The sequence below is a fragment of the Netta rufina genome (genome assembly GCF_964035555.1).
Source record: "Netta rufina genome assembly, chromosome: 21".
Classification (NCBI taxonomy): domain Eukaryota; kingdom Metazoa; phylum Chordata; class Aves; order Anseriformes; family Anatidae; genus Netta; species Netta rufina.
The window spans coordinates 12,183,816-12,327,994 of NC_140145.1; the positions used below are offsets into that span (position 1 = coordinate 12,183,816).

The following is a 144,179-nucleotide window of genomic DNA, read 5'->3' on the forward strand; positions in this document are numbered from 1 at the left end:
TACCAGTACCGTTGGAGATTGGAAAGTGGGTTATTCTTTAAGAGTAGATTAGATAGGGAAGGCACAAGAGGATGAAATCTGAGCTATTCTATATTGGAAGACTGAGATATCTAACCAGCAAGATTATAGTAAGAGAGAGACATTATACAGCCATGGCAAATCTTGTATGTTATGTGGTAGATGTTGATTAAGTTTGCCTTCTCTGTGTGGCTGCAGCAGTCTAGAGGAAACTTGTACCCTTAGGTTCACTTGCTTCTGCTCCCTCTCAGTTTGGTATTTGGAATGGACAGGAAAGGCTGTTGCTTCTAAAGAACTATTTCTGCAGCACTACCAGGTATGAAAAACTCAAGATTATGTGGGACCTTTTCTGTAGGGTCTGGAGCATATCTACGTGATCTCATCTGTGCCTGAGGAGTCATTGTGAGCTGTATTTCTGTCTCATCTGGAACTGGAAGCTGATTGCTTTGTTGTCAGCAAGTCTCTCCCTTGTGTTAAGGAATTGTAAACAGTGCAGAGAAAACAATCTAGATTAAAGTACTGAGTCTACAGTGTGATAACAAGGAAATATAGGATATAAACTATTTAGTTATGAAGTCCTGCTTAAATCTTGTGGTTTTAACTCTTATCAATTTTCTTTACCCCTGCTTTTTATGCCTTCTGTGTTCTTCCTCATGTAGCTACCAATACTGGAGTGCACTGGAGCTAAAAGAGCAACTACCATTTTTCCTTGCCTACATCTTACGAATGCCTCAGCCCTGATATTGCTGATCACTCCAAGTCTGCTCCTACTCTGATGGACCTTTAATTGGACAGGCTCTGGATGTTGAGAATACCTGAGGCAGGAGGAAAGAGCATCTTTCAGGTCAGAGCTTACGAAGAGGGTAACAGATGGGGGACTAACTATTTCAGGACTGAGCCACCCTCAGCTCTTGTTTCTTCATCTGTTGACAGCTGTCTTGGCCATTAGTTGGACCCTGCTACCCTGCAGAGCAAGAACTGTGGTAGTGTTAGCAGAGCTCTCATTACCAGGCCCAGGCATTTGTCTGGCTGTCTTATGCCTGATATGGACATTTCACAGGCACGCATTCAGCTCCAGCTGAGCAATTCTGGTATCGATCAGTGCAACCTTAGTAATAAGGGCTGTATGAGGCAGGACTTGTGGTATCTGGGATTATCTTGAGCTAGCAGCAACCAGGCAACACCAACCCATGTACTTCCCTGATAGTGAATTTCCTGTACCTTGGATAAAATCTTTGCTGGGACAAGTTGCACATCCATTGCTGTCTTCTACTGTGCCTCTGTAGGTTATGATTTTGTCCCTTTGTTTTTTGGCAGAATGCTGCTCTCTTCTAGTATGCTGGGCTTTGACATATCTTGTCCTTTTTTATTTTTCATTTATTTATTTATTTATTTATTTATTTAAATTTTGCCTGTATGTGACATATAAACAGTGCAGAGAGGCCTCTCAAATGATTTAAAATTATGTTGCCAAGATTCACCATCCCAAGACTTGTTCTTGGATCTTGGACAGCTTCTCTGGCTGTTTCACTGGTATGAGCAGCCACAGAGCAGGTGTATCTGCTGCCAGAGAATTTCTCAGTCATTCCAAGTAAAACAGCATAGTACAACCCATCTCTAGTGGGTGGCTAACATAAAACACTTGGCTGTAAGCTGTTCTACCATCCGCTGTTTTCTCTGATTCAATGTGGTGTCTGCTCCTAAGGGCTGCCTCTCAATTGCTGTGGTGACTGCAAGGATATAGGAACTGAGCTTAAAGTATTCTCCTGACCTTTGTTGCACCCTTCTCATCAGCTGCTTTGTTAGAGTCCACACATTGCTGTATACTGCTGATGGAACTGCACTCAGCATCACCACTTCTTGAAATAAGTAAAGACTATCTTCTGACTTTGGACAGACTATGTGGTGCATAGTGCACAGATCTCCTATTTCCCTTACTTCCTCAATATTTTCCTTGTTTGGCTCCAAAGGCTGCTTAAAACAGAATGATCCTAGTGTCTCTGGGCATAACCGTATAGAAGCCAGGCTTGAATTCAGTCAAAAAGACCAACCAAATGACCTTCAGCTTTGCTGCCTAGGCCATTAAGTGTATATCTAGAACCACCTTCCCTGCCCAATTTGAGACAGTTTGCCTCATTATGTGGAGAGCTGTTTCTCAAGGGGTCAATGATGTCAGTAGTTAGCATTCTTGTCTGAGCTCCCATCATCAGGTGGCTTTGTCAGAGGACACCTCTGTCTGACACATGGCACTGCCATGGCTCCAACACATGGCACTGCCTATTTTGCCAGTCTATAGGAGATAGTATGCAAACCATGTTTTATACAAGGTTTGATTTCTATAGACATCTTGCAAGACTAGAAAACTTAATGATAGGGAGCACCCCTTGATATAGGCTGTGTCTTGAGAGAAGGCTCTCTGCTATATTGCAAGGAAAAGCACTTGATTTGCCATTAAATCTGAATGTGTTCAGAATTAAGAGAGCATGTATTCATAATTAGATTATTTTCTTAACAAGTACTTGGATATAGAAATATATTTGAAATATTCCAGTTTAGGTCACTGGCTGGTTTATATTTTTTACACTATTGTTTGGCTATGACTCTTGTAAAGGTTCAGCAGGTCTCAGTAATACATGAAAAAAGCTGTGTGTCATCATGTACTGAAAGGATTTAGTTGCAATGCCTGGAGCTTTTTCAAGCCTTTAGAAGAAAGAAAAGTTCTGGAGGTTTATGTTTTCACGGGCTGGCAGTTGTCTGCTTTCAGTATTCAGAACAATATGAATTAATCTTTTCCCCTCAAGGGAGGCATTGTGGTTCTTATTGCCTTCAAAGGCTGCAGTTAACTGCCTGCTCTGGCAGCCATGCCAATGGAAAGCCTTTTATTTTTCCAGACTGCATCTAGCACAGTGCAAATAGCTGTTAAGGGTGAGTGTGTGTTAGAACTGTGGTGTTGCTTATGAACAACAACAAAGTGTATGCTTTCTTACATCCAGAGCTACTGTGCAAAGGTCTAATTTCTTCCTGTCTTTTGGGAGAAGGATAGTGGGTAGGGGAGCAGCACATCTGCAATGATTCCAAGATGATAGGGTCTTGTGCGGGGGAAAATGGAAAACATGTTCTGTAAAAGTACATTCTTTTAAGCATAGTGCACTTTTATGATTGCCATAAAAGAAACTGTTGAACAATGACATCAGATGTTTATCCAATCTTCTTTCAATGGCTGGGTCAGATTCTGATTTTAAAATGTATTTTCACTACTTTGATTAAAGGTAAAGATTGCTCTTTCATGTTATTAAGAGTCTACTTTATCTGAGCAAAGGAGAACAGTAAACAGATAGCTACGCTGACAGGGAAAAGCAGTTTATCAAGCTGATACAGCAGTAGCATCTCCCTGATCCAAATTCCAGCCCTTGCCTACTACCATATTACACAAATATAGCAGCTTGGATGTATCTTGTTGTAGTGGGTTTACGCCATCATTGCAAGGTGTAAATTTGCTCTTTGTGGTGTAAGTTGAAAGGAGTTAGTTTTTTAATGAAGAACCTCTGAGCATGGCGGGCAGAGCTCTGGGAATGCACACTTAGATTTCAGTGTTGCCTTCAGTCTTTTTACTTTGCTTTCCCCATCTGCAAAAAGTAGAGTAGAGGACAAAGAGGGAGAGGGAAATTTAACATTTATCTGATCTGATTACAGTATTCTTTGAGTTCTCCATAGAGTTCAAATGCTCAAAGGCATTTTAGATGAAAAGTTTTTCTTCCTGTAATATTAGCCAAATATTTCTGGAGCAGATATGATTTATTTATTTTTAAATAGTTTGCAAAGCTTGAATCTGATATAGATATTAATGCATAAATTGTTGCATCTTGTGTTTTCTGCTTAAGAAAGAGACTGCTTTGACTTAGTTCAATACGTGCACTTACCCAGTAGATAGATAATACTATCCAAAAAGTCTTAATGAAAAAAAACAATGTCTCTACAATACGTTGTAGAGACAATCTATGTTAAATGGCTGCATTGTTTTGTGTCTGCATAAACTGCGTCACATCTCTAAATAGAAGAGCTATTCCAGGCAGGTTTTGTCCCTCTCTCTCCCAGTGAAGATTTGGGGAGCATGAAAAAGGAATCACCTTCACTTTAATCTTGGTCTGGTTATTAAATTGAGCGCAGTTAATGAAGGACAGAGCTATTAAGATATTATGAGGTAACCATCTCATGGGAATCTCCCTGGTTGTTTCCTATCTGCAGACTAAGTTCTTCCAAGCCCTAGAAAAACTTCTCATTAAAAATTCTGCTCAGGTGATTATGAGAATCTGTTTTGGTGTGGCTTCCACATGGTGGCTGACGTGGGGACTATTAGCCTGATATATCTGGAAAGTTACTGTGGTTCACTTCAGTCACCATTATGAAACTGCTTAATGGCAGTTAGGATTGGGTGAATTCAGCTTCTCTTTGCTTATACTTTTGTACATCCATGTCCAGACTGAATGCAAATATGGAAAGGACAAAGACTTTTCAAAAGGCTACAGTGCAAGTGGATCAGTGTGTGGTCTGTAATGAATATATCCCTGGGCATGCATCACTGATAGACTGTTGCTAGCGTGCACCTCCAGTATGGGTAGATTTCTTGAAATAATGCTTAAGTCATGCATAAATCTTATGTTGGCCTTCTACACAGGTGACCGCATCACCTCTGGAAATAGGAGATGAAGTTCTGCCCTTGTATACTCACTGTTGATTTCAGAGAAGTTGTGGAGGCATAACAGAAAGCAGAGCTTTGTGCATGTTTGCCCTCAATGTATAGCAGAGAGAAGACAATTGCTGCTGTTTATTCCTTTTATGCTGTTGTCATGATAGCTTTTATGATAAACTGCAAATGGATTTGTCATACATTTGATAGCTGTGGATAATCATGCATTTTCAAATACTTGTTAAAACTCAGTCTGTCTTTTGTTCTGTTTCCTACTCCAACTGGTACTGAGTTAACATACAATTGAAACAGACGCTTTTATCCCATTACTGGCCTGCTGCTTCCCAGATGTGAGGGTGGCAAGTCACATCTGTATAGGACAGAAACTGTTTGGAAAGTGGTGCGACTGTTACAGTAGGAAGCAACACTGAGTAGGGAGCTCCAAATATATCCTTGCCTTTCAGACATTCTCCCCTGAGCCAGCACTGATACTAGCCCCATGAATACATTCACAGCTCTTCTCTAGGATTGCTTTATTTGGCAGCTTATTGACACTACAGCTTCTTTGAGAAAGCAATTGTGTGGTCAAATCTTTTAAACATGACTTCATCTGAAACAGCAATGTGGCTCAAGGCCAAACTTTTCCACCATGGAGCATGGTCACCCATAGATGGGAGAACACAAATTATAATTAGCATACTTGCACTTGGCTTTGGAGGGTGAAAACTATGGGGAGTTGTGGCTATTCCACTTAAGCATCAAACAAAGCCACTTAACTGTCTCTGGGGTTTAAAACACTATTCTCAGTGGTACTTGCTCTGACTGCTTGAATGAACTGTTTAGCAAGATCCAAAGCAAACTATTTTTTTTACCTACCAAGTTGGTATTGGCACAAAGGCTGCAAGTTACTTTAGGTCTCAGTTGCATTGTTTTCCTGGTTCTTCCTTTTTCTGCATGCTTCCTCGGGCAAACTTTTGTTTACCATGCTTTATTTTTTGGTGTTCTGACACACTGTAAATAAAACATAGCCCATCACAGGCTTTCTCCCTGCCTCCTCCCATTATTCCTCCAAGCTAGGCAGCCACTTCAGTCATTTCTGAAGGTGAGTTTCCCCCAGTTCTTGGGAGATCTGGAGAAGCAGACTTCTCTCTATTTTGTCCTTAATGTGCCTCAAGTGAGGGTCTTGAAGAGGGAGAAAAATAGTCCCGCCCCGGACATGCCCTAGCTCAACTCGCTCGGCAGCGTGCAAGCAGCTCTCCAACCGTGGACTTGAAAGGCCTTGCGGCAGTTTGGCCACTGCACTGACACGGCCTGGCAGTCCCCAAGGGCTTTTTGCCGTTAAATCCGGACCAGTCTCCTGCAGGAGCTGTTTGTGCGGCCGGTGCTGCCGCAGCGACCGAGGCCCGTGCCGCCGGCCAGCCCCCGGGCGCTCCGCAGCGGGCAGCAGACCGGAGGTAACTCCGGGCGGCCGGGGACAGGGCGGCAAGGAAAGGCGGCGAAGGAGAGCCGCAGGACGGGCCGGCCGCGGGCACTGAGGACTTCAGCTCCGAGCGGCAGCCGCTCTGGGCTGCGGCTGGGCGGGCCCTGTGGGCGGGCGGGCTTGGGGAGTCCCGCGGCCGCGCCTCTGCTCGGGCCTCGCCCATCGCCCTCCCGGCCGCCGACGAGCAGCCGCATCAGCGGGGCTGCCGGCCCGGCTCGGCGCCCGGTCACGCCCGAGCCGCTCGCTGCGCCTTTAACGGCGGCGGCTGCGCCGCGGCGGGTGGGCTGCGCGGGGGGGACGGGGCGGCACGGCACGGCACGGCGGCGCCTCCCGGTCGCGTCTCTCGGCGCCGCAGGCGGGTGGGCGGTGCGGGACCTCCGCCGGGAGCAGATGGAGCGGCGGGGCGCGGGGTGCCGGCGCGCCGGGAGGGCCCCGCGGGCGAGCAGCTGACGCGGCCGGCGACGGCTTGGCCGGGAGCGGGGAGCCCCGAGATGGCGAAAGCTCCGCGCCCAGGTGAGCGGGGAGCCCGCGCGGCGGGAGGGGCCGGCCCGAGGGGAGGGGAAAGGTGGGGGGGGGACGCTCCCCGCGCAGCGGCCGGCCTCGGGGGCAGACCACGCTCTGTGCCCGCCGCAGGCCGAGCCGCTCCGAGCCGGCCGCCCCGTCGTGGCCCTGTGCAGGGTGCCGCGGCCTGCCCAGCCCCGTGCCGACCCACGGGACCGGTAGGCGCAGGCTCCCGTAAACGAGACCCGGGCGCGTTCGCCCGAGCAGGGTCCGCTCTGCCTTCGGCGCTCCTGTAGGCCCTGTGCCCGCGATAGCGGGAGTCCCGCGTGGGGCGTCTGCCCAGGCCGCTGGTGTCCTGCTGCCTGCCGGCTCTCCTCCTCGGCGCTGGGCTGGGGCTGTGGAGGGTCTCCCGGTTCCGGAGGCTGCACCGTGGCTGCAGCCTGCTTGAAGCGATGCTCGCTGCTGCCTGACGTGGGAGAAGCAGAAAGGGACGTGGCAGCCGCGGGCTCCTCTGAAGACAATAAAGACGTGCTTGTTTGGGTAGTACCCCTTCAAAGGAAAATGCAGATCCAGACTCACTTGTGCTTACTGGCTCACATGTTTTTGCTTTTGCTTCCCTTGGAGTCTGAGCAATTTGGAGATCAGTTTGCTGGACTTTGGGCTGGAGAGATTGAGAGTACTGTGCGGCAAAGCCATGTAAGAATCATAGAACCACTAAGATTGGAAAAGACTTCCAAGATCATCTGGTCCAAACATCACCGCACTACCAATGTCACCCATTAAACTGTGTCCCTAAGCACTACATCCAACCTTTCCTTGAATACCCTCAGGGACGGTGAATTCACCACCTCCCTGGGTGACCTGTTCCAGTGCCTAATCGCTCTTTCTGAGAAGAAATGCCTCCTAGTTTCGAACCTGAACCTCCTCTGGCACAACTTGAGGCCATTCTCTCTTTTCCTGTCACTAGTTATTTGTGAGGACAACCCCCAGCTCCTCACACCTTCCTTTCAGGTAGTTATAGAGTAATGAAGTCTGTCTCCCCTGAGCCTCCGCTCCACCAGACTAAACAACCCGAGGGCGCTCAGTTTCTCCTTATAGGACTTGTGATCCAAACCCTTCACCAGCTTCATAGCCCTTCTCTGGACATGCTCCAGGGCTTCAGTGTCTTTCCTTTGGTGAGAGGCCCAAAATTGGACACAGTACTCAAGGTGCGGCCTTGCTAGAGCAGAGTACAGGGGAACGATCACCTCCCTGGTCCCTCTGGCTACACTTCTTGATACAAGCCAGGAAGCCGTTGGCCTTCTTGGCCACCTGGGCACACTGCTGGCTCATGTTCAGGTGAGTGTCGACCAACACCCCCAGATTCTTTTCTTCTGCACAGCTTCCAGCCACTCTGCCCTAAGCCTGATGCCCCATGCTTGCTGGCAGCCACATCCCATGTAACACATGTTCGGTGCACGTGAGTGACCTTTGTCAGCTGGCAGAGCCCATGAGAAACCTCTTGCTGTTGCAGAAGTGTTTTTCTTCTTGGTTGAATTCTGAACCCATTACTTTTGGAGGTGACGGCCTAACTGTGCAATGACTAAATGCCTGTTGGTCTGTGTGTGAAACTTGCCTAGTGTTTGGTGCCAGTCCGTTTATCTGTCAGTGTAGCTTTACAGTTGCATGGTAGCATGACATCTAAAACCAAGTTATTTTTCCCAACAGGATTATTTGATTTTATTTTTTAATATTTCCCCAAGATAGGCATGGATTGCAGGCAGCCCTGAGAAAAACAGCATTCAGGAATGTGAGAACATCAATCACTTTAGAAAATGGAAGTAGAGTATAGAACTAAATGATTGGTTTTAGTCTTTGATAGACAAAGTATTAATCAAAAGTGTAAAAAGTCACGTTGTTTTTTTGGGGCATTGGTTTGCTGTCCTTTTAACTTTGATAGGAAGAAGGATGTGGTGTTTTCACTTTGTGGTAGTTTGGTAGCTTTATGTTGTCACTGCTTTTTGACTTAAGGAAATGCAAGAACCATCCATTCACAAAAGCGCTCTTTCAAAACGTATCTGACGTAGGAGCAGAGCAAATGTGCAGCTTGTAGAAATGGAGCCTACGGAGTTACCTACATGAGCAAGAATATGCACAAATAAGCAAATGTTGTGGCTGTTTTGCCTTGCAGCCATGAGCATTTCTGTGGCCTTGTCGTAAATGCAAAGACCGTAATTCTATGAACCACAAAATCTGGTTGATCACTTTTGAATGGCACATGTGCTTATGATGGGCTTTTAGAGGCAGTAATCTTGACTTGTTTGAGTAGCCAGATCTCACCTATTGGACGTAAGGTCTTAAGCAAAATCCCTGCAAAGAACTTGCTAGGGCACTTGCAGAACTGTAGGTTGCCGACCACATTGGGACAACTGCAGCTCGCTACCTGGCATGTCCCTGTGGGTGGTGTGATATCTGTTCTTAATCTTTATTTCCTTGTGTAACAGACAGCAGTGACTCAAAAATGCCAGATCCTTCACAGAAAGCAAAAATGTCTGCACTAGGAAAGTACTTTCAGATGTGATGCAGGCAGTCCACCTACAGTCATTTCAGGGAAAGGTTAGAGAATATTCATATGTTCCCTGGTTTTGAGGAGTGAGTTTGGAGGAGGTGGTGAAGCTGCTAAGAAAAAGGGTAAAGTTAATTTCTGCTGTGGGAGATCTGGCATCTGAAGCATCAAGAAACAGCTCTAAAAGATGTACCGTATTTGTAGGAAAGCTTGATCTAGGATTTGGAGCGTGAACCACCATGTTCAACCTCCTCTCTGTTCTTTCATCTCATCAGTAATGCCATAAGGTGCAAGACAGAAAATGCCACTGGTACCTTAAAATAGGGGATGAAAGGCCTGCATGGCTTAGCTTCTTTTTTTTTTGTGGTTGTTGTTGTTTTGTTTCCTGTGCTGGGTGAACAAATATATGCCTGTCCATACCATCTGTTGCAGAACTGTCAGTTGAAGGATGTACAGAGTAGGTAGCCAGGGACTCGTCATTGCTAAAGTGCTATTAGTAGAAAGGCACTGAGTGAGGAAATAGGAGAGAGAAGTTGGTTATATTGGGTACTTAGCCCACAGTGGTGTCTGGACTGTTTCTCCAATTAGCCCTTTCATTTCTTAACATGGGAACTTGCATTTCACACGGACTTTTTCTGCCTTCTATCTGTGTATTTGTAGTGTATCTGTGGCTGAGTCAACTAGGCTCTTCGCTCTCCTTTTTATTTTTTATGTAGGGACAGGTGCAGCCACTATGAGAATAAATGGGTGCCCAGGCCCTTTGCTGTTTTTAGCTTTTCTGTTGTCCATCCAACACTATCTTCAAGCTGCTTCTCTTCTCCACTTCTTGTCCCAAGCTGCTTACTTTCTGATGATTTCATTCTGCTGTTAATGCTTCCCTTCAGCCCTCAATTCTTGCCTGTTTGTATCTGTCAGCCCTTTCCGTGCCTGTTAGAAACCCAGTCTTAGTACCCTGCCTCTGTCAGCCTAGGTCTGCTCTCAGAGAAATTATGTTAACATCTCTTCTCTGGGCTTCAGTTTCTCTGATAAACATAATGACTTTGCTTACTCTAGACCCCTGCTTACTTGATTCCTCTTTCCAGATGACCATTTTTTTAAATTCTTCTTTTTCCCCACCTACATATTCCTGCCCCCTTGCCTTTCATGTTCTTGCCTGTTAAACCAGGATCTTGCTCCTAATTCTTGTTGTTGAAGTTCCCACTCCTGTCCACTGTTTAATTCTTCCTGATTAACCCCCCTTCTGTCCTCTTTCCAAAGTGCCAGCAATACTTCCACATCTGCAATTCATAGGACTGTAAGCATATGCAGATTACAGAAGTGCCTGTACTTGGCGTGCTGCAAGTTCCTGAATGCAAAATGTAGTTTGATCTGGTGCCTTGCTGACAACAGGGGGAATCTTGTGTATCTCCACCTCTTTTCTAGGCCAGCTCACAAGCTTCAACAGCTCTTCTGCAGTCTTGTTCTGGGAACAAAAGAGGTGGAAAACTTCATTATTTTAAAATTTTGGAACATTTCTGCTAGATTTCCAGGCTCAACCACAGGGGCATGTGAGTGCTCTCCCTCGTGGGAGGAAGGCAATAAGATCATATCCCTTGTAAGCAGCTACCATTTAGACTGGTTGGAGCCCCACTGCCCACTCCCTTATTGGCCTTCCTTTCCACTTTGGCCTCCCACTCCTTTGTTTGCCCCTCCAGCCCAGCTCTTTATTTTCCTCACCAGCTTGACCTGCCAGTCTGATTTTCCTCTCCCATTCTCCCATGACACTCCACCTCTGGACTCCTGATATTTCCTTGGCATTGTGCACTCTCCCCCTTGGCCTCCTGCACCACTTCAGCCTCCTCATCTGACCAACCACCTGCTCCATCCTGGACTCCTGCTCTGGCCACCTTCCATCGTGTGTGAGGGCTTTCTTTGAACATCAGTTTTTACCCTGGAATAATTGGAGGGAGTATCCATATCTCCCTCTTTCTTGCCTGAGCTCTTGAGTCCAAGGAGGGCCTCCAGTAGTTAACATTCACATATTTTAAAGTACATCTTCAATTTCATGTTTGCTAAAGAAGAAAGAAAACATAACTAGAAAATAACAGTGGGTAATTTTAACCTCCAGTAAGACTTAACTATGTAGTCACTAGGTAACACTGTGTGGGTAGTTCAGTTAAATCACTTTTTGGGTAGGCAGGATGCATCTGAAACCAGCAGAACAGAAAGAAGTATTATGCAACAGCAGTCAATGTCAACAGCAACGGTCATTCCATCTACCCAGCATCTCTTTGCAAATGGAAAAAACAACTTGTGCTTTTTAATTTTAAATTTCCAGCCAGATCCAGAAGCCAGGCAACATATTTACTGTGTTAAATAATACCTCCAATGTAAATCAAGCAGAGCAACACTTTCACAAGACAAAGGGATCTGAGTTTAAGTGTATGTTTGAGTTTTGCTCTGATGAATTAACTACCTTTAATGTAAAACAGTGGTCAATTAATTACTGAAATATTAAAGCAGTGGTCACTTTAATATTCTCCGTTTCAAGGTTGTTGTGAACATTCTGCATTGCTGCTAAGGTGTGAATTGGGCAGTTCTGCAGAGTTCTGAATGAGCTGCCATATGTTTTAGGTGTTACATATTCACTAGGGTTCAAACCCCTTGCCTTCTTTTTCCCCCGTGTACTACAGCCTAACAAAAAAATTCTGTCAACTGTATCCTCACACAAATCAGTTGTTTGATGTGATAATGGAAATCAAACACTATGAAATTAGAATGGATGTTGGCAATAAACTACCAAGAATCTGTAAAGTACTTGTCATTGCTTTTCTGAATCACAGTGTATAATGCAAAAATGAAATTGAATTTCAGTAATGTAGAGACAACTATGAGTACCATTTGATCTGTAGTAGTGCATAGTCATATCTATTCATTGGGAGGAAGATGGGAAGGAGTCCCAATAAAAAGCATTTTCACCTAAGATGCAGTAAAAGAGGTCTCAGGTTGTGGCCTTTCAGTGAAGTTATTACTAAACTAAGAAGCATGAGAAGAAAATATTAAACATCTTTAGCCAAAAGAATGGAGGTACCTTACTAACAATGGGAAGGTCAGAAAGTTTATTGCTATTTGTTTCTTCCTCTGATCTCCACACCTTTCCCTGTAACAGTCAGGCTAATATCTGCAAGTCCAAGTTCACATAAAGAAGGGCCTTTTCTGTGCTCATTTCTTCAAATGTGACCTTCATCAAAACTTCTGTACTGACTTAACTATTTCAGAGGAAATGTGTATCAACATGAAACCCAATGAATTAAAAATAATCAACAAAAAAAAAAAACACACAACCAAAGCAACAACAACAACAAAAAAAATCAGAATGGAAACTGAAATAGAAACCAGAAAAATCAGGTATAGGATGGGGAAAGTACTATGAATTCCTGCAACGTTAATGGTTCTACTGATTTCAGTTGGATTAAATATGTGCATAAAATTAAGTATTCAGATGACATCTGGCAGGATTATAGTCTGTATTGGCACATATACCTGGCCTAGAGTCACAAGTCTGTTAAAACTGTAATTTAACCACGCAGTTTTATAATGAGGTGGTTGCAGCTGTGAGAGTAGCTAGAGATGAGAAGCTTCCAATTTGTTAGTGTCGTAGTTGGCTCAAACACAAGTGTTCTCTTTAGGATGCAAGGAAATGGCCTCAAGTTGTGCAAGAAGAGGTTTAAGTTAGATAGTTGTAGGTATTAGATATTTCAGACATTGTGCTTAGGGATGTGGTTTAGTGGTGGACATAGTAGTGTTAGGCAATGATTAGACTTGATGGTGGTTTTTTTGTTGTTGTTGTGTTTGTTTTTTTTTCTTGCTGGCATTTCTATTCCTTGTACCTTCTCCCATCAATGCCAGTCCAGTCTGTAAACTGATCAGTGGTTGGTGCAATCTTAAGAGTGGTGCATTAGTTTACAATTAAAGTGTATTAGCCTGTCTGTATTCATGCACATGTCCTGCTCTGCAACAGAAAAAGTAAAAGTTGAATTCGCTTTCCACCAAGTTAGAACCATACAGGAGTGTAAACAGAGAATTCAGCTTCTCTGCACACTACTGCCAGATCTGCTTTGGTCTTCTTACTAGCTGTTACTGTGCCTATGTGCTCAGGGCAAACACAGTCAGCTGCCTGTGTAACAGGTGAGTGTAGCAACCTGCGGTACTGTGCAAAAGAAGGCAATTTAGATAGGAAGCTTTGCTTCTGCTTCTTCTAGAGGAAAAGACACAATGCATTTCTGTGGACTGTCTGCTGTGTGAAAATATTCCCCTTGTCTCCTACTGTCAGTCTGGTGTGTTGCCTGAACAGCCTCTGGAAACTAGTACATGTGCCTCTAGTTCAGCTACTGTGAATGAATTGCAAATTACTGATGTAGTGGGTTTCTGTTAAACTCATTGCATTTATAGATAGCTTCCCCATCCTCGGAAACTCTGGTACTGAACAGCTAAAATGAAATGTTAGCTGCTGCCCTGCTTGTAAAAATTGCTGAAGTCTGGCTGCTAAGAACCAGTCAGCAAATCTGGTATTTGAAGAGAAAGTTAATTGACTTAGAAGGAACAAATGTCATCACCAAGGAGGTAGTCTGTATTTTGAAGTAGGTCTGCTCTTTTCCTTCTCCGAAATGAAATAATAGAATATGCAGCGGTTGACACTGTAAATGAAATCAATGAGTCCAGGCAATGCCAGTGTTTAATGCAATCAGGGGATGTTAATAGAGTCCTATGAGGATGGCTAATGCTAAGCTGTTGGCACAGAATGAAGCAGACTGAGTAAGACTAATGCACTAGGGCAATGCAATTGCAGTCCAGCCAGCAAATAAATACGGGTGTGAAGAACTGCAGCTAGCTTGCACAGATTTCTGCTGTTGACTGTGGCTGTGTTTAAGTTGCTTCTAAATCTAGAAGCATTCCTAGTGCAGTATTATAAAACTGGTGCTGCCAAGGGCTTTTTTGGTGGCCAGAATTTTCCCCTGTGGATTTGTGATATTTTTCCCTGCCTTCCATTCACATTCTGTGTCAAAACTCCAAGGTTGCTGGAGGCACAAGCTTTCTTTGTGGGGCCAGCACTGTTATTGATTATGAGTCAGGCTAGTTGTAGTTCTTCTCCAGGAAGCTGCTGTTTAATTGGATTTTTTTATTATTATTATTTTTTATTTTTTTTTTAATATTGCTACTACAAAGAGTAAGAAAATAGCATTCAGAGTGTTCTGTTTTCCTGTGTCAAGCATATGGTGCAACCTGAAGCAACCTGGTCTAGTGGAAGATGACCCTGCCCATGACAGGCGGGTTAGAATTAGATGATCTTTAAGGTCCCTTCCAACTCAAACCATTCTATGATTGTATGTTTTTAGAAATTTCTCTGAGGATGGCTCATTAAAAGGAAGGCTTTTTTTTTTTGCCTCTTCTGGCATGTGCATAATACTTGACATTCTGTGACATTAGAAGGTGAGGATTGTCTACTGGGACCAACTTGTTCTTTTGTCTCTTCCAAGGAGGTTATGAGGTTTTTAACTTGTGTGTTGGCTTTCTTGACTTGCACGACAGAGACTGTCCATCAGTGGGGCTTTGCTAGTGGGGCTTTGCTGTGTTTTCTGTCTTGTGTATCATTAAGACAAAGGCCAGTTTGACTCAAGTCAGTTTTAGGAATGGCACATCTAAGGAGCTAACCTTGTCCAAGTGTGTTTCTGCCATACTTTTCTGTGCTTGCTGCCAGGGTACAGAAGGTTTTTCAGCCCAGTAGGTCTGCTTCAAGGATTGCAGGCTTGTTTTCTGATAATGGATGGCAAGCTCGCTATTACTCAACTGCCTGTAGTCTGCTCCTCCAGCTCCTACTGCCTGTTGCTTCTTCTGCTCATAGTAACTGGGCTTCCTCAGCTCTTTCCTTTCTTTTGCTGGGGTTGTGGAATCACAGCTGCTGAGACAGGGAATTCCATGATGGTGAACAGCCTGCAGGTGACACAGTGTCTTCATGAACGTAAAGAAAACTGCTTTGTTATCTCTAGCTCAAATGTGTGACCTTGATGACAGGTGGGGTCATCAGGGCTTCTTATTCCTCTGGTCTCAGATGATTATGAGGTGGAGCAGGGTGCTGCAGAGCTGCCCATAAATGAGTTATTGACAACATGAAGAAACTTGGCCTGCTCAGAAATGCCATCTGTGCATCTGCATCAGTTGGATTCATTGGCATTCTCCTCTATGCGTTTCCTCTTATCAGAATGTGCTATGTGTCACCATAAGGAGCATTTTTATCGTTTAATTTTGAGGGTCTACACCACAATTTCATTTACGTACACGCACATATACAGAAAAAAACAATGTCATGTTAATAAAATAGAAGTGCCTGTGTCGTTAGTAGCACTATATTGTTACAGAGCTTTGAGGTAAACATTCATGAGACTATTCAGTCAAGATCCAGCTGTTAGTCTTTGTAGAGAGTCAAATAGAAAAATTCCCAAATGTTTTGGATGAGAGGAGACAGAATAAGAACATTGTTTTAGATAAATATATAAGTAAAACCAGCTTGTTTGCATATATCAGATCTAACAAAATTTTCCTAGTAAACTTTTCATCAGTAATTGAATCTTTGGCAATACCTTTTTGAACCCTGGTTCGCCACTGGTTTGGGAAGCCTTTATTGTTAATATAAGGCAATAAACTCTATTTTTCTAGTTATAAATTAGTTTGAGTTACGTGTAACCCACTGGAAACAACATGAGTATATCTGTTATTGTACCTGTTCCGATGTCGTTTTGCCTTCCTTCTTTCTAATAGCAAGCTTTGAATGAAAACAGTAGTCTCTAGCAAAACAAAGCTGCCTGATGTAAAAAGCTCTGAGTAAGAATTCAGTACTTTGTAAATCTGTGAACCAAATAGGATGGCACTTCCTTCAGAAGTAAAGTAGAATTGAAATAGGAACTGCTGCCATGCCCTAGAGAAATGCTACTTCATATCTCAGAAATAATGTATAGTTTAAGTGTTGGAATTGAGCAGCTTGGTGAATTCAACAGTGTAGAATTCAGCTTTTCAACTCATTCCATTAGCTGAAAGTGATGCAGGCTCATCTTTATGCAAGACATTGTTTTAACCATTTTTAGAAGCAAGTATAATTTTCATGCTATCTGGAAAATTCTGGCTGTCTTTTTGAGATTAAAGTATGTGTCCTGACCAAGTGGATCCTCTTGAGCCATCTACACAAGCTGTTAGTTAATGTATTTTTTTTTCTTTGAAGCCTGGAGCTCAGGTGAGCATTCCCTTTGGTTAATGTGAGTCTCTTTGTATTTCCAGCTGGTCTGCGCCGATTCAGTGGTGCTCAGTGGCACATGCAGAATGTCCTCAAAGACTCTGTGGAGAGCTCCGATGATGAATTCTTTGATGCGCGAGGTCAGTGCACGCTTTTGTCCTCCTCTCCTCATTCTTTCCAGTTTTGCAGCAAGTAGTTGAGCTTCTTTAGGAATGGACTGACAACGTTGTCCTCAACTGACTGAGATATAGAAGAAAAAAATAATAATAGAATAAGATCTTGTTACAAGGATTTATGAGTGGGCCTAAATTTATGGGAGATTGGTGAAGTACTGGTGTGGATGAATGAGCTGCATCTGGTGTCAGAAGAAGCATGTCTGCAGAAGTCCATAGCTTTGTGGGGTCTCTTGGGCCCAGCTTGTTTACAGGTCAGGTAATATATGATGTTAGAGTTAAGTGCTCTGTTTTATAGCTCTGATGATGGCCATGAGTGTCTGTGTTACTGATGGCCAGCCTTTAAAATTCATGGCCTAGATTTTCTACTGGCAAAATGTTGACTGATGTGCCTGGAAGTTCTGCTTGTTCAAGAAGCAGCAATATTTTAATGTTTGTGGTTTTAATCAGGAGAATCCAAAATACAACACTCCCTGTGTATCTAATGAGACCCTGAACTTTGGCATCTTTTTTTAAGGTGCCAAGTTTCATTCTGAAGTGAGAGTAGAGGTTGTAGTTTGTGTGCATGCACAGTGCAAGATGGAGAGTCTAGTTTTGCTTTTGTTTGTGTGACCCAAACCTAGTGCTTTTCTGATCTATTTCATTTGCTTTTCTGAAGAGAATAACCCATAGGAGAGAAATTATTTTGCTACTACTTTGAAATACAGCTATAGGATCTTTCATAATGTGAGCTATTGTGGTCGTAGTTACATCCTCATGTTACCTGGAAGTCAGGGGTAAAGGGTAATGGAATAAACTTGTAGAATGTCATTTATCTTTTGTGGAAAGTTGGATTCATTAAGTACTTAATACCAATATTAAGTATTTGGTCAAAGGGAGAGGGAATATCATATCCCTCCCCTTCCATATTTGTTGAGATTTCTCTTCTAGTTTAAAGTTAACCTAATCCAAACTGGAAAACTCAACTGTCCCATGGGGAATTTGGTTTCGGTTTGGGTATGCTTTTTATTTTTAGTTTGGTTGTTTCAGATAACAGCATGCTTAGCAGATGTTCTGCTGATTTCTGAGTGCAATAAAATTTGATGCTTTGCAAAGGAAATGGATATATTACTTCTAATAGCTAAGATTGTCATTGAGTTTCTCCATCTGCTGGATTTTCTCTCTATAATAAATATCATTTCCCAGCATTCTGTTTTTCTTGAATGAGACCTTGTTCTGAGGAAATACATTTTCTTTTATGGGACTGCTTTGGCTTCAGTGTCATTGCTGTTTGGGTGTCTGGAGATGCATGGTGGTACTGAAAATGGTAGTAAGTGCTTGTAAGGCAGTATTTGGCATTAAATGTCTGCTGTGATGCAGTGTATTCTGTATTTCAGTATGTTTTTTGTTTCCTTTGTGGGTGGGATTGTTGCAGGAATGGTTGGCAACCAAACATGGCCACATCTTGTGTTTTCATGTTGGCATAAGCCTGAGTTGAAATTCAGCATAGAGGAGCTGTTTTGTCAGGGTTTATTAGTTGCTTTAAAAATGCATGGGTAAGAGGAGAACAGTGAAAACTAAACAGCTTTTTCTGGGGAGATCAGCTCTGTGCTCTTGACTGGTTTGTAAGATAGCTTTGAAGAAGATGCATCTTGCTGCATTATACTGATCTCACTCCACCAGGGGAAAACCCCAAAACTCTGAACCAACTGATAAATCTCTGACTTATTTCTGTGAGACTAAAATTGCAATATTATTTTCCAAAACAAACTGTTTCTACACAGATATAATTAGTATTAGCCTTATTATAGAATCATAGAATCACAGAATGGCTTGGGTTGGAACGGATCGTAAATATCATCTAACTCCAACCCTCCTGCCATAGGCAGGGATGGATCCCACTAGATCATGCTGGCCATGGCCCCATCCAGCCTGGCCTTGAACACTTCCAGGGTTGGGGCATCCACAACTTCTCTGGACACGCTGTTCCAGTGCCTCATACAGTGAAGAATTTCCTCCTAATGTTTATGATAGTTATTAGTAAAGTACCTGCAGGGTGTTTTGTGTTTTTGTTTTGTTTTGTTTTGTTTTTGTGTGGATTCTCTTGGAAACAAAGTTAACGGTTAATAAATACCACATTTGTGATACGATGTGAATGGTAGTATTGCTGTTCACAGGAGATCTTGTAACTACTGTCTAACCTAGTTCAAGTTCAGTTGAACTCAACTTCCAGTTATTTTTGATCTAAAGTTGTCGACCAGATGAGAACTGACCAACCATTAAAATATCTTCTTCATCATTCCTTCACTGAGTGCAATAAGTTTCTAAATCAGACTGTGGGGGCACTTTTAACAGGGATACAAAACCCTTTCTTCCCTCCTAAGCATGTAACTGTAACAGATGTTACAATCCAAAATCTGCTTACAGCTCTACTAAAGATCAAAGAGGTGGCATGTAATACAGCAGCATCATTTTTTCCAGATGAATTTATTTAGTCTGTTTAAAAACTTTGGTTGTTATTTCTGTTTTCTTAAATTGATCTTTAGAGAACTGGCATCTGTATTGCTGTGTTCATAAAAAGAGGAAGCCGATAGCTATGTGCTGTGTATTTCAAGCCAGGCTTTGCCTGTGCTTTGTCAAGGCTCTTAATCATGAAAGAGGCTATGGTAGCTTTCTGCTATTTAAGTGTTGCTTTTAATTTGCTGCATCATGCTCTCCTGAAAATAGACCCACTGGTCTAATTTATTTAATTTTAAACTGCTCTGCTGAGAAACTTGCATATTATTTGACAGTGCTGCCTTGAACTAAAGTGGAAGTTTGGAGGATCTAAATGTTTCTCAGCATGAGTGTGTTCAATGGCAACAGTGGGATGTAAAGTTCTGTTGTGCTTAGAAAAAAACTCTTAATGTATGATGATGCTGTCCCTCATTCACTAAAGTACCAACATCTTAAGAAAAGACTGTGTTGCAAAAATGTGTACTGAATGTCTTAATGTTAAGAAATTAATCTTTGCCTGCCTCGGTGTTTGTTTCCCCCTGCTTAGTGAGTTTAAATATTAGTGGCAGACACTTCTGTAAGCAGGTCGTTTTCCATGTGATACATTCATTTTTGATGATGTATGAATAAATTTCTAGAGTTACCAATAATAAATGTGTGATTTACCATCTGTTTGAAAGAGACCAAGTGATTGCTTCTAGTACTACACCCACGTCTGTGGTATTAGAGCAGTTCTTAGTCTTCTGGTGTTTGCAATCTATGGACACCATGTGCAGCCTTGCATCACCTTCACTGCTCACAGGACTTTCCAAGGCACAAAGATAGGTATTAAAGTTTCCAGATATTTCGGTGCAAACTGTGTGCAACAGTCTTCTCAACATCCCTGTTCACAAATCTTTTTTAGCTGTTGCTTAAAACCAGATAGTTCTATTCGTGGTTACGGTGAATTAGCTGTGTAATTTAAAGCCAATAAAGCCTCTTTTATAAATGGCAAATTTGATGCTGGAATTGAGTTGTTCCATAGCAGATAAAATACAATCATGACAACACCAGTTTAAGTATTTTAAAATACATTTTTGAAACATCATATACTTTTATTATTGATGACTGTGATGTGCTGTGAATTTACCCAAAGAGTGATAAAATGTGATATGTTTCCCATTTTGTTCAGTGCAGATGATGACATTTTTGTATGAGCAATAATTTAGTAGCATATCAGATTGACACAATGAATGTGAGAAGAGATATCCTCTTCCCAGGGTTCATGGGTGTTAAAGGAACCTTGTAGTTCACTGAACTTAGTCTAGATTCTTTTTGGAGAAAAATGGCCTGTCACACTAAAAAAAAAAATAAATAAATAAGTAAATAAATAAATCTGGCTGTGTAAATGCCATAAATTTGGGAATTTGGGGTGGCTGTCTTGAAGGTGTTTTTTTCTTTTTTTTTCTTCCAGAGTAACTTAGCTCTGAAAATCAAGAATACTGAAAGTTACATAAATTAACAACCACCCAAACTAGAAAGATGGGAAAGAGGGGAGGGATGAGGTCTTATCCCTAATTTTTGAAAAGCATCCCATGCTCCTAGCAAAATTAATGCTTAAGAACAATCTCCACATTTCTGTTAAACTCCAATGATTCAAAAGCTTATGGAACCTTCCCTCCCAAAACCTCACTCACTCTGAAATTCTTAGAACAGGATATAGCAGGAGTTGCTCAGGCCCAACTGAAATAGGTCCTGTTTTATGTCAACAACAGTTGTGGGCCTGGCATGCTGTATTCCATGTGCTAGCACGTTTGGTATGCAATTGATGGAATTTTGGAATGGAGAAGACAATCCCAAAACTTCCCTTTTCCACTCTACTGCCTCCATTTTCTCAGATCATCTTTTTTTGAGATAAACTGCTTTTGAATCAGAATGTCTGTTCAGTATTTTTTTAGATTTCTAATGCTGTCTACTGAATCAGCCGTTCTATAGCAGGATGATTTCCAAGGTTTGGAAGGAAGAGGATAAGTGTGTTTATACAGTACTCCGCATACTATGTTTTAAATGCATTTGGGAGAAATGTCACAATATTCTTAGTTCTTGAGCATAGGGAACTATTGATTTTAGTGTATAATACAGCTTTCATTAAATACTTTTTAATTGTTTAATGTCAGGGTAGTTTATGTAGTCTGAAATGCTCCTGATAACAATAGCTGTCCTTTTTATAACCATTACTTGAAATAAAATGTGACTGCTATGTATAGATAATGAACAACATCTGCTAGCCAGTTGTTAATGCTCTAGTAACAGACTTCTAGTGAGAGATGAGAACTTAATATGAGAGAAACTTCTTACGTGGGTCAAAATTAAGTGTGTCTGTGGAAGACGTGGAAGATGAAGAGTGAGATATGGTGCTCTGTTTCTGTTCTATGTTCAGTGAGAACAGGATGGCTAAATTGTTCAGGCTGTATTGAAATCCTAAGCTTTAGTGAGTGGAAGAGATGGAAGTAGAAATGAAAAACAGCCTCTGTTGATTTTTCTCCAAGTTGCCTTTGTGCATTTCAGTAGTGACTTGCCATGTAGTTTAAACCAGCTGTCTTACAGATTTCAGCAGTTTCTATGTTCCCTGTGAAGCGGGTATTGTAACTTTAAGCACTAACTCATACTTAAAATTTTGTTTAGAGAGAACTAAAATGGCGATGATTCATACAAGTTAGATGAGGTAGTTTATTTGTTTGCAAAATATTTCATTGGGCTCTCTTTTGGGAGTATGATCATTCGCTGTGCCTGATGGGATATTCTTTTGAATTGTCAACATCCATTGTTCAAGAATGCTTTGAAGGTCAGTATGATGATTGCCATTTTTGGAGTTGCTGAGGCATGGATCGTAGACTAATGATAAAAGAAATGTACTTGAAATTTACTGAATGTGGTCTGAATTCAAGTGAGGATAGTCATAGGATGGACTTTAAAGACATTTTGCAAGAGACTGAAATGTTGATAAACAGTGATTACCCACTGTACCAGGAGTTTGACCCAAGTATTTCCAACTTTTGATCACTTTGCAGTTAGCTTGCAAAATGTTTTTCAAATTAAGTTCAGGCAGATTTTCAGAAGAAAAGTAATGAGGAAATGGTCTCCTTTATTTCTACAGTGTGTGCCACTGATCTGTTAAACGGTGGGTAACAATATGATAAACAGCTGGGGTCAAACCCCATTTACTCAAATAAAGTTCTATCTGACTACCTTGTAAACACAGAATTAAACACCTGTGTTTATGATCTGAACAGCTGTATATGTGTTGACAGTCGATTCATCTGCCCTGGCTAGCTGCTTACTTTAGTGAAATCCATAGAGAAAGGGAGAAGTAATATCTTACTGTTTTCTTCTGCGCACCTCTCCCTTGTTGCCTGCTTTCCATGTGGCATGGAATATGTCAGTCACAAAGCTCTCAGTTCATGGCAGGACTGAGTTATGCTACCATGTTGGATTTTCTTATTATTACTTTATTGCATGGGAACCAGCAGATTTTCCTCAGTTAAATAATGATCACTAAAGGTATTTTCTCTGTATACTGAATGTCCTACCAGGGTGAAGTTTGAGCTGTGTGTGAACAAGGTGTGATGCATTAGAAATAGTGTCACTAGAAGGACTGGGGAAGTGATTGTCCCCTTGTATGCAGCATGGTGAGACTGCACCTCAAATATCGTGTTCAGTTTCGGGCCTCTCAGTAAAAAAGGTATATGAAGTTGCTTGAGCATGTGCAGAGAAGAGCAACAAAATTGGTATATGGACTATGTAAAGCAAGACTGATGAGGAGTGGCTGAGGGAACTAAGGTGGTTTAGTATGGAGAAAAGGAGTCTGAGGGGAGACCTCATCACTCGCTACAACCACCTTGAAAGGAAGTTGCAGCAAGGAGGGAGGAGGGTGTTGGTCTGTTTTCTCAGGTGCTCCTAGATGTCTCTGTGCACCTAGATGAAACTTTAAAGCTTTGTATAGCACAGGTGGCTTCTGAGAAAAGGAAAAAAACATGCTTGTAAAGAGGTCTCTGAGTCCTTTCTTCCCTCTGCCATGCCTTTTAAATGTTGTAAAGTCAGAATTTTAGTATATTGAAATCTACAAGCTAGTATTGATGGTTTAACATTGACTTTTAGAGATATACTTTCACTTCAGGCCTGTCTAGTGTAGGAAGATACTTCTTTTGATTACATGTTAAAATTTGATACATAATAAACTTAGAAATGTTTATAGTAATTGGCCACATTTAGAGCTCTATTTTCAGGCTGAGGTGAATGTTGAACTACAATTATATGGCTGATAAAAGTCCCAGGATGTTGACTGAGGTTTTCCTTGCATCTTGGAAAATGTTCATGTTCAAATTCTGAGAAGTTCATATAGTTTGACTGTTATAGAATACTTTAACTACCCTATAGTATAGCACATTTCGTTTCCTGAATAAGTATAAGGATATAATCCATTTGTATTATATTAATATAATTACGTCAGTACTAGATAGTTACTACTTGAATAGTTTAATTGCAGCGTTTTTACCTGCATGACCCACAGAAAATCTTTTTTTTTTCTTTTGTGTGCGAGTGTGTGTGTGTGTGTATGTGTGTGTGTGCACATTGCTATTGGATCACAAGCTTGTTACTGAATTATACACATGAAAGTGCAGCATTTGTATTCCCGTGTCAGGTGAGAGGCTTTTAGAACAAAAAGGTTATTAATTTTTCAAGAAGTTCACAGTGATACTGACACTAGCAAGCTTTGTTTTTTTCAGTGCATGTCCCCTGAAGCATTTCTGCTCCACCCAGTCATATAAGAGAATATCCTTAGGCTTCCAGCCTACTACATTGCTTCAGAGCACTATTGTAAAGACTGAATAAACAATACTTACCTGATTTCTGGTTAGAAAATAGCTTCAGTCTTTTAGGTAAAATGTGTTTCATGGAAGAAAAAAGGCATGTTGATACTTCAGTACTGTAAGTATCCTCAGTTTGTAGAGACTAAAGGAGGAGAACTGTGGTTTGGGCAAAACTGGAAGTTTATGTGAAATTTCTTTCAGCTGTTAGGTAAAAAAAAAAAAAGTCATGTTTTAGGGCTGTTTTAATCTTCATTCTTCATTGCTTGCCTGGGTTGGGAAGAGGGAGGAATTTTGACTAATTATTGATATTAAACACTTGAGTGATTTATTCACAACTTTGTTTTTAAAAGACTTGCTCAAGGTAAGAGCAAAAATGCAAGCAGTTCTCTCTTTTCTCTGTTTTTCCTACAAAAAAAATTATGTAGCACATAGGTACATTTCAGGGTATATCACTAAGCAGGAAGCTTTCCTGGAGAATCTTGCATATGCTAACCTGTTATGTATTCTCATTTGGAAACACGATGATCTGTTTATTTCTCTGACAGTTACTAGTTTTAACCTTATATATTTCTCTAACAGTTAGTAGTTTTAACCTTATATTTGTTCTTTTGTTCATCACTGCAATTTATTCTTTCTCCTTTTTCTTCCTACAGAAGAGGTGGTGGAAGGAAAAAGTGCCATTCTTATAGGCATGAGCCAATGGAACTCAAATGACCTTGTTGAACAGATAGAAACAATTGAGAAGATGGAAGAAAATCAAGGTAATGTTTACCTTGTTATGTTGCCTTACATGTTAATTTAACATTAATAAGAAAATCTGACTATTGAAGCAATTATGTGTCAGACATTATGTAAATGCTAAAAAGAAGTATAATTTACAATACCCGATAGTTAAAGGTTTTATGTAGACATGTAAGTAATATTTTAGTGCTTGGAAATCACAGAATTGTTGAAGTTGGAAGGAACTTCTTGATATCATCTAGTCCAACTTCCCTGCTCAGGCAGGATCATGTAAAGCACATTACCCAGGATTGTGTCCGGACAGCTTTTGAATATCTTCAGGGAAGGAAACTCCACAATCTTTCTGGGCAACTTGTTCAGCACTCTGTCACCATCACAGTAAAGAAGTCTTACCCATGTTCCAGTTTGGACCTGTTGCCTCTTGTCCTGTTGCTGGGCACCACTGAGAAGAGTCTGGCCCTGTTCTCTTGACACCCTCCCATTTTTTGTATTTGTATACATTGATCAGATCCCCTGAGCCTTCCCTTCTCCAGGCTGAACAGGCCTAGTTCCCTCAGCCTTTCCTCACATGGGAGATGCTCCAGTCTCTTAATCATTTTAGCAGCCCTCTGCTGGACTCTCTCCACGAGCTCCATGTTTCTCTTGTACTGGGGAACCCAGAACTGGACACAGTACTCCAGGTGAGGCCTCAGCAGGGCTGAGTAGAGGGGGATTAACTCTCTTGACCTGCTGGCAACACTCTTGCCTGATGTACCCCACGATACCATTGGCCTTCTTAGCCGCAAGGGCACACTGCTGGCTCATGGCCAGCTTGCTGTCCACCAGGACCCCCAGGTTCTTCTCCACAGAGCTGCTTTCCAGCAGGTCAGCCCCCAACCTGTACTGGGGCATAGGGTTATTCCTCCCCAAGTGCAGTGCCCTGCACTTGCTTTTGTTGCACATCATGGGGTTCCTCTCCACCCACTTCTCCAGCCTGCCTCAGTCTCTCTGAATGGCAGTGCAGCCCTCTGGGGTATCAGCCAGCCACTCTTCCCAGTTTTGTGTTAACAGCAAACTTGCTGAGAAGGCATTCCATCCCTTCATCTAGGTCATCGTTGGGTAAGTTAAACAATACTGGAGCCAGAACTGACTGCTGAGTGACGCTACGAGCTGCAGATCTCCAGCTAGACTGCCACTGATCACAACCCTGTGAGCTCTGCCATTCAGCCAGTTCTCAATCAATCTCACTGTCCACTCATCTAATCCACATTTCCTGATCTTATGTACGAGGATGTTGTAGGAAACAGCGTCAAAAGCCTTGCTGAAGTCCAGGCAGACAAAATCCAATGTTTTCCCTCATCTCTCCAGCCAGTTACAGAATAACAAAATCACAGAATGGCCAAGGTTGGAAGGGACCTCTCAAGATCATCTAGTCCAACCCCCCTGCTCAGTAGGATCACCTACACCACATTGCGCAGGGTGTCATCCAGACGGGTTTTGAATATCTCCAGAGAAAGAGACTCCACAATCTCTCTGGGCAAGCTGTTCCAGTGAGTGCTGTCACTCTCACAGTAAAGAAGTGTTCTCATATTCAGCTGGAACTTCCTGTGCTTCAGTTTGTGCCCGTTGCCTCTTATCCTCTTGCTGGGCACAACTGAAAAGACTGGCTCCATCCTTGGTTGTCCCATCATAGAAGGCAGTCAGGTTGATTAAGCGTGATTTCTCTTTGGTGAATCCATGCTGACTGCTCCTGATTACCTTCTTGTTTTCCATATACTTAGAGGTGGCCTTCATGATTAGCTGTCCCATCACCTTTCCAGGGATAGAGGTCAGACTGACTGTCTTCTTCCATGACTACTTCTTTCCCTTTCAGAAGACTGGAGTGACAATGGCTTTCTTTCAGTCCTCAGGCACCTCCCCTCTTCTCCACAGCCTTTCAAAGATGATGGAGGGTGACTTAACAATAACATCCTCCAGCTCCCTCAGGATGTGTGGGTGCCTCCGATCCAAGTCCATGGATTTGTGGTATCAAGTTTGCGTAAATGATCTCTAAACTGATACTCCTCAACCAAGGGAAAATTTTCCTTTCTCCATACTTTATCCCTGGTATCATAAATGAAAGATTCTTGAGGGCACGCATTAACAGTAATGACTGAAGCAAAGACGGCATACAGTAACTCTACTTTCTCTGTATCCTTCATCACAAGCAACAATTTCTTGCAATGTTTTGTAAAAGAAAGAATTCTCATCTGTTTTCTTCTTTTACTTCACTTCTATTCACACATAACTGCTCAAAAGGGCTTTACAGGCAGTGTACCCAACTCAACAGCATTTGATGAGTTGGTTTATGTGTAAGATGCATCTACATTCTGATACTGCTCATCATGGAATGGCTTGGGTTGGAAGGGACCTTAAAGATCACCTAGTTTCAACTCCCTGCCATAGGAGGGATGCCACTCACTATATCAGGTTGGACATGGCCCCATCCAGCTTGGCCTTGAATGCCTCCAGGGACTGGGGAATCCACAACTTCTCTGGGTGACCTGTTCCAGTGCCTCACTACCCTTACAGTGAAGAATTTCCTCCTAATGTCTAAAGTAAATCTATCCTCTTTTAGTTTAAGACTAATCCCATTTGCCCTATCCTTATCTACCTAAGTAAAGAGTACCTCTCCATCTTTTTTATAAGGCCTCTTTAAGTATTGAAAGGTTGCAATGAGGTCTTTCCAGGAGACATTACAATGTGTGTGTGTGTGTCTATATATATCCTGGGGAGACGTTATATGTATGTATATATATATATATATATGCACATTGCTTAATGTATACTGTAAGCGTACTGTAGCTTTTCGTTCATTGTGCTGGTTTTTACCATTATTGAACAAGGCTGTCAGTCAAGAGTTGAAGTTGGTAAGGAGTGGGGCAGAAGAAGACTGAGCCAGTATTTCATATACCATGTTTTGTTATGTCAGCATGTAATTTCATTGCTTCAGTAGTGCAAAAGAAAGAAGAACACTGGCTGTAATGCACGCTGCTGGTTAGGAACTTTCCTTGATGCACCCCTGCTAAATACATCAGATTTCTTAACAGGTGAGGCAGTTAAAGGCATTTCCTTCTTTTCTCTGCCACTCTCAAATTCAGTCCTACTGATTTGCTACCTGTTGATTTTTCCTTGCATGTGCTCCTCTGTGTTTGTCTTCATAGTTATCTGCCAAATGCTGATAGATCTTATTGCAGTGTTTTTAGTACAGATATTAAGTGCTTTTGCTACAGCTTAATAAAACCGAATAGCAATTAGTGATTTAGCAGTCTTAGAAATGTTTCTGACTAGCAACCATCAGATACAAATGAGGAAGGCAAAGAGAGAATGAGGAGGATGCTTGACTGTATTGTCTCCTGTGCCGCAGTAAAAAGCTATTTCAGTCTTAGCCCAAGTGTTTATAGCCAAAAATTGTAAGCCTAGGTAAATCTGGATTCTCTCATTAAAAACATTATGTAGAAAAGAGAAAGATGTCCTCTATGACGTTCCTGTGAGGAATTTAACTGTCTCAGTGGAAAGATGTGAGGAGTATGGTCTGTTTTTCCAGTTAATATGTGTTTTTTTGCTGAAGCTGGATTTACTTGTGGTTCCCAGAAAATGATGAGTTCATTGACTCTGGTTGCAGAAAGCTTTGTTGCAATTTAATCAGTCTCTAGGACAAATGGTTTTGCTCAGTGGCTATGCAGGGAGTAGAGCACTGACTACTTTTCATGATTTAACAAATCAATTAATAAAGCATATCATTTATGGGATCTTTCAATGAATTAAGATGTATGAGAAGATGCAGCATGCTCTGAGCAGAGCTGAAGACCCACTGGACACTACTTAAGTAATGCTACAGATCCAATGTAAGACATGCAAAGGTTATTGGGAACTTTATAAATGGCAAGTGTGTAATTTAATTCAGTCACTGATTTTCAGTAAGTACAACTGAGAGCACTTGACCATCACAGCCTTTCTCATCAGTAATAGAAATACATCTTCAGGGGAAAACTGGGAGCAGCATTTAAATTGATTAAGTTTTCATTATGGATATTTCCGTTGATGTGAATTTGTGTAGTTACAGGATTGTAGGTAATTGGCATGTTCTTGTTTGATCGTTATTTCTTTTGAGGAAAACAAGTGTGTCTTTGTAAGACATGCTAGAGTTAGATGACATCTGGAAATTATGTGCAATCTCTGCTTCTTTTGATTGTCTCCTCTTGCAGTATTCATGCTTTTCAGGAGCATGCAATTACTGGCTTTTGCCAGAAGGAGTACTTAATGTATGAGCATAAATGTGCTTGGGGATTAAGTTTGTATGCTCATTAAAATGGCAATAGGTGACCTTTTTTGTTCTGAGCCTTCTCAAAATTATAGTGCATTAAAGCTATGAAATTACTTATTTCAAAGCTGGTATGAAAAGGAAAAATAAAGCTATCTGTTTTTATCTCTCAAAGGTCCATGTTGTATGACAAGAGATATGTTGACCTTCAATGTTTCAAATAACAGATAATAAAGAGCTCATCTAGAAAGCAGTCAAGTTTCATTGCTGTTCTGGTTCATAAATAATTTACTGGAGATATGTGAAAGTGCCTGCTTGCACATGCACATTTGCTGCAGGTTCCAATAAGAATTACTTTATTTCTTAGTTATTTCTTAAGGGGTTTAGCCACGTCTGGGGCCTGACCAAGTAATGCATCTAGGCCAACAGTTATATCCATCCAAAGTAATTTTGAGACATCCAAGAAACAAGTGGAAAAGTGTTTTCATTGCCACCTTTTACACTTCCCCTGCAGTCCATTTGCTCCCCATCCAGACCCAAATATTTAATGCTCTTTGACATCGACTAGCTTTTAGCTGGGTGTTCCAGCAAGGAGCTGATTGATGCAATAGAGCCTGAAGTCCAAACTATCATTTTGTTTACGGAAGTGAGAAGAATTCATTGATGTCGTCATGCTGGCTGACTACTGTATTAGACTCCCACAACATCTACTTTATGTGTTTGCCCCTTAATCCTTTCCAAGAAGCTCTCAACTGTGCCATCACCAACTGCAAGCTCCATACAGTCCAGCCCATCCCTTATATACACCAACAACCCCCAGCCTTGCCTGCCCTGCCTGTCCCTCCTGAAGAGCCTATAACCATCCATCACAGCACTCCAGCCACCTGTTGCTTCCCCCCAAATCTTGCTTGTATCAATGATGTCATAGCTCTGGAACCAACCTAAAGGTTCTAACTTCTCTTGCTTGTTCCTCATGCTGCATGCATTGAAGTAGAAACATTTCAGTGTGCTCCAATGTAGCCTGCATGTATAGCCTCATGGAACAGATTGAAGGATCTCACTAACACAGAGTGCCTCAAACTTTGGCATGCTGTCCCGTATCCCATTCCCCTCTTCGAACCTAGTTTAAAGCTCTTTCAATCAGCTCTGCTAACTTAGGCACAAAAATTCATTTCCCCCTCTGAGAAAGGTGCATCCCATCAGGCAACAGCAGGCCTGATGTCATGTAGACCATCCTGTAGTCAAAAAACTGTCAGAGTTACATGTTGATCAGCTGGATCTGCCTATTTCTCTCACTGATACTGGAAGGATAGAGGAAAACAATTGCTGTGCCTCCTGATCCTTTAACTAATTGTCAAGACCCTGAGGTCTCTTTGATCACCTTCGATGACCAACTTTATTGCTACATACATGAAAAAGCAGTAATGGATAAATAATCAGAGAGCCATACCAGCCTAGGAGGTTTTCTAGTAATGTTTCTTACCTGGGCCCCCGGGAGGCAGCAGACTTCCCAATGAATGGGATCTTGGCATATCAGGCCCTCTGTTCCCCTCAGAAGGGAGTCACTGATCTGCATTTTGTTTTCATAATGTAAGTTATCTTGTTACTGGGGGTGGGCTGACTTGCCTTAGACAACCTCTTCAACCTAGATGGATCTTCATCCATACTGTCCTGTCCGTCAAGTTCCCAAGCCTCATACCTGTTGTCTTAAGGGCACCTGGGAAGGCAAGGTAGGCAGGGAGGGGATTCACATGCTGCACTGAGCAGAAACCTGCTTCCATCCCCCCTTAGCTCTTCAGTCGCACCACCTTCTGCCTGGTGGAGAGAGGATAGGGAATTCTTCATGTCATATGTTATGACTGGCTGACACGTCTGTCCCAGGGATGGTAGGGTATGATTCCACCAGTCCATCTGTTTTTCCATCTCCCTGATGCTCCCCAGCCTACCCACCTCCTCCCAAAACTCTGTCACCAGGCTGAGCAGTTCTTCAGCCTGGGTGCACCTCCCACAGTATTAAACTGATGCTGTCAGACACTGACAGAAACCCCAAGCACACCCTGCAGCCTAAGACCTCTTTTTTCAGTCTAATTATGTGTGGGTCTTAGCTGCTTTGTTGAATTTTGCATTTCAAACGTTAGTTTAAAAATAAATTAATGATTGGGTCAAGAGATTCACAAGCAAATATTGCAGATATGCCAACTTGGCTCTGAGTTAGCATTTTCCACTTACTTAACAGAAAGGTTCATTTCTTTGCATTAAATGGGTTAGATTATTATTATTATTTTTTTTTTAAGATGCTAGTCAGTTGTGGTATGAATACTAACCCATAAAATCTGAAATTATGAGCTATGTTGAGTTGGAGCCATTAAATTCCTACAGGAAATTAATGTTGCTGTGCAAGACAAGGTGCACACTAATATGTTTCATCAAGCTCTGCATCTGGTCTCATCTTTCACTGGATCACTGCTTCAGTCTCCTTTGCCACATCCTCCATATATCTCATCTCCAAGGTTCTCCAACATTTATGCAGTAGTCAAAATACTCAGTATAATGGAAAAATCTGTACGCACCCTCATGGTTCTTTGCTTTCAGTTATGGTGATTTTCACTTTGTCCTGGTGTTCTCTGCCCCATCCTCAGGCACTTTGGCTGCATTGACTAATTTTTTCCACAGTGAATGTTCTGTGTAAACAAACTACTCTCCTTCTCCCCAGTAGCATGTGATCTCTCCTTCCTTGACTCTTTCTGAAGTGTCATGTAATTAATTAAAGGGTGTTTGGACATAACTAAATGTAGTGTTTATGCTGCTATTAAATTTATTGCAATAGCATCTGCCACTGCCTGATAATGTGAAGAATGGAAAACAAAATTTGGCTTAATGGAATGAACAGTGGAAGGAAAGGATGGAAATTAGAATAGCAATACCATTCCAAAACACATCAGATGGCTCATATGAAAACAGATTTACTTCTAGCAGCAGATTTTAAAGATAAACAGTGAATTGGACTTCTGCTGTCCTTGACATGCAAATCATCCATGATAGCAGTTTATACTAGAGTAGGTTATCCATGTTCAACAACTGCTGTCATTTTATTTTTGTGATGCTGTGCATTCTAAAATACAGCTCAGCAAATGTTTGCAAAATGGAGAAAACTTAAGGTAACTTCTAAGATATTTTTAGCTGAGTGTGAGCTCCTGCTGCAAAGAAACTCTGATATCCTTGCTGTCCTTCCGCAGATTCCCTTTTTGGTTTTGGACCTGTATTAAGATTTGGTCCGTATGCTAAAATCAGCAGGTGGTCTTACATCATTTTCATTGGGCCTAAAGGTTCCCTGGCTGTCAGTCCCATTCAGAGGGTCATCTCATCTGCAGGTGTAGTATCTCCTTTCCTTTGTACTCCCATGGTTGTTATATTTGACACATATATATATTTTTTTTCTATTTGAAGATAAATTTATATATTTTTTTTTCTATTTGAAGATAAATTTCACTATATTCTTGCAGGGGTAAAGTCACGTTCTAAAGTGGAACATGAATGTTGTTTGTTCCCGTGATAACTTGTTAAGTTGTTAAATAAATTCAGGTGATTAGAACATGCATACCGTAAAGCCTGCTAAAGGTACGGCAGCTAATGTTGCAAGACTGGATATGTGGTGAAGAAGATGAAGAAAGATCCCCTTAATACCTTGCTGGTGCTTAGGCACACAACTCTGTTCAGCTGTGCTATACTCTGATGCTGACCATATTAGCAACGTAATCAAAAGGGAGAACAAAATGAGTTATACAAAATATGGCATGGGGGGTGCAAAGAAGATGAAGCCAGGCTCTTTCCAGTGACACCGGGGCTAGATGTAGCATACACAAACTGGAACACAGGAGATTCCATGTAAATATCAGGAAGCACTTCCTTACTATGCAGGTGATGGGAGCCCTAGCACAGGTAGCCTGGAGTCTCCCTCCTTGGAGAACTCAAAAGCCACTTGGACACTGTCCTGGGCACCCTGCTCTGGTTGGCCTACTGAAGCAGGGTAGGGGCCAGATGGACCCAGAGGTCCCTGCCAGCCTCAGCCATTCAGCGTGATTCTGTGGCATCTCAGGAGCATGGATTTGCAAAGATACATGTATGTGTAATGACTGTGTAGCACAGCTGTGTAGTGAAGGTAGTTTTGTAGAGCTTCATTTTACCTGCAGCAAATTTCTATGGTGAATAGATATGTTTATTTCTACTGGTGTTACCAATCCTTTGTGGGAAAGTAAGTTGGATTCTGTGATTCTATTCTGGTTTCAACACGGCCCCCCATATTTATTTATTTTTTAATTTTTGTTTTTGGTAGCTTTGCAACAGGTGGTAGCAAGCAACTGGAGGAATTGCAGGTGGTCTTCTAATTCCTGGCCAGAGAGATGGCAATTTGTAGCAGATTTTGTGAAAATCACTGTGTGGTGAAAACGTTTGTACTCCTCTGTAAAGCATAGTTAATTGCTAGGGCATAGAGTTCATACTACCTTTATTTCACTAGCATGCTTTCTTTTGACAAAGTGAATAGTTCTTTGAATTTGATGAGTCTCCTCATAAACTAAACTCCTGCTGATACTGTCTCTTTAAGTGTAGCGTTAATTTCAAAGCCCTTTAGTAGTATAGATTTAAAGGGTTGTAGTTACACAGATGAAGTAGAATGCCCTCAAGTGGTTAATCAGGGATGACACTTAAGTTTTCGCCATCATATCACAGTAAATGTCTTCAAAAGGGTATTTTAAAATACAGGAGGTCTGCATTTCAGTCTAGATTCATATTTCTTAAACCTCTTGAGGGACGACTATATGAAGAGAAGTGTAATGTGATTTATCAGAACCCATTTGATGCTGTTATTTTGGCAATTTAAGAGCTGTTGTGGGATTTGTATGTAGAGGCTGGGAAAGAGGGTTGGAGCAAGTAAAAGATGACCTTGCTTGAAGCAATTCTTAATAGTTGAAAGCAGCCCAAGTGACCTCTGGCATAACCCCAGTTTGTGGTAGCAGCTTACAACTAGTGGATTCTCTTTATTTTTTTATTTTAAGGAATTTAAATGGGGGCACTAAAGGCTATTGCAAGCTAGCAGGTGCTGTGGGAGATATTTCCGTACCATTGTGGAAGGCAGTTAAACCTCATTTCAATGCCCATTTTTATTACAGTCCCATTTTGTGTACTATTTTGTATTTCGTCTGGACAGGGAGGCATGAAATGAATGTGACTACACTGAGATCACAAGACCTGTTGTAAGCTGTTGTCATACAGTTTCATTATAGAAGACCTGTGCATCTGAACTGAGGACAGTTCTACTGGAGAATTCACATGCATGCAAGACTCTGGTTTGATAAGTGTGCACGGATGTGTTGGTTCCTGTTTCTGTATAGATGTTCCTGCCATGTAGAGTTAGAATTTCCTGGCAAAATAAGTGTGTCTATGTTACTTGAACCAAGCGTCTTTCTGGGTGACTGTGTTCTGATGAATTGTTCTGATGAATAAAGCCTTCACCTTTTTTTTGTTTGTGTCAGGCTTTACAGCCATGCTATGTTTGCACAGCCTGTACCAGCAGATCTAGTAGAAGAGGAGAAGAATCACATGAAGTAAAGATTTCAAACTATCACTCGGTTGTGCACATTGCTGTCACCTCAGTAGCTCTGACTACTCCAAACTGAGTGACAGAAAAGAATGCAATCATTTATGTTCCAATATAAAACATGCCACCCTTCATTTCATTTTCTTAGGCTTGCGATCAGGATCAGTACCACTCTATGTAATTTGTTCGTTACAGCCACCAGCATCTTTTTATGTTCTGCCTTGCAGCACTGCATCCAAACACTGTGCTGTTTGCAAAGGTGAGAGACCTGCTTTAGCTCGAAAACTGTGAAGCACAGAAATAAAGTCTGATAGGCCTTTTCATATCACAGAAAGATTGTCAACAATCTCTGCCTTGTCAACAGTGTTTCCTTACATTTTCATGGATAATTTCATTGTGGTCGTTTTCTGAGAGGTAGGTAAGTCTGATGATGTTTATAGTATGTGAATGGCTTCCTGTGTTGTTGAACTGAGAATTTTATTCTAAGGTTGATGTTTAGTAACCCAAATCTGAGAATGAGTGGGTACACGTGAAAGAGAAATCCTTGCATGTCTGATAGACACCTTATCGTCATCACATAAGTGGTAGGGTCACAGGATAAGCAGTAGCTCTGTGTGATAAATAGCCAAACCATATGGTAGTTGCTGACTTACCTTTGTCTCTGCAGTCTTCTGCTTTATAATCTCTCCTGGCATTTATTCTGACCTTTGAAACTCATAATCAGCTTCAAGCAAAATAGCATCATTAAAAGCACTTTTGTGTCTCCTAAACATCAATTAAGTCTCCTTAGCAAAGTATCAACCTCATGTCTAGTACAAAATGGGGTTTCTCTGAGTGTAGATGAATTGATCAGGGTTAGTGGCAATCCTGATTCCTGTGGCTTGAGTTCTTTTGCTCTGAGGAGGAGCAAATGTTGCTTTGTGTCACTAAACCTTTGTGAGTGTATTGAAATGCCTTTAAGATTCTGCTTGGTTTCCCAAGGTACAAAAGCTACTGGAATGTAATGTTTCTTGCTCCCCTCAGTTTAGACATACTTATTCTTGCCTCATATCACATAGGCAATTAGTCTGTCCTAAAGCAGTTTATGTATTTGACTACCTTTAGGAGTATGGTAAATTGTTGTAGCTTAAATTCATCATATGCAGTGCATTCTTTTTCTTCTGTCATCTGTGGAGTTCTACATGCAAGGTAATTTTTGTGGTTTTGGAGATTTTTATTTCTCTCTATTTTTTTAATTGCCTTTGCTGCTATACCTTCAACTCTGTTCTCTGACAGACAGAATGTTTTGCAGTGGGAGTGGGAGGTGTTAAGTTCTGTGATAGGTGAGTTAATTCCACAATTTCAGACTCCCAGGCTCCCAAAAAGATGCTCTCATCTGCACAGGCAAGATATATGACCTTTAAGAGGGAGGTCATTACATCTTAGCAGAATGGAAAGACTAAGAGTTTCATTCTTTCCTGAAGCCTGCAGGAAGCCAATGCAGTGATATTAGATCAAGTTCACTCAGTGGCATGAAGAATTTATTCTGCTCAGTAATATGAACCAGAGCTATGTAGGATGGCTCTGCATCTGTTTATAGATTTGGGTTTTCAAATGTTTTGCTCCCAGGAAGTCATCAAAACAAAGGGTGGGTTTTTGAAAGCTCTCAGTGTGTTTGAGGACCTGGTTACTGTAGAAAACTCAGACATAAGGACATCAGTGGGAATTAGCCACTGCTATCACCTGCCTACTGTTGATCAGTTACTTTGGGTGCCTACAGGAGAGGTGCCTGTTCCTGTGTCTTCTCATGCCAGATTTGAGAAGCCTAGGGTTCTGTCTAGCTGACGTGTTTGAAAGTTAAATTAAAAAAAAAAAAGGAAAAAGAAAGGTTTCTAATCTGATCTCATCCTGAGCTTTCCTGACTCCATCACTAGCTATTGCAATGTAATCTGTTACAACTCACTGGTTTTTGACTCTGTGTGGGATTTGACTGCCTTTTTCTTTCCCACTGTTGTTTACATAATGTTACAATTAGTATAAATTGGTATAACGACAGTATGAATCAAGACAACTGGAAAAATCTATAAAATGTTAGTAATGTCATCAGAGAGGTTCCATCCAGCCAGGCCTCATTATTTTACTTCATTAAAGCCCTTCCAGTAAATAATAAAACATAAATCTACATGTATTTCTAATCAGTTTCATTTTTGTGACACATGAAATTTCTGTCTTTTTCTGTTGTAGGTCATGATGTATGTTTCTGTCTTGCACAGATCTGTTCAGTAGTCTTATTCATTACATGTTCATCATTATGGAGAAGGACCCCAATTACTTCAGTGTCTGGTGTTTAACCTCAACAATATAGCTGAACCTATGCAGGCCCCAATTGTGGTTATCTTCCAAAGTGTATGATCAGCAAAACTGAAATTTGAAATAAAGGCATCTGTTGATCCCTTTACATGACACACACACATGCACATAGACACACAGCCCCCATCTATTATGCCATGGGACTACTTTGAATTCAGACAAGTTTGTTCTTTTGGGCAACACAATGCCAAAGTTCTAGCCATTGAAATTCCTGACTTGTACTGCAAATCAACTAGAAAACAAACAAAACAAAACACAACAAGCCCTTTTCCCTTCCCTTCCCTTCCCTTCCCTTCCCTTCCCTTCCCTTCCCTTCCCTTCCCTTCCCTTCCCTTCCCTTCCCTTCCCTTCCCTTCCCTTCCCTTCCCTTCCCTTCCCTTCCCTTCCCTTCCCTTCCCTTCCCTTCCCTTCCCTTCCCTTCCCGTCCCGTCCCTTCCCTTCCCGTCCCGTCCCGTCCCGTCCCGTCCCGTCCCTATTATATACAGCAGTATTTCAGACTGCTGTGTCTGAAATAAAAATCTTTTATGCTTCCATAGACTGATCTGTGCGTCGTAGTTTTTGCAATCTCTTAATACTGCAAGTTGATATCATGCTTATCATGCTTCTTTTTTTAAAAATCCCCAATCAAAGTGAGAAAACAGTTTGTAAAGAAGGCCAATATTCTGATAGCAGTCTACTTTACCTAGAGAATAGGAACTGCGATTAAAACAGTGCCTGGAATCTATTTTCCAGTTATTTGTAAGATTTTTATGAGTGTGGAGCAAGGAATTATCCTTCGGTCTGGCATTTGATGCATAAAGGAAAAAGCAACCCACCCTCTCTGCTTCCTAAAGACCTATTATTAGAACACAATTTTCAAAGGAACAGGGCACAAGTAATCCCAGGAAATATCTTGTCTAATGTGTTGCACTGTAAAGATAACAGAAAGTGTTTGTGAGCACATGATGAATCATGGGTTTCCTTTTTCAGTACTCTGTTGAAGATAAATATTATGGCTCCCTATAAGGTGGTGCCTCATGGCCCCGAACAACTATTTTTCATGCCTGATGTCATTTTAAAACTAATGTTTGTGTGATACTGGTTCTGCTTTGAGCTTAGGTGCTAGAAAACTGTCATATTTTTCCAATGAAGAACCTCAGAGTAAAATGGGTCTTCTGGACAGGCTTTTGGAAACACCACTTTTAAATTGAAGCAGATTTAAAGTGTAGAGACTTCCAGAAAGCAATTATGTTTGCTTGGAATTTCCAGGTTTGTGGGTTTATGTCGTTGCTGTTTGTTAGTGGTGTTGTGTGTGTGTATGCGCTATTTATTTTTGTTTGTTTCACACAAATACTAAATGACAAATCCTTTAAATCCTTGCCTGCCAAAGAGGCCAGAATAATCACTTTACTTTTAAATATAGAGAAACTTAGTCACTGTTCGAATGATTTTCTCATGGCTACAAGGAATGATAATGGCAAAATCTGTTACAGAATTAGTTCTTAATTGTAATGCCAAAGTCTGTGTAAATTTACTTCGTAAATTCCACTGAGGTATAGGAATGAAGGCTATTACGTAAAGACAACCTGGCACTTCTAGTTCATAATTGTTTTCTTTTAAACAAAAGATTACTGTAGATTTAATGTGCCATAGTTCTCATAAAGAACTTTATGGCAGTTTCTCTTGTTTCATTACGTGACAGTGGTTATGTTGAGGCAGATGCTGAGATGCTGGACTCAGCAGTAAATCATCACAAATTTGCCATTTGGGCACATTGCAATAAACATTGTTATTTGTAGCTTTTGATATTCTGTATCTTATACATGAATATTTTGGAGAACAATGGCCCATAAGGTAAAAAAACAAGCATCATGCAATGAGTAGGAAAACTAATGAGTGGAAGCACATTTAACAGATATATTCTGTATTTCGAAACAAACTAGTTTGTTGTTCTTGAGCCAATATTGGATGGTTAATAGTTTGACAGTAGAATAAACAATAAACTCAATTAGATTGGGTGTTAGAAGCCTATCAGTTTTATTTGTATAGGTTATCAGTTTCTTGTCTTACATAAAAAGTCACTGCTAGGCACTGGTACACTGTGAGCGTCACATTGCTGGGTCCCAGTCAACTTGTTGTCCACCAGGATCCTCAGGTCCTTTTCTGCAAAGGTGTTGTCCACACTGTCAGTCTGGGTTATTGTTCCCCAAGTGCAGGACTTTGCATTTCATTTGGTTACGCTTCATCATATTCCTGTTGACTGTTTCTTCAGCCTGGTGAGATCCCTCTGAATGGCAGCACAACCATGTAATGTCTTAGCTACTCTGCCTACTTTTGTGTTGTCTGCAGGCTTGTTGAGTGTGTAATCTGTCCATTGTCTAGGAAATTAATAAATATGCTACACAGGAGTGGATCTAGTAGCAACCCCCAGGATGCACCAATGGACACTGGCCTTCAGCTGGACTTACGCTGCTGATCACAATGCCTTAAGCCTGGCAGTCCAGCCAGCTATCAGTTCATCTCACTGTCCACTTATCTGGCCTGTATTTCCTCACTTTGTTTGCAAGGATGTTATGAGAGACAATGTTGAAAGCCCTGATAAAGTTGAGGTAAACAATATCCACTGCTCTCCCTTCATCCACCAAGCCAATAGTCTCATCAGAGAAGGCTATCAGGTTGGTTGGGCTTGATTTCCCCTTTGTAAATCCATGCCGACTACTGCTGTTCACTTTCTTGTTTTCATGTTTGGACATGAGAATAGCCAGTGGAGTAGCCTATCCAGCTGGTCTGCCTGTTTATTCAGATTTATTTATCTATTATTTATTCTGAATTCTTATAATATACTTATTCACAACTGTATCTTTGGGTCTGTTTAGTTAAACGTGTTGAGGTTTTTTAATCACATTTGTTAATGTTAATACCGTAATTAACAGTATATAGTAATTTATTAGTAATTAATATTAGTATATAGTAGTTTGTTAAGTATGTTAATACAGTTGAGCTAACAGATATTGCAGACCTGCTGTTTGAGGACCAAGAGTGTGCACCTAGTGCCTCTGATGAGGTATTGTAAAACATACGGTGTTTGTCTAGAGTGGTCTGAGTATATAATTGACTGTATTGAAGGTACTGAATCTGCTCTCATTGAAGCCAAAAACACTCTAAATTCTTCTCCAAAGTCAAAGTGGACTTTCCTTGTCTTTATAACAGATGATGAACATATGATCCTGTTGTGATAAAAGGTATTAGGAAAGCACTGTGTTTATCTGTGGTATTTCTTCCTGTTTGTTCAGGTTACAAGGTTTTTTGTTTTATTTTTCTGTGAAAATCTCTTGCTCTAAATTTCTGTTACTTCTGTTGTGCATCTTGGTAATGTAGCACTGCAGTTACTGTAGAACTGCAGTTACTAAAGGAACAGATGACGAACAACATCTGTGCTGGTACTGTACATCTCTGCATAGGGACCCGAGTCTTGTTATAAATGTTGCTGTAAGAATGGAGGACTATTTTATATGTAGGACTGCAAAAAACCCTGTTTATTGTTCAGTTTATCCATGGGATTTCCTGTGAACAGATCTTTCTGTTTTGAAACTATATAACTCTATATACCCTTGTCTACCCCGAGGGTGCTGAGGGAGCTGGCAGATGTGATTGCCGAGCTGCTTTCCATCATCTGTCAGCTGTCATGGTCAACCAGAGAGGTCCCAGATGACTGGAGACTTGATAATGTGACATCCATCTATAAGAAAGGTCGTAAGGAAGATAAAGGGAACTGCAGGCCTGTCAGTCTGACCTCAGTGCCACGGAAGGTTATGGAACAAATAATCTTGAGGGCAGTCATACAGCATGTGCAAGACAACCTGGGGATCAGGCCCAGCCAGCATAGGTTCATGAAAGGCAAGTCTTGCCTGACCAGCATCATCTCCTTTTATGACCAGGTAACCCACCTGGTGGATGAGGGTGTAGTGTACCTAGACTTCAGCAAAGCCTTGGACGTGGTCTCCCACAGTATTCTCCTGGAGAAACTGGCAGCCCATGGCTTAGACAGGTACGCCCTTTGCTGGGTTAAAAACTGACTGGAAGACCAGGCCAAGAGAGGGGTGGTGAATAGAATGAAATCCAGCTGGCGACCAGTCTCAAGTGGTGTTCTCCATGTGTTGGTATTGGGGCACACCCTTTTCAATATCTTTACTGATGATTTAGATGAGGGAATTGAGTGCACCCTCAGTAAGGTTGCAGGTGACAACAAGTTGGGGGGAAAGTGTCAGTCTGCTTGAGGGTAGGAAGGCTCTGCGGACTGGGCAGGTTGGATCGATGAGCAGAGGCCGATGGAATGAGGTTCAACATGTCTAAGTGCCAGGTCCTGCAATGTGGTCACAACAACCCCGGGCAATGCTACAGGCTTGGGGCAGAGTGGCTGGAAGCTGTGCAGAGGAAAAGGATCTGGGGGTGTTGCTCGACACTCACCTGAACATGAGCCAGCAGTGTGCCCAGGTGGCCAAGAAGGCCAATGGCTTCCTGGCTTGTATCAGGAATAGTGTAGCTAGCTGGACCAGGGTGGCAATTGTCCACTTGTATTCTTTACTCTGCTCTGGTGAGGTCGCACCTTGAGTACTGTATCCAGTTTTGGGCCCCTCGCTACAGGAAAGAAATTGAAGCCCTGGAGCATGTCCAGAGAAGGGCTATGAAGCTGGTGAAGGTTCTGGAACACAAGTCTTTTGAGGGGTGGCTGAGGGCACTGGGGTTGTTTAGTCTGGAGAAGCGAAGGCTCAGAGGAGACCTCATTGCTCTCTACAACTACCTGAAAAGAAGGTGTGGGGAGATGGGGGTCAGCCTCTTCTCACAGGTAGCTACAGATAAGACTAGAGGGAATGGCCTCAAGTTGTGCCAGGGGAGGTTCAGGTTGGAAATGAGGAGACATTTCTGCTCAGAAAGAGTGATGAGGCATTAGAACGGGTCACCCAGGGAGGTGGTGGAGTCACTGTCTGTGAAGGAGTTTAAGGAAGGGTTGGATGTGGTGTTTAGGGACATGGTTTAGTGAGTAATACTGGTGGAAGGGGGATGGCTGGACTAAATGATCTTGGAGGTCTTTTCCAATCTTAATGTTTCTATGATTCTATGTCTGAAAAAGGTGAGGAATCCAAGTATTTATGCTATCAATTGTCTTTTTTCTTTTCAGGTGAATTATATAGAGCCTCTTTAAGAAAACAAAGGTTACCTGCACAAGGCAGTATTGAAATACATGAGGACAATGAGGTGAGATTGTTCCCCAAAACCGATTGTGCTGATTTTCAAGGACCAGATATGTGGAAATACTCTCTTATTGTATTATGGAATTGTAAGCCTCTTTGATGGCTTAGTCTTTCTTTTTTATTTTTCAGTAAGTGCGCATGCAATAACTGAAAATCAAAATGAGATTTTTACATACTACATAATTTCACTTAGGTGGAAATATGACCCATTTCTCTCAAAAGATGTCTACGTAGTGCTTCAGGTCAAATACAGGCTTTGAGAAGCAGATTTGGTAGCAGTCAGAAAATTGACAGTAACAAAATTACTTTAGAAGAAGCAAAGAATCTAAACAAGTTATGCTCCTTCCAGTTGACTGATTAAGGTCCTCTGTCCCAACACAGGACAAGAAACAGAAATGTCTACATTTCCGTATTTCAAGAATCCGAGGCCAAATGTCCCCAGAAAATGCTGACAGTCTTTGACATCAGATGTTCTTTCAGTTCAGCCCTTTAGCTCCTTGTCTTAGTCATGACTGAACTGCTGATTACAGGCAATTTTTTTTTGTTCCTTTTGACTCCTTCTGTGAAAGCTACCTGTTAAATACAACTGTGCTGATAGACGTTTTTAACAGTTACTTGAGCAATATTGACTTGCTTGAATTTTTACCTCTGTTTTGAAGCCTTCAGTTACACCAACCTGTCAACAGTGCTACTTGTTTACAAGCTGGCATTGGCTGTGGAAAGAGCTACTTTGAGCTTTTAAAGGGAATTAGACTCCTCTTCTGAATAAATGGATGGGGAACATATGGAGAGGGCAATTGTAAATTAGAGCAAGAAAAAGTGGAACCTCAAAAACTCTCTTTTTACTTACCAGCATATCCAATACTGAAAGATACATGCAGATCAGCAAAATGCCTTCAGAGGATGAACATGGGACTTAGAATGAGTAATTCTACTGGAGACTAAAAATCATGGGCTAAACAGATATAATGGCTTTGTGGAACAATTTAGAATTCTCTCGTTTTCAACCATTTGTCTGTCACCATTCTACAGGTGCTGAATTATGTATTTTTTACTCATTCATGCCAACATCTTTTCCACCCCTGCACTTCTACTGCTAAACTGCAGGCTGAAATGTATCTGTGTGCATTTATTTACTTGTCAGTTTTTCTGGTTAATGCTTTGTTTGTTTGATTAATTTTGTGTGTGGTTTTTGTTAAACTCTGAGCAGTTCTTCTCATTTTATATTTACTATTCAAGATTGTGGTTTTGGTAGCAGAGCTGAAGAAGGAGATGCCTAGAACATTGCCTGTTTGCAAGTTGCCATAGTTAATTTAATAAAAGATATGACCTCATCCTGCAAAGTTTTTCCTCTCTTGCACGAGGTATGCTAATATTGGCCAGTTTCTTCGCAAAAACAAAATACTGTGATGGGAAATGCAGTCCTGAGACCTGAGAGTATAACTATCTGAGCTGGTCTATGTTCAAAAGCCCATTTTTAAAAGGTGCTATGTAAGCACATAACTCAAGCCAGTCTTTCCTTAAACAGCTTGCAGTTTAGATAGACTGATAAAGAAAAAGAAAAAGAGAAGAGACATCATCAGAATATAGCACATGAGGGTACAAACCTACCTAATAGATCATGATCACTTCGTAAGACTGGGGTCATAGTAGAAACTAAACTTACATAAATTAATTAAAAAGATGTTACTGAAAATAAATGGAGCTTATTTCACAATATAATATTTGATTATTTTATTTGAACTTCTTTCTCGGTAGATCACCCAAGGTAGCAGTTAACAATCCTCAAGCAAGTACAAGAAGGAAAATAGTTGTCAAGACTTAAAAACAGAGAATTTCCTAATCTTTTCATGTATTAGTAGGTCTTTCTTTGAATGAATACGACTGTCAAAGTTTAAAGAAGAAAAAAATGTGTAACTCTGAAACATGCAAAATGCTTTTCCAGTTTCAAGTAGATAGATAACATATTTTTCTACGTAGCACATGACCTCACCTTCCATGGTAGATTATTGTCTGTGTATTGCATGACAATTCACATACTCACCATTAGCAACAGTTCATTTTTTACTCTCTCAGTAAATGTCTTGTACGTTAACCTCCCCACCCCCTTTTTTTTTTCTTCATTTTAATAAGTTGCCATTCTCAGAAGGCTTCCAGTTTCAAAACTCTTACCAGTTGCTTCTGCTAGATGCTTTCATGGGCATAAATGAAAACATTGGCAAATGTGTTCATTTGTTTTCCTTTAAAGAACCTGTGATGATTAGAGTTAAAATGTTTCCAGTAAATGCAGCAGCCCATTTCACAATATCAAGACATTTTCTTAGGCTGCCTGTGAATGTTGGACATCTCCAGTCTGGACATATTTCCAATAGCTTTTGATGTGCACAAAGCTATAGTCTTTGTTGGTCTACACCTGACCTGTAAGGGTTTTCTGGCAGAGCATAGTGTGCTCTACCTGGTTCAGACATACTTAAATGTGTTGTGTCCCATCCCATCCTCCCTACCCAGCAGATAACACAAAGGTCACAGTGGGGTGGGAAAAGGAATCAATTCTAATTGCTTGTGAACATTAACATTTAGACATAAGGAAGAAGTTTGTTACTCAGAGGGTGGTGAGGCACTGGAACAGGCTGTCCAGGGAAGCTGTGGATGCCCCATCCCTGGAGGTGTTCAGTGCCAGGTTGGATGGGTCTTTGAGCATCCTGGGCTAGTGGAAGGTGTTCCCGCCCATGGCAGGGGGCTTGGAATTAGATGATCTTTAAAGTCCTTTCCAAGCCAAACTATTCTGTGATTATGTGATTAACACCAAATATACCAACACTGTCCCTAAAAAGGCTTCCTCCTTTCTTATTTCCTTTTTTCTCACAGGAAGGAGTTAAACACCAGAAATGCAAAACTCATGTGCTAATTCTGATCCTACATGGTGGAAACATCTTAGACACTGGAGGAGAGGACCAAAGCAGCAAGCTGGCAGACATCAACACCTTCAGTTCTGTGTTTGAAAAAGTCACCCAAGCCCATTTCCCTTCTGCTTTGGGACACATCTTAATCAGACTTGTTCCCTGCCCTGCAATCTGTTCAGCAGCCTTCTCTCTTGTTTCCAAGTAAGCTTATTTCATTTTCAAATGTTTGGCTTTGCAGTTTGGTTTTGAAAGGTTTTCTATGACCTGTGCTTTTCATATGAAATGCCATGAATCCTTTTTAAACTTTTGCTCACTGAATGACTTAGTATGATCTTTCATACTCTGCTACATGGATGTGTTAGTTTAAAAACAAACAAACAAAAAAGCAAACAACAACAACAACAAAAAATTCATGGTGGACTACAGACTATCATCCACATGCATCCAGAAGAAAAATAAAATTCAGAACAACTGGGCAGAAGAAGAAAACTATGATTATTGTTAACTTTTCCTTCATCCATCCTTTAAAACCTGATTAAAAAATGAGTAGTCAGCATTTATCTTCTTCTAAAATGTGAAGCATAGCTAGAACTGCCAACAAATATACCAGCTGACACTTCTGTATCTGATTTGTCTGTTCAATATTTGAGCATTGCAGAGACAGGATGTTATAGAAGACCCTTCTGATAGTTTTAATGTTTTTAGATTTATAAACAAAAATGGCATATTGGTAACATTGGTTTAGGAGTTAAGTGGAGATTGGGAAGCCTTGCTGAGAAACTTAGACTAATTTAACAAAATTATGCTTTGCACTGGAGACTGAGAATAGAAAGAACTACCTAGAATGTTAGTGATTTAACACATTGTCTTGGTGAGAGAATTTACATATGAATATGATTTTTACCCTTTAACAAGAGAAAAAAAAAAGTAATATCTGTTTATTCCCAATAGCAGCTACTACTCTTTGAAACCCTGTAGTGTTTTGCAGTGGGGTATTAATTTATTGCCATTAACCTATAAGAATGCAGTATAAAGCAGTCTTGAATGAGCTACAGAGGATGCATCTCTAAGAAACAGTGCCTTTGGCTAATGAAGGCTTCAGTTCAAAATGCAACTAGGATTTGGTTGCATGCATAGTAAGGGGGATCTGTCCTGTTTTTGGCTGGGGTAGAGTATATTTTCTTCATACTTGCTGATATGGTGCTGTGCTTTGGATTTAGGATGAGAACAATGCTAATAACACACTGACGTTTCAGTTGTTGCTGCACAGTGCTCGCACAGCCAAGGACTTCTCAGCTTCTCTTGTTGCCCTGCCAGCAAAGAGGCTGTGGGTACACAAGGAGTGGTGAGGGGACACAGTCAGGACAGCTGACTCCAGCTGGCCAAAGGGATGTCCCACACCATGTGGCCTCATGCTGAACAGGAAAACTGGGGGGGTTGGCTGGGGTGGTGGCCATTTCTTGGAAATGGGAATTGGTTGGTGGGTGGTAAACAGTTGCATTGTGCATCACCTGTTTTGTGTATTCTTTATCATCATCATCATCATTTTTTGGGGGCGGGAGGGGGGGTGTTGTTTTTTTGTTTGTTCATTTTGTTTTGGTTTTCCTTCATTTTCTGTCCTATTAAACTGTCCTCTCAACCCATGAGTTTTACCTTTTTTCTGATTCTCTCCACCATCCCACCTGGGGGGAGTGTGAGGGAACAGCTTTGTGGTACTTAGCTGTCTGACAGGTTAAACCACAGCACTTCCTAAAAAATAAATCAGTTTTAAGACACTGTGATCTTTTCTGGGCTATCCTGTAGGTTTTGAGCAAATCACTTACCTCTACTCTGAGTGTGCTTTTTCAAGTAGGCCAGCTGGGGATGCTTATAACATACATTAATAATTATATGTTTTGAAATTCCTGTGTGCATGCTTGTGCAAAAGATACTGGTGTGGTGAAAAACTATTATTACTATTAATTTTAACAATTGTTATATGTATGGCAGTAACAATTTCAGATATGCACTCTTTTTGACAATGCTGTGAGACTTCAAAAATGACATGTAGCAGCTCCTTTTCTCTATTGTTATTTATCCCTGTGGTCCAAGTGAAGTGAACTTCAAATAACAAACAGATTTTTTCACTGCATACATCCACTTCAGTGCCTGTTCTTCCTCAGTTACTTTTTCAGTCCTAGAATTCAATCAATAGATGACAGGACCTTTTCAGGTAACACTTTTTGCCTTAGTTGTATTTTCCCTGAGATAAGTATTTTAGACAGAAGTGTGCTAATCTTGTCAGCACGACAGAGAAAGGAGGAAAAAACATGCTCTTAGGCCTGATTCAACTCTTCTACAAGTGTAAATCAACAGTAACTACTGAACTCTATACTGATGGCAGAGGAGACTCAGACTTGGCTGATTTCTTCTTTTCTAAACAGAGGGAAACTTCTGTTGGTTTTGTCCAGGGTTTCCCCTAAGTGACAGTCACTTTTATAGCCTTTCTTGCAGTATAGCACCTAAAGTTACATTTGAACTTGTAGAGCAGATAATGCTGCAGAAGAGGAGAGGATGTGAGTTTTCTACAAACGCGTTTTGGGCCTTAAGAAATGGGAACAGTGATGATTACTGCCCAGATGACAGGGTTGGAAAGGAGGGGTTAGAGTAGAGGTTAAAGTTCTGAAATACCAGCTGGACTCAAAGCTAAGACAGCATGCAGGAAGAAAAGGGGGCAATGTGTAGACCAGACTGCTAGAAGGTATGTCTGATTGTTCACATCAAGGGGGAATACACCAAAACAACTGGGAAAGCAGTATGTGTGTCCCAGTTGCTGCCCTGCAAGGAAAGAAAACTAATAGTGGAAGAGGAGTTGCAACATCAAGAGGTGTTTGAAGGATCCCTCTGCAAATGAGCCATTTATTAACACGGGGATCAGAAGTGTCTCTTAGATATCCACATAAGGCAGTGCTTGCAGGGCTCAACTAACTGGAAGAAGAGCTGGTAGAGTGGAAGGGCTGGTGACAACCCAAATGAAGAGAGCTCCTCCCTTCTTTTGCTTTGTTTTTTTTTGATTCCTTCTTGTTGCAGCCATCAATGCTCAGCCAAACTGAAAATAGCCAAGGTAGATTTTTGAGTGTTCAGTTGAATCATTCCCAGAACTGAAATACAATTAGTACTGCCAAGGTATGTTCTTGCCTTCAACCACTTGTAATGCATCCATTTGGTGCTGACAGAAGGAGAGATGATTATCGGCTCTCGCAATTTTGCATCATGCCAGCAGCTTTCACAGTCAGAACTGAAGGAAGCAGTTGTGGAACATAAATTTGTGGTAAACATCCCACTTAGCAAACTGTGGGTGAGGAGGTGTGTTTTCAATTACTGAAATATTCATCGGGTGTGAGCCAGATTAAGCAGCAGCACAAGATTTCATGTTTGGTTTGAATGTATCCTGAATTCTGTGAATGTGCAAGCATAGTGCATGCCAAGGTAGAGCAACCCCTCTGTTTGCCTTGGCACAGGTTTTGAATTACAATGTGTCTATGTGCTGAGTATCTGGGTTCAGACTAATCCCACTGGGACCTTTCATCTGAACACGCACAGGCAGTTCTCCTCCCTGTCTTGCAAAGAGGGGGGTTAAAGAAAAGGGATCTTTCAGGGAAAATTCACTCCAACCAGTAAATGTTTTAGATTGTTTAATCTGGTCTGCTTCCATCTGCTCCCATCACTTTCAGTTTCCTGTATCTATTGTAAATCAGAAAGACACTGCTTATGCAGCCTGTGTGAATCTATAACGTATGAGTGATGTCCTGTGACACCTTTGCTGCTAAGGACAGGTAAGGTTTAAAACTAAGTTCCATTGTAGTTCCAACTAGATGGCTTGTGAGCCATCTCTTCCCTTTTCAGGGAAACATGTCACTGAGTAGATCAAAAGTTAGGCTTTTTAATAGATTGATTTGATGAGCATACATTGATTCACATCTCAGACTGAACCTTCTAAATTACAGAGTTAGCCAAACTGGGTAACAATTGCAATTTATTTATTTATTTATTTTAAGAAAAAAGCTTACATTGTAGCAGGCGAAGGGGCAAAAGTCAATCTTAACAGGCATGGGTCACTGTAAGTTGTTTGTCTAGTTGTTGACTACAATGGCTTCTGTTTACTTCTTGGTTTGAATAAAACCTTATGTACCTGACTAAGCATGACTGACTATGTACATCCTTAATAGTTTTGAGTAGGCATTTTAGGTCTCATAGACATTTAAATGGATGTACAGAGTTAAGCACATGCTTGAGCATTTTTGTGGACTGTCTCATTCTTCTGTTATTAGTCTTCTATGATTAGAGTTGAGGCATAAACTGGAAAGCCCATCTATTTCTTTGCACAGCAAAGCATAAAGAAAGAGCATTGTTAGAATCTGATTACACAATAAAATAATTTAAAAGACAGGGAAAGTCTTTTAGCGAAAGAGACATTGCCTCTGAACTGTGTACACTCTTTGGTCCAACATACCTTAAACCTAGTGAGGGTCTTGAAAACTGGCAAAATCTATTTCCAGAGCAGTACCAGGTTTTTGCTATAGGGCATTATGTAAAACAGGGATGGTCTTAAGAGGAATTAATGCAAATGCTCAGCCTGGAAAAATCCAAACGTAAATAAGTGACTTCACTGTACAGCAACAAGTGTGTACAAGACAAGGTAATTTTCTAGGTGTTAAAATTTCATCTCTTTTAATAAACTATTAAATTGCACAAGATGCATTTTTCAGTTAAGAATTAATACTGCCTAATTCTGGAGTTGGTATCAACTCCCTGACTGAAATTCCATTTTTAATGCTTGTGGATGACATTGCTACTGTATTTAAGAGTTTAGCTAGTTTTAACCCTGTGAGCTAAGGCAGTGAGATGTCTGTGAAATGTAGGCACAGAGGAGCTAGACACTTGCTGAAGGTAAGAAATCTGTGGCAGAATTAGGTCTTGAAATACGTTTGTTGTTACTACACCAAAGAATCACTTTCCTTTACCTCCTTGCAGACCAAACCTCGTGTTTAAACAAGAACCAGACAGGAAAGTTAATGACCGCAGTGGAGCACTACGTTGTTTTTGTCTCATATATATAGAGGTAGTATTTTCTTGAGATTTTCTTCCATTTCTTGAATTCTTAAAGAACTGTGCCAAGAAATATGGTTATCCAACTAAATTACTGACAGTACTTTGCTCACAACTGCAAAATGTTATCTTGTTCCCACTGTTTGTTTGCCTTTAGCAGTACTGCAAGAAGTGGGAGAGAAAAGCCTTACCTGATTGAGGTGAAACATACTTTGCCCCTTGGTTGTCTGTGTAGTGTTTTATCCTTTCATTATTCACCAGTGGGCAAGGTCAAGGTTTGATAGTTATCCAAACAAGTGTTCCCCCATAGGTGATTTTCCCCTCTGCTGTCCCCTTTCACCTCTGCTGTGGCCAGAGACTGACCTAAGGAAATTATGAGGGACCTGTGTTTCATCTTCACCTGTATTTAGCCACATGCTTTCTACATTCAGAAAAAGTTTCTTCCTTTTTCCTCCTTTCTGTTGCTCCTGCTCTGCTTGAAAATTACCAAATCACTGGAGTGTGTCAGCAATAGTCAAGTATGGAAACGTTCTGTGAAGCTGAGGATATGAATACAGACTGACCTTCATACTTGAGCATTGCAAGTCATCTTTTCTTCTTCTGTTACCCTGGTGATAGCCCTGAGGATGCAGATTTTAGCAGAGACACAGACTTTAACTCCAGTTCAGGGAGCTCACTTTTCAATATTGTGATAGCCTACAAAGTTCCTAAAAATAGTGACTGCAAAATAATGTTGAAGTATATTCAATTTGCTTGCCTATGGCTTTGGATGAACTTTGGATGAGCTGAATTGTTGAAAACACTTCTTACTGGACAGTCAGCTTACTGGAAGAGAATCTGGCACACAGTAATGTGACTTTCACCTTTGACTCCACTCATCAATAAAAATCAGTTGAGACATGACTGACAGATTTTCTGAAAAAGTTGCAGGGTACACATCCAAACTAAAACAAAACTGGCATTCTGACAAATTTAAGCTTGCATTTTCTATCAAGTTTCCACCTTTTTGCAAAATGTTACTCTGCAAACAATTACATGTAATTTCAGAACCCAGGCAATTCTGTTCCAGCTGTTTGAATGGGCGGAACATTGGAAAAAATGTTTTTATACACTTTTGAACAATGTGCCTGTCACATGTTCTGTGAAACAATACTTCATTGTAATTATTTGATCCCATTTTTTAATGTAGTGAATTAGTATATGGGGGGGAAGCTAAAAGGGAATAATAATCTCTTCATTCATCTAAATTATGTCTACTTTTACGTGTAAAAATAAGGTTGAAAAATTGCACCATGTGTGCTTAATTACAGGAATGCCTTCTAGCATTGTCTCAGTTTTGTGAAGCAGTAACTCCATGATTGTTAAGCTGTTGAGTGTTGTGAGAAAATGATCCTTCCTGTACTTTCATTGTCAACTGCAATAGCCAAGCCCATTTCTGTTAATAAGTAACTGTTCATTAACTAATGCTGTATGATGCCTTTTGCATTTTTCCTGATGATAGCATGTTCTTCTTTAGTCTAAATCCCTACAGCTATGATGAAAGCTGTCTCAGCAGCAGTGAAGACCACATCCCACTGGCTGCCTTGCCCTTGCTGGCTGTTTCATCCCCTCAGTACCAGGATGCAGTTGCCATGGTGATTACTAGAGCAAACCAAGTTTACAATGAATTTCTCAAATCTGCAGATGGGGTTGGTTTTAATGGACAGGTAGGACTATTCTTCTCCTACATCAAAGTAAAATTCCTTTAAAGTAAGACTGTTTATTGTTAAACCACTTCTGATCTGTGTTGATGGTTTTGAGTTATGAGTGTGGGAACAATACTGTAAATGTGATGTATATGAACATTAGCTTGGAATTGTGCCCAGCATGAGAAAGACCCTTCTGGAATCCTATGCAGTATTTTACCTGGACTTACTCAGTTGGTAGAAGATATTATACCTTCTCCCATGACCATTTTGAGTCCTAATCTCTTGTTAATTATTGCTGTGAGCTCTGGTAATGTTTAGGAGCCTTAGTTGTGCAATAAGAGTGTATTATGCTAAGCAGTGAGCAAGCCTGCCAACTCAAGACAAGTGCTAATCTATGTTACCAAGTTCATCATCACACACCTGCTATGGATGTTGGAAGAATTGGGACATTAGCACATCTCTAAGAGCAAAAGGAAATTTAACAGTTATTATTTATTTTTTGCCTCCATCACAGTAGTAGTAAAGCAGTTGACAGTAAAGAAACCCAGAAAATAAATATTCAGTTGCTGACAGTGTTGCAGGTTTCTTATGCAACTCAGGGATGGTCATTTATTTTTTTCAGTCTGATCCACTCCCCAGTGAAGTCACCTGCAGATTTCTTCCAGCTGACATATGTCGCAGTTATTGTTCCTACTTCTCCATCTCTAGACTAGAAAAAGTAGTACTTTCCTGCTTCACATACAATAAATATGGTACTGCTACCCTCTATAAATTACTGATTTTTTTTTTTTGTGATGGGGCCCTATACATAGCTGCAAACATTCACTTCCTTAAAGTACAATGACGTCCAGACTGCAGAACAAAAGAAAAAAACAATTCAGAATATAGTATAATCTTTGAAGGAAAGCATGTGTCTTATAACACAGATTATTTTCTGTAGCAATAATAAGATTATGCTGTGGCATTTTTAGACTACAATTTGGTCTGAAGCCAGTTTTACTGTTCACATCAAGCTATTCTTGCTTGAAACATGGAAACAGTCTATCTTCAGTGATAGAGCATTATAAAATGTGAGATTATGAAAAGAGGAATTATACAAGTTACAGAAATGATTGTAAAAATAATTATCAGTAGAATTTTTTTATTTGACAAAGAGACAAAGAAATCTCCCTGTTTTTTGCTGCAGACTCAGAATTAGTATTATACGTGCAGAAGTCATGACCCCTGTACACTCCACAGAGTTCTTACCATCAACAAATACCAGTATTATTAGAATGGAAAAGTGACTTCTCTGTGCTGTCTGCAGTTCTTTGCTGTGTTCCTTAGATAGAAATCTCAGTTCAACCTCTGAATAAATCATGCATTTCTAAAATAGATGCCATATAACCCGACTTCACCCTGTGTGTCTCTTTTCTCTCATATTTTGGTCTCTTTTGTCCATTTATATTGAAAGTTCATCAGATCAAAGGCTGCCCATTAGATTTTATGCAGCATCTGGAACAAATTATCTCCATTACCTTAGTGCCAATAGTAGTGAGGATTAGAAATGGAATGTAAATTCATGGAGATATCATTAATCTCCAACAAAATATGTTGTTGGTTTTAATAAGGCTACTGGTCTCCATGTGATTTTCAGTTCTTTGTTGACTTCATTGAATGTTAATAAGAATCTGAACATCAGAGATTAAATCAGTATTTCGGTTAATTATATATTACTTTAGAATTAGAGTTATCTTAGGATAGATGTTACCTTCATGTATTTTGATATATATTTTTTTTTAATCCTGAGAAATGTGTTTTTAACTGTTAACTCTCAGTTAAGAGAGCCTGGTATATGGAGATACACTGAGAGGGGCTTGAGGTTATTTTCCTACCTGCATCTCAAAGTGCTCTCTTTTCCTAACACAGTTCACTTTGAAGGTATCATGCACAACATTCTGGTATTCCAATTGTGTAGTTTGGTGTTGTAGCCAAGATGATTTAAGGCTACAAGCAAGTTAAGGTCTGTAAGGAGAAGTAATTTCTTCTGTTAAACTGATTGGAGTTGGGAACAACAGACTGGGTGTTTTCTTCAGTTTGAGAAACATACAGAATAGGTTGCTGAAACTGGTGGAAGAGAGCAATTTGTTAACAAGGAGAGAGGTATTAGAGCAGTTATACCTCACAAGAAAGAGGCAGGGGGACAGGGTGAAAGAATTGTCTCCTTGTGGGGCTGTTAAGCACAATCAGCTTGTGAGGTAGATTCTAATGTTCCTTAAAATTACTTCAACTACCGAATTGCCAATTTTAATATCTCATTTATTTTAATTCCCAGGCCCGTATTTTGAAGGTAGCTTGTATGTTGATATTAAATGTGAAGCAAGAGTGAGTCTCATTTTAATACCTCATTTAAAAGTTCTGTTCCCTTGTCCTGACAGGGACAATACCAATTTGTTTTTAATTAGTTGAAATCTTCTACCCTATCTGACTGCAGGAAATGTTAGGTAGCTTAAAATCTGTAAGATGGTTCTCTAGTGATCTGGACTTTTTAAGCTGGAAGCAGGCTTTAAGTAGGTGAAAGAATTCTGGCCCATTTGGAAGAGCTCCTTGCTGGTCAGAACAGCCTCTGGGACAGATATTCTTGGCATAGGGCATATGTCTGTAGATCAGTTCCTCAGATGAGAGGAGACAAAAGAAAGTGACTACACGTTTTCAGCTGCAATAGGAACTACACTCTAAAAAAAACAGGAACAAGGGTGTAAATTAAGACAGGAGCTCCTATGCAGTGCAGTGATGGTTTTTGTTTCTTGTAAAACACTTGCTACATCCCACGAAGTATATTTTTATTTCCTCAGGTGTGTCTTGTTGGTGACTGCATTGGAGGAATTTTGGGTTTTGATGCCATCTGCTATAATGCTAATAGAGCTGATGAGAGTCGGAACAGTAGCAGGAGAGGAAGCATCAGCAGCATCCAGGTGAAGAGAATAAAATCTACTAAGCTGAAATCCTATAGATTCATTCCCTGGGGGGACAATTGGAAATTCAGGTCTATATAAACCAGAAAAAAATCAATGATTTGGTAAATTGCAATGATAGCACAGGATTTTTCTCACATATCAAAAAATTGCCATCTGAAAATAAAGTCTGCATATTCAATTTTATGATGCATAAAAATCACTAGTGAAGGCTTTATTGGTAGATCTGTAACGTTGGGCTACAGAGTGTCTTTTATTGCATACCTAATCCCTCACTGTAGATGTAAATGTGTCATCTCAGTAATCACAGGCTGCTGTTTTTCCAAAATATTCTTTTAAAAAAAAAAAAAATTGAATTCCAGACGCTATGGAATCAATTATGCTAGTGCCTAGGGGTAGTCTAACATTATAATATGCTCATGAATAAGTTCTACTGACTGGTGAAAGACTGCCTCCTTTTTGATGAGGAATTAAGTCACCTGAGGATGTGTGAATGGACCACTGAGCATAACTGAGTCTCTAGATGAGTGCTGTATTTGGGGTGAAGGGATGATTAATTCTGTGGTCCAGGAAAGATTTTATTGTAGGAGAAGAGCATTTTTTTTAAATTCTACTTGCATATAGGAAGTATGACTGTGTTCTCCACTTAAGAAAGAAAACTGGAGTTTAACTAATCTTACGTACTTCAGACTCAAGTGGATATGCAGAGTGTTGGAGTTGACACTGGATGAGATGCCTGCACTCCATTCTTTGATGGTTTTGTGACACTGGCTAAATTGTTTCCTCTTATGACTCTTCAGTTACCTCTCTCCTCAAAAATGGGATCAATTATACCAGCCTTCTCAGTTCATTCAGAGTGTGTTACAGAGTAGCATGTGAATATGGTAGCACTCTCCAGCGAAGACACATCCTCTAAACATTTCCAGGAGGCAAGTTTTTCTCTGACATGACTGTGGAGTCTCAGCAGGAAACCTTTGACAGTGCCAGCACTGAGGATAGTGTGTTGCAAGCAACATAAACGGAGAAATCGACCTGCTGGAACCCAGTCCTGCAGTGAGACTGATTATAGAAAAGTTGCTAATCAGTCTGAGAGCAGGGATCAGACTTTAGGAAGACAAGTTCTTTTGACTTCACTGCTCTTGCTTATAGTTTCAATTTTCCTTCTTCCTTCTTTTCCATGATATCACAGAGCTTCACTTCCCAAGTCTCTCCCCAGCTTTTCCTTCTTCTCCTCCCATTTTCATCTCTAATAGTCTGTAAATTCAGAAGAACTAATAATTCCTTTCATTCCTTATCTTGTCTTCCTGCCCATTGTTCCCAGCTTGCTCCTGTGAAACACAATCAGGATGCCCCTTTTACTTTTTTTTTTTCCTTCCTTGGTATCGCCTGTAGAAATGGATCTCATTGGAAGGCTTTGAAGCACAGAAATATGAGGGAAATATTTTACAAATGTCAGAGGCGTTTGTGAAATAAAACTAACTGGAAATAAGGATGAGACTGGGGTACTCTAAACCAGTTAATTGTATGCTCTGGTTATGAACCCTGAAAATAGAGTAAATAAGGTACCTTCAAACTCTGGTTATTTCAAAGTGGTTTATAACAATAACTATGATTGGTGATGCAGTGACCATTACATTCTCTGAATAATTCACAGTTTCAGGCTCTATAATAAACTATTTTTGGGGAGAGAAAGAGGGACTGATAATTTGTCACAGCAGTGTAAATAAGGAATTAGAGTGGTACATTCAGTACTATCACAGGTGAATATTTATTGTTTTGTGTTGCGGTCTTTTCTGTTTTTTTAGTTTTCAATATACACTACATATCAAGTGAGGCTTATGTGTAATTAGTAGTGATTTCCACAGTATAGGCAGAAATGTAAGTGATTACTGAGATCATGATTGTTACCTGTACATGTCTTTCAGGGGCAGTATTTAAAAATGTGTCTTCATGTTCAATAAAAGAACCAGCAGTAGAGCAAATGTCACTCTGCTCAGACCAGACTAGTAACTCTTGCCCTATAAAAATCAATTACATTTTTAAAAGTTAAAATGCTTAGCAAATAAAGCCAGTGTTATCATCATCGTCACCATCATCATACCACTCCGAGAGATTTTTAGGTATAGCAGGATGAAATGACCTTCATCAGTCATTGGAGGTGGAAACCCAAAGTCTTACAATAGCAAACTCTGCACTGGGTTGGGAGTACTGTATCTGTTGCTGTCTTGCTGCAACAGCTAAAATACTCACCATCTTGAAGCAGACAACCCTTCATTAGGACAAATAGAGAAAGGTGATGATTTGAACCACATGGATAAATAATACATAAAAACCAACTGTGGATGACTGATTCAGATCCTAATTATTGATTGCATTTTACTGCAGATAGGATTTTAATTGTGGCATTTGGGGGCATTGAGAGAGCTCGTGTCAAAGGAATAACAGGCTTTTAATTGTTTGTAATGTAGCATATGGTCTTTACACTGATCATATCAAACTTCTACTGTATTACCTGCTGTATTTTTAAGTGGTTTAATATATTTTCCAGAAATGTTTGACACACTTTGATCTGGCTGATACAAATGCTGAGTTGGCAAAATTTCTTTCATGGTATGCAAGAAAGACCATCATGAAGGTGAACCTAAATGCTCCAACCCATGACATCGAAATTTAGCCCCTTGCAAAATATGACCTGAGGTTATCTTGTGATGCAAGAGAAGAACACACTCTCTGCAAAGAGAATCTGTTAGTGAAGCTTAGTGGACAAAAGTGAATTGTTGCTGCCTTTCAGAGATGAAGACATTAGCTTCCATTAGTAAGCAGTCTTACCAGCTAGTTCTGTGGTGTCACAAGCTAGTTTTTGAATACTGTGAAGAAATAAGAGTGACTAAAACAAGTGTTTGGTTTTACATTACTATCATCTCTATGCCTTTTCAACAACTAGCCCTCTTCCTAAGGCCACCAGTAAATCAACAGTCCTACACCAAAATGTTTCATGATCTTGAGATTTTTTCATCTGCTTTTTTTCTCTGGCAACATCAAGGATTCCTATTTTTTTAGTCTATTGACAGCAGTGACTTTTTAAAAAGTAATGGGAGCTGAGATGCTGATGTATCTGCCACATGGTTTTAACAAACAGAGCATTAAAATGTCACCAGGGTTTTCATGAGGCTCTGAAACTTGGCAGTACTTACGTGGTTTTCAGAAGTCACTAATGGTATGATATTTAAGTGCTTTGCCCATTAAAAACAGTGGATTTATCAGAGGACTTCATGGGCTTTTTGTTCAATCTCTAAAAATTCCCTTTCAGCTCTGTGTGTGGGTTCACCTCCATGTAGTGTATTTGAATATTCTTAGCATTTTAATAAATTAGTTAATAGTAAAAACATCTGCCAAATTGGTATTTTGGTCAAAGGTTGCATGCAGAATATTTGTAACATGCAAGTTTTAAAATTAAAACCATAAAAATACATATATTTTCATGACATTTTTGGTTAGGAACAAGCTAGAGATCAGAACTCATCATGGAGGCTATGAGGTAAATAAAAACCTTTTGACTACTGAATCAGTTGGAAGTAGTCATGACACATGAACAGATTAAGACATGGCATTCACAAATGTTCCTCAGAATTCTATAAAAACAGTCCTGAGAATCTATAAAATAAAGTTCCTGTGTAAACTTTATCAGGAAAGTTTGGACATAGAAATTCTGGCTTTAGAAGAACCCTGGTGTTCTGCAGAATAGATAGAGATGGTAAAAAAAGCATTGATGTTGTAACAGAGCTTCAATGTAGGATTGTATACTGCAGGACATGTTAAGCTATGTAGAGTCAGTTTCAGAGTTTTAAAACAAACAAGCACCAACAAAACAGAAATGAAACCAAAAACAAGGAGGACCTGTAGTTGGTTCTGGGTTGAACTCAAAGGAAGCACGTTTTATTTACATGGGCTGCTGCTTTTGGTTTTCTGTCACTTTAGTGTACAAAGCAGCAGGGGCAGTTATCTCCCAACACACTGCAGGAGCTCTCCCCTCCTACACGGCCCTGTGGAACAGTTCTCTGCCTTTTAATAATAGTAGCAACTAAAAAGCCAGAAGTGAAGCTTAGTTTTAACAACATAGATGCAGTTATTATTGCGCAAAGCAAGGTCATAAATCTTACACAGCTTATATAGCTTATACAGCTTATATAGCTTATACAGCTACAGAAAGTTGGCGTGGTATGAATTTTGCTACATGTTACCATGAAATGCAGATAAAAATCCTACATGTATATATATATGTATGCATGTAATATATGTAATATGTAATATAATCCTACATGCATGAAATATATAGACAGGAATATGTGCATATGTAGGATATGTAGACAGGAATAATTGTCTATGAACATGCTGGTCCTAAATTTATCTTATCCAAGTTATTAGGATGCTAATGTTAGTTGCATGGTATTACTCATGCAAGTTGGAAATTAGGTTGGAAACTGGGAAAAATTATGGTAGGAAATTAGGAGAAATTTCTTCCCAAAAAGAGTGGTTAGACATTGGAACAGGTTGCCCAGGGAAGTGGAGTCACTGTCCCTGGGGGTGTTTAAGGCAAGGTTGGATGTGTTGGTAGGGGGGACGGTTGGACTTGATAACCTTGGAGATCTTTTCCAACCTTAATGATTCTTTGATTCTACAATTCTATACTGTGAATTCTAATACTGCATTATAGAGTTAGTAGGATATGGACAAAAACTGTTAATCACACAATTAGAAGAGATAACTCTTCGCCTAATGTGTCTTGCTGATGTTCTTGTGATTGAAATATTTTTTAATTTAAAAAAAAATCAGAGAGGATGTTGATGTAAGCTGCAGAAGTGCTGGAGGAAATGAACAATAAATACATCTATTTCCTATTTAAAGGGGTACCTTAAAGATCTGGTACCACCGGTCTCCTCTTGCATCCCACAGAAGTTCACATTCTTTAAAAATCAGGTCCTGCATCCATGGAACATAATAAGCAAGACTGTTAATGTTCTAATGGCATTTTGTGCACTCAGGTAAGACCCCTTCTGATTACTTTATAATATTTATAGTTTTTTAAGAAAAAAACTATAAATAGTTTTTAAGAATGATGAAGTCAACAAGGGATGAAGCCTTTGTGTTACTCTTCCCACCACCGTCCCTATGCCTCCCTCCCCTCCCTTTCCCCCCCCCCCCCCCAAAAAAAAAATCCTGATTCTCCTTCTAGCTTTTAGGCTGTACATCTTACAGGGTAATTTAGTCTTCATCTCTTTCCATATCCTCTCCAGCAACAGGAAAGTCTAACCCCTTACACCCTTCCTTGGATAAAATGAGGTCAAATGTATAAATGCAGCTCTGTTGTATTTTGGTCCCTTCCTAAATCTTCTTTTTGCTGTGTTCATTCTCTGTAGGACAATCCCCTTTTAACAGATGATTCCAGTCTGGGTGGCAGCAAACGCCTGAGCAAAAGCAATATTGACATCTCGGAAATCATGGAGGATGAGGACCCAAGGCAGCCGTTGCCTAGGAAACGGAGTGACTCATCCACCTATGGCTGTGATACTATAACCCAACATCATGCTTTCCTGTCTAGGTAACTAGTGTGTGATGACTGAGTAAAAAAAAAATAGGCTTGCCACTAAATGCAGCCTGTCACTGCCAGTGGAACAGGGTCATTTTTATTGGTTATGGTGTATTTCTGGAGGTTTGCTTCAAGTCCCTGCAAATACTTTTCAAACAAAACCATGGATATAGTGTGTCTAGCATTAATTTACTCACATGTGGAGAGTTTTTTAACTTTTATTCATCTGTGAAAGATTTGAATATGCAAAACTAAATGTAGGTAGATTCATCTCTTCAGTGGGGCCCACACACATCAAGATGGATGAATGCTTTATAATTCTGAATTACTGTTACATTTTTCTTGGACTTCACTTACAGACTTTCCATTATTCTCTAAAGAGTGAGATAATTGCTTTTGGTGTTCTAATTGGTCTACAGGCTATACAGAGCATATTTAAAACAGAACAATAGCTAAAACTGTGTAAATGTCAGGCCTAAATGGGGAGGAGGCTGGAGGCAAGATTTAATCTCATTAGCTTTCTTGGGTCCTAAGAAACCTTTTAAATACAAATATGATGGGAAAATCAGCATTCCTTTTGTTTTCCTTGTTGTTTCTGTCTGTTCTGAGCTTTTGCTTGCTTTTTACTTCTGAATTATTTGTGCTTTTTATTCCTCTATCCATCTCATTTCCTTTATTTCATCAGGAGTGATGCAAATGGAGAAGTCGTAATGTGTATTCAAGTGCTGCTACAGTTTAAGTACAGTGCAGACTTACTACTGTGTTGTACTTCAGTCTGGCAGTTTTTTTAGTAGCAGCTTACGGTAATTTTATTGCCTCAAACTTTTTTTTTTTTTTTTTTAATATCAGCATGTTGCATCTTCCCTCTGAGGCAAAATGGTTGGTTTTACTTTTCCATAACTGAAAACTTTTTGTCAGTTATTTTAGATTCCTCTATAGGAGTACTGTGCTATGTATAAAGTACAGTGCTGGATTGTATAAACTACTTTATACTTGGGGGATAATAGCATAATTAGATAACCGTCTTTTTACAGGTCTTCTCTTTTAGTTTTCTGCATGTCTGTGTTTTAAACTAAAACCTTTCCACAGAGCTGTACTTAAGCAAGAAGTTGGATATCTTCCATTCACAGTTTGGACACCTCAAACTTCAGGCTGTTGCGGTTATTTGAGAAGAGTTGCGTATACCTATATAAAGGAGGCAGAAAATATTCCTTGAGAGGGTGGGGGAGGAAAGTGTCAAACCAAACCATATCATCCTTTGCCCCACCCTGTCCAGCCTGTGAGACTTGCATAAGATCACTAGACCTTTTTTATTGTGCTTATATACTGCTATTTGGAAGTAGTGTGTCAGTGTGAGTAATGAGATTCCCTCAAAGATAACAAAGATCCCTCTTTCACAGAGAAACTGATTTTTGAGCTACTTTTTTAATTACTTTTTGGGAGTTTTGATTAATAACATCAGGTTATAATTTGAGAATGTCAGGTTCTCAGATTGAAAGAATTGTCTTGTTATGGTCTGATTCAGGACAAGTCTTCAGGATTTCTGGATTCTGAGCCATGATTGACCATTGATGTAAAGTGTAGTGTGCAGGTAACTCATGAGGGCTTTGGTTACAGCTCTGGTGATAGCATGGTCAGCATCTCTCAGTCAGGTTTTGCATGCTATGGCGACATGTTCTGTTCTGTCTCATGATGCTTCATGAGCAAGCGGGGTGTATATGTATATGTGCTAATGTTCTGCATCTGAATGTAGTAATTTCATCTTTCACAAAGCTAAATGAGGGATGAGTATTTTCTTTGTCCATGAAAGATAGGTGATCTGTATTTACCATATGCATATATGGCACAGAAAATAAATGAAAATGTTCAAATCGCTTAAAAGATTAAAATATATCTATAAGCATCACTAATTTTAACCTGTAATAACTAGTTAATAACTAGTTGAAAAGTTGTAAACTTCTGTTTCATAGCTCACAGAACACGTAAAAGCAATGCTTTTTTATGTACTTGTACAACTGTAACTTTTTAATACCGTTGTCCTTACACAAGTTGAGTAGGTTCAAATTTGTAGCAAAAGTTGCAGAATAAGCTTACATACATCTGTACAGCTAAAAGGGAAGGGAGGTAGACTTCAATTTTAAGAGTCCTTGCATAACTTACTGATAAGTATTTTAACTGTAGAAAACTTGTATGTTGAAGGTAGTAAACTTAATTAATGGCCACACTGGAAATCATAAATGGCTGCTATGCTGTAATTAATCTTTTTACAGTTTAAGACATATTGCTTGGATCTTGATGCAGGTGTTAGAGCTTTCTAAGCAGCCTGTTTTTGGAATGTATTTCTTCTCTGGATTGATTATTGTTGAATCAGTGCGTTTTCTTTGCTCAGCATCCACTCAAGTGTGCTGAAAGATGATGCAGACTTTCTTCCTGTGAATTCCAGTCTCTCAGAAGTAAACCTGGGCCGATTTGAATTTGAGGTGTCTGATTTCTTCATCTTTGGATCGCCACTTGGTTTGGTGCTGGCCATGAGGAGTACTGTTCTGCCAGGCCTGGATGGTAAGCTCTTTCTGGGGTTAGAATACAGGATGTTTAATGACCTCTGTAAACAAAGAGACACATTTAAAAGGAGGTAAATAAAAGAGTCTAATTAAAGACTGAGGAGTGAAGTAAGTTTCTTCTAGAAGATGTGAATGTTAGTGTAGGTTGGTACTGAGGCATGAGGTGGTGAGGTCTGTTCCGGCAATGTCACTGCTCACCCATTTACAGCAGTGTGTCTTTTGCTCTGCTGTTGATTGTAAATTCCATACAACATGAAGCTTATACCTCACCAAGGAGCAGTCCTTGAAAATTACACCAAAAATAGCATCTGTGCTTAGTACAGCATTTCATCTTGTTCGCTTCTGGCTTCATGTGTAAATTTCAACCCCATTAGTGCTGGTTGTGAGCCATTTTAAACTCTGGTAAGAACACAGTGATCAGAGATATACAGGATTTTCTTTTTTTTATTTTTTTATTTTTGAATATATCTGGATTTTTTTCACTTATTTTAAAGGGATTTACTTTTCAAATTTCAGTGTGTCTTTTGCTTCTGTGCATCATATGAAGTTTGGATAGCAAGGCATCTTCATGGGAAATGATATGTTCTGTTATTAGATGAGGGAGAAAAATCCATTGCAGTAATATAAAGAGACAACAATTCAGAACTCCCAGTTTTTTTTTCTTTGTAAGAGTTCAATTTATACACTTCTGAGTAATGTCATTTGGATATCTTTCAATGTTGCATTTAATTGCTGAAATAAATTGGAAAGGAATATGAAATGAACTTTATTTTACTTGCCATAAGTAAAACAAAAAAAGTGTATAGGAGGCTTCAGACATCTCACAGGAATTTTTTATCAGGTTCTGTGGCTTCAGAGGAGAATATTATTAAACTCTCATTTTGCATTTCTTCTGATTGATGTACAGATCATCCTTTCTAGAAAAATCAGCATACAACAGATAGTCTGAGCAGGTTTTGGTTATCCTGCAGCTGGAAACTTGGTAGTTGCCAGTGATAACAATCTAAAATGTTTTACAAAGAGTACTTTGGTGAAATGTTGTTCATGGGCATGCATCACTCCATCTGCTTTAGGCAGTTAACTCAGATACCATGTGAGGAGCAGTCTAGTCTTCATCTATCATCAGTGGATTGCATTTAGATACTCTCTGAATAGCTGTGCCATTTTTCCTTCATAATAGGTTTAGCAAGACTTGAAAAAGTTCCTGCCTGTGCAAATGTGGGCTGAGTATGCATTTGGTTGCTGGGGTTTAATGTATTTTGCATATCTGACAATAACATATTTCAACAGCTTGCATGGGCTGAGTATTATTTGACACTACCAGCAGGATAATTTGGAGAAGCAGGTAGAAGTTTCCTCTTAAATATTAATTGAAAAGGAATGTCTTCCTTTCTTTCCTCTCCCATGTCACAAATTCCTCGTGGTCTCACATTGTGTCCTAGCTGTTTATGAGGTATGACAGGTATGACACCCCATTCTAGTTCTGTTCTGAGCAACTGGAATTTTCTCTTTTTCCAATAGTCCTGTGTCTGTCCCTGTTTGAAATAGATATATGAACATGTGCCTCATCTTTAGAATTAATGTTTTTCTGAACTTGAACCTCAGTGCTGAAGTATCATAGTATCATAAAATGTCTTGGGTTGGATGGGACTTTAAAATAATCTACTTCCAACCACCCACTAGATCTGGTTGGACAAGGCCCCGTTCAGTCTGGCCTTGAACACCTCCAGGGACGGGGCATCCAAAGCTTCTCTGGGCAATCTGTTCCAGTGCCTCACTACCCTTACAGTGAAGAACTTCCTCCTAATGTCTAAACTAAATCTATCCCCTTTTAATTTAAGACCATTCCCCCTTGTCTTATCCTTATCTACCTGAGTAAAGAGTCCCTCTCCATCCTTTTAAGTATCTTTGAAAGGTTTTTGCTATGAACAATAAAAGGGTAATTTTCTTACCAATTTAAATAAAAACTTGCTGACACTCTGCTATAGCTTTTACAGAACAGAGATTGCTGCAAAGTACTGCTATGACCTGCATATGGCAACACTGCTTTGACAACTCAGAAGTAGTCTTAGAAGTTCAGAACTCGGTAACATCGATATAGTCTACATCAAGATTTTTCCGTGTATGCAATTAATAACAGCAAGCAACGGAATAAATATTCTTAGAGTCCTTCCAGCAACATGGGAAGGACTTGAGAAAATCTGTAAGAATGTAGTGTTCTCTGATATAGGTAGTTCATTGTGACTGACTGCAGCAGAGAAAGTTGAACAGTGTCAAGTTTTCTCAGTGTGATTTTGCTGATGTACAAATACCTTTACTGCTGCTCTTGAAAATTAGAAAGAACCTAAGTAGTGTGCTTTGATTTTAATTTTTTTTATATCTATGATGGGTACTCTGATAAGAGATGTCATTTAAAATAGATTCCATTATATCTAATATTCAGTAACACTCTCCATAATGAATTCATCTACCCAGGCTGGCAAGATTCAGAGTGATTAAAGTGTGGTATAGCTCAATGAGAAGGGACTACACTGTCGTACAGATTTTATCCATCTTGTGTGATCACCCTTCTAAGTTATGCTGCAGTGCCCTGTAATCAATCAAAAGAATGCCCTGCTATCTGATTAAGTAGATGGTTAACAAATACCCATTTCCAGTTGCAGCCCCCAAAACTCTGAGAATTTTCATATCTTCAGCAAGAATGTTAAACATTGCTTTGAGTATGACCAGCTTCATTTCTAAGCGTTAGCTTTCATAAGGTGACTTCAGAAACTGCAATAATGTCACCTTTCTTCTCTGGATCTCATTTAGATTTCAGTCCTCTATGTGTAACAGGCCTGTTAAACCATTTTGCTGGTAAATATTTGAAGTGCTGAGAGCATCATAGTTGTAATGCTCAGTAACAAATTTACAAGACTTTTGAACTTCTTTTTACTTCGTTGCTTCTGTCTTGTTTCTCTGGCTCATCTTCGTGTCTGCTGCATGCCTACATCTGAGATTGTGATGTCTCTGTAAAATTCCTTTGCAACAAAATGCTCATTACAGAGGAAATTGTAACTGATTTACATAAATTTCTCATGGCCAGATATGTGCTAGTCTGGAGTTGCAGAAGACCATATTAATCATTTATATATGTATATACTCCTTGAAAATTGTGAAGGTGCAATACTGAACTCTCTCTGTTTGATTCTCATCCAAGTATGCCAGGTCCGCCCAGCCTGCAGCCAAGTTTACAGTTTCTTTCACTCTGCTGATCCGTCTGCCTGCAGACTTGAACCACTGTTGGAGAAAAGATTTCATCTCCTGCCTCCATTCAGTGTCCCACGGTACCAGAGATACCCACTGGGGGATGGAAGATCTCACCAGTTAGGTACAGTACTTATTTTCCATAGCTCTCTGTATCTATTCTTCTCTTAAGCTTTCTTTCCTTACACAGCTCAAGAGGATTTGAAATACAAATGTGCTTCCATGCTAAAAATTAGTGATCTGGGGCAGAAGGGTACAGATATATTTAGCAAATATCAAACCAAAGATCATTGAGAAAAACTGATTCTTGCATGTGAGCTTTTGGGATACTAGCTCTGTTAAATAGTGTTTGGAAAGTGAACCATTGCTTTAGTTGAAGAGTCACTTGCATGCTTCCATGTCTTTGACTGAGTTGATTGATACCATCATTTTGGACTATTTATTTTTACAGTTAGTTGAACTTTGCCTACATATACCAGTTGTTTTAGATGTTGTTTCTCTTGGTTACTTGTAGTAGTTTTATTGCAGATATCTATTAAGACAAATTATAGCACTAGGAAAATTGTCTTTTGATCTGCTCTTTTGTTGTTAGACTATTAAATAGTAATGATATTCAGCAACTGATGTTTGAATCCAGGAAAAAAATAAACAGATTGATTGGGGAGGAAATAGAAAGACATGGATTTAAATTAAAAAAAAAAAAAAAAGGAATTGTGCTGTTGTGTTGTAACAATTATGTTTTGACTTTGCATATAAAAAAATGAGATAGTTGTACGAATGTGCAGTATCCTGACATGCCATATTATGCAAATAAGGAATTAATCAGTGTATGTGTATATGCATACACATTAGATTTATTCTTCTTGCTACACATTCAGACATGAATTGAGGCCTCAGCAGAATATTTCAAAAGGCTTTTCAGGATTTGGAGTCTCATGTTAAAGGCTAATACAGTAAAATGGCAGTGTTTTCTTTTTGTTAGAACTGGGTGAATATAGATCATTGTGAGCCTCTTCTGTGCAGTGTGATACACACACATCCCTTCCTTTTCTCTGCCAAAAGTAGTGTGTATATTGGATGCCAATCAGTCTAAATCTGATTAAACCAATTTTTGAAAAACTACAGCAGATCTTTAATTGTATCATTTCACATCCATAACAACGTCCTATCTAGGAAAAGCTCAGCAGTACTAAGTTCTCAGATAAAAATTTGAAATAGGGCACTTCTATGCAATAGTTGTTCTTTATCATAGCATATAGTTCTTTCTGTTGTAGATGTGTTTAAGGAATAACAATAATTAGTATTCAGATTTAGTATTAGTCTGTAGTTTCAATAATAGTTAAAATGTAACTGGTGACATTAAAAAACATAACAGACTGCATTAGAACAACACAAATAATTTTATGAAAAAACATGATATTAAAGTACTTGGATTTTTTTTTAATTAGGAAATGAGATGGAATAGTCTTCTTAAATTCATTCAAAGACCAGTGTTCATATGAGTAGGTAAGCATTAAAAAGCATGAGAAGAGCAAGACTCATGGTTACACATGAGCTGCTGAGTTGTGTACATCTGTTGTGGGAATCCTACAAATGTTGATGACAAGGACAATATAAAATAGCGGTACTGACATTTGGTTTGGAAAACAAACATTCTGGTTCTACAAATGGGATTTATTTTCATTTTTACAACATGAGAGTCTATATTCTCAGTGTTTACTAGAAATCAAGGTTTCATTGGATGGTAGAGAGTCTAGGAGTGGCAGGTTTTTGACAGGATGAACTATCAGATTGTCACCTACTTTCAGCATGAAATGTAACAGCACAGGTTCAATAAAGGATTTGGAACAAATTCTAATGTCCAGAAGAGAGATTAAGACTTTATCCTGAGAGGGTAAATGACTGTTCAAGTATGAATTTACCTGTAGCTGCTTCCTTACTGTCAGCAGTTTTGTTTTGCTGTCTAGTACAGAATTGTTCAACATCTTTATAGTTTCTGCCCTCAGCAAGTACGCTGATGACACAAAGCTGGGTGGAGTGAGTGGCACACCAGAAGACTGTGCTGCCATTCAGTGAGACCTGGACAGGCTAGAGAGATGGAAGAAACCAAATGAGGTTTAACAAGAGCAAGTGTAGAGTCCTGCATCTGGGAAGGAACAACCACGTGTATCAGTACAGGCTGGGGGATGACCTGCTGGAGAGGAGCTCTGAGGAGAAGGACCTGAGGGTCCTGATGGACGACAGGTTGACCATGAGCCAGCACTGTGCACTTGTGGCCAAGAGGGCTAATGGGATCCTGGTGTGCATTAAAAGGAGCGTGGCCAGCAGGTCAAGGGAGGTGATCCTCCCTCTCTACTCTGCCCTGGTCAAGCCTCACCTGGAGTACTGTGTCCATTTCTGGACTCTCTGGTACAAGAAAGACAGGGATCTCCTGGAAGGAGTCCAGCAGAGGGCCACAAAGATGATACGGGGCCTGGAGCATCTTCCCTATGAAGAAAGGCTGGGAGACCTGTGTCTGTTCAGCCTGGAGAAAAGAAGACTGAGAGGGGATCTCATCGATGTGTGTAAATACCTGACGTGTGGGAGACAGAGGGATTTGGCCAACCTTTTTTCAGTGGTTTGCGGGGACAGGACAAGAAGTAACAGTCACAAGGTAGAGCACAGGAAGTTCCGCACCAACATGCGAAAGAATTTCTTCATGGTGAGGGTGATGGAGCACTGGAATAGGCTGCCCAGGGAGGTTGTGGAGTCTCCTTTTCTGGAGATATTCAAGGCCCGTCTGGATGCCTGCATGGGCAGCCTGCTCTAAGGAACCTGCTTTGGCAGGGGGGTTGGACCCGATGATCTTTCGAGGTCCCTTCCAACCCCTTCAATTATGTGATTCTGTGAATACTAAGGAATACCATGAGAAAAGTCTTAATATAGTCTCACCCACACCAATTTTCTTAACACTGTTAGCTAACTTTTAACACTGTTAGCTAACTTAACACTATTGCCAAGCCACTGAAAATCCTGCAGATCTGTCTTTTCCTCAGGAATTGACTAAGGAATAGCCAAGCTGTTGGACAGTCCAATCTATGGAATGTGTTCTCTCATCACCCAAGTGTCTGAATTTTCCTACTGCTTAGTTAGGCACAAAATTCTGTCTCTGAAACATATCTCAGGCTATCTGAATACTTCCCTTAGACTGCTTTTCGTGTTGAAAATGTTGTGTTGCTTTATTTTACCAGCTTTGTTGTATTGAAATAAACTCTTCAGATACTATGATTCTTGAAGCGAGACTTTATAAGTGATTCGAGAACAAAGGGTTTATAAGTGATTTGAGAACAAAGGAACTTTTTTGGTTCCTCTAAGGCAGTGTGTCAGAAGATTCTCCTACAAAGCACATAAATCTGGAAACACTGTCTGTTGGACATATTATAGGTTGAGATATTCAGGTTCAAGGTCTAATGATCAGCAGGTGTTCCATGGTATGGTTTTGTATTAACTCTGCATATTTAACTATTGCTGTGCTTTACATCTAAGCTATGTTATTTCAATGAATATGAAATCCTCCCATTTAAATGCACAACCTTAGAGATCCTCTTGGAATTAAAGATTCTTAATTCACAAAGGATTAATCCCTGTGACTGCACAGATTTTTTTTTTTTTTTTTTCCTTTTCTCTGATACCTGGGCTTGTGAAAGCATTTCTCCAAATGGGAGCTTTCATGGTATTAACTTGGAATGGTAGTTTCCTAGTGAAATACAATGAAACCTAATTACACCAAACTGTATTATTGTTATGCACTGCCCAAAACAGCCTTTCCTGGTAACATTTCATGTCATTGCAGGATCTCATTCCCTATTACTTTTCTTATAAGAACAAATGGTTAATGTTTGTTTTTTTTGATTGGTTAGTATTTTTTTTGTTTTAAGTGTGAGGGCAAGGTACAAAGTTCAGATTGTGTTACAACACAGAGAAAGACACGTTGTCTTGACTTTTGTTGGACAGCACCTTTCTCAATTTTTGCCTATTCAACATTTAGAATGCTTTTGTGATCCTTTACTTTGTGACAGATCCCTGATTTGCCACCACTCGTGTTTTTGACACCACTAGCATGTAGGATGTAATTTCTTTTTGCTTTGCTGCTTGTGGCATGGGGAGGGTTAAAAATATGGTCACTGTGTGTTTACTGAAAACACCTGGATTCAACTTACCCTACTTTTTAGACATTTGACATAGCAGAATGTAGATAATTTTCTTTCCTATTTACACTTAATAAAGAGTCTTTGAGCTTCTGTCACATTTCATTTTGCAGCACAATTGAAATAAATGCAAATTTCTTCTCTTGCAAAGTTTTATTTATAAGGAGTATGTAGGATTGCCAAATGGTGTGCTTCATTATGGGTAGATAGAAGTCAAGGTCTAAAAGCACTGTATTTCTCTGATTGTATATAGAGAAATTAATGAATTGTTAATTTTGTCTGAATTGCCTGGCCGTGAGGAAGTTGCTTTGCCTCTTTGTCTGTGATGCAACTATCATAATTACCCGAGCTGGGACTTTGTGAAATGATCTGCCTTTGTTATCAAGCTTGATAAGTAAAAATAGTTAGACTAGTAATAAGAACCTATAATGATAAGTGATAATAGCCTCTAAAGGCTCTTAGAGAGCCTTTAGATCAGATCCTTGGAGCCTTTAACCTCAAATCCTGAGTCATGTGATACTCAGATTCATGAAAAAGATTATTTTTGGAGGGAAGTGTCTTTTTCAGTTACTGTATTGGAAGAATAATGAAAATTCTCCTCCTTCACCATTCAACAAAAACCCGTCTTCCAGAGATGAAAGCAGACTGCCCTACCTGCTTTACATAAAGCTGATTGAGGAAATATGAGAGAAAGGCATTTTTGGCAGTTTTCTTCCATTTTATTGATTTGGTCTCTTCAAAAGAAGAATGGTTACTCAAAATAAAAGTATTAGGAAATAAACAAAATACAAAGCTCCAGATTCTTACCGAGTGGTTGGTAAGCCAGCTAATAATTTGGAAAAGTCAAACAGTGTGTTGGCTGACATGTTTTCTATTTTGTGCAAAGTTATTATTTTTAATTCTTTCTCCATCTGCATTTTTGTGGGAATGAAGAACTGAATCTCAAACTTTTGAAAACTTCTATTGAATTATAATCAATTTACATTAGTTTCAGTAGAGCAACAACAATTTGGAGGTAGAGAATTTTAAAAGGCACAACAACCCTTTTTATTGAAGTTAATTTTTACCACCAGAGAGGGGAAGCAGAACGTATGTGTCAGAAAACTGCCAACCACAAGCACTTTCTGGAGGCATCATTTTTTTTTTAGCTCTCATTTACAGAATTTATTGCACTTTCTGTGGAATTTCCTGCTGATTGCAGTTTGATTCAGGTTACTGGTTCAGATAGACCCCTAACAGAGTTGCATCTTCCTTGTTCCTTACTCCATATGTCTGTGGATTCTACTGCTCTGTCATCTCTTCAGTGAGCTGATTTGCTGTGATACTTCAGGGCAATGTGGTTTGGAGTTTGTTGTCAGAAAGACTAAGTGCATACTGGTTCAGTGTTTAGAATGACTTAGAATAGAACTTTTACTTCCTTGTACCTCTTGTTTTGCTACAAAGAGCATATAATATCTCCCCATCTTAAGAGGTAGGTTATAAGAAAGCAGCACTGTTTTTAATTTTCAGTTGTCTGTGTTAGAGGTTATGGTTTGCCTGAGACAAGGGAAATAGTAAGATTGTACTTCTATCTTTTTCACCTTCATTAATCTTTCCTACAGCCACACATAACTTTCCTTGTGTGGCATCAGAAAGATTCCTTTGAAAGAACGGTTCATTTTTTTAATGAAACTCAAAATACAGATTCCCATGGAAAAAATGATTGAATATATTCTTTTGAAACTTTATACCAATCATGAAGTGTAAGAATTCAGTTGCTTCTCTGGTTCAATCTGGTCTATCTCCTTGTGTTGTCTCATGCAGTTGAGATATTCAGGCTTATGTCAAAACAAGACAACCTTTCCAGCCATGCCTGCTTTTTGGAAGGGATGAATTTGTAGGGAGCTATGAAGCTATTCCTTTTCATTCAATGCTGACAAGTTTTAACAGTTCTGATATCTATAGACATTTATACTCCCGGTGTATTTTTGCAAGCAATGATGTTACTGTAAACAACTTTTATGTTTAAGTTCTTAAAAAATCCTGTTGTGTTCTCCTCTGTGTACCATTGAGGTGTCCTTTGCACTAAGAGTTGGTAACACTTGAAAAGTTGGAAAAGAAACTTACCCTAGGCCTCCACTATGTAAAGAAATGTATGACGTAGTCCCTAACCCATGGCCACCTGAAAGATGAGCACAGTGTGATCAGTTGTCTGAATGGGACTGAAAAATGCTCAGGAATAGAGCAATATGTCGTCAAGGTCCCTCTGCTTTCTTTTTTATCATGTGCATTGAACTGCTTCCCCTTTTCCCTTTGTTGACTACATTTTAATCTCTCCAAGAGGTTTGTTCTCTGAAAAAACTATAGAGGAGTCAGCTGCTTTTGATGTGCACTTTGCTGTACATCCTGTCTCAAAGGTACCTTGTGGAGCTTCTGCCTTTGCTGGGTGCAGCAGGGATGTGCAGGCTACATCGGTAATACTTTTATTTAAATGCACATCTGTTCTTTGAACACCTCAGGAGTGTTGCAGAACACCTCAGGATGAAAGCTTTCTTTTGTTTCACTAAGTAGAGGTGTTAAGCATGGCCCATAGCTCATCTGTCAGAGTGGCATGAATAAATGAGAATTCTGTTCCATTTGTGAAGATGTAATGGTCTCTTTCTCTAGTCCTTTCGCTCACCTCAGGAAAATGAGGAGTGTCACAGACTCCAAGGGTTGCATAGCTCTTCTTAGAGAGTGACTTTAAAATAGGCAACGTTGAGTGAGAGGCAGCCTCCCAACAGAACTACGCATTTTGGAAGATCTTAGATGCCATTGCATTTTTATGGCAGTAGGGTATGCTTTCTCCATTTAGTTGTGTTGTCTTGTGCTGCCCTTCTCACTCTGAAGGAGTTTCATCTGTGGTCATTAAATCTGATGTTGTTAAGGAAAATGATCGTTGGCTTTATATTTTAAAAATATATATTTCAAAAATAATTTCAAAGCCATGTTGTTCATCCCATTGTTTTTTTGTTGGTGGTGGTGGCTGTTTTTTGTTTTGTTTTGTTTTTCATTTCTATGACCTGCAGGTGATGCCATCCAAAACCACAGTGCTCTGTTCCTTGAGAACAGCTCTTTGAATATAACTCTTGCTCAGGAGAGTCCTGAATCTCCAAACACATCTAATCAACCACAAGGAAAAGAGAGAAAGTTGAGCTTGGCCAGCACAAACAGCGAAAACTCAGGGTCAACAGAGAGCTTGCCATCAGCATACTTCACCAACAGTGAGTGAAGCCTGGTGACGTGCGCTGTTTGATATAGCAAATGCCCTTTCCCTATATCCTTTCTGTGGAAAACTTTATTATGAAAAGGAAAATAACTTACTTGAAAATCTGGGGAGAATGAGAACAGCCTAAGTTGCTGTGGTTTTAAGTAACACAATTTAACTTCCTTTTTCTGTTTGTAATAATTTAGATAAAATAATGGAAGTGAAGTCACAATTCTATATTAAAATGGCACTTGGAAATAGTTATTAAGGGTTTCATACTAACTTGGGTTTAGAAGCATGGTCCAGGCATGAAGAAATATAGATAGATAAGAATTGTTACTCATAACTATAAGTGCTATAGATCATTATATTCTCCTGTTACAGACTGTAGACACGTATCAATAGCGTATTCATTGTTTGCGAAGCATTTGCAACTCTTACTCTGTAACACGATCAGAAACTTAACTGGTCTTTCACTGTACATTTCCTATGGACCAGGAAGCAAAGGGAATCATGGTAAGATAACCTGCTTCCCAAAACTTGGAGGGCTGTTTTGACTGCAGACATTTAAGGGATTATGCAGTCAGTGAAAACAGTACATTTGTGTTTGTTTGATGCCTTTAACAGACTCTATATGTCAGGATTAAAAAAGCAGAAGATTTTATTTTGTTATCTAGCTTAAACATAAAAACAGCAAGAGATTTGCTAAGATATCTTTTAGAAATGTGATACTTTTTTTCCTTTTGTTTTATTTTGTAGTTACTGCAAAGTGGTGGGGAACAAAACGAATTGATTATGCCTTGTATTGTCCAGATGTACTGACAGCATTTCCAACTGTGGCCCTGCCACATCTCTTCCATGCCAGCTACTGGGAATCAACAGACGTTGTGGCATTCATTTTGAGACAGGTCATTGATCTCTTTCTTTCTCTCTCTACAGCAAATATCCCTCTCAAAATTAGAGGGAATAAGGAAAAATTAGGAGACTGAAACTGAAGCGTGTAAGAAAAAACAGTTGCTTAGCAGTCTCTCCTATAACTGTACTAGTGTATTTACAGGCATTGTGTGCACTGTCTCAGAAATGATTTCTGAGGCATATGATGAGTCTCTTGTTCCTACTGTTCCAGTATTTAGACAGCAGCTGTGAGTGACCTAGAGTTAACCATGTTCTGATCTCTAGAGAAAATCATGAAGCTGAGAAATCTCACCTGGGTTGAAAAAAATTTAGTGGATTTGAATGTGACCTGCAGGATAAGTGGCCAAGAAACCAAGGTCCCTCCCATAGAAGCTAGGTACAAGCACTTTAATTTGTATTAACTCAGGAATCAGTGTATTTTTTACATCCAGTGAATGATGAAATTATGTTTTTAATTGATGAAATTCTAAGGCTTCTTCAGCCGCTCACTGTCCTTTCAAAGCATCCTTTGGTATATCTAATTCCATTCAAAATGTAATAAACTTTGTTTATAACTAGTGTCACCAAAATCAATGCAAAGTAAAAGCTGTTTATGGGTTTTTCATGAAACAGAACAGCCTCCAGAACAGGAATCTTATTTGTTGTTCATCCCAAAGTAGAGAAGTGTCTTCTGGAAGTGTCAGGATGCAGATACCTGTTTTATTCTCCTGAAAAGTCTTAGATATTTGCATGTGGATGTTTCTGCTCTTCTTTGCAGCTTTCTTAAAGCTCTTGTCATCTCTTTCTCTCGGGATTTTTTTTAACCTTGAGTCCATCAGAACATTCTTGCATATCACCTTTCAAATGCCTCCCTAAGCGTATTGCTGATACTTTTCTGTCAGCAATCATTCCTGCTTTATTCTTGCTTTCTGTTCATCCTTATTAAGTTGCAGTGTTTTGTCTTATCTAGCCTTATATGTGCATTCACACATTTGGAATGTTCCTCTAAAGCAATATGTGAGTTTGTAACACTACATAAAGGACTGGTTAATTTCAGCAAATGATGGACATTCTGTCTTGCTACCTGTTAAGGTTAAGGCTAGTGACTCATAAATGCCCTATAGGAATATATTTCCTATATATGCCCCCTGGTGAATGGAATTTATGACAATTTTTTTAAAAAACACACTGGCCTCACAGCCTTACTCTGATCTGTTGCAAGCCAATTGCTTTTCTGTGGCTGAATGCAACATAATTTTACTTGATGGACACATCAGACAGCTTTCAAAGGGATTTCAGGCCACCATTCCAGATGGCACCAGGGTTGGAAAACTTCAGCATAGAAAGCTAACTGTCCAACTTGATTCATTTTCGGCTAGCATGTGAAAAATACAGACAAGCGATTTCTCATTCAAACTGAACTAGCCTCAAGCTGTCCCTGGTCCCGTTATGGAAGCTGCAAGCCATGTCTTGCTGAAATTTGTGGGTTGGCTCTAATATGAGTTGAACACGCAAATTTGTTGGTTAAGTGTGTGATATTTAGGTCATAAGGAAATGTAGCTTGCATGATGTGACAGGCTTTTGCATGTTCACAAACTATAGTCCTTTTACCTTCAGATTAAACCATGTCACCAGCCACAAGCCAAATCTCGTTCCTGTTCCCTACTGCAGTGGTGAGTAATAGCCAGAAGGCAATAGGAAACATTGTCTGGGCCTATGAATAGAAAATCGTTACAGATAGAGTCAGGAATCTGACCTCTGCTCAATAAAGGGCATTAACAAGTCTTAAGGAGCCACGGTCTTAAGGAGCCTTACTGACTTTGCAGACAATGAGGAGTGTCTCTTGTATCATCCTAATGTTTGTGTGGTTCAGGGAAGGATTTGAATGTAAAAAAATGTGCATGCTGTGGTGTGAATGGAAAAGCTGTTTATTAAGGACCTGAGCTTAACCATATAGACAAATAAAATGCTTTCACTCTTTTGGCCAGTGCTTAACGTGAACATATGGTCTGTGCATCTTTCTGCTCTGCTTGTGCTATCCGCTCTGCAGTGTCATTCAGCAGGGGCAGCAGTGTACTCCTTTCCTTGCCAATTAAAGGACTCTCCAAGCAACACATGGCTTATAAAAACATTAATATCATTTCAGGTGATGAGGTATGAAAATGTAAATTTCAAGGAGAACAACAGCCTGGATCCAGCAACACTAAGCCCATCTAATCCACGAGAAAAATGGCTCCGTAAAAGGACACATGTCAAATTGAGAGTAAGTATAAATCTGAATATCCATGGTAGCTATAGAAATTGGGTTTGGCAGCAATTTAAATGGAGTCTAATCTCCTAAATTGTGAATTTTACATAACTTAAAGCTGTTAACATAATCCAGAGACAAATAAATTAACAGTTAGGAAATAGGAACAATTTATTCTTGGTTTATCATTACACATTGGGAGAAAGTGTATTTCTTTCTTTAAATAACTGAAGGGCCTTACATTTCAGTTAAGCAAAGAGGTTGTTCTTCTATTTTCTTGTATGATAAATGAATCTATGACCCAAGAAAACATATTTTCTTTTTTTAGATGCCACTTCAATTATAAGTATCAAATAAAGGCTTAAATAACAAATAAATAAAATTCATGACTTGAGAAATTTCTTTCGGATATCACTGAAATCCTGACCTTTTTGCCTTAGCAAAATTACACTGTTAATTTTTAGACAGTTTTTTAACAAGTTTTGAATGCTGCTATAAGTGCTGATAAGGATTCGTTGTGCTCCAGAGCAGAAGTGCATACCAGGTTAAATATGACATTCAATCAGTAAAAGCTTGTGTCCAATCTATGCTAAAAATGTATTCTCAGTTTGAAAGATGTGCCAAGTTGCAGATACTCTTCCCATTCATCAGTTAAAAGTTTCTTGGGGGAGGATTGTTTGTTTTTTAGTGTGAAAAATTTGAGCTACTGAAAATAAGTGAAAGTGCCTCATAAAAGGAATGTTCTGCATGTAATTATGTGGATCTATGGCACCACTTGTTCTGAAAGGTAATTGGCATTTCCTTTAAAAGTACTCTCTTCTTTGGTCATTTTGGGTGTCCTCAACAGAATCTCTATTCAGGAATGCACCATTAATGGAATCTTGGCCATTCCTGAAAGCCCAGTTTTGACAGGTACTCTAAGGTGCACTGGGATGTACCTCAAACACACTGTCTTGGACTGTGTTTCTGTCTTACTGTTCGTAACAGCATAATAGAGACAATAGCCTTACTATAAAAGCAAACTGTACCCTTCCCACCTTTTGCTCTCATTTCAGAATGTGACTGCTAATCATCGAGCTAATGACATCATTGCAGTAGAAGATGGTCCTCAGGTACTAGTTGGGCGCTTTATGTATGGGCCTCTGGACATGGTAGCTTTAACAGGTGAAAAGGTAAAATCTGTTTCCTGTTTCCTTATTTTTCTAAAATAAGTGTTTACTAGAAATAGTTGTTGAATGTAATGCACATGTAGTTCATAGTACCAAAGAAAGTCTTACAGTGAGGGATTACGTCACTAGTCTGCCATCACTTCAGCAAAAATATGCTGTAAGCACACTCTCTGGATAGCTGACATTTTTCCCAGCTATCATCATTTTTACGTGATGCTGGCCATCTCCTCTTGTTACTGAAAAGCATGCTGGGTAGCCATCGCTGAACCCGTCCTGTGTTTACACTACCTACTGCAGAAAATTAGCTTGTTGAGGAAGGACAAAAAAAGTATTTATTAACAGTTGGCAAATCACTAGAAGAAAAATGTACATCTTCCTTTCAAGGTAATACAAGTAGATAAAGGAATAGTGATACTGTAGGTTAGGTTGCTATTGTTTCTCATACATGGAAGAGTAAAGATCAGTTGTAGAATTGAAGAAGTAATGTGCCATGGTTGGAACCATCTGTGCTCCTAGCGCTGTCTGCAGCAGCCAGGCTTAAAACTAGCAAAGCCAAACATTAAGTGAACTCTTTGTTCATATTCAATAGACTGTAAGAGCTTTTATGGAAATTAGCAGAGCGTTGTTGCTGAACTTAGGGTAAAAATGAAGCTTGGAGACTTCGCTTTGCTTGTTTTGTGCCCATGCTGCTAAGGTGATGCATTAACCTCATGCTGGGTTGAGCATTCAGCTTCCTGCTTTTCAACATTGGGCAGTCTACTTTTAGTAGACTGCACTTAAATAATGACTCTGATAACAGCTTTATTTATGGTAAATCTCCTTTGTTCTCCATCTTCTTTTGCACTGTTTAGGAAACTGGCTATGGAAAGACTTCTGCCTACCTTTTTTCATGTTGCTAAGCAGGAAGTGGTATTTCAGGTAGAAAAACCTAAGGATTGTGTTGCCATGCATTAGAGATGATCCTCTCACTGTTGCAAATGTACTCAGGCTCCTGGCTTCAAAATATTGGAGTTAAGATGTTGGCTGAGTTACATATAAGCTAGATATATTGCACTCAGCCAGAGTAAAGCTCTTGCTTTTGAGATCAGCATTTACATTCTCACTCTCTGCCTACATCACAATGAAATTATTGCACTCTTCTTATGTTAAATTTTGTATGTTAAATTTTCAGAGGTAACTGGAAAAAAAAAAAACAAACTTTAGTGAAAGACAGGAATCTTTCGAAATTGTGTTATAGAATGCATTTGGAAGCCTTGACCAGTGTCTTTGAGTTGATAGTCTAGATTGCATCATTCAACTGAATTGCTTCCATCCCTAGCAGAGACCTCACTGTAAAATGTTTTCCATTCAGCCTCAACTATAGAGATCTTGAGTGATGCCTGTCTGAAAGATGGTTCATGTGACAAAGAACTCTTCTACAGTCACAAAAAGCTATGTCAGCTGCTGCTGTGTGTTGGCTTGAAATACAGTATACAATATCCCGTACCTCTGTCACTGCTGGGCTTCATCAGTTAACTCCACACGACTTAAGTGATGTGCTGCTTCTAAGATTCTATTGCAATATTCAGCATGCCTTGTACTGGTACAAATTGAACTATCATCATGGGTAATGGTTATATTTCTAAGACAATCACTGCTTCAATCTTATCCTGTTGTTTTGTTGTGTTGTTGTTTGGCTGTTCTGTTTTAAAAAACACCTTAAAGCATCCCCATCACTTGAGTGACTTAAGTTGAAGAAAAGCACTGATGAAACCTCTTCAGGGAAAAAAAAAAATCTTGATACTTTGAGATGTGTAGGCTTTTTGTTTGACAGCAATGTTATGATTTGAGAAAGATTTCATCTTTTAATAACCAGCTGATTTTTTTCCCTTTTGTAGGTTTAGTATGCAAAAACTTAATACACACACGCAAGCTGAAATGATCTTTTTTCCAGTTTGATGTTCCTCCTGAAGTCCTGAGCTCTATATGCTCTTGACATTGGCAATGCTAAGATGGGTGCTTTAAATGGTCAAAGCAACAGTAAACTCTTGTACTGTGTGTTAGGAAACATTTCTAATTGAGAGGATCCTCTATGAAGTTTTTATTGAGTTTTAAGGTTCCTTGAAACTTTGTTAGCTTTTGGTACAAGACACAATTGGAGATACTAATGGGATGTAGGCTTGGCAGGTCTTGTGTGATAGTAGGCACCCTCTGTGTACCTGTTGTATTGTTTTTGCAGGTTGATATCTTCATAATGACTGAGCCATCTTCGGGTAGATGGGTGTACTTTGACACAGAGATATCCAACAGCAGTGGCCGGATATCTTACAGCATACCCAAACAAAAGAGATTGAGAGTTGGTGTGTATCCCATCAAAATGGTGGTCAGGTAATAACTCTAAGCTGGAACTACAGGTGTGATGGGCTCTTGTGATCAGGAAGACATCGACATGTACAAGATTGAAGTGTGTATGGAGGGGAAATTTGGTCAGTTCTATATTAAACAACAGATTTCTGTGTGGCTTTAGGTAGATAATTTAATTTCTTTGTGCTTCAGCTGTCCAGTGACAAATTTAATTATTTTTCTTGGTTTTCTTGCTGTGTTATCAGTTTAGATTTGAAACAGTGGTCATCTGTTTACTGGCCAGCTTACAGGTGTCCTGCCCAATGGGTCTTAACTATCCTTCCTGCAACACAAAACTTCAACATAATTCAATTTAGTGCAAAATAAGATGACTGGATGACTATTCAGTTTTCTTATGGCAAGAGTGTATGATTTGGTTTATTTCAGAGCTTCTTCATTGGAGAAAAGATTGCTGAAGGGTATGGCTTCATGTTCTTCAAGCCAATAAGAAGCTTTTATTGTTGAAATTAACAGTAGAGGATATACTGTCTTATTCTCAGCCAGCAATGTGTGTGTTGATAGCAGGCTAATTGAAAGAGTCGCTTTAATTCTGTACATAAGAATGTTTATTCTAAACTGGGGGGAAAAAAGTATCTCAGAGTAACGTTTTATTGAAGTCAGCTCCCCTGGTTTTCCTGTATTTGAAAAAAATACCGTGTTGTCATGTATAAAAAGTGAAAATGTATGAAGTAAGATTTGTTGGCATAGGTGCAAGACTAGGGTAGCTGTGCTTTTAAAAATTTTGATGTTTAATTCCTGTGCTGAATTAAAATAAATAAATAACATTAATTTAGCGTTGCACTTAGAATTAAATCACATACCCAAATAGAAAATAGTTTTACAGTTTTCTTTGAGTCTCTACTTTGGAGGCACAATCAGAGTGATGAATTCAGTTGAAATTGAACGTGACATTATCCACCCATTAATCAAGTCCAAAGTCAATTTTCAGTCTTGTGTAGTGCTAATGGAGGAAGAAATATTTTATTTCAGTGTTGTATAACAAACCATCAATTTATGAAAAGACAGTTACATGAACATAAATTAAGGTGTACAGGGAAGCTAAGTACCCATGGGCATTTAGACTGCAGGAATGAGTTTCAAACAGGAATCAGAGTTGTCCTGTCTTTGCCTGTTAAGCTGTAATGTAATTTGCACATATTTTAAGAATCTTCATCATCATATATAAATTTCTATATCATACGGTGATCATCTTTTTAAAGGAAGGACAATGTGGTCTTCAGATCACATTTTTTTAAGGACCATGATATCGTGGAATAATAAGACTTCGGATCACTTTGTGCTTTATTAGAGTCCAGACCTCTTGGGGAGGTCGTCATGAACAGAAGGTGGCATGGCATCTCACATATCTTTCTATATGAAAAGCCATCTGCAATTGCATTTTTCTGTTGGCTTGGTTCTGTTTAGGGGTAGGTTATTTTGGTTTGTTTTACTTTTCTGGATTGGCATTTCCATTGTAATTTGAAATGATAGAGAGATGGCTAATGCTAATATTATTCTATTGGTTATTTAGTGGAGAAAAGCTGATAGTCATAAGCAGAAAGATGCCAATAAAAGGTACATATCAGTTCTTCCCTTGTAATTTCTGAGAATTTGCCAGTAATTGTAGACTGTTGGAAAAAAAAAAGAAAAAAAAAAAGAAAAAAAAAAAAAAGCTAATTTCTGCCAGAGGAGGTTTAGGTTGAATATTAGGAAGAACTTTACCAAAAGGGTTGTTAGGCATTGGAATGAGCTGCCCAGGGAAGTGGTTGAGTCACCATCCCTGGAGGTCTTTAAAAGACATTTAGATGTAGAGCTCAGTGATCTGATTTAGTGGATGACTTGTTAGTATTAGGTCAGAGGTTGGAGTAGGTGATCTTGGAGGTCTTTTTCAACCTAGATGATAATGTGATTCTGTGTGCTATGTAGATCCACAGAGAATTCACATATTATCTATGTGTATATGTAGACAGATAGCATCCAAAGTTTGAGTTCTTAAGTTTTTTGGTGTTTGTTGTTTTTTTTTTTATGAATTGTTATATGTATTTGTACAAATGCAATTTCTTATTAACATCAGCTTCCAAATTTCATATTGGAAAGCAATTTCCTAAAAGTTTAGGTTTTAATTGCCCCACATAGGACTGAAATCAGAATACCTACTTGATAGAGATATTTGAAACTGCAGATCTAGACAGTCCTTAACTAGAATGTGCAGAAAATATTCTCACACTATGCTTGTAAAAAGTGTTTATTCCTTTGGCTCTCCAGAGGGGACCAGAGCAGTGCCACAAGCTATCTGACTGTGCTTCCCCGAGGAATGGAATGTGTTGTGTTCAGCATTGATGGTTCATTTGCAGCAAGTGTTTCAATTATGGGAAGTGATCCCAAAGTCCGAGCTGGGGCTGTTGATGTTGTCAGGTAAGTGAAGTTTTCATGCTTCGCTTTCTCAATCTCTAACTTTTCTGTTTGAACACAATAGGGGGGAATGGAACAGAATATATAATTTTTTAAACTAAGGATGCAAAAATTCTTTAAAGGCTAGAATGCTTTGCAGGTATGTTTCTGCATTTGCTTGGACAACAGGCCTGCCTGATTTTCAGAGGAATCTTAGAATGCTATGGTTTACTTGGAAATTTGTAGTTTAAGTTGGATAAAGATTGAAAATTGCGTATTCAAATGAACATGGTGTTAAAGTGCGAGTGATTAATTGATAATGATTCCAATTGTTACTGTGGTTAGCAAAGAGTGTATTTTGTGTTTCACTAACTTCAAGTAAGGACATACTTCTGCTCCAGAAATACCAAGCGCCATGAGCATAGGAGAGTTTTATGGATGAAAAGTCAGAATGCTTTTAATTCATTCTTGCAAGTCTGTTAACACTGCACTGGGTGAGGAAGTACAACTCACATTTTGGAATGCAGAGATGCCAGTTGTCAAGAATTTTCCATTTCCTTCATTAAAATGACAGAATCTCGCAATACATTTCAAAGGTAGGAGGACTTGAGGTACAGCAAAGGGACTATTCTAAATCCATTTTTAAATAGCTATTATGTTTTACATAACTTATTGTATGAGACTATCACTTGCTTTATTCTATCTCCCTCAAGATGTAGATATAATTGCATAATTTCTCACTAGGAGCAGACAGGGTGCTTTCTACCTGTTGAAGGGTCATGTCTGATTTCTAACTGGGTCCATGCTGAGCAAAGAAATACTAACCTGTCTTTTGGGCATTATTTCTTTTTCTGCATCTATGTAATTTATCTGTTGTTTCTGACAGACATTGGCAGGACCTGGGGTATCTGATTATCTATATTACTGGCCGTCCAGATATGCAAAAGCAGCGTGTGGTTTCATGGTTGTCTCAACACAATTTCCCACAAGGAATGATCTTCTTCTCTGATGGACTCGTTCATGACCCACTGCGACAAAAGACTATTTTTCTACGGAATCTCATGCAAGAGGTACTAGAAAGAAGTTTATATCCTTGAAACCTTTTTCTAGAGGATATCATTGACTGAACAGTAAATCCTATTGGCCATTATAAAGTATTTTTGCCATTCCTCCTTTCTTTTCTTACTTTTCAAAGAATAGGGAATGCTAAATAAAATATCCAAAAGTACCTCCTGGCATATGGTATTACAAATAAATCGATGAACTACTTATTCTTTTCTCTCTGCATATTTGTAATTCTGCTGGCATGCAGGCAAACAGCTTTAGCTGTGTGTGGTTTACAGCATTTGTTAACAGTGAGTTTGCCTGTTGCTTCGATGCTAAACAAGTGCCATCCTTGTAGTGAATGCTGTTCAATAGTCAGAGCATTAACTTTGGAAGTAATATTATTTTTTTCAGTGCCACATCAAAATCTGTGCTGCATATGGTTCCATGAAAGATATTTCTGTTTACAATGTCTTGGCTCTGTCACCATCCCAGATCTACATAGTTGGACGTTCAACAAAGAAATACCAGGCACAGTGTCAAGTAAGTAATTGTTGCTGCTCAACCAGGAAGTCCTTGGGAGGAGTAAGGAAATGCATGTGCGTGAATGTATGCACGCACACACGTGCACACACACGCAAGATAAAGAGCAGGGACAGTCTTTCAGAGAAAGAAGGGCAGTTTTGGTCTCAGATGAGGCATTTTCTGGCTGAGTGAATCATAAAGAGAATTGAATGGTCACAGGTTGTACCTGCAAGTACATGTGTTGCATATTGCTGAACAACAAAATGGAACAATTCACTGAAATTAAAAAGGAGAGGAGACATATTAAGTCTTTTATATATATATAACTAAATTGCCAAAGATAGGAACTGAACTCCTCATAGAGCTCATAGGTTGAGGCAGCAGTAATTTGTCACTCTCTTTCCTTCCTGTTTCAGTTCCTCAGTGAGGGTTATGCAGCCCACTTGGCCTCACTGGAGTTCAGTCTTCATTCACGACCCAAAAAGAACAACTCTCGGATGATCTTGAGAAAAGGCAGCTTTGGCCTTCACTCCCAACCTGAGTTTTTGCGCAAGAGAAACCATCTCCGCAGGACTATGTCTGTGCAGCAGCCTGACCCACCTTCTTCAAACCCCAAACCAGAGCGTGCCCAGAGCCAGCCCGAATCAGACAAAGATCATGACAGACATTTGCCCTCCATTGCTTGGGTTAGAGGTGGAGTTCACAAGTTTGAATCTGTCCCCTAGGAAGCCGGGGGATGTTGATCTTGGATGCCACCCCCTTAAACTTGTAATCATGCCTCAAAGATAATATTTAGGCAGCTTCCAACTAGAAAATGTAGAGAGGAACCTGTACCTCGGAGTTGTTCCTGCTCTAGAAAATGCCTTCTTATACCAACCAGGGAACTTGCAGTTCGTTCCTCTTGACATGTTTATTGGGAAATTTTAAAACAATCTAAAACTATCGCAAGTGCTTAAAACATCAAAGCAACAGGAAAAAAAATTATCTTTGGTTATTTTGTACAATAGATACAATAAAATGTGCAATAAGAGAAAAAGCTGCAACAAGCTGTTTTTTATTCAAAAGAAGGATTGTGGTAGCAGCTGACTAGCTGCACCCAAAGCAGTATAAACATTAGGTCCCATAGGTTACAGGGAAAGTTTGCACTTTAAACATTAGTTTTATCTGCTGCCACTTCACTTTCGATAAAGAGATACATTTGCAAGGAAAGAGGAAGAGGGAATACAATAATGGGTAATCAGAATTTGTACAGCAAGATGCTTGTTGGGTGCCTTTAACCCAAGATATCCTTTCAGCTTACATTGTTGGTCAACAGACTCAGATATAGGCACTCATGTTGTCTGAAGTGCTGTACATCAAGTAATTTGGAGAACTCCACCTATGAACCAAATCATAAATGCTTCGTGTTAGAAATAAATGTCTCTGCCACGGTTTGAAGTAGTTAGTGTTGCTGTGTACAAAGTGCTGTGCAAGTGTACAAAAATCACATTGTTTTGTTGAACTTGGTGACTGTGCAAAATGTATTAACTACTGTGAGCAAGGAGATGTCTCTGACCATCTAAGTCTGAAACAGATCCTAAGATGGTAACCTAAAGGGAACTTTTTTACTAAGGGATCTGCAAACTTCAGAGCAATCAATTTTTCCATTATTTTAACTAGAAACTTTAAGCTGGAGGAGGAAAAAGTGATAAATGCTAATGGAATTCCTGGGAGTAAATTATTTACCTTCTCATGCTTTACAGCAACTACTGTGCTAAGACAATCTGTAGCAGTCAGAATTACAGCCTATGAGCTTCAAAGAATGGAGACGACAAATTACAGGTGCCAAGTAGACATTTTCCTACTGATTTAAATTTATCTCGGATCTCTCAATTAACGTATTAAAAGTAAAAATGTGTGAAGTTTTCTCTAGGTGATAATATTTCTAAACTAAACATTTTAATTAGTTTAACGTAGCTGCAGTTTGCAGCTTCTTTATGCAAATATTTCCACCAAACTATAAATTCACCAAGCGAACTTCCATGATAGAACTGATGCATGTTTCAAAACCTGCAACGAAGTTGCTAGTGCACAATTATTTTTTTTTCTTCAAAAATTAAAACTCCAGACTGTTGACCCTGAGAAAACTGGAAGTCAGTAGGGGGATTTGGTTTCTCCCCAGCACATGCACTTTTGTGGAGTTGCAGGTTGTCATCCCCACCCTTTTACTTTCAGGTTTTCCTAATCTATAGCTGGAACAGAAAGAAGTCTGTTGATTAATGATTTCAAAGTCACTGTGTAAAACAATAAAGGAATGCAATAGAAAAGTATTCTGATGGTGCAGAAGGAAACCCAGTAACTTCCTGTTAACATAAAAGTTTCAGTGTGTTTTTTGAAGGGCCTAGTAATGTGGCTTTTGTCCTAAAAGGCAGCAAAATAGCTTATAAATGAAAGTTGGGGGTTTTGTTTGTGTCTGTCTTTCCTGGTTTTAAGCTTATCACATACCAAGAATGTCAGTTACCTATTTCAAACTTCCTGAAAGATTTCTGGCACATCAGAAAGTTGTTCTTTTATAATGCTTCATTTAAGGGAAGGAGTAATCTTTGCTGAAGATTTAGGAAACCTATGAGAAGTTTGGTAGCTCACATTCATTAGGTAACTGCAATACAAGGGCTGGGGTTGTTTTGCTCTGTTGGCAAGTCAGCCAGCTACAAAAGCTAAATGAAAGATCTCCAGAAACTACACTGAAGCAGTCTAGGTTTACAAATGCTTTCCCAGTAGTGTCACACCTAGCTCTTTAACCCAAATTTAGAGTAGTTTTCAGTGTTCTTTCTTTACCCAATGTGTCTTTTATTTACTGATCGTTGTCCATTTCGTTTCCTGTCCTATGCAGCTAGGAGGAGATTGCACAAGTTAACACCAAACAGCAGGCTCCATGTCCCTCCAGTCAGTTCAGTGCTATCATAGGTACCAGAGCTGACAAGATGTTAGAGCAGTGAAGGCTACTTATCATAATGATGATAAGTACTCAATACTCCTTCCTGCTGCTGGTCTAGGAAACAAAAAAAATCACGTAGTAAAGAAAGATGCGTGTCTCTTTATATCTGTGCTCCCTTCCTATGAAACGTATCTTGCTCTAACAGGGACCAACAAAAGAGATTTCCTGAGTACATCCTCTGAAAAGACCAGCCACAGTAGCTAAGTCTCTGAACAGTAAATAATTGATACTGCAGAGCAGTCTTTGTTTATTAGTCCCACGGGACTGCCTTCTTTTTTCATATTGCACAATGACTGACAGAAAGTTTTGGCTCTTGCCAGGGCAAGACAATAGAATATAGTTATTGCACACATGCTCCTGGTTGTTGTTTTTATTTTAAATAGGTGAGGGAGGGAATCCAAAGATGGTGGCAATCACAAGACAAATTTGAAACTTACATAAGGGACCTAGAGGCAACATTGACTGCAAAATTTGAAGTTATTGTTTAAAAGAACTGGGTGTTGGGTAGCATGTCTTCTCAGAGGAAGAACTGTGCCCGTTCTAGAGTTCAAAGCTAATGTTGCTTTAGTTGTCTACCTCTACCAGCCGGAGACTCCAATACCTATTTTTTGATTTAAGTTGCTAAGACCCACTTCCTTTCAAAAAGGAGATCTGTGTGTAATTCTGTGATTGTCTTTAAGGGACTTAGGATTCTGAGCACAAGGTTAGGGAAATCTCCTAGGTTACTGAAGTTTGTTTTACTATTGCTAACACAATGGCGTGTTGCAGGGAACCATGTCCTGAAAGCTCTCTCTCACTTTGTGTATTTCTGTTAATTTCTGGGTCACATTTACAGTAGTCATTATGTTGGCTTCTCATAAGAATATTATGAACTAAAAGTAGTAAAACAAATGCTATTGTGTGCTTGATTTAGTGGTAACAATTTCATAGTCTGTACACATCATACTGAAATTAAGCTGAAAATATTTTCCCTAACTTCATTTCCTACAAGGGTTTATGTTGCCCTTGCATAATACCAACTCTACTTATTGCTCAGGGAGAGAGTGGTTTATCTCCTGAACACATGCCTCCAACTGAGCACTTTGGTGAACAATGATACAGGCATCAGTTTGAAAGTTAAGACTTCATGCTAATTAGTAACTGAGCTTGAGACATCAGATGCAATTGTTTTGAAAGCACTAACCAGTTGCCACTAAAATGGCACAAAACCTCTGTTGGAGATGGGACTATGGAAGATATTTTTGTGATTTACTAGGTTGGTCCAACAAATACTGTGTGGCCATGGCTGGAGACCTCAAGTACTTCAGAACACTAGTTCCACTCCTCCCCACCCCCTCCTTCTTTTCCCCCCAGTCATTAGAAGCACTAGTTCTACAGCATAACTTTTCAATGTTTTCTCTTGAAACACTGCCTTCTGATCAGTCTTAGTTTAATATTTTGTCCACATGAAACTGCATGCAACAGTTCATTGGCATTCCCTTTGCAATTGGCCTTCAGTTTCACTTCCGCTTTCACAGAGGGATTATCAGTCCTCTTCAGCAGGCCATTCACTGAGATTAAATTTGAACCTGCAGTCCTTTTTTATTTTCTGATTACTGAGCCTCATTGCTGCATTCTCTGTAGTCAGTACTTTCTTAAACTTTATAGGCTAAGTGTTGAGGCATACACAGAAGGTAAATGTTCAGAGAAGCTGTGGGTATTATGGGTGGCCAAGGAACACAAGTTACACCCATCAATAGTCTTCAACACATACAGTGCCTCCAGTATATTACAGAGAAGCACATAAACCTTTGATCAACTTAGTGGAAGAGGCAGAAGCGAAACATAAAACAAAAAGCTGGTATTCCATTTATTCAATTGGGTTCTGAAGCAGCAGTACAAGTCAGCCCTGTTCATATATATCTATAGCCCATAGTTCTTTGCCCTGTTCATATATATCCATTTTTAAATTACTGTATTCTGGGGGGGGGAGAAAAAAAAAAAAAAAAAGAAAGCTGTGATTAATAGCAGTTTTAGACTTACCTGAGATATTGTGAAAACAAAACTTCACACTGTGGTGTATTTTGTATGTATGTAGCTATTGACAGCCAACCTAAGTGAAGTTCTGCTTTCAAAGCAAATTTGTAAGCTCTTTTTTTTTTTTTTAAACAATGGCTGTTTATTCAATTAAAAAAATGTATTTGAGTACACTGGTGCGCTTCAAACAGAATCTTGCTTGACTAAAGTATGCCTATTTAGTTTTGTGGCATGGTTTATATCTATTTCTGCATAAAATTTTGTTAAGTGTAAAATTGACATGGCATTAACTATTCCTCTTGTTCCTTGGGGTTCATGAAAGCTGCCATTTTGATTTGTTTGGAGGAAAATAGTCTTAATTCTTACAGATTGCTTCTCCTGAGCCTCTACTACTTAGGGAAGTCATTTCTAAACAAAGGTAAAACTTTTCACTGCTTATGTAGAAGAGCAGCTACCAGTAAACCACAGAGAAAGACATTTGACGCACCTTAATCTAATATTAAAATCCAGTGACATTTATCTTGAAGGTCCACCATTCTGCAAAATATCCTGTTTGCCTTTCTTAGTGAACAAGTTGTCCTATTTACACATTACAGGCTTTAGGCCAGAGAATGGCTATGAATGTAAGCAAATACACAATAGTTATTTCACGTATTTCACATGTATTTCATGTATTTCACAGCATAAATTTAGAAAGAAAAAGTGAAATTTGTCCTTTTGTATTGTTTAATTTCTTATATTTGGTAAAAACATTAAGCATTTTTTATTATACCTGAAAACAACAGGTATTTTTAGCTTTAGAAATTTGTAACTGCAACAATTGTTACTGAGCTTTTGAGGGAAAACTGATTTTCCCCATTTTTTTCCCCTTTCGCAACAGAGAAGGTAAGTATGTTATGAAAGTGCTAGACAGTTCAAGTGTGGGCCATTTTATAATAATTTGTTTTAATAATGAAGCGATTATACAATATAGTTTCAATTTTTTCTGATTAGAACTTGAAATGTGGGATCTAAAATCAGGACTTCTGCGTTGAATTGTTCATTTCAGGCACACAGGGGAGAAAGTTGCATTCTTCATCCTCATCTGGAACTGTCTCAGGATAGAAGTCTCTAAACACAAAAATTTCCAACTTACCTCCTCAGCTTCTGTAAGAGCAATGATTCCTCCTTGTCTTTGTTCATAGTTTCAGCAGAAATTGTAGTTCTCACAAGGTAATTTCACTTCAGTGCTGTTTAATCACTCAAGTGTAACTATAGGTTTCTACTAATGATCCTAAATTCAGTCCCCCATTAAAAAAAAAAAAAAAAAAAAAAAAAAAAAAAGGCAGTAATACATTTTTCTGGATGAAAAGAGCTCCTTTTTTTTCAGAACTAGGAAAGGGCCTGGACCAGCTAGAATCCTGTGCCATGGACTCTGGAATTGAATGTCAGGTGTTGGTATTTCTCTTTCCCTCATTTTATACCAAGTCCAAGGTAAGGGGTTGATAGTTTATGCTCTATTTGTATTTATCCCAGTAAGCTACCTTTGAAACTGGCTATCATTGTCTGGGGAGGGTGGAGGTGGTGGAAATACAAAACAACTCTGGCAGATAAGTTCCTATTTGTAAAATTGTACAGAACTTAGGGGGGAGAGGGAGGGCACAGAATAGAGAGGCAAGATTACCATGACCTGCTGGGATATGGGGTACCAGAGATCATAACACTAAACCATAATTTAAAAATCACAACTTCTATGGACAAAGTTATTCTGCGAGGACTGATGTAGGACCCAGAATGGCAGGCTTCTCACAGAACCCCAAGCCTTCTGTATAAACTTTTCTATTTGTGGGGAAGGGAAAGAGGCAGTCCTCTTATAACTGAATTCCTAAAAGGAAAAAAAGTTGTACATGTTCTTTCAGTCTAGTTTTATGAAGCATTTACTTTCAGATATTATTTGTCAGTGAGAAGGTTCAATCTGGTGACAAATGTTTATATTTCTTATGGCTGCCTTGTAAAGATTCAAAAATGCACAATAATGAATTTCTTAATATGAAATAAGGAGTAAGATTTCTACAACTGGTATAGATTTTGATGTGTGTTGGTTTTTAAAATCTTATATTAGCCACTAAAATAAAACCTTCCTTGTCTTTAAGCCAGTAGTGTCCCAGACTGTTTTTATTCGTGGTGGTAGTATAGAAACTGTTTAATATTGTTGACTATCTGAAATAAAGACATAGATCTCTGAACAGACGTCAACCTGTGACCTTCAATCCTCCTTTTTGAAAAGAATACAAGAGATTTCAATAATGAGACACGATCCTTGTGGAAGCTTTATAGAAGGAGTTTCAGTACATGCAAGGAATAACTTCAAGGTACTGTTCCATACGGAAAGTTTTTTGTTGTTGTTGTTTTATTTAAAAGCACAAAAACAAACCAAAACCTACTTCAGAAAAATCACACAATCTAAAGCTCACACCAGTCATATGACAGCCTAGATGTCTGGGATGTTTACAGGCTTTATTAACTGTTTCAATATTTTATAAGTTTAGTTTGACAGGAGAACAGGAAAGTGGGAACAAGTTTAAAAATCAGTAATTACACATAAATCAGAATTGAACATGAGTGCTTCTCATATTTATATTTAATACTGTTAAAACTTAGGCTGTTCAAGTTTTACCAAATTATATGTGCATCTTAAAAGTGATTGTAGATAAAAGTTTACCAACTCAATCTTTTGTCTGAAGGTACATCTTAGAGTGAAAGTAATTCCAAAAGACTGCACAAAACTCCTACCGTAGAAAACAGCACTGGTGTTGAATTCTAGAAGCTTGAGAAATCTTTGCTTTAGTATGAAAGACAAAAGTTGGGCTAACCTAACAGCAGTCCTTAGGCTGTGTGTTGAAGTCCTAATGTGGCTCCACTGTTGTGGCTTGAGTGACTCCAAGGAAACCTGTTGCCTTGGAATGCCATTTGTGGTCAGAACTCAAGCAATTATTGTTTCTTTAACTTCCAGTTAAACGTGATGCTTAGCTTTTAGTTTGTTAGTATTTAAAGAAAAAAAAAAAGTTTTGAAAAGATCACTACTTTTAGTATATTATAAATCTGTGACCCTTTCTCTGACCATGGTCAGTGCAACATATGTTTCAAAGTACTTAGTGCCTATGAAAGCCACTTTCAGGATGGTCCCTTATCTTAGTAAGAGATAATACATTGTGGTACAAATTTCATTTGACTTTAGAAGAGAAAGCAAGGGAATGGAAGTCCCAAGCTGCTTTGTTAAAAAAGATTTTTAAAATGTAGTTGCTTAATCAAAGTTACGTTCAAAGCATACAGTACAGTCTCTCAGGTCCTAATCAAAGTCTTCCTTTAGATATACTCAAACCAACACTACTTATAGCCATCTCTGTCCAGGTACAAACTGCTCAACAGTTTCTTTGGTTGCCTTCTGATAGCCTGAGAAAATTTCTGAGATCGATGTACAGACTGCAAGTTTTGTGCCATTAGACAGTAGTAGATTGATACCGCATGCTGCCTGCAGAAGAACAAGACTACTGTTAGTAGCTTGAAGTCTACAAGGTTAAGTAACAGGTTGTTACACAAATTGCTGGAAAAATGGCAACAAAGGACAAGATCTGAGAGCAATGAGGGAGGTGGTCTGGACCTGTGTACTTCCACTGAACACTTCTGAAAACTAGCAAGAAAATACTTAGTTACCTTCAATGAGCATAAATGGCAGTACAAAAATGAAGTATGGCAATACTTTAACTAGCAACAAGAGCATTTCTTGTGATATAATGTAATTCATTAAAACAGATACATCTGAGCAATGCATGGAGCTGGCAACCATCATCAGTTTGAGAACAAAGGCTTGTTTCATTATGGAAAAGATTAAATGGAAGCTATAATAAAGTAATTCATGGCAACTGAATACCGCAAGAGAAGGTAATGCGCTAGAGTGAGTGTAAGCATACCTCCAAAAAAAATGTATTTCACAACTATTCCAAATGGAGATCCTACAAACAAGCAAGTGCTGGAGCACATTGTATGCATCTACATGGGCAGAACTGGACCAAATCACTCTGAGGAAGCAGTACACATAGCTGTTGGAAGCTTCAAGCAAGCATTTGAAACTGCTCCCAGGTAGCAGAGAGTTGTATTTTACCTTTTTTTTTTTTTTTCTTTTCCCTAAGTTACAGAAATCAAGTTCTTACACCTTTGTTGCAAGAATAGGAACTAGTATTCATGATACAACTTTCCCTTTAAACAGAAAGAATAGTTCAGATGTTAACAGGTGAAGATATTAATGTCATAACACAGATCACAGTGAAGGTTATCAAGGCTCTTATGACATTCTCATAGCAAACCTGGTAATGGTTCAATGAGTTGATACTAGAAGGTGATTTTCAGAAACACAAAGCAAAGAATTCATGTTCCCATCCACTTAGGTGCAATTGTGTTTAATAAGAATGCCAGCAACACAGGTATCATCTACTGTTTTTGTCACAGCATCATGTTAACCGCTAGTACAATGATAGGGATGGAAAATAAAGGCTGTAAAATTAGCTCAGGGTAATACATGTAGTTTGTTCTGTCATGCTTTGTGATCTCTGTTATTAATCAGTAAGAACTGAGATCAAATGACAAAGACATTAGTACTAGTAGTTTTCTGATCTGGGGTGAAAAAAGCTGCTGTTTGCATAGAAGCCCAGTTTATGGTTCATCGCAAAGACGCAAGGTTTCACTAATCTTCAATACAGAGGCTGCTTCACATCTGCACAATGATCTGCTGTAGCAGAGAATGCCACAGTGAATATGAGGGAAAGAACCCTTTGGTTCCACACAGTAAGATTTTAAGAAAACTTTGAGTTAATGTGTCTGTCCCTCTCCAAACAGCAGTTTTTCTCCTCACAGGTGCATGCAGGTATAGTCAAAGTAAGCGAACAACTACTTTACCTGGTTGATACTATCTTCAGTTACAAATGAGAGAAACTGTCATATCACTAACAGATGGGAGAATATTAGGAGTGAGATTTAGTAAATTTTCAATGTATATTATCATTAGCTTTTACAGGAGTAAACCTATCGCTATCTAAAAATGATGCCATTGGTAGAAGTTGGATTTTTGGAATTGTGCAGGATTTTATCTCTTGCCTTTATCTCTTTGTAGATAAAAGTAGTTAATGCTAAGCCTTCGCTAGAAGATCAAAGTACCTTGACTTTTAATTACTGAATGCCTGACATCAAGTGTTCTAAGAGAGAAAGGGGAGAAAGGGGTTTAGGGAACTGTTCTGTGTTGAAATTCCTGACCTTTAGTTTTTACTGACTGAATAGGCCTACTTCAGCATGACATAACCTTTACAAACACCTACCACCTCATGGGTTAACCAAGATTTTGTACAAGAGGCTTCTGCATCCTCTAAATTTTGAGGTATGGTTCAAATTGGCTATTTGTAAACATAAGCATATAACAAAAGCTTTTTTCTTATAAATGTGCATGCACCAATGATAGCTAAGTGTCTGTGCAATGGTTTGGAGTTTGTTTTCTTGGCATGTCTGGGTTGACAGCTCTTTTAGACAGAGGTAGCAGGATACTGTTCTCATACAAAGTAAAAGTTAGGCTCTGACTGGGAGAAATCAGAGTTCTACAGCAAGAAGACAGGGTGACTGTCTGACAGGTTTTAGAAGCTGCAAGTTCAACTACTGATTGAATCTGCACAAGCGTCATGAAGAAAAAATGGCTCTATGTTACAACTGAGAAAGTTCTGCAGCTCTTCCTCCTCCTGAGTTACAGCAATCACTTGGCCTAATGTTCAAGTGGAAGATGGCCTATTGCTAAGAGTTGGGGTATTGTTGGCAGTATTTACCTCTCCTCTTGTACAATACCATCATCAAGTGCCTGAGAGAGGTGCTTCAGTCGTCGAATCCCTGAGGAGACCAGTTCCAACTCACACTCAAACTCTCTGCAAAAAGGATGTTTATTACTAGAGATGAAACAGGCAGACTGACTAGGTGACACTGCACAAGCCTCTATCCCTCTAGTAAAAACTCAAGTTACTGAGAGAAGTTTGGGCCTGTAATAATTATGTTCTTAATTCTACTGACCAACTGCTTCACATCTCCATTCATCCTATACATAGCTATCCTCCAGTTCAGTGACTGGTCTCAGGTTCTTGAGGTTTAGACAGCTTCTAGCTTTTGACATTTCTCACATGACTTTGACCGAGACAAAAGCATACCTGGTACATTATAAAATACTACCTTAGCTCACAACCCTTTCTCTAGTTTAGTGACACAGTTCAATGGTAGACTTGGCAGTGCTAGGTTAAAGATTGAACTAGATGACCTTAGAGGTCTTTTCCAACCTGAATTAGATCACAGAATCACAGAATCACAGAATTTCTAGGTTGGAAGAGACCTCAAGATCATTGAGTCCAACCTCTGACCTAACGCTAACAGTCCCCACTAAACCATTTCCCTAAGCTCTACATCTAAATGTCTTTTGAAGACTTCCAGGGATGGTGACTCTACCACTTCCCTGGGCAGCCTGTTCCAATAATAGATGATTCTATTATTCTAATTTCTGTTAAATCTTTGAGGCAAGAGGAATCTCTCTACTCTGTACGAAGAGGTTGGCATAGGCAGAACTCTTTCAGGTATCTCTGCAATAAAAATAGCTCTATCTTGCTAATGCTGCTAAGTAGAAGATGTGTTGAGAGCTTCTTTACCAGAAAAAGAAGAGCAGAGTTCAGGTATATTCCTAGAGTCAGATGTGGTTTGGTGCTGAGAAACATGCTGTAAACTTTCTAATCCAATGGGAGAGTGATTAAAAAGGAAGCTCTTTCTTGCCACGGCACAAAATGAACATTCATGGTTCAGCTTTATGCAGTGCTCAGCCCCTTTCTATTCAGCAACTTGTAACTACTACTTTCCTAACTGTCCTAAGAGCATACCATTTCAGTGGGATAGGATAACAACCTTCATGCCTTGCCATTCATTTTACAAGATACTCTAATCACAGTAACAAAAAAAAGCGGTAAGGTTTACACAAAAAAAAAAAAGTGTCTTACGTCATTCTGCTGGCACGAGCAGGTGATGAATAAGGGCTCTTAAGTGCTGCTGCTCTTCTTGATCTCCGGAGTGGGACAGCATCTTCACCGTGCCAGGATGGGAAACCCCTCCATTCTCTGTGTTCTGACACCCTTGTTGGCCCAAGCAAGGCTCTTTTGCTGGATTCTGGGGTGCTCATGGAACTGGCTGCTGGAGTAACACTATTCTTGTTATGGCAAGGGGTTTGAAGCATAGTACTTCTTTTCTTGGAAGAACTGGTCACATGGCTTCTCCTACCCACAGATTCATCCGGAAAGGCCACAATTGACTGTATTGGGTTTTGGTGAGTCTTCTGTATTTTCTGAAAGGTGCATTAGATAGACATGTTAAGCTAAATGAAATCTAGAGTTTGGAAACAGAAAGATAAGGAACATCTGAGCTGAATCCCTAGTTTTCATTCTCATATCAGGTTTACCCATTTGGGTTCAAGGAATCATTTGCTCCCCTAATCCTTGGAACCTGACAAGGACTTCAGCAGGCACTGGAAGAAAGTGCCTGCTGCTTTTGTGCAGGAAAGAGACAGGCTCTCTGATACAAAATTAATATGCCTAGAGTCTGCCTCCAACAGGAAGAGCAGTGCAAACTTTAGGTTGCTATGATGCTACCACCTACTGGCTTTTGTCAGTCCAAATTTAGATTGACTGTTATGAAGGACATGCTAATAAATAGCACAGGTGCAGGAAAGATCTCTATCTGTATTTATATGTCTAAAGCTACGCATTTCACAGAAACAATCATTTGCAAGCAATGGCAGTCTCTACCCACCTTCTTCCTCATGAAGGCTGCTCTGTCATACATGATGAAATACAGTAGGGGAAAGGGGCTTTATTAAATGATGTCTTATGTTTATTCTTTTCACCTTCCTCCCTGTTCTGCCAGAACCATAATTTTTCTGGATAATAAAGGCAAGGATTATCTAGCAATGATAACATTCTACTAATGAGTAGCTATGAGTCAACCACTGTGTTGTACAATACATAGAATAAACATTCTGGAATACATTATACTTTACATCAGAGTCCAGTAATCTTGGAACTGAAGTTGAAGCACAAAATAAACTCTACCTACTCTCCAGTGCAAAGGCAAAGTACCTGGGACACCATTCCAAAAGCATTTCTTGCTGTTCTTGTAATACTCCGGAGAGTTTGGCACTTTGCTCTTGCTTCCATACTTTCCCAAGTTGGGGTCTCATGGAAATTCAGCTCTACCTGTTTTAAAGGTATTCGCTTCCTTAGAGACATACGGATGGTATTGAGAGAACTCAAAGAAGCCTTTCTCTTGAATTTGTCTGGTACAGGGCTGTCATTTTCATCAAAGTCAGCTAGGAGCTGGTGTTTCTGCCAGCCCATTGTTGCCTTGACATTTTTGAGCACAGATACCATCTCGGTCCAAGTCTTGATCAATTTATTTCTGAAACGATCAGAATACAAACAAAAATTAGAGCAAAGTGCATCAGTATGGAAAAGGAGAGATTGGATATCACACACTGCGTTTCCAAGGACATCAGTCCTGGCAAGCCGCGAGCTGCAAGCACATCAGGTGGAACGCGATTTAACTGAAAGTTTCTCGATGCCTCACGCAGACTAAGGTCCCACATTCATAGCTTACCGGGTTCCTTTCAGGTAAACTGCCGATCGCTACGGATTATTTCACCTCGGAAAGCCCTGCACAGGCGGGATACCGGGAAGGGAGCAGCTGCTGCCCAAGGGTTGAGTCCTCTGAAGCCCGCGGCAGCTGAGGCGGCGAGCCCCGGCGACGCGGTTACTTCACGCGCAGGAGACGTTGAAAACCACGGCCGCGAAAGACGGCAGCGGCGATACAAAGGCTGGGGGAGAGCAGGGTCAAGCCCTGCACGGCCTCCTCCTCGTACGGCAGGGGACGCGGCCCGCGACAGGGCCTGCACCGACCGGGACTAGGCCCGAGCCGCCCGCCACCGCCACAGCCGTCGCCGCCGCTGCGTTCAAATCCCGCCCCGCCCCCCTGCGTTCAGGATTGGCCGGCGCAGCCGCGCGCGCGCTTCCATTGGCTGAGCGCGGAGGCCGTTAGACGCGCGGCCACCGCCCAGGGTGGGTCGGGGAGCTGCGGGAGCGGAGCGTGACGTGACGTGACGCGACCGCTTCTGTTATTGCTGATAATTACAAGAGAAGTCTTGGAAGGCTGCGTTTGTTGCTGTTGTTTTTGGTTTTGTTGTTGTTTTGCCCCATGGGCTTCTTTCATTGCTGGAGAAGACAGAGCTGGTGGAATTACAGCGTTGTGCTGCAAACTGCTGGGGGGCCCTGTAGCAAATCAGGCAGCAACGAAAGGCCGAGTGCTGCCAATGTCATTAGTTTTGTTTTGCATCCTACCCCAGAGGAAAGCAAGTAACGCATTGACCTTCAAAACTGAAAAAAACGCTCTTGGAAAGAGCTGACTGCTAGCGACACCTTGCCCTGCCAGAGCCACATCTGGCTTGCCAATTGACATTGCAGGATGCCTTGCAAGTCAGGCCAGAGGCTTGTAAGCGTACTTTCTAGGAGTTGCAAAGCACTACAGTTTTAAAATTTCCACATGACAGCGTTTGTACCCTTTTGTATTCATAAACTTTAATGTGGGCAAGTGCATCCCAAGAAATAGTCCATTGTTAATAGAAATGTATTTCTGTGTATTACAGCCATATATGCTAGATTTGGTAGAACCAAATGGTAAACTGATCTGTAAAAGGCCTCATGAAAACAAGCACCTAACAGATCCGTGGGACTTAATTTGTATTTTACAGATGACGTTTGTGATTAGTAAATAAAAAGATAGATATGAAATGCATTATTTTCCTTCTTGGCTTTTTATTGTCTTTTCCTGAGATGATGAAACAAGTCTGCTTATCTTTTTCATTCTCTTTACCTCAGCCCAACTAACTTGTTTCAAGTTGGCTTTCTTTGCTGTTTGCCCTAGCATGGCTCCAGTTGTTGTGACATCACAAAAGTTACTTCTTTGCTTGATAGCAATGACCAAACTTTGGGGAGGGGGCGGTGAAGAGGGAGGTAGAGAAAACAAGTCATGAACTCAGGAGGGCGACTATCCGTCAGAGCTGGAAAGGTGCTCAGGGAGCTGGACAGAGTCCAGTCTTGAGAGTGGAACAGGTAACATCTTGCATCATGTTTGTTTCCTTGTGTTTTATTACTACGCAGTTGGACTCCTGACTCACCAGCCTTCCAGTCCACTGGACCAAAATGTCTCAACAGCCTGTTTGACCAAGTGATAGAGTAGCTTACAGTGCTTATTACTCTCAAGAGGGATTGTACCTTCATCTAAGACATGGCGCTACTTTCAATTGTCCTGAAACAGTATTCAAGGGGCTAAGGACAGACATGTGCAATATCTTTGCACAGACAGTACTGCTCATCTCTGTACAGCCCAGAATGCTGGACACATTTCTACACTAGGTATCAGGCCCCAAAACATTATCAATTGCAATGACTGTTATCATACCATTTCCCTGTTTAGCTAGACTAGAGGCCGAAAAGTTCAAAGATGAATCCCGTGATTGTTTTTTACTTATTTTTTTTCTTTTGATTTAGGTTAGACCATCGTTTAGACATAAGAACTTACTTGATCCTGACAACTTGAGTACAGAAGCAAAGAAAAGACTATTGCTTTTGACTGTAAAGAAGCAAACTTTTAGCTGTTTGCTTGAAAGACCATCCTGTTGGGAATTACCGGAAATTTAGCCATAGCTTTCTTAATTTAAGCTTGGTTCAACAGTCAGAGGAGACGTGAAAAATTGTCTCCTCAATGGAGGATGACAGTGACTCTGAGCAGAGCTCCTGGGCTGATCTACCTGATGTCTGTCTGAGACATGTCTTCCACTGGTTAGGTGACAAGGATAGATCTCGGGCTGCCTTGGTCTGTAAAAAATGGAGTCAGGCCATGTACTCAGGATCCCTCTGGAGAACCAGAACCATCACATTCAGTGGTCAGCCATCAAGGGCACACACGTTTGAATTTAAAACTGCACTGTGGTATGTCAAGAAATTTGGCAAGTATTTGGAGCACCTTGAAATCAAGTTATTGTATCCTTACAATACTGTCATTACTCGAAAATTTCAAGCGACTATGAGAGGTCTTCTTTCACACTTGGGTAAATGTAACAGTCGCCTCATATCCCTGAGCATCAAGAACCTGGAATTAGACCGCTTGGTCTGGAAAAACATGGTCAGGGCTCAGTTTATCAAGAACTTAGGTACCTTCCTGAAAAGAATGAGCAAACAGCTTGATTATCTCAACTTAAAAGGAGCAAGAGTAACCTTGGAAGAAGGCTGTGGGCTTCTGAATTCTCTGAGCTGCTTGACTAATAAAAGCTTTATATCAGAAATCAATATCGAGGATTTCTTCAATCTCCACCTTTCTGTCTACAGCAGCACCTTGTTCCACCAAACCATGTCCAAGTTCCACAGCCTGGTTATCCTGACTTTTAATTATAATTGCATCTCTGATGAACTGCTGGACATCCTGCGGGAGCACAGTGCTCATTCCCTGCGCACCTTGAATATCAAATGTCATATCCACGACCCTCATGGGCAAGTCGTCTGGGGAATGTCATGGGCCAACTTGGCCAAGAGAGCCCCAAAACTGAACATCAACTTCTTCTTTGAAAGAGTTATGAAGCACGATCACTTAGCCAGAATCCTGCTAGTGGAAATCCCAGTCAGGAGCATCAGTTTACGGAGCTGCTATTTCAGTGATCCAGACTGGATAATGAGACCTACCCTCACCAACCTCCTCCCAGCCTACTGCCATGTGCTGCAGGTAAGGTGAGCAGTAGCGACAACTTAGAGCGGTAGTGATAACTTATCCCAAAGGTAAGTAAAGTAATCATGTAGGCATTCTGCGTAACAACAGTCACCTATAGGAATTCCTGACCACTTCAGTTTTATTTTTATGGTATTTTTCAGGAGAATTATTCAGTGTTCCAGTGTTCCAGCTGTAGTCTAGTTTGGTACTACTATCAGTTTGGTAGTGTTTGGACAATGCTCTCAGACACGTAGCCTTTTTTTGGGGGGTGGTCCTTTGGGGACCCAGAAGTTGGACTCGATGATCATTGTGGGTTCCGTCCAAACCGGGAATTTATAATTCTATGATTAATTATCCTTCCCTAGTTACAATGTTTGTGATGCTGTTCTTCACTAATGGCAGGCTGGTGTCAGGTTGCCCTCGTAAAATACCAAAACATCAAAAATACCGGTGATTGTAATGTCAGCTGTGAGCTAAAAGAACCTTTCAGGCAGAAAAGCATCATTTTTGTAGAAAAGCTCTTCTGCCAAAACAATTTGTTATCATGGAGGTTGCATCACAAAAGGTGTAAATGACTTACCTGGTCCATGCATTCTTGAGGGAAGCACATGGCCTTACAACTAATGGTTATTGACAGCTTTCTTTAAGTTCTGTTGCATTGTAGAATTTTGCAATAAACACCAGTGATCTGTAAAGCTTTCTAGAAGTTGTCTTTGGATGTACTCTTTTACTCTGTTATCTTTGATCATTTCTGGTATGTGAAATAATACCATGGCGTGAGCTGTGGGTTGTCTAGAAGACACTAGAAGCCCACTAGAAGTTGCATGTCTCTTAGGATGGTACGTCATGCACAGTGGACCGCCATCTTAAGGGGAGAATGGAAATTAGCATTGCATATACTTCTGTCATAAAAAAGTTATTTTTTTGCTAGTGTCAAGGTTCAAAGTCGATCTGCTGGCAGTCACTTCTGTTAGCAAATTTGGGAAATCCAGTTGCTACTGCACTCACAAGCTTTTTTCGGTGGTACTAACAGTGTTCTTTCTTTTTCAAGAAATTAACACTTGAAGTAAACAATGACCATGAGGTGCTGGATGATGAGCTGCTACAGCTCATCTTATCATGCAGGAGGTTGTTTTTTCTGAAAGTCTGGGCATTTCTTAATGTCACCTTTATGGAGAGGGTGCTACATAATCGTGCAGAAAGGAGATGCTTTTTGACTACCATAAAGGTAAGACTTTGTGCTTCAAAACTCCTGTTACCTTCCTTCTTCTCTTCCCTATCGAGAGGAATCTGAGGTCACTATATCCATATAAAGGTCACAGAAGGAAAAGTTAACGTAACTACCTTCCCTATATAATGCTTTAGTATTGTAATGATCCTGAGAACCACTCACAGAAGTGGAGCTTCCCAACCTACTCAGCCATGTACAGAATACTATGTAAGTTCAGTAGCTAGCACCAACCATGCCACGAGTCTTTGCTAGTCTAGGGGTTCCCTCTGTCACCTCCCAGGTCAAGCTAGGGATTCTTAGTTACCTCGCAGGCCTGGTATTTGGATCCATGCTTAAACTGTAGAGTGTGGGTTGGCTCCTAGTAAACTGCAAAAATATGTAAACACATCTCACTGAATAGGGATGCTGTGTTGAACTGGGGCTAGACCACAAATGTAGCTGGTGTAAGCCATGCTGTCATGCTGCTTTGCCTGCTGGACTCTGAATTTAGTAGATTCTGTTAGAGCTGTGCAGATCCCACATATGCATTAGTCCTGGGGGAAAAGTACCCTTCCTCTTCCCAAAAAATTCTTTGGCAGGAGATGAGTCTTCACACAGTTTGGAGTAAAACCAGTAAAAACTTTAGGATTTAGCTCCAAAAAATTGGCTTCTCTAGATCCCTCAATAGTTGTAGAGGCTTCCTGTTGCCATGAACTTTAATGGGTTGAGACTGCTCCATGTATCTGAGACACATGACTGCCATTCATGCACACAGGTCAGGATTTACACAGCCCGACAAGAGACCAGTGAGGAGGATCGACTGTTGCGCGATATTTACAAGAAGTTCAAAAACCTGATTGACTCAGAGCTTAATTATTTTGTCATCACCTACCCAATGGTGTAAGCCACAGGGAGACCCAGAAAAACACCAGTTACATCTACAAATGATGAACGAATCCTTTAGATGGCATTAGTAAGGGATTTAAATCTTGCCGGTGCTGCCTCCAAAAGGGAAATACCATTACAGCAAGAGACAGGCAAGGAACAATTTTACTATCCCCTGGATTAAAATGTTGGATTTGAGAACCAAATGTGTCTCCTGCATCATTTATCCTTGTAACTTCTTTGCTTTCCCTCACCAGAACCAGAGGAAGCCCTTTCCCAGCCTTTACATGCACCTCCAGTAAAATCTAGCCCCTCCACTTTACTCAGCAATTCCCACTGCAGAGTTTCAAACACCTCACAATTGAAGGCCCTCTGATTGTTTCTGTTTTACAAATAGGGAAACAGAGATACGGGGTGAGGAAATGATTAACCCCAAATTAACCTTGGCTTGATCTTGACTCAGTTGCCATCAGATACCCCATCCAATGTATCACCAGTCCCTAGTTCCTATTGAGTTTAATATACACACTGTCCAGTTCTTAACAGCAGGTGTTAAGAAAAAAAAACGTACCTTGGCTAGTCCTACCCATGGTGCTTCCACCCACCCCTCCCATTTGCCCATCTTTCCAGCAAGTGCCTTATGTGGAAACACCTACTTAAACTTCCACAACTTCTGTACCTCTCAGTGGCAAAAGATATCATCAGTTGCACATGAGATAAATAACATGGAAGGCACATTCCTTCTTATTCTGGAACTTTATTGTCAAGTGGGAGATTTCATCAGGCATTCTAAAGCATAGAAGTAGCTGTAAATACTAGGTCTGTTTTAATTACCTTACACATCTAGAACGAGAAGACAGCATTAAGACAAACCAGTAAATCTGGAAGTTTGTCAATAAAAATCTCACCAGGAGTTGTTCAGGAAGATGTCTTCAAAAGTTGTTAATGCAAACAGACTCTCTCATCTGCATGCAGAGCACTTCATCAATGTATAATGTATTTGCCTTGACTTGGATCTCCTCCTCCAAGGAAAGCTGTCGTCGGCTCAGACCTTTCAGCTCTGTCTCAGCCTGTGCCAATGTATCCTTTAACCTAACAGGGAAAATATAGACACACATTATTTGAGAATACATGGACATTTTGTCATATGGGATAAGAATTCCAAGTGGGAAAAAAAAAAAAAAAAAAAAAAAAAAAAAAAAGAATGAGGATTAACAGTGAGACTCTATCCAGACAGCTTACCCTAAAATGTGCTACCCTTAAGGAAAAAGCAGTTCCCAACCTTTCAGGGAGGATAGCTGGGACCCAATGTTACTGTGACTATTTAACTTAACCCATTAATATATACCACAGTTTTCCCACTCTTTCATCATTTCTACTTGCCTTTGAATATTGTTTGTAATCTCTTGAACTTCACTAATCAACTTGTATTGTACTGTATCATAACATAATTCCACATTGGGACGATGGTTTCTTGCTTCCAAGCGAGTTTGAACCACTTTGACAGGTCCTTCTTTATCAGCAATTGCTTTCTTTAAGGCTGCAATGTTCTTCTCCTGTAAGGCAGTCTCATCCATCACCTTAACAAATCCAACAGAAGGAACTGCTGCACACTGCCTCTTACAATGAGCGAAATCATCAAGATCTTTAATAGCTATAGTAATAGCAATCACAGTAACACTCATTATGTTTAGGTTTTATTTTACTAGAGTATTTTTACAGGTTGCCCAGGATTATGGTTCCTTCACTGGAGAGGAGGTAACATCATTCTAAGTGAGACTAACAATTTAAGTTCAGCAATTAACTCTTAACATCAAGCCCAGTTTTTATGCATCGAACTTCAAGCACATTGGCCCTGATTTAATAAGCTATTAGGCTTTTACATCACAATCGTGAAAACCCTGTAGGAATACCATGTATCTGAAAATCACAAGGGAAATCCCAACTTCACTGAAGCCTAAGCATTTCCATTGAGTGAATGCTTTCAGAAACAATTTACCTCTGTATCAGTGCACATAGAGCTGGTTCAATAAAATCTAAGCTGACTGTTATAGGGGTAGAGGGTGGAGGTGGGGTACAGATGGTGGTGGGGGAATGTGGCAGTTCTTGCCAGTATTATGAAGGTAAAATTCTTAACTGCAGTAGCTCAAGACACCAGATTCAGTAAACTGGCTGATAACCCATGCCCATTGTTTTCATCTTTTCACTGACAGACTGCTATTACTTACTGATGCAAGGAGTATTTCTAGCTTGTGCTTGGCATCTCTGACTTCCTTCACCCTGTTTCTAAAAGCAACATTGACCATCTCATATTGCTTGTGCATGTCATTCGCTGTCTGGGAAAGGATGCTGTCAATCATTGCCCTTAGTGACAGTGAGTTGTTTCTCTGTTTGTCAGCCTTTTCAACATTTATGTTTGAGAAATCTGTCCAGTCTTCAGGGCTAATAAAACTGAAAGAGATCCAAAATAAAAGGTCATTGACTGGTAGCATCAGGCCATCTGTGATTTTGTAAATCTGTAATTGCTCCATAAAACCAAATATGAGTGCTAAAAAGAACAAATCAGTACTATAAAGCAGTACTATTAACTGCATGCCCCAGCGAGTGCTAGTTTTTCTGGGAATTAAACAGATACAAAATAAAGACCCGCTCTGTCACAAACATTTCAGAAAGAAATAGGGGTAGTATGGAAACCATTTTGATAAAATCACAGAGCAACTTTCTTTTTACTTTCCTTTCCTGATAAGGGAGGAAGGGGTAGACACAGACAATAAGCAAAGTTTCTTGGAACACCTTTTGTTAATGAAACTTTTTTTACTAAAATAATTAATATGTTACTATTAATAATAAGTAACTATTCACATAACACCTTCACTTACTCTCTTGCACAGTTCAGTTCTACATATACAAATAGTGAATTGTAGCAATAGTTGCAAAGCCAACCCCCAGGTGTATCACCAGAAGTGGAGGGTCATACTTGTGCCCCAGTGGCTTGTAGGCAGGTATTTGGAAAGTTTCTCAGAGGTTTATTTGTTTCATTGGGTGTGTTTATAAACCTGTAATCATCATCTGCATACAGCATCAAACACTGTTCTGGGTGTGGTCTGAGTTACACAATCCGTTGTTGATGTCCCCTGGTGTAGTAGTGGCAAGAACCAGCAGTGTCTTGGTGTTCCAAGTGTGTCAGTTCTTGCAGAGTCAATAGCTTCCTCAGGAGACTGTTTCACACACTACATAGCCTGTTTCTTCTCACCAACCTGTTCTGTAGTAGCTGTTTCTCCATCTAAACCATTCACACTTTATTCACACAAAAGGGGCATATTTGACAGGTTAACAACTGAATTATAAATTAACCCCACACCTCATGTGTCCCAGTCCAGCATTCTACCAACTACGACATCCTGGGAGAGGAAAGGAAATTATATCAGTTAATCTATTCTGGTTTTAAGCAATGTATGAAATTTGCTCTAAGTAACTGTGAGCCTCAAAAACTTGTAGTGTACTGCAGTTCTCTAGAAACATGATTATTGTGGCTTATTTCACTGACATATTACACAGATACTAAAGTGATGGACAGAAGTATAAAAAAATATACAACAGACTGATGATGAACAGCTAGTCTGTCTTACACATAGTTACTTACATATAGTTACAACAACCTCCTGCAGTGCTACAGGCCTGGGGGAGAGTGGCTTGAAAGTCATGCAGGAGAAAAGGATCTGGGGGTGCTGACTGATGCTCACCTGAGCATGAGCTGCCAGTGTGCCCAGGTGGCCAAGAAGGCCAACAGCTTCCTGGCTTGTATCAAGAATAATGTAGCCAGCGGGACCAGGGAGGTGATCGTTCCCCTGTACTCAGCTCTGGTGAGGCCAGACCTTGAGTACTGTGTTCAGCTTTGGGCCCCTCAGTACAAGAAGGACATCAAGGTCCTGGAACATAGCCAGAGAAGGGCTACAAAGCCGGTGAAGGGCCTGGAACACAAGTCCTATGAGGAGCGGCTGAGCGGGGAACTGGGGTTGTTTAGTCTGGAGAAGATGAGGGTCAGGGGAGACCTCATTGCTTTCTACAACTACCTGAAAGGAAGGCGTGGGGAGATGGGGGTCGTCCTCTTCTCACAGATAAGTAGTAACAGGACAAGAGGGAACAGCCTCAAGTTGCAAGAGGGTAGGTTTAGGTTAGAAATCATGAGACATTTATTCTCAGAAAGAGCAGTCAGGCATTGAAATGGGTTGCCCAGGGAAGTGGTGGTGTCACCGTCCCTGGGCGTGTTTAAGGAAAACTCGGACCTGGTGTTTAGCGACACAGCTTATTGGGTGACATTGGTAGTAGGGTGATGGTTGGACCAGATGATCTTGAAGGTCTTTTCCAACCTTAATGATTCTAAGATTCTACTTTAATCTTGCTATTTCTGGAATGGTTCAAACTAGCTGTATAGTTAGCATATATTTGCTGAGCTAAATAACCACTTACTTTCCTTCTATTTTCACTGCATTATCAGCATATCTGACATCAGGAGTGTTGTTTGTCAGGCTAGCACAGTAACTGTCAATCTTCGAAGCTGTGAATTTATCCTTCAGATCCATTTCCAGGTTGTATTTTGCAGAACGGTTTAGTCTAGAAGAAGAAACAACAAGACTCTAAGCCAAAGCTTAAGCAGAAGTCTCTCAAACATGCATGTGAGAAGAGGTACATTAGTCAATGAAAATGCTGTTACTGAATTTTTCATGCATGAACTCTTAGTTGTAAAGTCACAAAATCTAGAGCATGGTGCTAACTCCATGTGAACTGATGATATAATCTCCACTGGAATTAAATGCACAGGACTGGATCCTGGGAAGACCAGGGATCGTGTCGAAGTGCTTTCAGTTCTAACAGAACTTCTCACGATTAAAACTGAACTTCTTTAACTGTTTAGAACTGAAAGTAACCTTGGTTCTGTGTTCAGCCTGATGCTTCAACTTCTCAGGGTTATGTCTGTCCTACTTTTCAGATAACCAAAGTTAAGTTATGCTCTTTGCCACTGTACCTGATTTGCTCAATGGTTTGTTCCAATGTACGTTCAAGCAAAGCAATTACCCCCTGTAAGACTTCAACTTCTTTGACCAGTTCCTGTTCCACTTCATCATGCACCAAGTCAATCCCAACTCGCCTCTGCCTAAATAAAAAGAGGAAAAGCCATCAGTCACATTGTTCAAATGCCTACTGATAACAGTGGTGAGAGCCCAGCATATCCAAAGTCTTTCTTTGCCACACTGGTAATCCGTCCTTTAAGGGATTGGGTCCCCAGTGTTAAAACACATAAATCAGACCATGACTCTGCTGCAGAAGCAGCCCCTCAGTTTTCAGCCTTTTAAATTATTTGTTAAAAGTTTATTACCTAGATTTTTTTTTCTCACTCCCTGAACACTTTTCTTCTTGATCTCACCTGTTCAGGAGACACTTCTGGGCAATGACAAGTGGCTCTTTGCAACTCTCCAAGGCTTTCTCCAGCCTGGTCTTGAAAGTCAACAGTACCTCTGTCTCATTAGTAATTTGTTCAAGTTTGTTATCTAATTCTTGCCTCCAGAATTTTATTTCTTCCAGTCTCTGCTCTGCAGAATGAAAGTTACAAACATCTATTAATACAAGCTGCTCTCAAACGCTAGAGCATTGTGAGTCAGATCTTAGCTACAGCTAGAAATAGACTCAGTCCACTGCAGAGTGAGTTTAGTGCTGGAGGCTGATGTGTGGACACAGTTTTACAACACTGTGTCAGGAGGTTGGGGTGAAATAGCTTTCTGCACATTTTAGACAGGTAGTTTATTTCATATAAAATAAAGAATCCACCTAGAAATATTTTGATAATGTTCTGTATTTTTCCATGAGATCAGATAACATGGCATTGACATATATTCCTACCGAAAATCACCAAATTTTTTAAGTCTAGCCTAAACATATAGCTCAGATGATACTTGCAGAGCACACATGGGATTACCTATTTTCTTGTTGACATCACTTTGGGTTTTCTGAGTTGTCTTTTCTATTTCATCCACCAGCCTTTGACTCTCAGCTATCATGCGCTCTGAACTGGATTTCTGAGACTCTGTACTGGCACACTGCATCTTGTTTGCGACATGCCATTCGGAAGGATGAAACTTCGGTGGTGCTTGAAACAGTCTGGACATTTTTTTTAGAAGGGTTCTGAATATAACACAGGTCAGTTCTTGGAATGTGGAACCTGAAATCAGGAGTAGCATTATATTTGGCTGCAGAAGCAAGAAGGGATGAATACGGTCCAGGAGGGTAGAAAAAACATCTTGCCCCTTTTATCTGCAAAATGACACAGATATGAAAAGAAATAATTTCTTGCTCAAGGTTCCCCAGGAGTTTGCTAAGATGTGGAGGAGAGGTTTTGGTGTGGGAGAATGAAGAACCGAGAATTTGGGAATGGAAACTAGGAGGAAAGAGAGACGATCAGAGAAAGCTGAAAAAAAGTGAACTAGTATAAAAGTTAAATAATGTCCCACAGGTTGTAGAAGTAAACATGCTTTAAGAACATGGCTGGAGAGATGCATAAACTCTAGACTGCAAAACAAACAAGCAAACAAACAAAACTAACAGACACTAAAAAAATGTGGAAAAGGAACCTTAAAAATTTGAAAACCAGATAAAAGAGGAAACGGAAAAGCCTAGGGAGTGCTAGAGGAGAACACAGAACAAAGCCTACTTGTGACTCTTTTAACATAGGGTTAAACAGATGCCCAAAATATATGCAAAGTGACAGCAATTTGACTGAATATCAATTTTCCTATTCTTGCACTAAGTTTATCCAGTGCTTCTGAGATAACTCCTCTCCACAGGGACAGCATACACTCACCAACACACGGTTTTGCCCACACACTAGCACAGGTATCGTTAGACATCACCACCCCCCCCACACACACACACCTTTCTCCCTCACACACCTCTTGGCTGAAACTGCTCCTGGCCTGGATTGTTCGTTTCCAAGGACAAATCCTGGCTAAGCAACACGTCCTCGCTTCCCCTTCACTGGGGGGTTTGTTCACAGCTTTCTTCCAGCCTCAATCTTCACGGCAGCAGCACAGTTCGTTTTTAAACGTGAGACAAATCCTGCAGGAGGGGGCTCAGAACGTCAGGGCAGGTAAACAAAGCAGTTGCTATGGGAAGAGCAACGCTGCCTCCAGCAACCTGGCCAGCTACTGCTATTGCACCAAGTGCTTCCTTTCACCCTTTGCCAGAAAAAATAAAAATAAAAAAATTCTTTGTCTATTAATTGAAATGGCTGTCACAGCTTTGGTCAGTAATTTTTGAAGGATTTATTGAAGAAAAACATAAAGATTCTGAAAACAAATGAAAGGTGTGTTAAATACCTAACCAAAATGTCCGTCATAAAATATTTAGCAGTATTCTTTAACCACTCAATTTTCCTGGCAACTATGTTCTTTCCTTACCTGAGACAAAAGAGGTTTGGATCCAAAGAGAAGAAATGGAGGAGACAAAAGAGCATTACATTAGATGCTACAGCTGGAGCCTTCTCTTCCCCAGGCTGAACACCACCAGCTCTCAGTCTTTCTTCATAGGAGCGGTGCTCCAGCCCTTTAATTGTCTTTGTGGCCTTTCTCTGGACTTGTTCTAATACATCCATGTCCTTCATGTGCTGGGGGGCCCGGAGCTGTACACAGTACTCCGGGTGGGGTCTCACAAGAGCAGAGTAGAGGAGCAGAATCAACTCCTTCAACCTGCTGGCCACACTTCTTTAGATGCAGCCCAAAATACAGTTGGCTTTCTGGGCTGCAAGCGCACATTGCCAGCTCATGTTGAGTTTCTCATCAATGAACGCCCACAGGTCCTCCTTATCAGGGCTGCTCTCAATCCATTCTGAGCCCAGCCTCTATTTGTGCTTAGGATTGCCCTGTCCCAGATGCAGGACCTTGCATTTGGCCTTGCTGAACTTCATGAGGTTTGCAAAGGTCCATCTTTCAGACTGTCTAGGTCCCTCTGGATGGCATCCTTTCCCTCCAGCCTGTCGACTGTGCCACACAGCTTGGTGTCACTGGCAAATTTGCTGAGAGTTCACGCAATCGCACTGTCCGTGTTACCAACAAAGATGTTATCAGCACCAGTCCCAATACTGACCCCTCAAGAACAGCACTTGTTACTGACCTCCACTTAGACATTGAGCTGTTGACCGCAACTCTCTGAGCGCGACCATCCAGACAGTTCCTTACTCACCAAAAGATCCATCCATCAAATCTCTGCATTTCTAATTTAGAGACAAGGATATCATGGGGGATAGTGTCAAATGTTTTGCACAAGACCAGATAGATGATGTCAGTTGCTCTTCCCCCATCCACCAATGCTGTAACCTCATCATAGAAGGCATCCAAATTTGTCAGGCATGTAATACTGTCATTCCATACATCTGTCATGCCCTTGAGGAATGGAATTACTAACTTCTTTGTAGATTTGAAATGCAACGCCTGAGTTCCTCAATAATTACCCAAAAGATTAAACTGGAAATATAGCAAAAGAATTTTCATTTGCAGTCTGGAGGTTGGAGCTGCAGATGCTGTTGTTATTGGCTATTCAATGAAAACTATAAAAATAAGCAGAATAAATACTTGATGCAGGTTCTTCGATTTTACTCACACTTTGGCAACTACTACATTTTAGCTAAACAAGTGTGCCTGGCTTTATTGTACTCTGAAGTACTTCTCTATCGGCTTTCTTTTAATTTGATCTCAAGAAACTAGGCAAGATGTGTACAAATTTACTCCAGTGTGCAATATTCCATAGCTGTGAGGTACCCCTGAAGTTTTCCACAAGTACAACTGGTGCTACTATAGTGAGTAATGAGATCTCTGTGATTTCATACTAAACGCTGTGAAACAGAAACTCATGGTCAAAATCACACAATTTTATACTTACATCTTTGCTTTAAATTCTTTCAGGTGAAATTCATTCGTGATTGGTCCTCTCTAAATCCAAAGGTCAAGTTGTTGATTTTTTTTTTCCCCAGTAGTGTCTTTGAGATTGTTCAGGAACAAGGCGTACTCATATACCAAAATTCATAATTCTGACCTATGAATTTTTATTTATTTATTTTTAGGAGAAATCAAATGTGTTACATATTACTGTCTCTATACCACATGTATCTGTGGATATAAGAAGGCACTTTGTTCTTGTGAATTACAGGAAACAGTCTGATTTTTCCTCTTTTTGAAACATATCTTAAGTGATGATCATCAAATTTTAAATTATGCAGTACTTTACAGGTTTATGTGGAATATAATGGGCTGATAGTTACTGTCCGTATAGTTCAAACAAGGCTATTCGATCTTTTTGTGATGACTTCTTTTGCAATTGGTATCTAGACAAAATCAGCTAGTTGGAAAGGCAGCTTAACTTTACTCTTAAAAAAACAGCTAAATCTTTATCTCTGTGAGAGTTCAGTTTCTCGATATAAAATCCATTATAGATGTTTCATCACTGGCTAGCACCATGGTAACACTAACCAACTGTAAGTAAGCAAAAGTTCTCAAACGGAATGATTTTTTTCCCTAAAATGTTCATGGTTGTGGAGTCCTCTTTCTTAGGGCCTTCTCCCATTCTCCTCCCTACTTCCATTCATCAGGTGATGATCTCAATTATCACCGCTGCATTTGGTGCTGCTGTTTGCACAGTCAGCATTTGTGATAAGCTTCCGCTGGATGGTATCAAAAACAAAATTAATGTTGGTAAGGAAGAATTGGGAAATCCCAGTTTCCAGAACTGGGAATGCTATCTATTTCTCCACCCAGTCCAGAAAGTGTAGGCTAATCAGAACTTTCTTATTACTTTACTCAATAAAATGAATTTATTTTTTTTTTTTTTATTCATAGAATGTCTTCTCCTCTCCTGTCACTTTTTCTCCTGTTATGAATCCTGACTTAATAGCACTTCTTGTTTCATGTATGTCTACAAGACCTTATTAGGAGCCAGGCTTTTTAAGGGAAGTTTAGAGGAAGAGATGCTGTAAACCCTAAACAAGTCTAAAATCTCTGACAATGACAGTTTGGAACAGACTCCTTGGGCCTGTATGGACTACCTTTTTAATGTTAATAATGTCTATTTGTAGCAGATGCAGCACCTTCATGATAGGTCTAGATTTGGCTATTTGAAAATCATCTCTGGAAATTTTTTTTCAAAACTGAAAATCAAGCAGATAGTAGCAGTGAACTATGGGCTACAAAAATGCTTGCACTGATTCGATTTTAAAGAGGTATGTGGGGGTCTATAAGAGTTTTCTTTTTGTCTTCGTTTTTAAATTCATATACAGCTAGTACAATAAAATGGAGCTTCACTTCCATTGCTTTTTGAGAACAGAAATACCGTGTAAACAAAACCACTGACTAAAAAGGACAAAATGTGCTTAAATCCTGAAAGTGTTTGGAGTTTGAAAGTTTTACCAGCTACAGGGAAAAATAATTTTAAACAGCAGGTGATGGTTCTGCTATTATTTTAACAATCCTGCATAGAACAAATTGATCTAGCCTTTAAAAATAGCGTAAAGTTGCCAATAAACCACCTTGGATAGTATTGAATTTTTGATGCAGCACAGAATGTGAAAAAAAAATCTGCGTAAAATACAGTATGCTGACAATATATTATCTTTTTATCACTCATGCTAAACAAACTGTTGTATACAGTCTTTTTTTAAACTAAAAATACTAAAACAATCCAGCAGGGGGCATATATTACATACTTTAATTTTAATTTAATTATACAATCCAATAGTCCAGGTTATACAGTTTAGATCAGGCATTCTTTTAATGCACACAGACAGATTTTTCTAAAATTCTGTGATAACATCATCTCTATCATCTCTTTACATACATCAGCAGTTAAAAAATCAGCCTACAGTCTTCCCCTCCCCTGCAATCATTTTGCTGGCAAGTACCAGGTAATCCTCACCATCACCTCTCTAAAGTGAGAGGAGATTTGGAAACTGCAAATGGCTTTTGGGTAGCTGTGAACAAGCTAAACTGTAGCAAGGATGTAAATTCCCCCTAGTGAATTGGCAGTACTTTTGCTGTCTAAAATTTCCTTTACATAATTATTTTCTACTAGGCCTAAATTGGCCAAGCACTTACCTGTGTTGTTAAGACTCACATCACACAGGAAAATCATCCATGACCTGGGACTGTGAACTAATTCAATGTATAAAGCCAGTATTGCTCCTCATGTTGTAGCCACGCTTGAACTTGGCTCTGCTAGTCAATAAGAAGTATTCTGCTAATGAGAAGTATTCTGCTGTGTGAATGGAACTATGCATTTCACATACCAACTTTAGACAGATTTCTCATTGTGCCTAATTTGATCACTTATGCAAAACACAAGTACAGTGTGTTCATCCTTATAGTGCATATGTTGGACTGTGCAACAGGTGCACACATTCCTCAGAACTATGGTCATTCTAAACAAAGTAAAAACTGAAAACAATGGCAGACATTACAAATGTGTAACAGGCCTGCCTGACCCCTGCTCACTTGCATTAAAGTTATATTAGCAGTAACTGGGATCCTGCTATTTTAACCAAGTATCTTTCAGATATGTATTAAGATATGTATTTAAAACATGCTTTCAAAGTTGTTTCCACAGTGTCAAAGGCTAGGCACACTTCAAACAGAACTTGGTGATCCAAGTCTTTAGCAGTTAGTTTATACTTTACCTTTGCATGCTCCCCCCCTCCAAACAGCTAATAAAGTAGTTCACAGTAGAAAAGCTGTAGATGCCCCATCCCTGGAAGTATTCAGGGCCAGGTTGGATGGGGCTTTGGGCAATCTGGTCTAGCAAAAAGTGCCTCGGCCCATGGCAGGGGCATTGGAACCAGATGATCTTTAAGGTTGCTTCCAACCCAAACCATTCTGTGAGTCTAACAGAGACAGGAGCAAAAATTTAGCTTCCTGTAATCTTTACAAGAATATTACAAATCCAACCTACTATTAGCACCAAAATGACAGCATTTGTCTTTTCCCACGTTCTTTGTCATTTTCAAACACACTTCTTGTGTTACTCACTTGCTGATATGATCAACACTTTGAGGCGCTGCTCAGCAACACTTCATTCAGCAACACACGTGAATGCAAGCAGAGGGACAGTAAAAAGCAAGAAATAGTGTTCTATTTGCAAAATATCAGTCTTTCCATTAGCATACTGTACTTGACCCTTCTGGCTGGAGAGGTGGTGATGCTTTTATTCAAAGCGTCGTAGATGATTGTATAGAGATTGGACATAGGTGAAGACACACATAGGATCTGGCTTGTGGCCCATCACCATCATGTCATCCACTTCTATCAGACGATCGCAGTGAGCCATTTTCCTGTAGTAATAATAAAACAGATCCAGCAAATCAAGAGTTAAAGCTAAAGCCTGTAGCTACTTACAATATTCCTTTACTGCTCTAACTTGAGCATCAATGTGGTATATAAGAAATCCTGAGATTTATCAGCAACAGTGAAATGGTCAGGCTCAGGAACTGTTGACAACTGTTATTTTTGTTAACATGGAACATACTTACTCTTTCCCTCTTTTTCCCTATACTGGAATCTGATCCCATCTCTGTGGCATATAGTGCAATCTCCCATTCCTCTGCTTGAGTCTCAGTAAATAGGGTGATATGAGTTTGTAAGTTATGGGGTTTTCTGCTTATTACACTGGAAACTCCAAAAGAATGGGGGAACACGAGAAGAGATGAAATCTACTAATTAAAGGCCAAAGTGGCTTTGGGTTCTTTTTGTTTGCTTTCCCCCACCTCCACTTTTCTCAAGGTGTGAGTGACTTGGACAACAGTCTCAAGTGATCATCATGTTGGAGAGCAGAAGCCTAACCAAGACTGGAACAATGGAAAGGAAAAGATCTGCTGAGGTCTAGGATGAAAAAAATCATGAAAGCAGTAAATATTTGATCTGCCAAGCTCATAAAGGTTAACAGCAATAATTGTGAGAGGAACCCTTCTGGCAATAGAAGAGAACAGTTCAAAGGCTATCACAGCTATGGAGAAGTAATTTCTTAACCAATGTTTCTTATTGTGTGTATGCCTGAGTTCTCCCATATACTTATTACTGTTACACAGAAACTGAGATAGAAAAACACATCAACTTTCCTTTGAGAGTTGTAGATAGTTTTACTGTAGAGATTGACCGCCTGAAAGGGTTGTGAAAGTGCTGTAGAATTGCTTTAAGTTCACTGACATTTAAGGAAATTTATGTGTGCATATAAACTGCAATTCTCAAATTGATTCATTTGCCAGGGGCTGGAATAGGGAAAGCTGACATTTTTTTTCTGTAATGGTAAATGGCAAATGTAGTTCTGTAAGTTTTTGCTTTAATAAATAAATAAATAAAACTCTGAAAGAAACCCACAGCTTCAGTGTGGTGGTACCAGTGTTTGAAGTTGTATCAGCCACTGTAGGAAGCCACTGTATCCCCCCCATCCAATCAGTATTTGGCAATTTGAACCCAGCAGCACACCACATGAAATATTCTTACTACAAGTCAAACAAAACAGCCAATAATAATTATGTTGATACTGCGTCAAAAAGCTAGTATTTCTTTTTACTATTAAATGAAATGACAGAATAGCTGAGAAGTTCCCACTCATGATGACTAACAACCATCATCTTTGATTGCCTGGCACATGGCATCAAAAAGGACAGTGTGATGGAGAGTATTAGCTCTGTCCATTTTACAAAAATGCATACAGATACAGGTGAACCAAGATGAACAGCCTCACCAAGGGCAAATCATGCCTCACCAAACTGGTGGTCTTCTATGATGCAGTGGCTACATCAGTTGACAAGGGAAGACCAACCGATATCACATACCTGGACTTCTGTAAGGCCTTTGACAGCCCCACAAGATTAAATTAGCTAAACTGGAAAGAGACTTATTTGAAGGATGAACTACTTAGTGGATTGGGAATTGGCTGGATGGCCGCAGCCAGAGTTGCGATCAACTGCTCTGTGTCCAGGTTGAGGCTAGTGATGAGTGTGTCCCTCAGAGGTCCATCTTGGGATCAGTGATGTTTAGCTTCTTTATCAATGACAGACAGTGGGATTGAGAGCACCCTCAGCACCCACATGCACCTAAGGAGTGCCATGAAGATGATCAGAGGGTTGGAGCACCTCTCCTATGAAGACTGAGACCCGGGGTTGTTCAGCCTAAAGAAGAGAAGGCTCTGGGATGACCTTATTGTGGCTTTTCAGTATTTAAAGGAGGCTTATAAAAAAGACAGAGAGCAGCTTTTTACATGGGCAGATAGTAATAGAACAAGGGGAATAGTTTTATAATAAAAGAGGGGAGACTTAGATTAGATATTAGGAAGAAATTCTTTACTGTGAGAGTGGTAAGACACTGGAACAGGTTGCCCACAGAAGTTGTGGATGCCCCATCCCTGGAAGTGCTCAAGGCCAGGTTGGACAGAGCTGTGGGCAACCTGATTTAGTGGGTGGCATCCCTGCCTGGGGCGGGGGGGTTGGAACCAGATGATCTTTAAGGTCCCTTCCAACCCAAGCCATTTCATGATTCTCTGAATCCTCCCACAAAATTAAATTCCATAAATTAATCTACTTGCTCGCCCCTCCTTCAAGGGTCACAGTTTTGTCTAGAGAGTTTGGATATATTAACATGCCTCAAATTCAAATCAGGTATCAGACATATGGGATTGGCCAAGCAGCTACAAGTAGACTGTCCAGTTCCTACAGACTGTTCATAGAAGTTGGATTCCTTGTGCCCTATGAACTAAATTTTTTTTGTTTTTGAATGATAAAGACAAATTTATTAAGATTCCTTCATTACTTGAAGAAAAAAAAATGATTAAAACCAAAAAACAATAACCACCAGACACTGAGAGTAATAGTAGCAGAGTAGTAGTTTTTTTCCCCTCTTCTGTCCGAGCATAAATTATGAGACTGATTTCTCAAGCTTAGTTCATGTCAATGCTAAGGCTGGTTTACAGTAGCTCCTACTAAGCTCTTACAATTTAAACACCATACTTATGCTGCTGCTGTTAAGAGCATTAAACTGCATAATTACACTGAAATGCTTAAGATCACCAAACATTTGCCTTCACACAATAAAATGTTAAAAAAAATTAAATTTAAAAAGTTTAAAATTAAAGTTTAAAGTGATGTTTAAAATTAAAAACGTGAAGCTTACACTTCTAGAATGATAGGCTTTATAAAGCTTAAGTTCAAGCTTTTTTTTTTTTTAAAAAAAAAAAAATAAAAGAGTATAGTACTTGACTGCCTCTCCCTGATTCTTCATAAATTGGCTTCTCATACTTGAAAGTAATCTTTTATAAACACTGGAAAGGAGACACTTTATAATTCGTCTCAGACCTTTTGGCACTGAATATATTATGGAACAATAAAGAGACAGGGCATACGGATTTCACTAGTACTGCAGTCCCTGCTCTTCTCCATTAAAACATCTACTTTTTCTTGTTACTTACTTTAAGGTAGGGGGTGAGGAAATACTATCTTAATTTCACATTGGTCTGCAGCAGAAGAAACATCTGTGGGAAGTTGAGTGACTAATCTACCCCTCCTTGCAGCTACAGAACACTGTCAAATCAATGCTGCCTTTAACAGAAAGTCTCCATTTCATGTGGCCAGGAGAGTGTTCCTTAGTGTCCAATCAATAGTCCATCAAATACCATTTTGATACTACTTATGAAAAGTAATATAAAAATAATTCACCAAGTGCTATATAAAAGAGATGCAGAATAAACCTCTACTGCAGGCTGAAGAGTAATTTGCATGAGTTTGTACTATGAGTATACGCTATTCAAATACATTCACTGAGCTGAACTGAGTCTGAGCACCACCTACCACAGATGCAAACCTCTAACTCTGCACCTGTAGAATTTATTAATGCCAGTCCATGCATAAGTTTAGCTGTTGAGATATTAAAACCCTCAACACAGACAATAATAAGCATATATGGTAACTCTGCAGTCAAAGGTTGATATTTAAACACATTTCCTCCCTGTTAGTAACATTTTGCAGACCTAAATAAACATCACTGTAAAGAAACCGAAGCACAGCTGCTGTTCAGCATCTCATTATGTATTTCCTGGCCACAGAAAAGATAATAGAAAAATCGGTTTGAGAAAACTGCTCAATTAGATGCAAGGACACAGAAGTCATACAAAGTACTCACTGGCAACATAAATCACAGAATCAATCATAGAATGGCCTGGGTTGAAAAGGACTCACAGATCATCTAGTTTCAACCCCCTTGCTCTGGGCAGGGTTGCCAACCACTAGAGCAGGCTGCCCAGAGCCATATCCAGCCTGTTATCCAACATAAAACCACTATAGTGACAGTAAACACCATTAGTGGACCCAGTAGAAAAGCTGCAATATTCACTTCCACTTTGCTTATTACCAAGTATATAAACATCATGAGTAAGTATAAACTGAAAGGCTGTTCAAGTCCAGCCTCTTGACTGATGCTTCCTTCAGGTTTTTGTTTCTTGACTTCATTCTGTGTTTACCCTGCTGAAGAAAAAAAAAATCAATTTGCAAAAAAGTTGGAGAATATGCCTGATGCCTTGTTTGCTGTAACAAAGATTCCTGTGTGGTAATGGAATAAACGATATTGTTGAACAAATCTTTAAAATACCAGCTGTCACTCTGAGAAATGCTGAACTCACTAAGATCTACCAAGGATCACAGAATTAAGATTGGAAGGGACCTCAGGAGGTCATCTAGTCCATTTTCTGCTTAGTGCAGGGTCAGCTAAAGGAACGTGGACACACAAGTTATTTTTCATTGACTAGTAACCATGATATGGCTTGATGGCCACTTCAGTTCAACATCCTACACGTTGCAATCCAAGTATAAACATTCATTGGCTATCAAATATAAAGACAAAGCAGATCTGAACTGTCAAACAGTATTTCAGCATAAATTCAACGGAATCAGTGAAATAGTGACAATCTAATGACAGAATCCATCCCAGTTTTGTTGGTTTTGTTTTTTAAACTACATACTTTCCCAATATAAAACCAACAGGATTCATCTAAATGCATTTTTGCCTGCAGGTTGCAACTTCTTTTTCTGGAAGCCATTCAGACACCTAGACATGGATTGTTCAAGGTAAAAGCATGCAAGTCCTGCTTGCCACCATGCTGTCACACAGTACATTGTTAACAATTACTTTTGTCATGTAATCTGTTCTGTTTATTTTGTTAGTATTTCTAATGGGTTTTGCTAAGTGCACTCTGGGTTATGTTTTGCTTAAGTTCTAGTAAATGCGAATTTGTAAGGCTTATGAACTTTCCAGATATTATTCCTCAGGTCATGTAAATGCCCAATCTGTCAGTAAAATTTAGTAACAACAACCTCTGTAAAATATATTTGCCAAGGCTATTTTGCTTTAAAAGCAGCATCCTATTGGAATGTGGTTCTCACCAACGCACACCATCAAATGGAATCTTGGAAGGCAAGCATATGCAGCAGGCAGTAAATGAGGAACCTTGAAGTGTGACAGGTGGAAGTTGTGAATTTCTACATCTACATCAAGCACAACTGAAATCTACTGACTGCACATACACTTCTGTGACCTAATAAAAAAGACAGTACTGTGTCCTGCTGATCTAAGGACAAAACTGCAGTACGGTCTTGAAACATCAGGAAACAATTAAATGCAACAACAACACAAAAAACACTCCATAGATCATATAAAACTAATGGCTTTGTGGTGGATGTTCTCAAAGCACTTTTGAAATTTTCCTGTAGCAATCTTGTTAGCAATATCATCTCGTGTACACAGATGTGGTTCTGTGGTAAAATACCGTGGGTGAAACCTGCAGCTAATAGTGGCTGCTTCTAGCAGCAGTCCCATGTTCTAGCAGTTGCTGCTAGGATCTCAGAGGTGAGAAAGCAGAATTCAAGTACTACCCGAAGACTGTGAAAGACCTGAATGTGAGACTCCAGTGAATTATTCTGTGCCTGGTAAAACCACATCTGATTTTAGATTTTAGACTGCTGCATCTCCTGTTCTATGCATTCTCTGTGCAGAGCTTTATCATCTTTTCTGGCATGACACATGTAAGGTATAGGATCAACAAGAAGAACGATGAAACTCTTCACTGCTGCCTAATTGATAAGATTTGAACTGGAAGCACTTAACAGAGATCTAATGTGATACTCACTCAGCCATGGTGAAAGCCAGCTCAAAGTTCTGCTTGCGATTAGCTGGGTCAAGCTTATTATAATCAAAAGCTTCAGGGAAGAAAGAATGCACAAGCGCACAGAATGCCATCCCATCATTCCAGCTTGAGGAGAAGTTCTGGAGATCAATATGCTGTCATGATGAAAAAATGCACATGTTAATGCAGCACCAGGAAACTTGGAAGAACAGCTGTTTTTGCTCACTGCAGTTTTCTGTCCAGATCTCCCATTAATCAAAGTAACATAGCACAGGCTTTATGTTTTTTCTTCCCCTCTTTGTATTTCCATAATATTATTTGTATTCTGAGAATAAGTGGCATGATCAGCAATAAAGCCTCTTGCCTGAAATGTCCAGACACAAAGCAAACACACCCTCTAGGTCCCTGATCCAAAGCCCACTGAAAATACTGTGAAAAATCTTGTAAGCCTCAGTGAACTCTGGAGCAGGTCTAATGTACCACCTCACTATCTGTGGAAACTGAAGACACTGCTCATTTCTATGAGGAATTTATAACTGCAGAATGGTTCATTTTGTGGCTGTGAGCAATACTGGATAAAGACTTGCTTGCTTTGCTACTCAATAAGACCTAATTCAATGCTTATTACACAGATGAATAGAAATACAGGAAGAATTAGGCCTACCGCAAAACCTGATTCTTAGAACTAATGCTTATTGTCACTTTCAACTGCCAGAGTAAAATGAAACATACTGGTCTCTTGCCTTATGCTGCTTTCCCATTGTACAAAATTCAAGCCCCAACTTTTCTGTTAAGCAACTAACAGTCATGTTTAGTAGCTCTGCTTAGGTGTACTGTAATTAAGAGTTCGGCAATAATAATATACATTTTACAAAACAGATGAAAAACATATATTATAAACAAACAAAATACAACCCAGAACACTAGAAAATTTTCTCCTTGAAATTACTTGGGAATTGTGTCTTACGGCCGGGTAAAAATTACTAAAATCTCAACAAATTAATTCTCTTAGCTACACTGATGTTACCTCACAGAAATTAGCTCACTAACATTCTGTGATTCAACCTCAACTATTTAATACATATGCGCTTCTCTAAAAACTAGGAAATAATATTTTGGTCTTCTGTGTAGCAAAAGGGAGATGGTCTCCATGTACTGGTAAAAGGCTATTTAGAACTTATTCTGTGTAATGAGGATGAGATATCAAAGTCTGCTACTATGAAAATAAAATGTGTTGAATGTACCCTGAAGTCCATATCCATAAGCACAAAAATGTAGGCTTTCAGACAAACACTAATGTATTGTCTCGATAGACATACAGAACCTCATTCATGCAATAGATTTCCTGCAGCTTTGCCCATGCAACATGTTACCCATACAGAACATCATGACCTTGGACAGGACAAAGTTAACTCATTGTATAGCATGTTTTAAGTTTACTTTCTGAGTACTTTTTTAGCAAGTTCTCCAGAAAAAGAGAGCTGAAGTGCTAACATATCTTTACCTTGTATCCTATGGTTTTTGAGCGACACCAGTCTAACAAAATTTGTTTAATGCTGCTAGCGCTGGCAACCCCAAAACTCTGTGATCTCTTCAGTTTAGCTCTGGATTCTCCTTTTCCCCTGGAAAATTAACAGAAACTAGATTAAATTACATCCTAGAAAAACTTAAACCTACTTGTCATCAACATCTATGTAACCTTGCCCACATCAGTCCCTGTTCAGGTGATATTTGAGAAATACATGGCTAAAACTTCAACTTGCTGGTCCTGCAAGAAAAACTCATTTTCATTTCACTAAAGCTAGGATTCCATGCTCTCTTCTATCTAAATCATGACCTTACCACGATGCATAAAGAACAGTTCATGTTTTTGGCCCTTAATGAATGACAAGAGAAAGTCACTATATTCCCAGTCTCTTATAATAATGGAGGAGGCAGCTTTCACAACACTCTCTCCTGATAAAAGGCATCTGCTACTTCAGCTGAATAACTCCAAAGACATAGGAATCTATAGATGTGAATTTCCATAGCTCAGCCTGTGATGGCAGCAAATCTGTACATGACCTTACAGTCCTCGAGCTCAAAAATCTTACACTGAGAGTTCTCCCACCCAGCTGTCCTTTGCTGACAGTAATTAACGAATTAGTTTCCCATACACAAACCCCTTCTGGTGACACAAGGGGGTGACATACTTTGCACTGTCTTGTTCAAATTTCTCAAAAAGCGCTTTCCGGGACTGTGTTCCCATAGTCCGTGGGAGCGTTTGAGATCGCACCAGTTCTCGCCTCCTTTGAACTTGGTGATGCGTAGTAGAACACGAGGAGTTAGGCTTGGATGTCACATCACAGTAACTGTCAGCTGCCCTGCAGAAAAATTACATGCAAAGTATGTGGTTAAAGAAATAAAGTTTATCTCTGCAGTGACAGGAGTCAGCACAGAGGCCCAGCTTTTGCCTACTCTAAACCTTCCAGAACAGCAATTTCAAGGGGACATGAATGAGTCAAAAACTATTTAAGTAAAGGTTATAGCTTTATTGATAGACAATAGCACTTGAGTACAGAAGTTTCTAAGGAAACACTTATGAGACATAGCTGGCCAAGTCGCAAAGGCTGTATAGCACTAAATAGAACAACAATTAAACACTTTTAAGGAAACCACCTAGGAGCACTAAATCCCTTTAACTTCAGCTCCTGGGTTCCTGGAGGATTCAATTCACGTTTCAAAAATAGAACTTGAATAGTAATTCAGGAAGTACTTTTGAAATTTTTAATTATAGTACACAGAATCCTTAGCTCATGTCACTGTTGCTCTACTGATTGCAAGCTGCTAATTTGATCAAGACACAGGATCATACTCTACTTTGTCTTTGAGCTGTAAATCATTTCATCAACATTAAGGAAGTAAACAACACATGGCATTTGAAAGTGTTTCCCTCTACTGAGATGGAGCAATTGAGGTAAAGAGCAATAAAATCAGTGTCACACGTTAATTTCTGGTACAGCTGGAGGTCAGATCTCCTGACAGCAAGTTCTGCAGGGTGCTCAGTATATCACAACTCAAATATTGAAGTGATAACATTGGAACCAACTCAGAAGAAATATAATGCCAAATTTGGGATGATTTTCAAGGCAGTTGCAAGCCTAACTTAAGAGACTTAAATTGGCAGCCCTCCCACTTTTCTTGAATGGATATTTTGCATGCTGAGGATGCCTGGATTTGCCAGTACTAAGTGTGATACCATGTAATACTACGCTAAGCAACTGTGACTTGATCTGACTTGATCAAAAATGTGTAGTAGCCAGTTTTCTGAAGGACAAATGAAAGTCTTCATTATCCTGCAAGGCATTTATCTTCAAACCAAACTCTAGCCTAGAAAAACTATGGTTGTCTGATGGCACTCACGTGTTGGTTTCCAAAAATAAACCCAAGGCAGAAATTCCTGATAATTTTTAGAAGTGCTTCCAAAAGGCCTGACAACTTGCTCCCCATAACAAAAATCTACCACTGGCACTAAGAGTTTCACTGACAGCATAAAAATGCAAAATCCACAATTAAGTCTGCTTTAAACTGCTCTAGAAAGCTTGTTTGTTTTTTACCCCTTCCCATCTGTGTTCCATGTAGCCCCTCAGGAACACTCACAACCTTTAACAGGTTGAGATTACAGCACCTGGGACTCACCTGTTCACTAAGTCAGCAGAATACCTACCCGTTAATTGAGATTATACTGAACATAATGTCCTAACAAAATATCAAGAAGAATGCCTGCCTTTCACCAGCTTTGGTTCCACTGCTCATCCCACAGCTTGCAGTTGAGACAGGCTTAGCGATAGATGTGGTATTCTCTGTATAAAAATAAGAAAAAAAAAGATGCAACAGGGTTGAAACTCTTCTCTCCTTTCCTCATATGTTTTCAAACCTTATCCTGATGAACAGCCAAGTACTACTGATTTTCACTCACCACAGTAAGAAGCTGCAGGCCTCTGCCTAGATTCCAGTTTAAAGCTAGCAAGCTAGGAAAGGATTTTCCCCAGGAATTCCAACCCTCTGCAAAAACTGTTGCACCGCAGCAGAATTGTATAAACAGGTCGGAAAAGGCTGTGAGAAAATACCTTCAAAAAAACTCTGTTGGGAAGGCTGGACTCTTCCACTCCCTTGTGCAGACCTCTGAGGACATGCTGCCAGTGATATTTCACTGAAGGGAGGAAAGTGTGCTACAGCTCAGCTTGCAACAGTCATTCTGGCATATAAAAGGAGTCCCAGGAAGTTTACCACACACAGAACACAATTTAAATGACCTAATTTCCACCAGGAATTGTTTTAATTTATGAGGTAGAATAGACTCCAAAGATTGCAAAGGTGGCTTAAAACTAAGTTTGCATCTTCCTCTTCTCACCCTCGGTGTTGCTTCTTCTGTGCTTTCCACCCTAAATCCAAGTACTAGATTCTGGCTAGGCTCTGTAACCGTGAAATAATGGAGTGGTTTGTCCAGTTTCAACACACTAAAGCCAAAACTTGTTGCATAAGGCAGGAACTCATTTGTGGAAGGCTCTTTCTATAGACAAAGAAGAGCCAACACCTTAGAAGCAATCCAACCTAAACACTGTCCAAATCACCCTCTTCAGAGTGCTGAACTCTCCCCACTGCCTATAGAAGGGACCCAGACCAACTAGATTTTTCATTCAAAACATGCCCTGGTAAATGCCAGCATACAGATGTGAATCTAGAACTACAAAAAAACTGCTAGATACCTGTACAAATCCCACAGATGTTAAGCTAAGGAGGAATATCATCACTATTGTGGACAAGCTACATCTCTGCTCAGCTGATACTTGAGATAACTGAAATGCCAGTACATTGTATAGACAGTAACAGCTTGGCATTATTGTCAGAAGTAATTTTGGAGAGAGCTCAAGTCTTCTATTGCCATTGGAATCAAAAACACTTAAGGCATATGTCTCCTCTGAGACATTTATATGTGAAAGTGACTACTTACTGTTCTGCTCAGATTAATTTGCTTCAACACCTGTAAGGTGCACCCACCACTTTCCAGCTGCAATTAAGCTTGCATTCAGTCACAGCTGCAGTTCATTCACTTGGTCAGCTGAAATGTTCACCATTCAAGCTATCTGTTCTGACTCACTGTTTTTGGTACCAACTGTTTCCACTTCAGAGGTTGCCTAACAGCACACATGCACACCGCTGTGCAAATATGGATATGTACCCCTTGCTTTGAACCTGGGAAATTAAATCTGCATAGAGTTTTGTTAGCAACTTTTAGCATTACTATGTACCTACTAAATGGAGCTAGATGCTTAGATCTGAATTCCCCATGGAATCTCTCTCAATATGCATTGCATGACACACTGGTAGGAACGCTCACCTCCAGTGGCAGATGAAGCCAATGTTCTCAATGTACTTGAATTCCATGCCTTCACTGAAACAGGAAAAAAAAATACAAAGGAAGGCTATGTTATATTCTTAGCTTGAATAAGACAAAATTTGAAAGACGAACCTGCAAATAAACCCTATCTCTTACTGGCAATTCCATCTGATCTCTCTCTAGTCTCTCTCTGTAATTTTTGACCAATATAAATAGTCTGATCAATAAGCATCACTGTGACTAAACACACCTGAAATACAGCTCAAAGACAAATGACTTGAATATGAATCAAATAATACAGGATTTCTTTCTTTTTTTTTTTTTTTTTTTAATTTAATTTAGATATAAGAATAAGATTCTGCAATCTCTCTGACTTTCTTATGTGTTTCAGTTTGCTGTTGCTCATTCCTCCCTCTACATGACTTCTGAGCCTGTTAGCCAATATCTGCCTAACTTCTCAAGATACTTCTTCAGTAACTGTGCTAGAATATAGGCTGCATTGTGAACCCAATTATATTAGGCTACAAAAATTCTCTGAAGATGTGACATTATAACCTAAACCTCCAACTAGGACCCACAGTATTTCAAATCGGAGTGTCTCACTATGGAACAAGAAGCCATAGAAGTGAGGTTTGATAACTACCTGTAGGTCACAAGAGAACCACTGTGTTCCCTGAAGTAATAAAATGAGTCACATTTTCAGAAAACAAACTTTTTTTTCCTCTCTTACCTGACTGGCTGGAAGTTTTCAATACCGTCTCATTTTTGCTCTTGCTCTGTCCAAGAATGCCAGTAGATGCATTAGCTGCTCCTGTTGAACATATGGTTTCTCCTGATATTCTGGTTACTGCAGTAACAGGAAGGTGAGGCATCTGTAATGTGACTGCAGGGGCATGGGCTTCAGGGGAAGAATCTGACATGCGAAAAGCGGTCAGTTCATGGGCGACTTTTGGCTGACCTGGTGAATAAAAGAAAAGCAGAGAGGAAGTCAATTTATTTACAGATCTGTAACAAAGTTACAAACCCATTTCCATGCAACAACTTAATTTTACAAGTCATTGGTATTATTCTACCCCGTTCTCCCTCTGAGACATTATACCATTTACAGCACTACATGACACTCAGCAAGAACAGCTTCTTCAAATCATTAATTCACTAGCACTTACGTTTAGTAACCTCCTCTTGCTCTGTGCAACTCCTGCACCGTCTTCTGCTGTGGATTAGGAGTCAGCATTCTTGTTCTTTTCTTGGTTTTATGAAGTGCCAGTTAATTACTTCCTAATATTTTATTCCTAGTAATTATTTCCTAATTTTCCTAAGTAGGAAATAAACAGTGCCACAGGACAAAAATCCATGCTGAAACCATAACAGATTCTAATTGTTCCAAAAACCAAAAGCTGCTCCATGACTGCCATGATCAGGTATTTTACAAGTAGTGCTATTTAATTTCTTGGTCTTTTCCTACCTGATGAAGACTGGTGTCCATTTTCAATGATAGAAGAACTAAAAACTCTTCTAAACTCAGGTTTGTGGTGGTCATCCAGGTCCACACTCTGTCAGAGGAAACAGACAACTGAATTCCAAACAATATCAAAAGTCAGAGGAAAACCCAGAAACCCCAGCCAAAAACAGGTCTTTCCCATACTACTGACCAAAATACAGGATGGGAGAAATTCCTTAGCTCTGAAGGCCAGAAGTTGAAAACTGACCACTGGCAATGCAGGTCATGCATCAATACTCACATACTTGTCCCAACAGGCTCCATGCGCCTAGGAGGGCACTTTATCCACTTTTCTTAGATAAAGCTATGTAAACTATTCACCTACCATCACTGTAATGGTGATAAACAGAAGACCCTGTCCAATTGTGGAAAAACAAGGGGAATGCAGAATTTGTAAGTCCAGGTCAAACCTTCCTGTTCTCTCCCTTTCATTGTATCAGAAAGTCTGAGATGCTGATGTTAAAAACAAGGCCATCCACCCTATTAAGAGGGCATGGAAATAATGCTTTAGTGGACAAAAATTTCCATCTATGTGTGATAAAAGATAGGTAGATGTAGCTGGTATTCATTTAATCATATAATCAGAAACAAAGCCTTGATTGCATTTAGCAGGACTTCCACTAAATTCACAAGGACATGCATTAAGTCCAAAATAATCATAAATTACATTTGTCTAGGGCTAATAATCTCAACTTCATTAAATGGCAAAAGACTTCAAAAAGATGAGGATTTTGCAGGACAACAAGAGGACATATAAAAAACTTACTGGGTAATTCCTTCCAAATTGGTTGCAGTCTTTTTAACAGCAAAACCAGCCCTACATGGCAGCTAAAGCATTTTTTATACTGCCAATACCACTGCTTGTGTTGAGATATTTCTATCATATTTTTCATAGAACTACCCTACATCATGCATTACCTTAACTGCATGAATATGCAGATTCAGCTAGCAGAACTACCTACACGTGTGAAGTAATACGTGTTTAATCTGTATAGGTACATACATATACATAAATTTAGCCTGGTTGTATTGGAGGTACCAGTTGCTGAGGGTGTTCAGGATATCTGTAAGAAAGGCTCACGGTATGCATGGGTGTGTGAAAATAGACTGCAAGAGTAGTGTACACCTAGTCCTGGAAAGACAAGCGAACCTTGCACAAGTTCACCAGATGAAGAGTCCATTTCTCTCTAATTGGACTTCATTGAGAAACTATTTAGCTATAGAGCTTACATTGTTTCAGACTACTAAAGAAAATAAGAGTAGTCATCCTTCTGTACAACTCATAGTACAAGGTTAGGCTTCATACAAAAAGTGTCACGTTTCTAACTTTATTTTACTCAATCGTACTATGTCCAGTTCTAGTATTTTTGCCTGTGTAATGTTTTATGCCCTTTTAAGCAAGTTACTGAGATAATTCATGAGATAATCAGTGTTTCACCGCTGAAATACACTGTGGATTCAAGTTCATTGCTTCTCTCAATGTCAGGTTAAAAAGACCTTTATGTATTTCAGACTACATCAAATGATTTAACATTTAATATTCTGTTTCCTGCAATAAAATAGACAGTTGACATATTCTGAGAACATATGTGAAAAGCATTACAGAAAGTATTATCCCAGACATTTATATCTGACTTATAATTTGCAACTTCTGTTAATGATACTTTCTTCAGGAAAAAGCAAAACTTTTCCCACCTAATGTCCAGGGAAATCAGCCAAATTCTTTATGGTTTTGTGCATCCGTGTTTGTTGTTGTTGTTGTTGTGTTTGTTTTAAAATAATCAATAAGAAGTTATATGATTTCGGAGTTCAGGAACTAAATAAAGAAGAAATCACCTTGCAGACATCTAATAACCTCAACTAAAAAAAAAATGTAGCTGCCCAGAATCAGTGTATACATGCAGCAGAGTCAAATTCCCCCTCCCTCCAAATTTTTTTCCCACAAAATTGGTGAAAAAGTTAGAATGTTAGGCTTGCTCTTAGAACTAATCTCTTTGTAGCTCAGTAGCCTCTGTATTATGTAGGATGATAATATTTTCTCTAGTTTTAGGGCTGTGGAAATTTCTCCTTCACTGCAATGCTGTTAAGACCTTGGAGATCCATAGCTGGAAGTCACTGTAAAACGGGAAAACACAGTAACCCACTAAAGAACACCCTGCACATTCAGAAAAAGTAGGCATCAGATCCTGAGATTAGAAAAAAAATACATATATTATCTCCTCTCTGAGCCAGTGAGGTACACACCTGTCACGTCTTCAAGCCTTTGCCTGAAACAAGGTCAAATCGTAGAAGAATGACAGACAAATGAGATTCATCTCTCTCAAACAAGATTTCTCAGTCTTCCAGAATTTTGCACAAATGCACCAATTATCAAGAGTCATGATAAAAATCATTGGATCTAAAAGTGCTCTTTATCTGATTGTGTGAGAGATACCTCCCTCTTGTTACACATCAGTGTGAATTGAGATGGCTTCATGGTATGTAATGTCAGGTGATTTCTGGACCACTTAATCTGCTTGTTTGTATTGCCCGTGTCATTATGTTTCATGGAGTAACTCCTGTGCTGACTAACTGTTGAGTACCATCGGGTCACTAGAGAGATACACCTATAGGTAATACTTGTTTAGATCTTCCCAAGTGTTCCTGATCCAGCTATGCATTTCTCTGTTGCTTTCTCCATAGCTGGCCAGTTCTCTACAGATGTCCTTCCAACAGTCTGTCAACACTAAATAGAAACTCTTCTAACAGCATCAAAACAGACCACCCTTGTAATATTTTTAGTCCTGCTTGTTCACAAAGGAAATCATGTTCAATCACAATCACTGTGGAAGTGATAATGCTCCTGCCAGTATGTGAGATTCACTTAGCAAAAAATGTGAGAATTATTCCTTTCTAATAATCACAGGCAGGTAGGATAGGGACCCTAGCGTTTGCAAAGGACAACAAACAGCAACAAATTCCTCAACAAGGGATAAATCCTCCATACTGAAGCTATGGCTCCAGAATTTCAGTTTAAAATTCATTTTCCAAACATATTCTATGTGATACCTTTGCAAAAACAGCTATCAGAGTCTAGCCCGGTTAGAGAGCCAAATTAAAGTATAGCATCAAAATACCAGGAAGACTGGCTGTGGTTAACCACAGTGGCTAACAACTGACACACAAATGCACACTTTTTTTTTCCCAAGCAGGACTTGGGAATCCGTATCACAAGAAAGAAGGTCTACACTGTAGGCTAGCTATGGAAGCTGAGGGCACCTCTGCACAAACTTGACCAGCTGTATGTTGGCTTCAGCACAGGTAAACTGTATAATCACAGTCATGCAATGCCAAGCCTGTGTTTCATTTCCTGAGCGCTACTGCTAAAATGTGGAGACCTTTTCTTTCTCCTATTCCTGGCCTCCTTTTTCCATTACCTCCCTTGTACCAGATCTTATAAACCACAGAGCAAATCATGTCAGCTCAGAAATCACATGAAAAAATAACCCTCTTTGTTATCAAAACCCACTCGTTGTCTATCAGATCCTGTTTCCACTCAGTTATGTTATTAGATTGTGGTGGAAAACAAGCAGTCATACATAGGATGACGTGAATGTCCTAACATTGCAGCACACTGCAGTTACTGCATTAAACAAAACATAAATCTGAATCCTAAGCGCTGATACCTGCCTCTCACCAAGGCGTATTCACTAGCTTAGAGCCACACAAAGGCATCTACAAGGCTCCTGACAGACATCAACTGCCTCCATCTGGAACAAAGCACAAGACATTTGACCCTGTGTCTACATCAGAGAAGCTAGGTCCCTTACCCTGTGCTACTACCTCCTCAGTTTTGTTAATTAATTCCTCTGGGGTTGATCTTATGTCAGTGGAGGAAGAATCTTCTTGTAGAAAATAATGTGCTTGTAACAATATAAAGCCAGCTTGCCTCAATCTCAGATCTTTGACAATCTGGGACACTCTCCTGCATAACCTTTCTTCTGCTGTATTACTAGCCTCAGGCACAGCCACCTGAACAGCATCATATAATGATGATTTTTTGAAAAGCATTTCATTGCAGCTCTGACTCAGCTTTGTTTATAGGTGAAATACAATCCAGTGGCACCTAGGTTACAGAGCACCTAGAAGCTCACCCCAGTCAGTGTATCTTTGCGTGAGACAATGCACATATTGACAGCAGGCAGACAGTGATGAGCTTCTGCCCAAGAGCGGCTGCAGCATGAAAATAAAGGGGGACAGAGGAACAGGAAGGTGTTGTGGTGTACCCTTATTACACAGAATACCACCAAAAGGCACTGTGATTGGTCATAAAAACCACAAATCCTTACCACAGTGATGTGTTAATCTGCTTCCCACATTGATTAAAAGACAAAGGCAGACAACACCTAAGCTTGTCTTTCTCCTTTCTGTAACTTTTAAAAACTACCCCTACCTTTGGCATAACACAGAGCTGCGTTTTTATTTTTAATTTCATTTATTTACTCTGCAGCTTATTCAGCACCTTGCATTCTGTGGAAGAAAAAGGAGAAGAAAAAAGGTGAAAAATTAAGTCAAGGACAATCTAGACACAATGTATTTTTGAGGAGAAAACATCCAGATCTCCTAGTTTTGACTCTCAACAACTTTTTGAATTAAATGATACCTTCCTCGGCTATGAGGAAAGTTGCCAAAAATGTGTCCTGTCAGGAATCCCTGAACCTCAGCAGAAGGAACTGATGAAAACTGTTTATGTGACAGACATGATCATAATTAAAGGATGAGTCCAAGATACCTGCTTTAACCCAAACTTCCCCAGACTTTAGAGCTGACAAAAATGAACCCCATGCTGCCTGTTTATGGCTTCTTCAGAGGTCACACCAAAAAAAAGACATAAGGCTAGGGGAGGAGACTCTTGTGTCACAGATAACTGTGCAGCTAGAACAGAGCTCATATATACTTTAAGTATACATATCTACTCATAATACTATGCCTACACAAATTATGGAAACTAAGACTTTGCAATCAAGGTTCCTTGAAGATTAAAAAAAAAAAAGGATCAAAATAGCATAGTTCAATTGGATGTGACCTACAAAGACCATTGAGTTCAAACACAGGTCTTGCATTGAATAGCTAAAATGCTATTCTCAAATCTTTCGTCAAAAGAAAACAACATAAAAAACACAGTATTATATGATTCTTTTGGAAGAAGTGACCACAAATAGAAAAAAAGCAGGGCCCTCTCCCCAGCCCCCATCTTCTGCCTGGACAGCATCACTGGAAGCTTGCCTTTTTTTTTTTTTTAAACATATCATAATTTTAAACCAGTCCCAGGGATTCTGGCATGTAAGTTTCATATACTGGCTGCTGTCAGTGCTGGATTTGGACACTCCCTTTCCATTTGGCAGCCATAATCTAAAGATTTTGGAACATTCCACAGAGCTAATTTCCAAACAGACCCTATCTTTTTGCTTTACAGAGATAAAAGGTATCGCCTTTATTCAGTTTATAAAATTCAGAGTTTTCAAAAAGATTTACCTAGTTGAAGGGTAAATCAAGAAATAATTAGACACTTCAGGATCCAGCTGTAGCAACTCAACAAGCAGATTTACTACAGTCTTAAAAATAGAAAAAGTTATTCTTCTTTCATTATTAAAACTTCAAATTCACCACTATCCCAAGATAGAAAAAGAAAAGTGAGCAATTTTTCATGTGAAATATTTTGAAAGAATGCAGCAAATAAGACTGTGAATGTGACAACCTTTGATCCAAATTACCACCTGATTCCAAAACTAATGAATTCCAATTACTTTCCAAATCATCCTGCTCTGCAGAAGTCAGTGATACAGAAACTACCCCAGAGAGAAAAAACAGAAAGGAAAAAAAATGAAACAAAAGAAGAAAAAAAAAAAGGAAAAAAAAAAAAAAAGACAAAAAAGAAAGAGAAAATCTCCAAAGCAGTCCTTTTTGCTGTTCATATGAAAACCAAATGTGCAAACAACAAAGAACAACAACCACCCCCCTCCTCAAAGCTGCCTTTCCCAATAGCTGGAGAGTTCTGGGTTTAACAGACAACAAATCCTTTGCAACATTAACAGCATTGTGTCTTATGCAGGAAATTGGGTAAACAAAAAGTCATCCTGAAAGAACAGGTCACTTGCTATACTGAAATACTCTGGACCAAAGGCAGCTGGCTCCATCTAAGTGAGCACTTACACTAGTGTATACCAGATTTCAAGGACAGCATAGCCGAGGCGGCCCAAAAATTATACTTAAAAGGAGATTTGTGTCTTTACTTTTGTCTGAACTATGCTTGGAACTCCTTAGCCTCACTATTTTATTTTTTTTTCCTCAACAAAATTACCTTGAAAAGTAATCTGGCGACATTAGAAAATAATAGTTCAGACACTAAAGATGCTCAGAACCTGCAGTATTCAATCTGCAATCTGAGAAAGAAACTCCTAATTCTTGTCCAGAGTATTTTGCCAGAAACATTGAAGGAAACACAACCCAGCTCTTTACTGGGATAAACGCTGTGTCAACCACACAGTGAAAAGAAATGTAACCAATAAATCTTTTAAGGAGCAAAAGAACACATTTATTTGCTATTATTTCCAGAACTCTATTATTTGTTTCTCCTTGTAGAAGCATTTACTATGGCTAGAAGTCTTATTAATTTTTATCACAGCCACTCGTTTACCTGAAAACATACACAGTGTCGTGTATGGTACTCTGCTTCTAGTGCTTCGGTTGCATTAGCAGAAATTGCAAGCAACTGAGAGAACATTTTCTTCATGACAAATAACCTAGGTGACCTGCACAGTGACTAAGGCTTGTGCTTTATCCATTTGAGCACAGCTACATCACAACCTTAACAACAAAAAATTTGTTTTCACTGCATACATTTGGTGTGTGTGGCTCCAGCTGCATCTCCCGTGGTTCTCAGTCCTGAGATTTCTTCTCGATCAGTTGTGCTAACTCTGGAAGTTGTCCAGTGGGGAAAATTGCTGGGAAGATACTGGAGAACTACCAGTACTAAAGTGATCTTCCCTGAACCCTCAAAGCTAAGAGGGAAAATTTCAACCAGAACAAAAATACATTCTGTGCTTTAACCCAGACTTATACCTAGAGCTGGATATTGCCATAACCTTGACACAAGGCTTACCACAGAGTGTGGAGTATACGCTACAAATAGAGTGTTGATGAAGCAAGTGAGATGTGTGAGGGACCACATCTTCTTGTCCCTTCCCTGGTACTGAGCTTACTTCTGCTCTTTGCAATACAAATAAGTGTGGATGGCTCCATGGAGCAAAAAGGAATGGATCTGAAAGATGTGCATGCTGTTCATCTTTGCCATTTTCAGGAAAATGCAGCAGCTGCTACAATGGCATTGGAACAGCGCATCATGCAGCAGCTTTGTCTTCTCATTTGGCCAGCTGTGGGAAGCCCTATGCCCTCAGCCTTGAGACAGTGAGGAGGAAAAGTTCTGGAATGTTATAGAGAATCCTTTTCTAGTCCCACCAAATTAACTTTGAATGAAGTTTATTTCCAAGCTTTTATTTTCCATCCCCAAAGCTTGGATAACCCATGTATCATCTTTTCATAATACAAATCTCAAAGACCTCAGGCAAGACATGGCTTAATCAACATCATACAAAATAGGCTATCAGCTCTAAAAGCCAACTCTAATACCACATAGTTTTATGTGACATTCCCCACGTACTGTCTGGAAGTAACCTTCTGGTGTCCAGAATTGTACAGGAACTCTCACAGCTCCTTCCACAGAACCAGGCATATATGAAAAGTACTACAGAAAACTCACTGTCATATGAACTTCCTACTACCTAGGATTTTCATGCATCAAGTTATAATGCTCCACCATGGCGCAGAAACAGTTTTACCAGTGGGGAGAATGTTTGTGCTTGTTTAGGTCATGGATACCATGACAGCTTGCATGGGGCCTAGCTCACTGGAATGAGCCAAAGCAATGTTCATTGCACTTGCACAGCAAAACTGTCACACCTCAGGATGTAAAGTCACTATCTTAGGGAAGCGTGTTACTGCCTGCTATAGGCTGCTGAGCTGTTCTCCTTTAAGTGCTTGCCAATTGGCAAACAGGATTGCTGGCACACTGATCCCCCTGCAACTACTCCAGAAAGCACACACAGATATTTCCATGTATCTGTGTATATTGATAGCTGAGACCGCCTCCAACTTCTCTTTTTACATCTAACTGTAGTGAACCAAGAGGCTGCTGCCACCCTAACCAAGATCTCTGGACTTGAAGTGCCATAATCAGAAACATCTCCAGATGGAGTCACAGACAAGGCCATTCCCAAAAACTCATCTACGCTACACTGCACAAGAAGTGCCCCATGTCACTAAACACTCCCCCATGCCAGTGCAGAGCTCAATGACACCCGTGAAGCATCCACTCGTGCCCAAGTGCTCACGCACCCTCTTGGCACTCCCTCCACCGCCTCCCCAGCCACGGTAAGCACTTACTTGGCTCCGGCCAGCCACCGCTAGCTTCGCATGGCTGGAGAACCTGCCACTGGCCAAAGGCGGCCCCGGAGAGCCAGGTCCCGCAGGCGGGGGGCTCTCCTCTGCCCCATCTGGCCAGTCCTGCAGCAGCCCCGCCGACTGGCCGAGGGCCTCCACCTGTCGAGCCAGGCGCTCCAGCTGCACCCGCAGGCGCCGGTTCTCCTGCTGCAGCTCTGAGACAGTGTGTGCCAGGGGGCTAGCAAGGCGCAGCACCTCCTCCACCTGCCGTCCCACCCCTTGCTTGAACACCTGGATGTCCGCATGGATCTCCCGAACAGCGCCCCGCAGCGTGTCCTCGTAGCGCCCCAGGGCCTCAAACACCGTCTGCGCTTCGCGGCTGGTCGGATCCTCGGTCTCGCCCGGCATCGCGTTCATGGCCCGCAGGCTCCGTGGAGCGGCCAGAAAGGCCTGGGTGGTGGTGGTGGTGATGGTGGTGGTGGCTCCGGATCCGCTGGTCGCGGACACCCGGCCAACACCTCTCCCGCCGCCGCCCGCTCCTCCCCTCGGGGAGCGCGCAGGAGCTTCCCGACGCCTTAAGCCCGACCCCGGCTCCGGCCTGTCCCTGTGCCCGTGCTGCGGAGGCGAAGCCGGACGGAGCCCGCGCCGCGCCCGACGAGGGGCGCCTCGGAAGCGCCACGCAGCAGCAGGGCACGGAGGCAGCGAGACCGGGAGCGGAGATGCTGCCCGTGACCGCCCCGCTCCGCGTTTGCACTGTGGGAGGACGGCATGCAACTTCAGCAGGGAACAGCGAAACGGGGCGGGAGGACGGGCGGGGCAATGCTGGGATCGGTTTCATCTTTCCCCAGTTGCCTGGGTGCTGATGCCGAAGTAAACAGACCTAAATGGTCGCCAGCACAAGTGAGGAAAGGTTGGATGGGCTTTATTCCTTTGCAGAATACACATAATATAGCAGCCTTCTTCCTCTGCCTTTGAAGTACCTGACAACACAAGGAAGACAATGAAAGAGCAATATGATGCAAATGTATCTAGGAATCATATATATATAGTTTTTTTAATAAAATAAAATTTTATAATCCTCCCCTACAATTTGGTCAGAATAGCACACCCTTCTCAAATGAAAGAACTCCTGCTTAAAACAAAGTTCATTTAGAGTAAGAGAGGTCATGAATGTGCAGTGTATGGCATATTCTGCATCTGTGCCTTATACAGACTCTTATGGGACTGAGAGAGATGATACAGCTGAGCTGACCTAACAGCCTACTGTGGCTAAGATAGTCATCTCCCCTGTTAACATCCTCACTCCCACTGCTCATGTCACAACAGTTCCAGGCCCATCAGAACACTGCCTGAGCTGATTCAATTCATTAATCCATCAGAAAAATTAATCCACATAAAGAAATGGATTTGCTCTCTTCTGGGCCGATGAGCTGAGCCAGCCTATAACATGGTCAGAAGAGTCTTCCTGAAGCCAATGGAAAGGGAGGGAAAGAACTGGACAGCACTCAGAGCAGCAATTGGGAAAGGAAGACCACTTCTGTTGGACAGAAGTGAGCAGCTAGTTCTTTGCATGCAGTTAACCCTAAATCGAGCTAATTCCTCAGTCTCACACTGCACAAAGTATGCAGAATAGTTAACACAGCAAATTTGTATCTTATCTCATTGCCCAGTAACTTCCAACCACAGGCATGGCTCTCACCTGGCAAAGTTTCATAAAGTAATAGGGCTGCAGGGTTGATGCCAGCAGGGAAGCTGTCCCCATCTTGAAAGAATAAATACATGCTTTCTTCCAGAAAAGTAGCAGGACAACAGCTGGTTTCTCTAACAGCTATCAACTGGTGTGAGAAATGTTTTCTGTGTAGGAATGTTGCTTTCAGCAAGGTGTTAGAAAACAATACTGTCACCAGCTCTGGCCACACTCATGTTTTTCATATCTTTATTTTTTGTTCTCACAGAATTATCTGCTCCCTTTATCTGACTGGAACAGAAGCTATTTAGCTCCTGTGGTACTTTACTTCCCAGAACAAGTCTGCCTCTTCCTCTCTTCTCATTTTTTCCTTCTCCCCTCCATCCTTTCTTCCTTCCCCTCCTCCTCAAATGCTTGAAATTATTTCCTTAAATTCTGTAAAGTAACCAAAGACTTTGTTCTCTGCCATCAAGAGTCTAAAGGGCTTGCTCTGGCAATCACCTCACAAGCTCAATTCTTATGTAAAATCTAAGGCCTTTTTTTGGCCTAGCATTAACATTTTGCCCTAGCATTAACATGGGTAGATGGAATAGTTGCACAGATAAAAAGAATGTTTCAGTGACCTGTTTTAAAAGAACAAGAGTTTTAGAGCAACTGCAAAATAATTCGTGTTATACCTCTGCTGTTCCCATCTCCTTAGTGTTTGGCTTGTGTCTGTGCAGAGGAAGTCTCTTCCTGCCAGTGGGCTGTACTGTCATTTGATGGATCTATTTTGGTGTTAACATTGTCTATGCATGTAGTGTGTGCACGTGTCTGTGAGAAAGGAAAAGCTTCTAGTCTTCCTGCACCCTCTGACAGCTACCCGGTTCAGGACTCAGACTACAAAGGATCACCCTCTTCTCTCTACAAATTGCATGAAAGGACAAGCTCACCATTTAGCAATTCCATGATGAATGGGACAGCAGGAATGGTAATTGCCTTTTCACAGCTAGAGCAAACAACCCAAGTTAAACAAATAATCAACAGAACAAATACACTGTGTATTCCATCAAACTTTTCCAGTAACTGAAGACCAGTTAACCTCCCTTTTGGCTACAGTTACAGCCAAGAGAGCAACATCTAACCATAGTTCAAATAGGCTTCTTTCCGGTAATGGATCTCGTACTTCCAACCAATCACTGGTTCTTAGGGACTAGGAAGAGATCAAATGTCTGTCTAGCTAGGGACAATCAGAAGCCTTTAGAATGCAGGAAAACACTCAACTCCCTAGGATCCAATCCTCTTTCTGGTTGAAGTGGAGGAACAATTCCACATAACCAGTACTCTTGCATGTAAAGCATTGGATTCTGTCTCCAATTAGAGACAGAACACTGAACTCGTTGGATCTCAAATCTGATCCAACCTGGCAACTCCTACATCCTTGCATGGCCTAACCAGCTCCCAGTCATAGATATAGACTACTTTATCTACAGCATATAGCTGAGACTGTGCCTTTGGGAATGATAGATGCTGGACTGCCCTGGTACTGGAAACCTCTGCACTCCTGCTAGCCAAAATTCTCCTTGTGAAGAGACTAAGACCATCTCTTTGCTATCACTACCAAGAGTGATAAGAATAAAGCAGGATTCTCAGGCTCTTGGTACTGAAAGCAACAATAGAGTAAAGAAATCAAAACAGAAGCTGAAATGAAACAGAAGATCAGGGAGTAGAATGAGTAATAGATTTGTGTGATGTGTGTTGTTAAATAAGCACCCAGAGTTTTTGTACACATGGATCTATCCCATCTACACTCCACCCTCACTACAATTGGACTGTGAAAATAAATTCAGCGTTGCCCACAGACATTTAACTACTTATACTGTGCCTTTTCTGCTTGGCAAGGAAGCACTATCTTTAGCTAAAAGCCAAAGGTAAAGCTGCCTGGATTCCCTTTACAGACTAAGAAGTCTGCATTGCCTGCCTTTGATTAGGAATACCTCAGAATATTTCTGGATCATTGTTCTCCTGCCATTGCTGAGCCAAAGCAGAAGCACAGAGGCTGACCTCAAAGAGAACTCAGTTCAGGGGCTGCTACTTCTGTCACATTAATTATCTAATTTTGACAGATGTTTCACTTTAGCCTGACAAGGACTAGCAAACAGAGAAACTCAGAGAGGAACCGGCATATACCAATTTCTACAGAATCAGTCTTCCTACAGACAGCTGATCTATGAACACAGCCAGATGGCAAGTGTGTGCGAACACTTGAAAAGCTCAGAAGAAAGAAGTGGCTTGCTTTTTAATCTTGGCAGCCAGCTGTGCATCTTCCTACTGACTCTGCATTTCCCAGTGACTTGCAAAATGCCTGCTTTTGGAGAAAGCCTCCATATAAAGGCCTACTGTAAAAGCATTTATTGTTTAAGAGTCTAAGTCCAGAGAAAGTAAGTCATAAACTCTGTCCCTTTTGGGAATCATCCCTTAGCAAAAGATTTCTCTAATGTTTAAACCTACCCTCTGCATGGATGTGTACCTCACTCAGTTTTGCTGTACTCCTGCAGCATACAAGAAATCTAACATACAATGCAAAAAACAAGTGCAAAACAAAACTACACATGTGCTAAAGACCAGAGGCACCTACTGCATGATACATGATTGTTAGCAGAAGGCAAGTTCACCTGTGGTATGACCGAGTGCTCTTGATATGATTTGCCTGTGTCATTCACAGACCAATGTGGCATGCTGCAGTCAACTGCAGAGCCCTTAAAATCAGTTGTACCCAGCTGCATATAGTAAGTCATTACATCATATTTCCTTACTTTAGATTTGCTTCCCTCTTGAATGTTGTTTTTATGTTTATTTTATTAAGTATTTTAGTTCCTTGAGTCTCTTTTTATTCGTGTTAACAGAGCAACTGGAGCAGGGTCTGGGCACTGGGCTCTGGTCTTCTCTTTGCCACTGACCTTTCAACAGTCACTGGGCAAGTTATTTAATCTTTGGGCCTAGTGAAGCTTTATGGTCCTTTATGTACTTCTACCAAAACCACAGTGACATGAAGTAGATGTGAGTTCTGTTTGCTGTAAGGCTTCTGTAAAAAGCTAGGCTCATATAAAGAAAAATGGGTTCCTACTCCACAGTAGCTAGGACATGTTATTGGGTTCTGTGACCAGATCTTCCCTGACAGCACCATTGATGACTTTACATTTGACACCATAATTAAGCATTGCAGGAAAAAAAAAAAAAAAAGCTGATATTGTTCAGAAGACTTCCGACATTCCACCCTTTGGAAGTTCCTCCTCTATAGGGAAGGATGGTATCATGTCGTACTAGCCAGTGTCTGAAAATAGAAGCCTGCTTACTCCCATCAGTAGAGAAGGTATTCCCCCCAAACCTGTTGGGGTTTGGATGAAATGGATGTAAGGAAAGTAGGGGGAAGCACAGCCCACTGATTGCAGTGTTGTTCTGCCCAGTTGAGAAGAGGGATAGGCTTCCTTTCCTCTCACAATGATCTGGTAACTTTGTAAGTCTCAGCTGACCTCTCTGCTCTTTGATAAGTGTTACCATCCTTCCTCTTCCAAAAAAGAGATTAAGAGTTTCACATCCTGATGGCATTCACAAGACTTCAGCAACTAAAGGATTGTAAACTTCACTAATATTAAAAATGAGTTATGTTCTCAGTCATTATTTCTTCTCTGCAAAACTTACTTGAAAACAGATGAAGATAACAATCACTGTGTGCTGGCAAAAAGCCAAGAGTCCCCAGGTGTTTAACATAACTGACAGGCAACTTTTCTGTGTCATCCCTGCTTGGCACCAGGGATTATCACAACACTAAAATAATGATCACAGAGAAATAACAGAATGCATGCACCGGGCATATGCCTGCAGATATATGTGCAAACACAGTCCATAGGCATCAAAAGGAGCATCCATCCTCCAGTTTGTACAAGGCCTTTCATCTTCTTCTGCCACATTCACTTGTCTCAAAAAGGACTAGCAGAGCTAACAGTCTCTGCAACACTTCAGAGTACCAAGTCCTGTCAAGGGTAACATTTAAGAGATAGCAGTTGCTGCCATGGCTGCAAACTTTGTTTTCCTCAATACTGATCTCAAATAACATTGAGGCTCAGTCATCCTCTTAACAAATCGCTATCCGATCCTGTGTCTGACAGCATTCCATAGGCAGTTCCAATTCTTTCCAGATCAAAGTTCTAGCTTTTCATGGCAGAAGGCAACCTGATACTCTGGCCTAGCTCCAGCTTATACAGGACTGCCAGGCAAGGGGAAGGCCTCAGCAATGGGACATTTTGTGTCAGCACCTGTCTGAAAGTGCTCTGTTACAGAAGAGGTGGAAAAATCTACTGTCACTTCACCATAGCCAGTTCTTTAATCACATCTCCTATTTAGTACCTGCTTCATCATGCACTACACCTTACAGCGTGACTTGTTATGTGTTATTTCCCACATCACTCAGCCTACCCAGTCTGGGGTCTCGAGGTGACATCAATGGAAATTCCAAGACTGGTGCAAGTGAGTAAAGGGGAGAAGCAAAAGTTTTATAGGTCTGTGGTACACTGTGGGAGTGACCCAGGCTGAGGATCTCAGAAGCAAATCCTTGAGAGGAAGGATGAAAAATTGCTACCATAGTCATTGATCTTTGGATAATGCATATGGAAGAGCAGGGTTGCTCCAAACTACAGGAAGGCACCAAGTCTGTGGTCAGCACCTTGACATCCTCTCAGGCTGCAACACCACTGCATGTTCCCATGGCTGGGGAGCTTCCCCCCAAGGAGCTGGCAAAAAGGCATTCAAAACTCCCACTAAAGTGGCTAGCATTTTGTTTCCAAATCAACAAATTGTTGTTTTTGTCTTTGTTCTAAGAAACACATTTGCCAAGCATCTGGAGAGTTTTGTGAATGTTAAGAGACCAGCAACGTGCTGTTCTCCCTCATGCTTCAGGAGTAACATGTTGCTAGATACCCCACCTATCTTGCCCTGCATTCCCCAAGCACTTCATTAACTTCTCCATCTACAGCACTGTGGAATTCTTCAGGGCTCTTTAGCCATTTATCAGGCAAGGGCTTGAAAGCAGCTTTCTTGACTGATAATGCTGGTGTATGAGCTCTTGCTGACCGGGGCTCCCTTTTCCCTGAATACTCTGCTTTTCAGGCTTTTCATCCTTCCCAGCTTGCTACAGTCTGTGCTGTTTTGGAGTGAAATCCCAAATGTTAAAACGCCAACAGCCTACAGTAAACCTGTATCAATCTGATACTGTCCCAAAGAGAGCAATCAACAGCCCTTGGCTGCTGTGGAGTCTTAGCCTATGTAACATAGGTGATATTATTAACTTTCTTTAAACCACTGACTGAAAGAGCAATTGGAAATACAGTCAAACATTTAACAAGGGCTGCCTGCCACTTAATGTTAGCAATAAAATTCCTGAAGGGTCAGGAAAGACATTTCTGCTAAAGAAGGAACCCAGACCTCACGTGTGCACATTAAACACAATGGAAGGAAGGATCTGAGGTTTTTAATCAAGGTAAATATGCATGTGCTATGTGGGTAATTTAAAAGGCACATTCCACTCTCAGCTATAATACTACAGTGAATGTCGTATTACTTTACCAGTTCCTGCAGTTACTTGAGATTTAATAGCTATACCTCCAAAATCAGAATGCAGGACTTTGTCTTAATTTTGAAGATTGCATATATGAAGTACTGGTGTCTTTATTT

General features: G+C 40.0%; 4 protein-coding genes across 5 annotated transcripts; 2 read left to right on the top strand and 2 right to left on the bottom strand.

The window, feature by feature from the left end:
• Window positions 1-4,489: 4,489 nt before the first annotated feature.
• Window positions 4,490-85,220, top strand: PITPNM3 (PITPNM family member 3; the record flags this gene model as incomplete). The annotated part of the gene is given in 21 exon segments (XM_084299958.1): window positions 4,490-4,564; window positions 6,069-6,485; window positions 6,488-6,698; window positions 16,540-16,635; window positions 24,647-24,754; window positions 42,120-42,196; window positions 45,061-45,296; window positions 51,700-51,889; window positions 54,706-54,825; window positions 60,243-60,424; window positions 62,802-62,971; window positions 66,173-66,343; window positions 73,454-73,648; window positions 74,392-74,540; window positions 76,673-76,789; window positions 77,830-77,946; window positions 80,162-80,310; window positions 82,591-82,740; window positions 83,603-83,786; window positions 84,175-84,303; window positions 84,702-85,220. Coding segments are annotated over 21 exon segments (3,552 nt in total). The 3' UTR covers window positions 85,011-85,220.
• Window positions 85,221-97,636: 12,416 nt separating this feature from the next.
• TEKT1 (tektin 1) lies at window positions 97,637-110,023 on the bottom strand. 2 transcript variants are annotated; one of them, XM_084299848.1, is made up of 8 exons: window positions 109,201-110,023; window positions 108,652-108,817; window positions 108,253-108,381; window positions 107,697-107,840; window positions 105,455-105,677; window positions 104,610-104,806; window positions 104,135-104,318; window positions 97,637-97,774 (listed from the first exon to the last, which is right to left on the bottom strand). In XM_084299848.1, the coding sequence occupies exons 1-7, from the start codon at window positions 109,460-109,462 to the stop codon at window positions 104,159-104,161; spliced, it is 1,281 nt and encodes a 426-aa protein (XP_084155974.1). In that variant the 5' UTR covers window positions 109,463-110,023; the 3' UTR covers window positions 97,637-97,774; window positions 104,135-104,158. The 2 variants fall into 2 exon arrangements, with proteins under 2 accessions (XP_084155974.1, XP_084155973.1); XM_084299847.1 differs by lacking the exon at window positions 97,637-97,774 and having other exon boundaries at window positions 104,015-104,318.
• FBXO39 (F-box protein 39) lies at window positions 100,133-103,245 on the top strand (the record flags this gene model as incomplete). The annotated part of the gene is made up of 3 exons (XM_084299558.1): window positions 100,133-101,146; window positions 102,183-102,359; window positions 103,117-103,245. 3 exons carry the CDS (start codon window positions 100,133-100,135, stop codon window positions 103,243-103,245), a joined length of 1,320 nt encoding a protein of 439 aa, XP_084155684.1.
• Window positions 110,024-112,360: 2,337 nt separating the features above from the next.
• On the bottom strand, window positions 112,361-137,545 carry SMTNL2 (smoothelin like 2). Its single transcript, XM_084299399.1, has 9 exons — window positions 136,787-137,545; window positions 128,270-128,357; window positions 127,535-127,762; window positions 126,805-126,858; window positions 125,191-125,266; window positions 123,617-123,787; window positions 122,929-123,046; window positions 121,428-121,579; window positions 112,361-115,587 (listed from the first exon to the last, which is right to left on the bottom strand). The coding sequence occupies exons 1-9, from the start codon at window positions 137,198-137,200 to the stop codon at window positions 115,461-115,463; spliced, it is 1,428 nt and encodes a 475-aa protein (XP_084155525.1). The 5' UTR covers window positions 137,201-137,545; the 3' UTR covers window positions 112,361-115,460.
• Window positions 137,546-144,179: the final 6,634 nt, after the last annotated feature.

Coding starts and splice junctions, on each gene's coding strand:
- TEKT1 (XM_084299848.1), bottom strand. CDS start 109,462: ATGCTACTCCTGATTTCAGGTTCCACATTCCAAGAACTGACCTGTGTT. Junction 105,678..107,696: donor GCAGTGAAAATAGAAGGAAA/GTAAGTGGTTAT, acceptor GATCTCTTTCAG/TTTTATTAGCCCTGAAGACT. Junction 104,319..104,609: donor ATTACAAACAATATTCAAAG/GCAAGTAGAAAT, acceptor TTTCCCTGTTAG/GTTAAAGGATACATTGGCAC.
- SMTNL2 (XM_084299399.1), bottom strand. CDS start 137,200: ATGAACGCGATGCCGGGCGAGACCGAGGATCCGACCAGCCGCGAAGCG. Junction 127,763..128,269: donor TGGACACCAGTCTTCATCAG/GTAGGAAAAGAC, acceptor TTTATTCACCAG/GTCAGCCAAAAGTCGCCCAT. Junction 121,580..122,928: donor CAAAAACCATAGGATACAAG/GTAAAGATATGT, acceptor TCATCATGACAG/CATATTGATCTCCAGAACTT.